We start from the raw sequence: 140,845 nt of genomic DNA on the forward strand, positions 1-140,845 counted from the left end.
GGTACATTCTGTCACCTTTGCCATATTTGGCTGGTTAGAGGCAAATCACAGCCCCACCCACACTCAAGGGGAGGGGACGAGCCAAGGATGTGACCCTCAGGAGGTGGGCTCGTGGGGCTGTCCTGGGGTTCAGCCACCACAGACAGCCTGAGCAGGATCTGGAGTCCGGATCCAACTTAAATGAGCAGAGGACATGCAGGAGGGGAGCACACATGTGGACCTCAAAAGCGGTCCCCATAGGAAAGTCATCTGCGTCTTATGTCTTAAGGTCTTGAGGGTAAGAAATCACATCTTGTTATTTGTGACTTTCCTCAGGGCCCAGCCCAGCGCCTGGTGTGTACTTTGTTGGATTGAATTGTTGAACCAGGTGACATATTCGAGCTCTCATTCATTCATTCACTCACTCATTACATCAGCAAGCATTTCCTGAGCCTCTCCCAGGCGGCAGGCCCTGTGCCGGGCGCTAGGACACCATGTGGAGTAAGGACAGGGCTTTGTCCTCACTGGGATGATAACTCGCAGCTGAACAGTAGGAGCGTCCCTGGCCTCTGAAGCCCTTTCGAGTATCCCGTCCTGCGAAGTTCAGTAGGACAAAGACTCTGACGTGAGGCCGCTCTACAAGTCAGTAGGTGGACTCCCTTCTCAGTGCTCTCCCCGAGGACTGCGTGGCCTGGCACACATTAGGCCCTAGCCTCAGGGCACCGCCTGGGGCGCCTTTGTCTGGCTCAGAGTTTTGGGGGTGCCCTGCAGTGGCCCCCAGCAGAGCTGGTGTGTCCTCCTTGCAGAAGGCACTTGGGGCCCTGGGAGCTGGGGAAGGGCCTGATGTGAGTCCTCTGCCTTCACCACAGGCCTGATAAGAAAGTGACCACGATCCTTTTTGGGTCACTTTCTTGGTCAAAAGAGGAACATAGAGTTGAGTGAAAAGGGAAGATATGAAGAGAACTGCCCCGGGGTGACTTGGCCAGCACAGAGGACCGGACAGCGGGTTAGCATCCCAGGGCCCCGCCTCCTGCCGTGCTGGTTCCTGAGGTCCCGCTCGGCTGTGCGTTCATGTGTCCTTCCTTCCCTTTCAAAATATGTTTCTCGCTGAAGGTCCACATGAAGGTCCACCTCTCCAGGTAGGTCCCATGTGGCCTGGCTCTCACTGACCACCCCCACCCCGACTCCTGGGGCCACAGCTATTATTTGTTTTGTGTTTGGGGAATTCTAACTTGGGTGGAAGCAGACACAGATCCTGAGATGAAGATATGAATACAAATTGGTTACCTGGAGATGTTCCCAGACACCTTAGGTGAGGGGCTGAGAAATGAGACAGGGAAGGTGAGACAATGGATAAAGCACGTGCTATCAAGCCCGTTTCCACTGCAGGCGGCTGGGGACCTCCGGGAGCCAGTGCAGAACCCACATCTCCCAGTCATTCTGCCCAAGGGATAGGGGCACTCAGCTGTTTAACTACCAACACCCTGCAGAAAGCATTTGCTTCTCAGCATTTCCGGTCTTCCCCTGGGCCCAGGGGGAGCCTTCCATCAGAGTGTTACAGGTAGTAAGTCCCACTGGGGTTCACAATCTTGGAGTTCTACCTGTGCCTGCGTCAGTGTTGAAACAAAGGATTTCCCCGTTAAACAGAAAACTTTGAAAGCCTGTGACGTAAACCAAAACCCCCATTTCACAGATGGGCCAGTTGAGTCCTAGAGATGGCAGGGGATTAGCCTCAGGCAAGGGAAGGAAAGAGCCAGGACTAGAACCCAGACACCACGTCTCCGGTCTGGAAGTCCAGCACTCTTTGCTGTTTTTAAACTTTGAATTTTGAAATAATTACAAATTCACGCAGCCTCCCCTCATGCTAGCATCTTGCATAACTAGAGGGTAATAGCAAGATCAGGAAACTGACATTAGAACAATCCACAGAGCTTATTCAGATTTGACCTGTTACACACACATTCATGTGTGTGTGTCTGTGCGTAGTTTTATGCAATTTTATCACGCACATACCTTCATGTAACCAGCACTGCAATCAAGAGACTTGACTGTGCCATCACCGCAGGACACTCCTTTACAGCCACCCCCACCGTCCATTCCTAACCCCGGCAGCCTCTCTGCCCCAGCTCTAGAACGAAGTGCCTTCACAGGTGTTATATAAACGGAATCATGCAGCGTGTATCCTTTTGAAATGGGCTTTTTTTCCACTCAGAATACTTTTCTCAAGGTTTAACCAAGTTGTATATATCCATAGTTCATCTCTTTTTCTTTTTTTTTTTAAATGGAGGTACTGGAGGTTGAACCCAGGACCTCGTGCATGCTAAGCATGTGCTCTACCCTCCATAGTTTCTCTCTTTTTATTGCCGTGTAGTATTCCACTGTATGGATGGACCATAGTTTGTTTAACCATTCATCCATTGAAGGACATTTGGCCATTTTTTGGCAATTATGAATAACGTTGCTGCTACGAATATTCATATATAAGCTTCTGCCTTGTGGGAGGCAGAATAAAGGTCCCCAAAGATGCCCATGTTCTAATCCCTGGAACCTGTTACTTTACATGACAAGAGGGACTTTACAGATGTGATGAAGTTAAGGGCCTGTGTCACTGAAGTTTTATCTGGGCACATGGCTGCGCAGGTACAGACTACATTTCCCAGACTCCCTTGCAGCTGCACATGGCCATGTGGCTGGGTTAAGGCCAATAGATGTGATTGGAAGTGACGCGTGCACCTTCTGAGTGGGCATCTGTTTTAGTTATCCAGTACTGAGTAACAGATTGCCCCCAAACTTAGTAGCATAACACAACAGTAGACACTTACTGTCTCACATAGTTCCAGTGGTCAGGAGTCTGGTGATGGCTTAGCTGAGTGGTCCTGGATCGGTATCTCTTATGAAGCTGCTGTCAAGATGTTGGCTAGGTCTGCAGTTATTTGCAAGCTTGACTGGGGCTGGGGGATCTACTTACAAGATGCATCCTTCACATGGTGGGCAAGTTCATGCTGGCTGTTGGTGGGAGGCCTCAGTTCCTCACCATGCAGACCTCTCCACAGGACCACTTGATTTAGTATCCTCAAGACACAGCAGCTGGCCTCTCCCAGAGCAAGTGATCTGAGAGACAGCCAGGTGGAAGTTGCGATGTCTTTTAAGACCTCGCCTCAGAAGTCACACTCTGTGTTTCCAAAATATCCTATTGGTTACACAGGTCATCCCTACTCAGTGTGGGAGGGGATTACCCACGGGCAGGAATAACAGGAGGCAGGAATCATGATGACAATCTTGGAGTCTGGCAACCACATGCCCTTAAAAGGAAAAGAATGTGACAGGCCCTTCCCTCTGCCTCTCTTCCCTCTGCCTGGAATGGCAAGGGAATTGCCCCATTGCGGCTGGAGGCATGTGAATAAGGGTGAGCCCCAAAAGGTGGCTGAGCAACAAAGTAGAAGGAGCCTGGGTGCCCGCCCTGGACCACCTCCCAGGACCAGAAATGCATCTCTGCTTTATTGAAGCAATGGTGTTTTCCACACTGTTACAGCAGCCTAGTCTGTCCTCTAGCTAATACGGCCCCTGTGCTGACACAGCGAGCTTTGTATCCCCAGCCTCTCAGCTCCTTGACTTCCAGGTGGTTAGGTGAGGGGGAGATAGTGGCTGGATTCCATCAGCTTCTGCTCCTGACCCTCCCATCACTCGGGTCCTGGCGGTCTAGGAAATAAGATGAGCAACCGAATCTGAGCCCCATCCCTTCACTCCCACCTGCCCCATTCCTTTCCCCGCTCAAAGGATGGGCTTAAAGCATCATTCCTTTCCTTTAAAGCTTCTTTAAAGCATAGGATTTTAAACTGGCCTGGAGACAGAGCCCATGGACCAGGGGCATCACTCTGTAAACAGGTCTCTGCTTTCTTATGTAGCCCTGGCTGTCTGTTTAGATGCATTTGGCAGTCTAGAAAGTTCTTTCCCACCACTAATCCATTTTATCCTTTGAACCTGAAAACAACCCTGTGAGTCCCATTTTGCAGGTGAGAAAAATGAGGCTCCAACAGAGCCAGAAGGGACAGAGAGGGGCGGAGGCATGGGGCGGACGGCCTCCTCTTCTCCCCTGGACATTTGTGTTTTCCCTCATCACAGCCTCATCGCTCTGCCCAGTGTCTGCAGGCCCCTTGAGGGCGGGGGTGGGTCTGGCTTGTCACTGTGTCTTCAGTGCTTCCATGGGAGTTTGCTGCTTGAAAGAGTGAGGGTATGTGATACCTAAGTCACAAGAGGGTCCTTTAGGAGCCAGAAAAGTGAGGCCATAGGAAGGCCAGGCTGACTACCTCTTACTATGCTCCTCGCCCTCATACATGCCAAGCCTGGACCTTAGAGAAGCCTTCCAAAGCCAGCGTTCGCTCTGTGCTGACTGTGTGCTGGACAATGAGGTATGCACTGTTACTGTCCCCACTTCACAGATGAGGAAACTGAGGCTTTCAGCAGAAAAGCATCTCTCAGACCCCAGACAGGACAGTTGGCAGTTTTGTGCAGGCTCCACCAGGAGACGTTTGATCCAAATAATTCAGAAGTATGCGGCTTCCATTTAATTCCAAATTTTAAAAATAATAATACATGAGAAAGATCCACTTGGTCCAACCACTCAGCAGCAAATGTTCTGTTCCCCTTTGACACTGGAGTTTATCTGTGCAGCTTCTGCCAGAGTCTTGTGTGATCTCACTAGAGCCCGTGTCTTCTAGATGAACAGAGGACCGTCTGCAACCCAGTGGCTTTTCTTCGGCTCCGTGGGAAAACCCACTCCTTTGCACGCCTCCAGCTGTGTCTGGGCCTCCCTAAGGAATTTCCCCTTGGGCAGTGACTTCTGAGAGTTTAGTAAACAGCTCTTTCTGTTTTGCTTACTCATGACCACCTCTCCCCTCCCCAGGGGTCAAGCTTGGGTTCAGGAGGGCTACACATGGGAGTAATTGGTTCATCCGTTCAAAAGCACGGCTTGAAGCCTCTTGTATGGGGCAGGCATGGAGTTGAACGCTAAGGACAAAAATGTGCCTTTCAGGTAAGCCTGCCATCCTCACAGACTTAAAACCCAGCAGGAAAGACAGATATTAAGTGAAAATGATTGAAACGGCGAGATATCCATTCACACCCCATCACAAATTAGAAAGGGCAATACTCTTCAGAGTAGGTGACAATGTGGGGAGAAGGGAGGCCCCGAGTACTGCTGTGGACATGTGAATTGGCATAGCCATTCTGGAAAACACAGGGCAGCGTTTGGCAAAATGAAATCTGGGTGTGTCTTGTAACCCAGCATCTCACATACCCATGTCAATGCCGACAGGGCGATCGCTAAGTAGCAGAGTGAATTTTAATTTTTGAAAATTAAAACACATGCAAGAAATCCTTAAAAGGGAATTTACAAGGTTCATGCCTGTTTGGGGAAGGTGACTGGGAGTAGGGATCGGGGAAGAAAGAAAACAAAATGAATAAGAAAGGGGTCTTGCGTAAACCATCAGCGATGAATTGCTTTACCCTAAAATTATATCAGCTCAACTCTGTGTAGCTGGAGGTCCTTAGAAGCTACATAAAAACCAATAACTACACTCACAGACAAATATCTAAGCCTAGTAGAGATAATCTGAGAGTCACACCTCAGGACACTCGGAGTTCATAATTCTCCCTTTTAGCTTTGGTCTGATGCCCTCAAACCCAACCTTCCATAAGTCTGGACCCTCTTTTACTTTCCACTAGGTTCTTTCCCCGTGCAGTTAGGCCCATTTTGGATGCCCCAGGACTCACGGTCTTACCTGAATCACAGGTGAATTTGGCTTATGTCTCAAGAGCAGACTCCAGCTGCACCTTGATCAGGGACCCATTCACCCCCCTGTTCTGTAATCACTTCCTGAGTGCCTGCCTGCTGCCAGGCACGGGGAGCAGAAGGAGGACCAGCAGTGACGAGAAGCACTTCTGTTTTGCCAACAGCGTGGCAGGCACGAGTCTAGTGCCTCACGGATACCAACCCACTCAGATCCATTTAAACACTCAGAGACCTACAGCATTGGCTAGTTGATTGATCACCACATCCCTCGGCAGGGGAAATGGATGGGCAGTCTCCTAAACTCTTTTTTATTATATTCATTCATTCATTCATTCATTCATTCATTCATTCTAAACTCTACTCCATCTGTGTAAGGGGAAGAATTCCAGCTGAAGTGAACAGTCTAACTTGAGTCACCCAAACTATCACCACCCTCCATCAATTCCCAGACTTGAACTGGTTTATAGAGCAAAGAGGGTGCTGGTTCCCCTCGAGGAGGGACCCCTCTACAGTGTCAAAAGTTACCCCCTTCATCTATCCCCCAGCCTTCTTCAAAGGGACTTCCAGCCATTTACCAGGGTGACTGTGTGTTAGGGAATGGGAAATCATCAGACTTTTCTGGCTCTGAATTGACTCTAATCCCAGGAGACCCAAAACATCAATATGGTCCACCATCAGAATAGGGCTTATGGAGGTCTGGTGATCAATGGAGTTTTAGCTCAGGCCTGTCCCTCGCTTGGCTTAGTGAGTCCCTGAAGCCCATCCTGCGGTTATTTCCCCAGTTCTAGAATGCATAATTGGAATAGAATTACTCAGCAACTGGCAGAATCCCCAAAAGACAGACACTGTCATGATCATCCCCATCTTACAGAAGGAAATGCTGAGGCACAAGAGATGAATTAACATATCGAAGGTCACATAGCTGGGATTCAAGCAATGGCAGTTTGGCTCCAAATTCATGTCCTTGATCATTATATTCTACGACCCTTAGGTGCTGGCAGCTTAGTGGAGGAGAGAGGCAGGTACACAAATGGCGGTGCTTTGTAGGATTGCCTCAGTAGAGACGAACTCGGGGGTCTGGGGGGTGGGGTGGGGTCAGCGGGGGGTTGCCAGCAGAGCATTGGGAGGCTGAGTTGGGGTTAGTGAGACTAAGGCGGGTGGCATGGGCAAAGCACTGCAGGTGGGCAGAGGGGCCCTACGAAGGAGAGGGGCGGAGGCAGGAACAGTGGGGGAGCCACATGGGTGTCTGTGTGGGTGGCCCAGGCCATGTGGGCTCAGGTGTGAGAGATCACAAACTCCTGGACGTGAAGATGCCAGGGTGCCTGGGAGGGCTGCCACAGGCCGAGTCCTGGTCCTGCCTCCTGGGGCCCAGCCCAGCTGCTCGGGCCCAGGCGCCTCCTCTCCCCACTGCAGCCCAAGACATTCCAGAGCACCCCCAGCAGCTGGTTTCTGTACGCAAGGCCTTGTGGGTAGTGTTTAGCAATGCACTTGTGTTCCAGAGTAAACACTTTTTTGGTTTTATTTTTGCTCCTTCTTTATTTATCGCTCTGGGCATCTCCCTGACCCCCGTCCGAGGCCCTGAAAGGAGGGAGAAGCCTCTTCCAAAAACCTTGGAAGGTGGGTGGCCTTTGGTTAACGATGCTCATCCTGGTCACGTGGACTGAAGCCGCAGTCCTTAGAGACAACATTTCTCTGGTCCTTTTCGAACCAGCAGCAGCCTGGGAAGTGAGAGAACACAGTCCCGCTCCCCTGCCGTGGATCCATGAAGACGAGAGGGACGGGTCGGTGTGGGATGCTCCATTCTTTCTCCTAACCCTCACTTTCACCTGTGAGATTGCCAGTAGTTTACTTGTTTCATAGAGGAGGACAGTCTGGCACAGAGAGGTAAATGAACTGGCCAGAAGTCACACAGCAGCACATGGAGGGGCTGGGTTGAAGCCCCTCCACTGACTGGCTATGATGATCATCTTTTCCACTAGCCCACCCTGTGGCTTGAAGCATGGCCAGTCCAGTGTCTTTAGGCTGGTGGAACCTGGGCAAAGAGAAAGAGAATCTAGAGAAGAAAGATTCATTATTTTTCTTCTCTCACTCAGTCTCAGTCCAAAGTGACTAGTATGAAAATAATCAGTGTTAAATTGATTGAGTCCTTACTTTGTTCCAGGCACTGCTCTGGGCACTTTAATGGTCTGGAGTCCTTTAAATCTCACAATTCTGTTGAGCTAGGTGTCATTATTCTCACTTGATAAGTGAGGCAACTGAGGCACAGAGAGGGAAAGCAACTTGCCCAAGGTCACACAGCTCATGAGTAGCAGAGCTAGGATTTGAGAGCAGGCTGATCTCTGGAAACTACTCTTCCCCCCACCCCTTAATTAATTAGTTAATTTTTTTTAATTGTGGCAAAATACATATAATATAAAATTTACCATTTTAACCATCTTTAAGTGTATAGTTCTGTGGCATTAAGTACATTCACATTGTTATGTAACCATCTATCTCCAGAACTTTCTTCCACTTGCAAAACTGTACTCTGCACTCATTGAACAGTAACTCCCCGTTTGCCCTCCCCCCTCCCCAGTCTTTGACAAGCAACACTTTATTTCTGTCTCTGTGAATCTGGCTGAGCTAAGTATCTCACATAAGTGGAATCAGACAGTATTTGTCCTTTTGTGCCTGGCTTATTTCACAAAATAGAATGTCTTCATCCATGTTGTAGCATGTCCCAGAATTTCCTTCCTATTTAAGGCTGAATGATAGTCCATGGTGTGTATAGATCAGATCTTGTTTATTTATCCATTCATCTGTTAATGGGCACTGCATTGCTTCCACTTTGGGGCTATTGTGAATAATGCTGCTATAAACATCGGTGTACAAATATCCCTTTGGGACCTTGCTTTCAATTATTTCGAGTGCCTAGGATTCTGGAGACCACTTTTAACCCCGCACTTCCTGCTTCTTTAGCAGAATCCTGGTGGAGCTGGTGCAAGGCCTCCCAGCAGTGACTCTGGCCAGGGGCCATCTCAGAGAAGTCAGTGTGATCAGAGAAGATGCTCTTGTCCACCTCACCTCCTTACCTCTCTTGACTGGTTTCTAAACAGCCACTCTCATCAAGGCAGCGAGAGGCGGGGGCTCCCATCTGCTCCGATGTGGTGTGGCAAGGAGTATGAGTGAACTTCAAGCCACTGAGGGCTCAGGACTCCCTGGGCCACAGTCCATCCGGTGATGCTGCCTGGCCGTGTGGTCTTGGCTGGGTGCCCAAGCCCCCTCATTTGTTCAACTGTATGATGGTGTCGTCATGATCACCATCATCATCCCGACCAATACTTTGTTGTACAGACCACATGAGCAAAACATGGAAAGTGCTCACAGTGGTGTCTGGCCCATAGCAGGCCCTCAAAGGCTGGCTGTAATTCTAGGCAGAGCGGAGCCCAAAGGAGCACCAAGTACTCCAGCTGAGAGTCAAAACACCTGGGGTAAGTGTCAAATCTCCCACTTCCTGTTTGACCTTGGGCAAGTAGTCTCATCTCTCTGAACATCAGTTTCCTCATCATTCACAGATGATTTTACTTCCTTGTTTAACTCCTCCAGAGGACAGCAAATGAGACCCCAGATGTCTGTGATGCTGGTGGAGGCACTTCATTGTCCTGGGTATATTTGCTGCCTGTGTTGGTCTCACGTCCTGGCTTGAGAGGGGCACGGTCAGCACTTCACACTTGACACCTCCCTAAAAACCGTCAACAGATGCTCAGCAACTGAATGGGGAGCTTCTGGACCCCAGGGCTCTGTCTCCAGCCTTTTGCAGTTGCAAGAGCAGAGCCCCAACCTCAGGGAACAGAAAGGGAATTTATTGGCTCACAAGGGACAATTTAGGCAGAGCTGGACATGGGCATCAGATGATGCTATCAGGACCCTTCTCTGTCCCTTACCTCTGCTTTCCTTCATTCAGTTCTTATTTTCAGGCAGGCTGTCCCTACATGGCAGCAAAGACAGCCAGCTTCTCCAGGGTCACATCAAACCTCAGTGGAAAGAGTTTTTTTTTTTCTCTAAATAGTTCCATCAAACATCCCGGGTCTGCCTCCCACTTTTTGGACTTGATATCCAGATCATCTCAGAACATATCCTGGGATTCTGATTGGTTAGTTCCATGTTGTGTGCCCACTCCAGACTTGAGTGGGTAGGCCCCACTTGAACCGTGGGGACTTGAACCGTGGGGACTGATGTGTCCCCAGAAGAGAACAGAGGTGCTATCAGAAGCCAGGGCAGGCAGAGACTCCAGGTGTTAAGACTACAGGCGTCAAGAGCCCTGGCCAGGAAGCCTAGATTCTGGTCCAAGCTCTGTCACTTACTCCCCATGTGGCCTTGAGAAAGTCACTGATCTTCTGAGAGTCAGTTTCCTCATCTATAAAAGGGGGTTTGACTCCATCAGTGGGTCCCCAGCCTGACTGCTAGAATCTCCTAGTGAGCTTTTAAAAATGCAGATTCCCTGGCCCCATCCTAGGCTGTTCTGATTCAGCAGGTCTGCAGTAGGACCAAGGACTCTGCATTTTGGACAACAACCTCAGAGGATTCTGATTGTTTTTACTTTTGAATGAGATGAATCCTGAGGTCCCTTCCACACTAACGTTCTCTGGTTCTAGAGTCAATTACTACTGGCCAAAAGGCTGAGCAGGAAGAATGTGGCAGACACAGCATTGCTCCCCAAATAATCCATTCATTCCCCAGCACTAGCCTGCACCCTTTCAGTTGGGCGGGGCCTGTAACTAGTTCTGGCCAACGAAATGGGTGAAAATGACATGTGTCACTTCCAGGATGAGGCAGTTAAATTCCATGCCCCAAATGTCCATCTCTCTCCTCCCTGCCTGGATAATCTGTGAAACGCAATCTGAATTCTGATCATTGCCACACACAGCGATGATGTGACAGTAGACACAGGGGAGAAAGTGGGCTTGGAATTTGATGCTCTAGCTCCCTCCTTCCTCAGCTAAATAGGAGCCTCCAGGGTAGAGCAGTGGTGGTCAGTTCAGCCTGTTGCCCCAGAGGAGGAAACAGGAAGGCTCTCCAAGGCCAGAGGCATCCTAGGACATTGGAGAAGTCTGGGTGTGGATTGGCTGGATGGTCCAGGGCTAGTTGATACCCATGTAAGGCATTAGGATGAGGGGAGAGCTATTGCTCCTAAATGAGGTGTTCAGCCTCACCGGGGTTGGAGGGCAAGCCCAGCGGGGAGGAGTGAGTCACCCAGAGTCCTGAATAACTCTGATGCAAAGGGAAATCCATCCCGAGGGTTCCAAATCGAGGTAATTTCCTTCCATAGAACATGACTGCAAGTGGCTTTGAGAATGTTTACACGAAAAGATGGTCAGTCCCTTCAGAGGTGACTCTTTGTTGGATTTGAAAATTTCCCCATGATCTTAGAAAAAAACATGACTCTGCCTTTCCACGGTACATTCTGGCATGCATGCATAGCAGGTTGTACTTTGCATTTTGGCATCTTCTCAAGGTCTCTACCCTTGAGATTAAAACTTAGTTTAAAATTTTAATTTATTATGTTTTGATTATTATTTATTACAATGTATTATATTTCTACTTAAATTTAAATTTTACTTACTAAAATATATAGTCCCATAACACAAGTCAAAAGATACAAAGGATGTACAGTGAGGAGCAAGCTGTGTTTTCACTCCCCTCTCTCAGTCTCTTAGCTCCAGAAACAGAATCTAGGGAAGTTTAAAGAAAAATTTGCTTGTAATAATAGGTACCATTTATTAAAATTTATTGTGTGTTGAATGTATAGTAGACATTTTCCATACAGCATCTTACCAATGTCCACGAAAGTCCTATGAAGGTGGTATATTACAGAAGAGGAAACTGACACTTTGACGGGGAAACCACTTGTCCAAGGTCACATAGAGAATAAAAGGCAGAGCCAGAGCCAACGACATGCTTTTTCCAGGGTGCTGGCCGCCTTGCAGTATCGCTAATTAGCATTGGTGTAATATTTTTCTATTTATAAACTGTGTCACAAGTTTTTTAAGCCTCATAACAATCCTGTGAGGCCTACAGGGAAACAGGGACATTATGTTTGTTTCCAGAGGACAGATGATGAAACTGAGATTCCAAAAAAAAAAAAAAAAGAAACTGAGATTCCAGGAGGTCCCATGATTCTAGCCACCACACGTGATTTGACCATGTGCCAAGTGCCTTATAAACCTTAACTCGTTTAATCCTAATGACAACCCACGGAATTTTTAATTTTAGAATTTCAGAAAGTGAGAGTGAGAGAGGTAAAGACGACTTGCCTAAGATTAGTACCACAAGTAACTGGAAAAACCAGATTTCAAACGCTATTCTGTCTAACCTCAAAGTGATAACGCTATGCCTTGCAGAGATAGAAATCCTTCGCGTTTTCCATTTGACTAGCCCATCAATCCTCACACCAAAGTTAGGAGGGTAGTGTTATTACTCTCAATTTCCAGAAGAGGAAACTGAGGCTTAGAGAGTTGAGGCGGAGTGCCCAAAGTCACACATCTAAGAAATAATAGAGACAGGCTTTAAGCCTGCTTCTGATCCCCTGTGGGGCTTTTGGCTCACACCCAGCAGCCAGATTTGGGACCTGCTGCATCACTTCAGCGGGTCACGTCTGCAAATAGTGATTTCAACAGACCGTGTGAGCACCCGGCTGGAATCACGCGGAATGAGGGAGAGGGGTCAGTGCAGAGGTCAGACGAAACGACCTCCAGGAGCCCTTCAAGCCTCAGTTTCTGTGATTTATCGCCGTCACTCTGTCTTCAGCATTCCGTTTATGCCCCGGTCCTCATTGCTCCAGCTCCAAGCTCCCGAGTTCTTTTCGCCCAAGGCAGAAATTTTACAGACTTCTCAGAGCGCGATCAGAACCGGAACCTGGCGGACCTATCGCACCTCCGCAACCATTGGTTGTCGTAGGAGTGAGGGGAATTGATTTATTTGCATAAACGTTTCCGATTGGTTCATGCGACGGAAGTGGGCGGGCTCAATTTATCACCTGGCTGCGGGTGGGACACGCAGGACTTCCGGGCAGGAGGGGGCGGAAGAACCACCTGGCGACCGTGAAGAGGCCAGGTAACCTGTTTGCGAATCAGAGGCGTGAACCGCCTACACCCCGCCTACAGCTGCTCCGCAAGCGCGGCCTTACTGTAGAAGTGAATCTGCTGGAGCAAGACACAAAGCACAGTAACACTGGTTACTGCATGGGGTGGGGGGAGGACAGGGCAGGGCAGGGCAAGGCAGGGCAAGGCAAGGTTGGGAGGTAGATTTTCATCGTAAAACCTTTTATGCCTAAACTGTGAAGCTTGGGAGCCTATTAAAACATATATACATATGCATATGTATAATTGAAATTTTATATTTAATTTTTATTTGAAATATATATTTTAAAAATTTGTTTTAATAGGCTCCCATGGTGGGTGTGAACATAGGTGTTCCACATATGTGTATGTAAGATAGAAATTGATATAGATAATAGGTAGATGGATAGCTCTTAAGACACTATCAGAAATTTATAAACTCCTAACTTCTTAACCTGGCATTCAAAGCCCTCTGCAACCCACCCTAGCCACCTTCCCACCTGCCTATTGACCCTGAACCCAAAGCTACAGCCCATGGATTATTGTATGGGCCCATTCCCACCTTTCTGACCCTGCATCTTTGCCCTTGCCTTTCCCTCCCTCCACATGGGATGCTCTCTCTCCTTTCAGCTCCATCTTTGCAGTTCCAGCCAGCTTCAGGGATCACTGAGAGGCCTCCTCCTCCTTGACCCACAGTCAGAATTGATCTCTGCCTCCTCTGTGCTTCCAGGGCACTTGATTTGTACTTGTCTGAATGTACCTGTCAGAATGTCCACCAGAACAGACCCCGATGATCCTCATTGGATCATCAGCCCAGCTCCGCAGCCTGGGCCCAGTGCTGTTGACCGAATCAATGAACAGGTGTTGAGCACGCTGTGCCAGCTACTGCTCTAAGCAGTGGGGATAGAGCAGAGAGCCAACCTCTACGTTCCTGCTCTCCTGAAGTTTACATTTACTGAAGACGAAGATTTAATGGATATATTTGATAAACTGCAAAATGATCATCATACGGAGCTGAAGATTTTTTTCCTGTGATGAGAACGTTTACGATTTATTCTCTTAGCAACTTTCAAATATACAATACGGTATTATTAACTATAGTTGTCTACTATATAGCTAACTATTATTCACTATAGCTGTGCAGGTCTTATTTTTTACTAAAATTCTGTGCTTTGGAAAACTGAGTTCTGAGGCTATAAAAATTGGAGCCAACTGATTTCCTTTGATCACTATGGAGTGTTACGAGGCACATTGCCTCTAAATATTTCTTCTTTATATATCGTATCTGATACGCCCAACCCTATCCAGTTTCACAGAAATAGTGATAATAATAAAAATACTTAACTTTGGGGAAAAAACAGTTAGTGGATAAATCAACATAGTGCGTAATTTGTCAGGTCATAACACACACGTGAATAAGCCTGAGCAGCAGAAAGGGGCAGCCCTAGAGAGGGGTGTTGGCTCTCATTCAGATTTTAGGGGTTTAGGGATGGCTGTATGGAGGTGATATTTTAGCAGTGATCTGAATGAAGTAGGGCACTATGCAATGTCAGGTGTGTTCCGGTCTGAGAGAGAGGGAATGGCCTTGTGTCCAGACACTGCCCGGCAAATGGACACTGAATTAAACCGGACAATGGAGAGAGGGAAAGAAGATGGAGAGAGTTGGGCCAGCTTCTTATATCCTCCAGGAGTGGCAAACCTGGCCTCTACCCAGGTGACTGAGCTGTAACCAGTAGCACAAGCTTTGGAAGCCACACCCAATGAGTTAAGCTTCTCTGGAAATGTGGCATGGAATTGCCAGAAAGAGAGCCTGATTCTGACTTTCATCTTGTTTTTGACTCTTGACTGTGGGATCAGAGCCACCATTTCTTGATCCCTAACTGTGAACTAGGTCCTGGGTTCAACTATTTACAAACCTTACCTCACATGCTACTCATGACAGCATTTTGAGGTGTGCCTGGTGGCCTCCAGGACTTCAGTGACTTACCAAAATCTACAGACTCCATAGAATTCCATTAGTGTGCCATGAAGTCAATGTTATGACTAGAATTTTAAAAAATGAAATAGATTAGAAGGTATCAGAGTACTGGGGGGACATGTGTTTCATTTTTATGAGAGTATTTGTATTATAAAATGTATTTCTTACAGTGGGTTGAGGGTAAAACCCAAAAACTCTAAAAATGCTGTTTTTTGGACACTGCCTTGGGTAAAACGCCTGTGGTAGCATCTGGCCTGTAGCGATCTGCCACATGCAGGGTTGCTATTGGAATGTAATGAGTCCAGCAGCACACCTGGAGTTGTTCAGTGACCCCAGGCCCTCAGACCTCCATGCTGGACCGATGCTATTAACAAGACTGCTGGATACGTAGTTCTTGTTACTGTGACAATGACGAGATCTTGAGGAGGGTCCTAGAAGACCGTCTCCAGCCTGGATCCCTCTGCCAGGTGACTCTCAGGCCAGCCTCTACCTACCATCTCCCTCTCCAGACTAAAAAGCAGTAGAAGTGAAAAACCTACGTTCACCTGGATGTTTATAGCAGCTTTATCCATAATTGCCAACACTTGGAAGCAACCAAGATATCCTTCTGTAGATGAATAGATAAATCAACTGCAAAACCTCCAGACGATGGAATATTATTTCTGAAAAGAAATGAGCTATCAAGCTCTGAAAAGACATGGAGGAACTTTAAATGCATTATTACCAAGTGAAAGAAGCCAATCTGAAAAGGATTTGGGGAAAGTTCGAGGAGGGAGGGATGAATAGCTGGAGCTCAGAGGGTTTTTAGGGCAGTGAAAACACTGTATGATACTATAATGATGGATACATGTCATTATGTATTTGTCCAAACCCACAGAATATATAACACCAAGAGTGAACCCCAGTGTAAACTATGGATTTGGGGTGATTATGATGTATCAATGTAGGTTCGTCAATTATAACAAATGTACCGCTAGAAAGGGTTCTAGTCACCAATCCCGTGTGTGTGTGTGTGTGTGTGTGTGTGTGTGTCTCCGTGTCTCCCCACACTTACAAGCACTGCTCTGCATACCAGCTGGATGCCCTATAATTCAACTCAATTCTCACACTACCTACCTGGAGATAGTGTCCAATCCCACAGGTTAAGGGCTCAGTCTTACAAGACTAGCCTCTTCACCCACTTTAGACACCAGCCCCAACTCCAGGTTGTCACCTGTGCTTCTGACCAACTAGCTATAAATGGGAGGTTCCAATGACCCCCTCCTTGGGTTCAGTTAGTTTGCTAGAGTGGCTCCCAGAACTCCGGAAAGCTGTTCAGTCACTAGATCACTGGTTTATTATAAAAGGATATAATTCAGGAACAACCAGATGGCAGAGGTGCCCAGGGCAGGATATGGGTTCCCTGGGTGCATAACTTCCATACTTTCTCTGAACATGTCACCCTCCATGAGTTTCCCAACAGCTCTCTGAACCCTGTCGTTTGGAGTTTTACAGAGGCTTCATTACAAACCCATGCTTGATTAACTCATTGGTCACTGGTAGACTGATTCAACCTCCAGTCCCTCTCTTCTTCCCAGCGATCGGGGAGCTAGGACAGAAAGTTCCAATCCTCTAATCACAAGGTGGGCTCCAGTGACAACCAGTCCCCATCCTTAGGTGGGGTCCAAAAGTCATGACAAAAGACACATTTGTTGGCCTCTTCACTTGGGAAATTCTAAGTGTTTTAAGAGCTGTGAGCCAGGAACCGTGGATGAAAGCCAAATATATATGAGAAGTATCTTTTGGTTATCTGAATGACCAAATAAGTATTTCTTATAAGTCGCCAGGTCCAACCACTCTGTTGGGGGACTTTGATAATGGGGAGGCTATACATACGTGGGGGCAAAGTGTATGTGGGAAATAGCTGTACCTTCCCCTCAGTTTTTCCATGAACTTGGTGATGCTCTAAAAAATAAAGTCTTAATAAAAAAAAAAAAAAAAAAGGCAGTAGAAGGGTTGCTAAAAATGGGGACCCTAAAGTCAGATGTCCTGGGCTTGAAGCCCGGTTCCACCACTATTAGCTCTGTGATATTGGTCAAGTCACTCAACCTGTCTGTGTTTCAATAGCCTCGTTTGTAACGTGGAGAATCTAGAGAGACCTACCTCATAGGGCTGTTGTGGGGCTCACAGGCGGGACTGTAAGGAAATGTTCTCAGAAAAAGCCTGGTGCATGTAAACATCAGTGGTTACTGCCCTTCTAAAGGCCACGCGGAGCTGCTGAGGGAGGGGCTCTAAGCAGAGGGGGAATTTCCAGCTCCCTGGAGATCACCTCAAACCCAGACACTGGCATTTACTGGAGGACTGTTTACCTATCCCCTGCACTGGTGCTTCTAGTAGTTGGAAACCTTTGCCCTCTGTTTACCAGGAGGCACGAAGCTGGGAGTCTCCGCCTCCCCCGTTTGCTGGCACCTTCCTTTCTTGCCTAAGAACTTTATGGTTTTGTCTCCACTTCCTTTGGTTAAATGTCTCTGAGGTGAAGGGGCTTCTCTTGGGCAAGAGTAATGCTTCCTCAGTCCCTCTTCCCTTTCTTCCAGGGTCTTTGATCATCTGCTGGGTGTCTCAGCATAGCATCGAACATTTTCTTATCTCCAGAATCTCAGGAGTCACTGTCTCCACTTTGGCCAAGAGAACCATGTCTACACTTAGGCCGCATCTGTAAAGCACTTTCCCACAAATTTTTATCAGATGAGCCTCCTCAAAACAGTCTTGTGAGATAGACGGGGCATGGCAGCACTGAGGCCCAGAATAGTCAAGTGACTAACTGAAGATCACACAGCGAGGAGGTGGCAGAGCTGGAACCCATCCAGTCCTCTTTTCTACATAACAATAAGATACCATAATCTACGTGTGCGGCACCTGTGGTGTGCCAGGCACTGGCCCAGGTTTTTACCTACATAATCTCATTTAATTTGCATCAGTGCTTCTCAAACTTTGCTGGATCCGAATTCCCTGAGTGTGATGTTAAGATGAAGATTCTGACTCAGCAGATCAGGGGTGGGGCCCGAGATTCTGCATTTCAAACAAGCTCCCAGGGCATACTGAAACTGTTGGGTTCGGCAGACTTAGAATTTGAAAAGCCAGGGTCCTCTCAGTGTCCTCTGAGCTGGGGTTCATCCCCCTCATTCTCTCAGGTAAGCAAATGTTGGTTCCGGGTGGTTGAGAAACTGCTCTAGGCCAACCAGCTAGGAGGTGGTGGAGCTGAGATTCAAACCCAGGTGTTTGCGTGCCAGATCCGGGGGGCCTGCCTTGATATCCCAGCTGCTTCACAACGGGGGTCAGGTGGCCTTGGCTCCAAATGGCTGAAATCCTGTAACGTCACCTGCCTCTGTCACCACCCAGCTGGGCTGGGCAGCTAAGATGGCTTCTCCACCTTGGAATGGACTTCACCCCACGTGGCCTGACCTCCCAGCAAGGGATCCATTATGACTGTAAAGTCCCTTGCCACACAGAAGTACCATGAGACTGTATGTTAAGAATGCACTCTTGCAGGGAAAAGAGGCTAAGGGACACTCCCACACGGAGTCAAACATGCCATGCTTGGCTGCGGGGGCCATGCTCCATCACCAGGGTGCCTTCAAATACCTGTCTCCGAGGCAGAGGTCACTTCATTTTTATTTATTTTTATTCTTTTTTAAATAACAGCTTTATTGATATAAAATTCACCCTTTAATTGCTTTATTTGGGGGGGTAATTAGGTTTATTTATTTATTTAATTTTTAATGGAGGTACTGGGGGTTGAACCCAGGACCTTGTGCATGCTAAGCATGCGCTCTCCCACTGAGCTATCCCCCCCCCCCCCAATTAAAGCATACAACTCAGTGGTTTTTAGTGTAGTCACAGAGTTGTGCAACCATCACCACTATCTAATTCCAGAACATTTCCATCATCCCCTAAAAGAAACCCCATACCCACTAGCAGCCACTCCCTTTTCCCCTCTCCCCTCAGCCCCCCAGGCAACCACCCATCTGCTTTCTGACTCCATAGATTTGCCTATTCTGGGTATTTCATGTGAATGGAATCATACAATATGTGACCTTTCGAGTCTGGCTTCCTTCACTGAGCATCGTGTTTCCAAGGTTCATCCATGTTGTAACCTGTATCAGAGCTCCGTTCCTTTCTCTTGTCCAACAGCACCCATTGTGCGGAACGCCACATTTTGTTGAGAGATTTATCAGCTCATGGACATCTGAGTTGTTTCCCTTTTTTTGGCTATCATCAGTAATGCTGCTATGAACATCGATGGACATCCGTGTGTAGGTTTTTGTGCGAATGTATTTTGTTTCTCTTAGGTATAAACCTAGGAGTGGAATTTCTAGGTCGGAGGGTAACTCTCTGTTCCATCCTTTGAGGAACTGCCGCACTGTTTTCCAAACTAGCTGCCCCATTTTACAATTTCACCGGTGATGAGGCATCAGGGTTCTAGTTTCTCCCATACTTGGATTTCTTCATTTCCTTTTAAAGCTTCTCAATGGAAACTGAGACTTCCCTTTAAGCAATGCAGCGTGGAATAAACATACAGCAACTGTGCTGTGCAGAAGCCAGCTTGCCCTTGGAAACTAGCAGGCCTGGCCTTGAGCGCTGGTCCTCCCACTATGCTGTGTGTTTTTGGTTGTGGCTTAACCTCTCTGAGCTGGTCTTTCTTGAGACCTGAAGTGAGATCTAATAATTGAGATCACAGGCGAGGAGCATTTGAGAAACTTTGAGCAACCTTGCCCTTTTTTTTTTTTTTTTAAATCATCCACTCCCAAAGGCCTGATCTAAATTCACACTTTCCCTAAGAGGGGCCCACTGATGGTAAAAAGCATCTAAATTTAAATCCCCACTTTGTCTCTTACTGTCTATGAGTCTTTGGCCTTGTAAACTTTACCTTTCCGAGTCTCTGATTCTTCTTCTGTGAGAAGATTAAACACCACACCCCAGGGTTGTTGCCTGGATAAAATGTCTTACAGTGAGCGTGCAATTGATGAGAGGCGTTATTATTAAAACACGGAAGACCCATTCATCCCACCAGCACTGGCCCAGATCCTCTTAAGTTTCAGTTGCTGTGATACTAAGATGATTAAGACCCTTCATGTCTGTGCTCACAGGTTTTGGGGAGCAGCCAGATAAAGAACTGTGTGACAGTGTGACAAGTACTAAAAAGAGGCGTGTTTGAAGTTCTTTATGGCTGGAGAGGAAGGAGCACGGTAAGCAGAAGGAAGCAGCCACCTGAAGGTCTGAGAGGCCCCTTTCTACAGGGTAGACAGCGAGGTCACGTACTCCCGGATCATGGTCCCCTCCTGACTACCACATCCCCCACCCACATCCAGGATCCAGAAGTGGCCTCTCTACACTGAGGCTGGAAGGAGGGCAGACCTTTGGCTTATAACTCTAGATCAGATAAAGGCTTAACACCCTCCCTGAGCATACATCCAAACCTCTGTGTACCCAAGGGCACAGTGGATGCCTTGAAGAGCGCCTTTATAGAGGGAAAGAGAAACGTGACATAAAGTGGGTTGTAGGGGGTGGCAGAATGGGGCAGAGAAAAGGGCTTCGAGTTATAGCTCTGCCACTTAGTAGCCTGTGATCTCTGGCAAGTCACAACTGCTCATTCTAGCCTCAGTTTACTCACCTGCAATATGGAAATAAACACAAGCTTCCTTAAATGATAAGTGTTAAGATGAAGTGAGGCGGCATAAAAATCCTGTTGCAGAAGCTCAGTGCTATAAACCTGCATGAAACCTGCATTGTCGTCTGATGAGTGAATGAACAAAACGTGGTACATCTGTCCAGTGGACTATCATTCAGCGACAGAACGAATGAAGTGAGGATACATGTTACAGCATAAATGAACCTTGAACACTCGTGATAAGTGAAAGAAGCCAGACACAAAGGACCACACATTGTATGATTGATTCCATCTATATGAAATGTCCCGAATAGGCACATCTCTAGAGACAGACAGTAGATTTGTGGTTGCCGAGGGCAGGGGGAGGAGGTTGGGAGACATAGGGAGTGGCTGCTAGTAGATAAGGGGCTCCTTTGGAGTGGTGAAAATGTTCCGGAATTAAACAGCGGTGAGGATTGCACAACCCTGTGATTGTACTTAGAACCACTGAATTGTACACCTTAAATGGGTGAAAGGTATGTGAATTATATCCCACGAAAGCTCTTAAGAAAAACAGAAGCATGGTTATTTATTTATTGTCCAGCACCCATCTCTGGAAAGACACCAGGGGACAAGCACAGATGAATAACTGTATTATCTAGCGTTGGTGTCTTGCTTTCACATCTCTTCGTATTTTAATTTTTATTAGCTTATTTATTTGTTCATTCACTCCACAAACATTTCACCGTGCCAGATCCTGGGTGTACACGCACAAACGAAGCATTGATCTGCGCATAGGAAGCTCCTGGCTCCTTGTTTGGAGGCGGCCAGAGGGTGCTATGATAGAAATGAGCCCAGGATGCTATGGGAGCAGAGAGGAGGACCTCTGTACCAGGTGGGAGCATCTGAGAGGCCTCCTGAAGGAGTCACCACCCTCAAAGCTGCAAGAGGAAGGGAGGAAGTGTGGATTTTTTTTTTAAGGGGAACACACAAACGTGGTCCCCCACTACCACAAATCATGCAGTCAAGTTTCCCACATTGGGGGACATCGCAGGGGTCAGCACGTCCGGAGTACAATGGGTAAGCCTCGCCCCGGGAAAACCACCTTTGTGATCATGGTGTCTCCCCTGCCAGGTAAGTTTTTTTTTCTTTGCCCACCACAGCATTTTATTTTTAACTTTTTCTTTTTTCATTTAGTTTTTTTGGGGGCGGGGAGGTAATTAGGCTTATTTATTTATTTTTAGAGGCAGTACTGGGGATTGAGCCCAGGACTTTGTGCATGCTAAGCATGCACTCTACCACTTGAACTATACCCTCACTGCTAAGTGTGGCTCTTTGAGTGACGGCATGGAGACTAGGGTGGGCTCGGGGCCGAAAATGTAAATGAGCACTTGGGAGCCAGTGCACCAGATTCACGGAACGATGTTTGTTGAGTGCATGCTAAGAGAGGGGCCCTGAGTGCCATTCCAGGGAAGAAGAAGGCATGGCCTGTGCTCAGTAATCATTTGCCGAATGTGTAACAAATGTGTAAAATAGAGGTGCTCAGGATCCGCCGCCTGAGATATTGATTTAATGAGAATCTCCCCAGGGTTTCCGAGGTCCGATGGAGTGGAAACTCCTCAGCAGGACCACAGGACACCTTCTGATTAGTCCAGCATTTGCCCCACTTTAAGAGGATGCAAACTCCCTAGGGGGCTTGTTAGCATGCAGATTGGAGTCCGTGGTCTGCGCTGGGTCCTGAGACTTATAACAAGCTCCCAGGTGAGGCTGGTGCTGCCAGGCTGCCCGTCCAAGGACCTCAGTTTCTGCGGCAGGTCCTTGCCCCTTCCTACCCCTCCTGCCTCCTTGACCCTTCCCACCCAGACACTGAGCTGCTCAGAGTCCTGCACAGTATGTATCTCCTCTCCACTGGGCCTCGGGTCCAGGTTTCCTGCCCAGAATGACCTTCTCCTCCCCTTTCACCGAGACGCCCCCCTTCTGCCCTGACAGCACCCCTGCAGTGCTTACCCTTCACCGCACTTACGCACTTACCGGGCTATTCTGTTAGCACCAGAGCATCTTCGGGGCAGAGATTGCAAGTGGTCCATCACCAGACCTCACACCTGGCACAGGGTCTGGAAGATGATATACCCTCCAGAAATACGTGGGGAATAAAAATGAACCTCCTAGAGGAAGTAATAAAGGAAGACGCAGGATCAGTATCATAATAGCAAACACCCTTTGGCACTTACTCTGTGCTGACGCTTGTCGGTGTTTGACACATACGATGTCGTTGCATCCTCACAACAACCGAAGTTTCTAAAGGACTGTCATCACCTCCCTTTTACAAAAGAGGACACTGAGGCACAGACAGTTTCTGTAGGTGGCAGAGTCTGGATTGTGACCCAGGCGGAAGGAGAGAAATGTCGGCAGAGGATGCCACAGGTCAGAGGGAGGGGAATGGTCCTGAGGGGGGGTCGGGGTCTTGCTGGATGAGTCGGGGTCAGTGGGCAGAATGGTCACAGAAGGTACGAAAGCAGTGGTGTGACAGTGGCCAGTTCGTAGAGTGGGCAGATTCAGAGCACAGTGAGCTGCTGCTGCTTGGGGGGTAGATCCCCGCAGAGGATCAAGGGGTGACAGGCCTTATCAGGAGGCTGGAGATAATTGCATGAAGCCCAGGAGATCCACCTAGGAGTCTGGGCTTCACAAGGAAAGCACTGCAAAGGTTTTTGGCCAGAGAAGGGCAGGATGTAGTCTCAGCTCATTGAGGGTCTGGGCTGAGTCTACCGAGATGATGCAGCCAATTGAGAGGTTTTGGATTTTGTGCAGTGAGCGTACCTAGGTTCAATTCTCAGCCTCACTACCTATATTAGCTGAACGACCTTGATCAAGCTACTTAACATTCTGTGCCCCAGTTATCTCCTCTGTAAAATGAGGGGAAAAAAGTCATGACGACTGGGCTGTTGAGAGTACTGAACTGACAATAACCACAGTGTTGTCACTCGGCCCTGAGGGAGCTAGTATAATCTTGGGCAAATGACTCGACTCCCCTGAGCCTCAGATTCCTCATCTGGAAGATGTGGGAGATTAATAGTAGCCACATCAATAGACTGAGATGAGGATGGAATGAGGCAATGTATGTGCCAAGTGCTCAGCTCCATGCCTGGCACAGAGTAAGGGTTCAGTAAGTCTGTGCTGAGCTGATACGCATAGCTGGGCTTCAGGACCTCGGTCTCAGGATGCAGAAAATACCAGTGGAAGTCAGGGAGGGTCCTGCTGGGAAGCTCGGGTCAAGGTCTGGAGGAGAGGAGGCAGGGCCAAGGGCCAGAGACCAATGAGATGCCAGGGAGAAGGAAAGGGAGACTGGGTAAGGTGGTGGTGAGGGGAGTGAGGGACAAGAAAGGACAAGGGCATGGGGGAGGCCTCTGGGTTTGAGTCTGGTTGGCCTGAAGAGGCTGGCAACGTGAGCAGAGCTGGGAGTCAGGTGTGCAGACAGGTTTGGCAAGAACCACATCGTTAGACAACTGAACAATAGGGGAAACAGACCAAGAATCTTGGGTAATAAAACTGGAAGTGATCTCGATGTTTTTCTTCACGCTTTAAAACATTTTCTAACTTTAAAAAAATGGGGATGAGGTGGGCAGGGCATAGCTCAGTGGTAGAGTGCCTACTTAGCATACAGAAGGTCTTGGGTTCAACACCCAGTACCTCCAAATAAATAAATAAACCTAATTACCTCCCTCCCCCCAAAAGAAAGGAAAAATAAAATTTTAAAAAATGAGGATGTATTATTTTATATTTATATGTTAATTTTGGCATTTTTTAAAACTTTTATTGAAGTAAAGTTGATGGACAATGAAACTGTTCAGGTGTTTCATGACTCAGCTATACATACACAAATAAATATTCTTTTTCAGATTCTTTCCCATTATAGATTACTACAAAATATTGAATATATTTCCCTGAAATTTAGGATGTATTTTTATATTTGATTTATTTAAATAGATAATACATTATACAAGTCTAAATTTAAGAGCTATAAAGGTTTTTCTCAGTGAAATTTCTCCCACCCCTATTTCCCAGACACCCAGTTCTTCTAAGAACAGTCGGTGTTACTTCTTATATATCCTTCCCAAGATTTCCTATATTTAGTCTAGGATGTATTATTTTTAGCATAAAAAATTGTGTGGATTAAAAAAAAAGACTGAAGGCCACATACAACAAAAGGAAAAATAGGCAAATTGGATTTCATGGAAAAAAACCTTTTATGCATCAGAAAACACTATCAGCAGAGTAAAAAGGCAACACAGAGATTAGGAGGAAATACTTGCAAATCATGTATCTGATAAGGGATTAATATCCAGAATATACAGAGAACTCCTACAACTCATCAACAAAAAAACCCCAAACAATTTGATCCCAAAATGGGCAAAGGACTTGAATAGACATTTCTCCAAAAAGATAGACAAATGGCCAATAAGCACATGAAAAGATGCTCAACCTCACTAACCATCAGGGAAATGCAAATCAAAACCACAAGGAAATACCATTTTATACCCATTAAAATGGCTATTATCAAAAGCAAAAACCTTTCATCTGTTTTCCTGTTGCATAATCTTCTTTGATGACAATACTTTTTTTTTTAATTACAGAAAATAACAAGTAGAAGAGAGGATGTGAACAAATTGGAATCCTTGTGCATCGTTGGTGTGAAGGTAAAATGTATAGACGTTATGAAAAACAATTTAGTCTTCCTAAAAAATTAAAAACAGTATAGCCATATGATCCAGCAACTCTTCCTCTGAGCACTCATCCAAAAGAATTGAAAAGAGAAGAGATTTGTGCATCCATGTTCATAGCAATATTAGTCACAATAGCTAAAATGTGGAAGCAAACCAAATATCCATCAGTGGATGAATGGATAAGCAAAATGTGGTCTGTGCATACAGTAGAATATTATTCAACATTAAAAAAAGAAGGAAATTCTGACACGTGGTACAACATGGATGAAAGTTGAGGACATTATGCCAGGTGAAATAAGCGAGTCACACAAAGACAAATACTGCGTGGTCCCACTTACATAAGTGATGGACCTAGAGTAGACAAACTCGTAGAGACAGGAAGTGGAATCATGGTTTTCCAGGAGGTGGGGTGGAGCAGGATAGGAGGATGGGGAGTTATTGTTCGGTGGGTACAGAGTTTCAGTTTTGCAAGATGGAAAGAATTTTGGAGACGGATAGCAGTGATGGTTGTACAATAGAAATGTCCTTAATGCTGCTGAACCATACACTTAAACATGATTTAAGATGGTGAATTTTATGTCATGTACGTATTCTACCACAATAAAAACAAACTGGGAAGAAAAAAAAGGCTGACCATCAGGAAGAGGCTGGGGTTGGAGAGATGGATTTGAAAGTCCATGGGTATCATATTTGAAAGTGAAGGAGTGGGTTAAAAGCTCAGGAAAGAGGGTACAGATTTAGGAGGGAGAAGAAGAGGGCTGAAAACAGCAGGCACTGGGATGTAGTCTGTGGCATGTGGGCTCTGAAGCTCCACCGACATGGGCTGAACTCTGGCCCCACCATTAGTAGCTGTGTGAACTTGGCAAGTCACTTAATTTCTCTGAGCCTCCACTTCCTCATCTGTAAAATGGGGATAATATTCATATCTAACCTTACGGTGTCATTGTGAGGCTTAAATGAGATGATGTTTAAACAAAGCACTTAGCAAAGTGCCTGCCACATGGTGAATCACTCAATAAATATGAGCCTCTGGTAGAGATGCTATTAAAAATGGTTAACAACAGATATAAGACTGGTACCAAACAATTGGAAGAAACACTGCCTTCAGCAAACAGATGTAGCCCAAACCTGGGCATTCCAGTGGAGCGTCCACCCTGGGCTAGGGACCAATCATGGAAGGGAGGACAGGAAAGGCAACCAGTCCCTCTGGGAAGTTTCTGGGAAGTCTGTGTTGGGAGGAGGGGATGTTGAGCAATTTCAAATGCTGTCTAGGAAGGCAAGACCCGAGTGAGGCATTCAGCCTGTGGACCGCCGAGGAGCAGTTTCAGGGAAAGGGAGGGGCCCAAGGTGAGGTAGCTGGGGCCTGATGCAGATGCTGTGAATTAAGGCTCACTTTTTGGAGAAATTGGCTGATGAGTGGGAGGGGAGAACGAGGAATGTACCTACCGTGAGAGTATCAGAGTGTTTTCACTGCCCTAAAAATCCTCTGTGCTCTGTCTTTTTGGCCCTCCCTCTCCCCACAACCCCCTGACAGCCACTAATCTTTTTACTTTCTTCATAGTTTTGCCTTTACCAGAATGTCATATAGCTGGAATCACATAGTATGCAGTCTTTTTCATATTGGTATCTTTCACTCAGTAATACCTGTTTAAGCTTCCTCCATGTCTTTTCATGGCCCAAGAGTTTATTTATTCGTAGCACTAATGCTTCACTGTCTGGGTGGACAACAGTTTATGTATCCATTCACCTACAGAAGGACATCTTGGTTGTTTTCACATTTTGCAATTATGAATAATGCTGCAGTAGACATCTTGTGTGCAGGTTTTTGGGTGTACGTAAGTTTTCAGCTCCTTTGTATAAATATCCAGGAGCACAAGTGCTGGGCCGTATGGTGAGAGTATGTTTAGTTTTGTCAGAAACCACCACGTCGTCCTCCAAAGTGGCTTTGCATACCCATCAGCAATCAACAAGAGTCCCAGTTGCTCCACACCCTCACCAGCATTTGGTGTTGTCCGTGTTCTGGATTTTTGGGCCATTCTAATAGGTGTATAGTGGTGGCTTATTATTGTTTTAATTTGCATTTCTCTGATGCCATATGATGTGGAGCACCTTTCCATATGCTTATTAGCCCTCTGTATATCTTCTCCTGTGCAGGTCTTTGTCTTGCTTTATAATCATGTTGTTTGTCTTCTTATTGTTGAGTTTTAAGAGTTCTTTGTATGCTTTGGATAAAGCTTTTTCCGGTTTGTTTTTAAGACAGAGAAATCCCCAAGTATGTTTATAAGCAGATGAGCGGCCAAGAGGATGAAGAGAAAAATAGTTAGCAGAAACACAAAACTATGTATACAGTATGATTTAACTTTTATTTTTTATGTTATTTGTCACTTTTAATTTTATATAATTACCGAGTTAAGGAAAACTACAAGAATAGTACAAAGGACTCCCATATACCTTTTATCCATCCTTGCCCGTTGTTTACATTTTGCTCTAATTTATTTTGTGATTTTCCTTTTTTCTCGAAGTGTAATTTACCATCAGTACAGCACACGAATCTTAAGGGTACACGTCAGTGAATTTTACATGTGTAGACCCAGTGTAACCACCAACTAGATCAGGATTAGAACACTCCTGTACTCCTCGTTCCTCTCCCATTCACCAACTCTCTTCGAGGGGAACCTCCACTCCAGCTTCTCTTAGAGATTAATTTTATCTGTTTTGGGACTTCACAAAAATGGAATCATACAATATTTACTTTTCTTTTTGTAGCTAAACTCTTTCACTCAATGGGGTGTCTATGAGATTCATCCATTAAAAAAAAACACACACACACAACAGCTTAATTAAGATATAAATCATGTACCAAGATGTTCATCCCTTTAAACTAAACAATTCAGTGGGTTTTATTTAGTATAGTCACAGAGTTGGCCAACCACCCCTATTATCTGATTGCAGAAGATTCTCATTGTCTCAGAAAAAAACAAAACAAACCAAACCAAAAAACCCTTACACCCACTAGCAGTAAATTCCTATTCTTCCCTCCCCTCAGCCTCTGGCAACCACTAATCTGTTTTCTATCTCTATAGATATGCCTATTCTGGACATTTCATATGCATGACATTGTATACTGTGTGGTCTTCTGTGACTGGCTCCTTTCACTCAGCATAGTGTTCTCAAGGGTTATCTATGTTGTAACAGGTGTTAGTATTTCATTCCTTTTTATTGCCGAGTAATATGCCATTGTAGGAATATACCACATTTTGTTTACCCACTCATCAGTTCATGGATATTTGAGTCACTGTGTTTTTTAAACAGAACACTAATTCGGTGTTTTTTATTTCTGTATGGTGGTCCACTGTAAGAACAGACTCAATTTATCCATTGTACCATTGACAGGGTTTTCTCTTCCTAGTTTTTGGCTATGTGAAGCTGCTACGAACATTTCTGTAAGTGCCTTTGTCAGGCCTGAGCACTCATTTCTGCTGGGTATATACTTAAGAGCAGAATTGCTGATCATAGATTATACAAGTACATTCAACTTTAGTAGGTACAGCCAAACCCTTTCCCAAAGTGGTTGCAGAAACTTACATTCCCACAAGCAATTTATGAGCGTTTCAGTAGCTCTCCATCTTTGCAAACACTTGGTATCTTAACTTCAGCCATTCTAGTTGGGGATAGTGCTAGCTCATTGTGGTTTTAACTTGCCTTCTGTGATAACCAATGCTGTTTAGCACCTTTTCATTTGCTTACTAGCTAGTTATCCTTTTTTCTGTAGGACTCATTCAAGTCTACCCATTAAAAAAAATTGTGTTGTCTGTCTTTTTCTTAAATAGATGCTCTTGATAAATTCTGGATATACACCCTTCAATATATACATGTATTGTAAATATTTTCTCCCAGCCTGAGGTCTGATTTTTTCACTTTCTTAAATACATCTTTTTTTAAATTTCATTTTTTTATTGAAGTACAGTCAGTTACAATGTGTCAATTTCTGGTGTATAGCACAATGTCCCAGGCATACATATACATACATATATTAGTTTTCATATTCTTTTTAATTAAAGGTTTTAAATGTATCTTTTGATGAACAGAAGTTCTTAATTTTATGAAGTTCAACTTAACAATCTTTTCTTATGGTTTATACCTTTTGTGAAGTTCTTAATTTTAATGAAGTTCACCTTAATCTTTTCTTATGATTTATACTTTTTGTGTCTTAAGAAATTTTTGCTTCTTTCCAGGTCATGAAGACATCCTCCCCATGCTTTCTTCCAGAAGTTTTGTTGTTTAGTTTTCACACTTAGGTCTCGGATCCATTCTGAACTACTTCTCTCAACAGTGTAAGTGTAGGGATCAAGATTCATGTTCCCACATGTACATATGCAATTGACCTAGCATCATGTATTAAAAAGACCATCTTTTCTGCACTCATTTGCAGTGGTACCTTTGTAACAGATCAGATGACCATATATATGTGGATCTCTCAATTTGATTTTAAATACGTGTGTGTGTATAAAGATTTGAAAGCAGTAACAAGCTGTGTTAATGGTTGCTGTATTGTGGTGGTATGGTTGTGGGTAATTTTTGTTTTCTTTTGAGCATTTTCTCCATCAACCATAATACTATTTTAATACTCAGACAAAATCGATAAAGTATTTTTCTAAAACATTACAGGAGTAGACATTATCAAGGGTGCAGGTTCTGGGAGATAGAGGAAAGGTTAGGCTGGACAGCAAGCAGGAGGGCTTCCTCAGTCAGGGGAGCATCCAGGCTGGAGAGGAGAGAATTCAGAGCCTGGCTGACAGAGGCCTTCCATCTTCTTAGTGACCTCAGTTACCCGGAGAGGGTAGGGCTAGGAGGCGGGGAGTATGAGGAAAATGGACATGATCATTATCAATAATGCTCTGTTGTAAGTGCACACTCCTTAGCAGTTTATAAAACACCTACAGGCCCACTTCTCCAGTGTTCCTCCCAACAGTCCTACGGGCTGGGCAAGGCCCAGTGATTACATCCATTTTACAGATAAGAAGACAGATGCTCTCTGAGTCCTGTTCAAGCATCCATTAAGGACCATTTGATGCCAAGCCTTGTATTAGTTCAGGGTCCACAGAGACAAATAAGGCATACTTCCTATCTGCCCTCAGGCAGCTCCCAGCCTGGGCAGAGGGAACAGTAAGTCAATGGACGATGAAAATGCTGTGAGAGAGATAAACTCAAGATGATGTGACAGCACAAAGGAGGCACCTAACCAGACTAGACTGGAGAGTCATAGAAGTTTTGGAAGAGATGACATCAGCGTGAGTCTTCTCCTTACATGTTTGAAAAAATTCTGGAAGTGAGATACGTGTTTGAAATACAGATAAGCAAAAGAAAAAAAAAATCAGTCATAATCCTCTGCCAAGACATACCCTTTACTTATACTTTGATATAATGCCTTTTAAACCTCATTCTCTCTTTGATATATGCACACATGTACACACACACACCAGACACACATAACACACATATAAAGATTACACAAAAATAAATGAAATCCGCTATAATAGCATTCTATAATTTGCTCTTCTTCATTTATTATGTTTTAAATCAGCAAATAGAAATCTACATTTTTTAAATGACTTTCTAGGCATTGTTCAACCTATGGATGTATCAAAATTTATTCAATCTTTTATAGTGTACATTTATTTCTAACATTTAATAACTATAAATGATGTTGCAAAGAAGAACTTTTAAATCCATTTTGGTGCACTTTTCCAATTGTTACTTTATGATTAATTATCAGAGAAAACTGATCAATTTACTTTTCCACCTGTATCTCTAAACCTGGCTAACAGTGGATATCTTTATTTATTTATTTGTTTTAATTTGACAGGTGAAAAATGGCATCTCTTGTAGTTTTGTTTGCATTTCAGATGTCTAATTTTTTTTCATAATTACTGGCCATTTATATGTTTCTTTTTAAATAGCCTGTTCTTTATTTGCTCACTTTTATTTTAGAGTATTTGGGGGTTTTCTTACGGATGTAGAAGAGCTCTTTACATATTGTTGACAATAATTCTTTGTCACAGAATTGCAAAATCTTTTTTCTAGTTTCCTCTTGCCTTTAGATCATACTTTTTCTGAAATTCATTTGGAAGAGTAGTTTAGTCATGATAGGAAGAACATTTCAAAAGGAAAGAGTAATGAGAAATTTGCCTTCTTAGATATAAAATAAATCATAATGCTACTATCCTTAAAGTATTGTGTAAATAGTAAACAGAAACATCAATGGATAAAACTCAGAAACAGATCTAAGAACAAAAGAGTTTCATAGGTGATGAAGATGGTACCAAAAATCATTGAAAATGGTATGTAGAAAACTGGCTATTACAAAAACTGCATTAGATTTCTTCCTCACTCCAAAGTCAAAATAACTTCCAGATGGATTAAAAATGTAAAAAACTGTTTTAAAAATTAAAAAATTTTAAATCCTCTCGTTGTGATCGGTAACAACAAAAAATGAGCTTTGCCTACTTAAAAAATTCCAAGAAAATATTTTGTAACAAATATGTGAAAGGAAGTGTGCGAGTTAACCACGTGGAGGTAAGGAGGGGCTCAGAAGTGCACTCCAGGCAGAGCAAAGGTCTTAGGTTGAAAGACAGCAACGTGCCGGCTGTAAAGAGAGGATCAGAAATCAAACTCAGGGCGCCCACAACGGATCCGGGGCTGAGTTCATGTCCGCCCCTACAAGCCATCTTAATTATAAAATAGCACTTTTCCCATATATGGTCCTTAATATCTGTTCTGGTAGGATGACATGGGTCTGGGAAAACAGCTCGTGGGGCGGGGTGTCAGAATCCCGGACCTTCCCAGTTTGCTCCCGCCCAGCCTCACCCGGGACCAGTCAATGCACAAAAATCCCGGCCTGGAGCTCTCTGCGAGTTTCCTCCTCTGGTTGGATTCTCTCTGTGTCAATCCTCCTCCTGGAACCTGGCTGCTCGTTGGGCCCGCCCTAGGGGGCGGGGCTCCCGCCTAGGAAGCGCGGGGGAAGGTGGAGAGGGTGGAGGTGGGGGCAGATGGAGGCCACCCCTCTGGCCCCATGGACTCCGCCCACTACCTTCCCACAGGTCAAGATGTCGGTCCATCAAGACGAGAAGCGGGCTGGAGTGGGAGAGACAGCTGGGGGCGGGCCCATCTCTCCAGGCTCCGCCCCTCAGCCGGCGCTTGTCTCAGAATGGGCGGGCGCTGAGAGGGCGGGGCGGGAAGGCGGCGAGGAGCCGAGCAGGGTGCGGTGAGGCGCGCAGATCACCGCGGTTCCTGGGCAGGGCACCGAAGGCTGAGCGAGGCTGACCTGCTGCAGCTCCCGCCTCGCGCGCTCGCCCCACCCCGCCGTCGCCTGAGCGCTCGAGAAAGCCCTCTCAGGAGAAGCAGCGCCTGTTCCCCGGGGCAGATCCAGGTTCAGGTGAGCGAGCCCCACCGGCGTGTCCCGCCCCGGGCGGGCGGGGGCGGCGGCGACGGGACGTGCGGCGTCTGGGGCGAGCGGGCCGACGTGTGGTTCTCGGCCTCCGCGCGGCCGGCGATCAGCGCGGGCGGGCGCGAACGCGGCGAGGCCCGGCCGGGGCAATGCATCTTTCCCAGTGGGGTTCCAGGCCCCCTGCGCGGACGCTCGGGGAAGGCGCCGCTGAAAGCGAGGCTTCGGGGAGCAGAGGAAGGCTTCGGGACCGGACGCTCCCCGGAAACCCTCCATCCCCCCCCCCACCTCCCGCCGGCGCACTCCGCGGGCCGAGCACCGGGAGCCTCGACCTACCCCTGCTGCTGGAGCACGCGCCCCGCCCTCGCCTCGCCCAGTACCCAAGTTGGGCAAACTTTTTAACCCATTCCGGGGAGTCTCTGTCCCTTGGACCCATATGAACGGGGAGGGTAGGGTGGGGGTCTCGGGGTGGCGGCTCCTTTGGAAGTTTCAGGGCGTTTTCGAAACGGAGGTAACGGGCAGCCAGGGACCGTTTGGCAGCTGTCAGGACGTCCTCCTGAGTCAGAATCGGACAATCCGGCAGCAGACATTGCGCTCGCTCAGTTTCCGCCCTCTGCTCCCGACTTCCTCATTCGCCCGGCTGCAATCGGCCCGGCGGAGGAGGGGGACGGGGAGAGGTGCGGGTGGGTGCTTGGAGAAGGGGGACCCAGCAGGGACCGGGGATCGAGGCAGGAAAGGCTCCCTTCCTCCCCTACAGACCCTCACCCTTTGACTTTTGACTTCTGCTTTTCGGGAGAGAAAGGCTCGGGAAGGCCCGAAGTCATCTCCGCGGTCCCGGCGCGCACCTGATTCCACCGCACCTGCGGGCGGCCCCATGGGGCGGGCAAGGGCAAGGAGAGCTGGGGCCTGCTCCTTTAGGACCCGGCTTGGGCTATTGCATCGTTCCTGTTTGGGCTAGATCAGGGGTTTTCTACTTACCCCCCCCCCCCCGCGCCAAATTCCCTGCGCTGGGTCCTCACCCCAAGTTGTCCTGGAGCCACGCCCAGGGTGGGACTGCACCCCCTCCCATCCCTCTAGACAGCTCCGTTGTTTCAAACTGAGGCCGAGTACCCTCCTGAACCAGGTTTGCTGGCTGTCTTGAGATGGGGGCAGGGTGAGCGCCAGGGCTGCCGTCTGCAGCTCCACCCAGCCAGTGTGGGGAAGGTTCCTGGGAAGTCCCAGGTCCTGGAGGCAGGAGGCTCTCTCCGCTGGGCAGTTGAGAGGCTCAGCCACTTCTCGGTTCACTGCACCCTTTCCTGGGTTTAACAGGATTTCAAAGTAACTGTTGAGTAACTGTTGAAGGGGAAGAGCCTTAGCGCCTTCGTGCAACACTGTGGCCATTTCTGAGCCTGTAACCTTACCGGGTGGTTTATTCCCTTTTTGGTAAAGAGTGAGGCTGCTTTAAGGCCTATTTAGACAATCACTTGATGAATATTAGTCAGTTTATATACAAGGCTGCCAGGGATGGGGGAGGGTACGCAGAGGTGTAATTGAGCAAATATTTAACTGGCTTCACTGTGCCAAGGACTCTGCCAGGTGATGGTGGGGTGTGAGGTTGAGTAAGACCTGGCCCCTGCCCTTGGGCATCCAGGGGAGAGCTGGGACAAATCTGTTGATGACTCTAATGTGAGATGAAGATGACAGAGACCCCAGAAAGGTACGGTGAGTCATGGGTATTGGGAGAAGGGAGCCAGCCCATCCTGTGGAGAACCCAGAGGGCAGAGCGAGGAGTTTACAGTCCTCAGGGGAAATAGTGGCCAAAGGACTGAAATACAAAGGCAGCCTGTGATGAGTGTCCCAAGCATGTGAGAGACAAAGAGACTCTGAGAGGGACCACTTCTGTCTGTGGAGGCTGCCTCCAGGAGGGAGGATATTGCAGGTTTGGCAAACTGAGGCCAGCATTCGGGGTTGAAAAGTGAGGACTCATTTAGTGGATAATTGAAGGGTAATTAAAGACGTCAAGAGATTGCTCAGTGTAATTTGAGAGCCGCTGTGCCCCCCAGATGGCTGCAGGGTGACACCAAAAAGCTCAACTTTTCACATTCAGCAAGTCCCGGCAGTGCCCATGGGCAGATCCAGGTGCTCGGATCAGCAGGCAGTTTGCAGAAGGGCAGCCGGAGAGGTGCGTTCTGTGGGGCACGTGAAGGGTGAGGAAAGAGAGGGTCAGGGCCCTTGCTTTCTGTTTTTTATTTTTTTACTTTTTAACCTAAGGGGTTGGAGATGGGACAACTTCTCTCCTGCAGGATGAAGGATGCATGTTAATCACAGCCTGCCTTTTGCCTGGTCTTGCTCCAGAAAAAACAAAACCAGGATCTGTTAGCTTTTTAAAAGGAGAAAAGCACACTCAAAAAATGCTGCATTGTTGTGTGGGCTGTTGGAGGGTATTGCTAGAAACCAGGCTGGCTGTGCTTTCTTCACTTCCTCTTCTAGCTAATCCTTCCATAAAGTACTTAAGACAGCCCTTACCAGCTTGACATCTTTATTTCAAAAGGAGAGGAGGGGTTGCTGTTGTTTTCCTCCAAGCCTGGCCCTACCCTTCTCTTGGAGGGGGAGAAAGAGAAATCCAAAGCAAAGGGGAAAAAAAAATCCTTGCCTTGACAGCTTCCTCCCAAGCATCATGTTCCAAAAATATTTAGAATAACAAAATCTGTGTGTCGTCTTAATTAAACAAACGTCCTAATTTGCTGAGCAGAAAACAGCATCTCTGCCCGCAGGGGCAGGAAGTGCATTTTCCCTTTGTGCAGCCCCAGAGAGTCTCTGCCTCTTGGCCTTAACCCTTGGTGTGCTGAGCCCCTGGGCTTAAGCCCTCTGGTGACAGTGGAATGGAGCCCAGGTACCCCCTGGAAAGTGGTGTTCCTGTGACTTACAGAATCCCATTCTTCCGGAGAGCTGGAAAGAGTGGGATCCTTAGCTTTGGCACTTGGCAGAGTTCAAATCCTGACCCTGCCACTTGTAGACTGACTGTAGGCAAGTCACATGAGGACCTGAGCCTCAGTGTCCTCATCTGTAATACGGGGATCATGATACCTACCCTGCAGGGCTAGATGTGCGAACTAGAAGAAATAAGGCTTATAAAGGGTCTGATATATAGTGACTGTGTAAGTTTTAAGGAAAATATATAAGTGATCAGTCTTAACTCCCTGGATTGTCAAGTGACGAAACGGGAGGAGGGGTTTTCCTGGCTCTTAGCTCATGCTCTTTCTACTTCTAAAAAAAGGTGTGCTTGTGTGTGTGCAGGGCTCGTGGACTACGTGATAAACACACAGGTGGTTCCAGGGTGCATCTGCTGATGCCTTTGGATGCTCTTGGCGATAAGCTCGTGCTCACTAGCCTTGTCTCAGGGCCCTGGCCCGGGCACAAGTTTGTTAGCACAAACTAACTGCAGTTTTAGTTCTGAAACGTGGGTTCCTTGATCCAGGAGAGAGTCAAAGGGTGACATGGAAAGAGCGCTGTTTTTAGTGTCTGGAGACCTGGCTTCCAGATCTGGTTGGGGGAACATTGGATTTTGGTAGAAAGTACCGTATCGCCCTACAGAGACATCATCACACCAGTTTATGTGCCCACCAGTTGTATGCGAGAGTGCTCGGGAAACTGAAAAATGCTGTAATTTTACTTATTAATTTTTCAGTAGTATTCCCAGATTCACCTTTTATTAAAAACACAGTGCTTGATAATCTTGTGATATCTGTGATCTGAATAAACTGATAAAGCAGAAAAACAGTTTTCCCTCCCACAAAAACTGCAGTAATTTTAACTTCTCTGAGATGCCTCAGTTTCTCAGGCACTCTCATGCCCTATGGATGGGAGTCTTAAGTTGTAACAACCCTCCTCTTGAAAGGTAGTTTGGCAGTAGCTGTCAAAGCACAGTCCTTCTGACTGATTTCTAGGAACTCAACCTGGTCGATAAACACAAACGTGCAAAAGGAAATGTCCGAAGATACTCTTTGCAGCATTGTCATAGAAAAAGACTGGAAACAAGCTAGCTGTCTATTAAGAGGGTCAAATAAATCATGGCACAGCTGTATGGTGGGAATCCTTGCAGCTCTTGAAAAACTGAGCCTGACCTATAGGCACCAAAAGGGTCTGCTCTCCAAGATCTATTGTAAGTGGAAACAGCTAGATGCCGAGTAGTGTATATGGTGCTCTCTTTCTTGCGAAATGTGGTGTCACCTCCATACTGTGGGTGCAAAGAAACCACGGTGATAGTGGCCACCTCTAGAAAGGGCCCAGGAAGCAGGAATCTGAGGTGAGCATTACTTTCTCACTAAATGCCTTTTTACATGCGTTGCCCTCAAATTGTCAAAAATTTAACATGTATGTATATGTATGACTGAAAGATTATGCTGTACACCAGAGATTGACACATTGTAAACTGACTATACTTCAATTTAAAAAAAACATTAAAAGGAAAAAAAAATGTTACATGTCTTAGTTTTATCATTTATGAAAATAAATCATTGGCTGGCCAATTCCAGAGGTCTCCACTTTTAAATGTATTACTTGCAATTCCAGATTTTACACTGAGTGCTGACTGTGTGCAGGGAAGGAGGAAGGGTCTTAAAAATGGACCGAGTTGCTCTTGTGGTTGGAACATTTTCAGCTCTGTTTTCTTCTCCGTGATGTCATATTATCACCAGAGTAACCCTTTTAAACAAATGTCTACTCTGATCCACTTTGTATTCTGGAAAATGGTAGATGATTGCTTTTTCTCTGCTGTACGAGAAAAAGAAGCCCACAGTACGTGTCTGGAAAGTATTTTGGGAAGCCCCTTTGCCAGCTTTCCCACAGTTCCCCTGGCTCCAAATTGCACGCTGTCCTTTCCTGGGGAGCCCACCGTGACCGGAAGGCTAAACCAGACCTTTATTCTCTTGGGTCCTCCTCCTTTTTAAACTTGGGGTCATTGCAACGCATTCCATTTCTGGTTGTCCCTCTAACATCTGGCCTGTGGTTTTTATGTACTAATAACATTGGAAAAGCCCAAATTCTTGAGAAAACATGATCACTGATGTGTTTTGAATTGGAGGCTCCTGACCCCCTTTCCCAGGCACGATGTGGGTGCTGGAGAAGATGCAGGCTCTGCTCACCTCCGAGTTGGCTCTTCTCTGTAACCCAGTAGGTGGAAGGCCCCCTTTGGGGTCGCAGGCAGGCAGGCAGGCCTGTGTCCCTGCCAAGCAGCCACTGGTCCTCCTGGAAAGATGGCCTGAGTCACGCATGAGTACATAAAATGAGCCTGGGTCTAAAATGGGCCTGCCACCACATGGGCGGGTGGTTTGAAGGCTGGATGCCAGCCTGTATCTGTCCCCTCTGCCCCCACCTGCCCCTTGTGCTCTGATGGCACCAAATATTTGGGATGTGGGAGGGGAGCTGGCCCCGTGCATCTGATGCATGCCTCTTTAAAAAGTAACTGAGGCAGGCAAGCTGCTGTGGGAATTTCTCAGGCCCCCATTCTGCCAACTGGTTTCTCCAGCTTGAGGTAATTCAGCAGCTGAGGGGACCCACCACACCCGGGCCCAGAGAACGCTCCTGGCCGACATTTGGCTCAGGGCTGACCCTCCAGTTCTCACAGTGGACCTCAGCATCTGTCTTCTCTCGAGCCCAGTGGACCTCCCCGCCCAGAAGTCAAGCCCACCACTGTGGCTGGAGGGAACCTTGCAGAGCCTTCTGGAAGTTGCCACCAAAGGGTGTGGCTTCCTGCCTGGGCAGGTTGGGCTGCAGCCGGTAGGGAAGTTGAAGGTGCGGCTGATCTCCGCCCCCCACCCCCTTCCTGCAAGTCCCTCTCAGAGGTCCTTGGTCCTAATGGTCCTTACCTCACTGCCCAGAGGAGCAGGGAGCCTCTTGGGGAGGCGAGCTCCCTCTCTCACCTCCGTGGATATTACTTTGGGTACTTCCGTCTTAGGTTTTCTTTTCCTTCCATTTTAACTGTAAATGATGATGATTTAATTCTAAATGATGCTTAAAAGAAATAGCAACAGTGACAGTACAATCCTCCCTACTGAATTTACTTATGATTATAGAATATCTGAGCTGGAAGGGATCTTAGGGATAATTCAATTTTTAACTTGCCCCCTCCCCTGGTCCCCACCCCCCACTAGAGGAGTGAGTTGGTAGAAGAAGGCTTTGGCTCCTGGTTTCACTCAACCCCAGTGCCTTTCTCTCAGAATCTTGTCGCCTCATTTAAAAGTGTTTTGAGCCGTTAGCATGCCTTTCTTCGCCTTTATGCGCTGTTTAGCCAAGCAACACATACTTAGCTCCTTTAATCTTTCCTCAAGAGTCTGTTCTTCCACACCCTTAATCTTTTTCTTTTCTTGGGGTGGGGAGGGGCCCAAGGGTTAAGAAACGAGGTGGGAAGTGTTTGGGGTTTCTCTGAACTGTTTCCAGTTGGCCAGTTCCACTTTGGTTTGACATTCTTGCAGCTCAAAATCAATATTTCACATGGGGCAGCGCCAGGCGGTGCGGTGGGCCATTCCGAGAGCCACACCAGCTTTTCACCGTCCTTCAGCCCGGCCTGATTTCTAGTAATTTTAAATCATTTAACGTTGGGTGATTGATTGGTTGTGTTTTCAATACAAAACCCACGTAGAGGGAATAAAACGGGAGCTTTGGGATCAGGTCAGGGGGCCAGACCCTCACCTTTTCTCCTGCTGACTGTTCAGCTGGAGCCTCAGTTTCCTCATCTGCCACGTGGGTATAAATCTATGCCAAGTGGTCCAAGTCTTGTGCTCCTCCCCTTCCACTTCCTCCCTCTTTCAGGTCATCACCTCCATCATCTGTCCTCGGGTGGTAGGAGATACATGTTCAGGTTTTAAAGATGTTAAGTTTCTCCAGCAAGCCTGTCCCTTGATAACAGGGGGTAGTAAGTTGACAGAGGAACCTGCGAGAAGATTTCCCCGGGCTTGGAGGCTGAGGTCTTCCAGGCTTGCAGCCTTTGCGTTCTTCTTACCAGACCATACAGTTCAACTTGTGTCGCCGATCTGAGCCGGTTTAAGCATTTAAAAAAAGCTGTTGCAAAGCTGCGGAGGTACCCCTATTTTGAGTTGTCTGTTCAAAAGCCACTGCGTTTCCTGTGTTTTGCATTAAGTCACTTGGCTGGGGAAGGCAGCTTCCTGTCTGATAAACATAAAGACGAGGCATTTGGAACCGTTTGGGTGACATAATCTAACTGAGCTGGAATAGGGGAGAAGATTTTAGAACCCTCTGGACTGGGTTCAGAGGGAGGTTTTTCATCCCTCCATCCCCAGGTTGTCCCTGGCACCAGGCATGGACTTGACCCCTCGTCCTTGTTGCATGAGTGGAGTTCAGGTCTCACTGGTGCCTGTGCCTGTAAGCCTGGGGACATGGAGGCCCAGGCAGCCAAAGTTTTAGAATGCCATTTAGTGATCTCTCCATTGTGCAAAACATGGATGCTAAGTACTTGTTTGGGAATCTCTGGGGTAAGAAAGTTGGTGGCTGGGAGCTATTTTAAAGTTTTAGTCTGTTAATATTTAAGAGCCAACTATTGGGTATAAGGGTATTGATCCCAGATTTCTTGGCCAAGGCAATCATCAGAGACTCCTTGGGCTCCTGCTGTGTGGCCTGCCTTGTTCTGGGCCTGTTGGGGCTTCAGCGGGGATGAGGGCAGAGACCCTGTCCCTGGCCTGAGGAGCCTTACCCTCTATTAGGGAGTTGGGACACTGGGACATGGGGCAGCTCGTGCCACCCTGAGTGAGTGGAGATTTCTGGGCGTCTTCATCTGGCTTCCTGGGGGTTAGAATCACCTGGAGGAGGAGGGAAGATGGGGAAGGTGGGCAGGGAAGGAAGGAAGAGACTCTGGTGGAAGGGCACTGGCCTGGGAATCAGGAGGTCTGGGTTGACATCCCAGCTCTGCCAGGAATAGTTATAGCAATAATAGGAAGAATTAAGTTTTCCTGAGCACGTGCTATGTACCAGGCACTGTGCTAGTGCTTTCACATGAATTCTCTCCCTTAAATTGTCCCTCATTCCCAGGAGGTAGGAAGTTATCCCCATTTTACAGATGAGGAGACTGAGCAGAGATTCTGACTCTGGCTCTCTGACTCCAGACCCCTGGGTGACCCTGCAGATGCCCTTCACTCCTGGGTTTGCCCTTGCCTCACTTAACAGTGAGGGGCTGGACTGGTCCCCGAGGCTGCCTTTCTCGCCAGTGGCCAAGAATTCCTGAAGGGAGCAGAATGGGGCTCCCTGTGCAGTTGGCTGCTCAGAGCGAGGTTGTCAGTTCACGGTGTTGCCTTGGCTACTGACTCCACCTTTAACCTCAGCTGTTGGAGGTGTGTCCTAAGGGAGGGCAGCATAAATCCCAGTTGCTGTGCCTGCTGGCGATCTGGGCCTGGCTGGTCTTTACTGGGAGCCAGCCAGCCAGCCAGCCAGAGGGCCTGCCACTATCTCAGTAGTGGGCTTTTCCTGACGTCAGCCGACTTGCAAACTTGCATTCCTTCCTGCTTCATCCGTCCATCTGTCATCATCCACTCACCACTCCTCAGAGCTTACTGTATGTGCTGGGTGCTAGGCTGTGTGCTGGGGATAAGGAGGGGAAGGAGTCTGGGAGCCCTTGTTTCCAGGAGCTATTGGTGTCTCACCAGAGTGCTGGCGGCCCAGGCGGGTCTGAGAAGGCTACCTGGAGAAGGCGGCATCCGAACTGATGGCAAGGTAGGCACAGGGCACAGCACGTCCAGGGAATAGCACTAGGACTTTGTTCAGTTTCTCAGACTTTAGGGGAGCGTTGTTCAAGGGTGATTCAGGTCGCCGAGGCCCTCTGAGTCACCCTGGGCCAGTAAAAGATTTCCTCTCCTCCTTAGTGGCTTCAGGCCCCAGCCCCATCTCTAAGCCCCTTACGTAGCCCAGATGGCCCATTGAGGCCCATTTCCCTCTGCCATTTCCTGGGAAATGTGGGGGTGCAGGATTCCACTCCCTGGTCCTTAACCTCTCGGTGGCTCTGGGAATTCTGCCTGTGCCCTCTGGCTGTGGGGTCAGCACACTGTTCCCAGCTGAAAGATTTGTGATGAGATGTTTCATGGAGTGTTGAGAGAGACAGTCATTACTGGAATTGGTTCCCTTTTTAAACTAAAAGGAAGGAAGGAGGGTTTCTTTATAGCACAAACAATATAATAACAGAGCTGGCAAGAAGCAAATTTACCCCTCACCCCATCCACTCTGTGCATCTTTCTGGGTTTCCTGTCCACATATATGCATGTTTTACAAAATTAAACACTAAAATTAAATATTAGATACTATCGTGTGTTCTGACTTAGTGCTGTAACATAAATCTCTCTGTGTTGCAACAGCCTCCGCAATTATTATTTTAATGGCTATGTTATGGTCCGCGGTGGGAAAGAACCATTATTGGCTTTGCCAGAAAGTTCCATGGGTTTTATTGAGTCTTTTAGAAATTCATCCATTCAGCAACTATATCCTGAGCATCTGTTCCAGAAACTGCGGGCTGGTTAGGATGTAGATGAGTGAGATGTCCCAAGCCCTGCCCTCCAGGGGCTCACAGTCTACACCCAGGGGAGAATCACTTCACTTTGTTGTGGGTCGTGATGGAGGCGAGCCCAGGAGAAAGTGGCAGCTCAGACGGCTGGTTTGAGTTGATGAAAAACAGGTAAAACCACTTTGTCATTAGTGATGAGACAGCATAGGAACGTGGACCTGGGAGATCTTTTTGGACTCACTGGAGGGAAATCTTCAATGCACCCCCTTCCCGAGCGGTTCGTGCTGGCCTGGGCCAGAAAACACACGCTGAGGGGACATGAAAGACAGAGGCTCCAAGGGACCTTGTCAATGCGGAGGCTGCGGAGGCTGCGGAACTAGCCCCTGGTCCCCACAAGGGAGGCCCATTGGCGACCATGGGTGGGAGGCAGCTGAGGGTGGGCTGGGGAGGCATACACACTGTCCAAAGCCAGGCAGGCCACTCGGGCTCTGCGGTGGCTCCTGCCTCTGGGGAAGGAACCAATTGTAGCAACAAGTTGCCACAGTGTAGTTTTGTTGTAAAGAGGAAGTTTCAGAATCCTAGTGGCTGCTTTTGAGCAGATAGATGTTTACAACAGAAAAGGAGTTACCGCAGCAAGGGGAGGAGGTGTGTGGTCAGAGGCCTAGAAACTGGGATGCAGAGTCTTCGTGCTGGTGTTTTCTTTCCTTCCAGATAAATGGCTTCCTTGCTGTGGTTTCTTTCCTCTTTCCAGCCCCCCACTGTCCCTGTCCCCTGAGCCCCAGCTCCTGGCTCAAGGGAGACTCACTTGAATTCTGCTATCTTCCCAGAGAGCAGGATAGAAGTTCCCCACCCCACCCCACCCCACTGCACCCCATCGAGGGAGTGAGAGGGAAAGAGAGGGGCAGGGCAGGCCCCGAGCGTGGTCACTGGACACCTCCATGCTCCTGTCTGTTTCAGGTTTTGCTGACCTTGTCAGGTCCTCTCTCCAGGCTACAGTGTGGATTTGGATCAGTACAAGGTCCACGGGTTTGAGGTTTGGGTAGGAGAGCTCTGTCATGGTCCTCAATGTACGCCCTCGCCACCCAACTACACACTAAAAAGACCAAAACCAAACCCTAAACCTTAACCTAGCCTTACTTTTTGTGTACTGACTTAAAATTAGTAATAAGAATAAAGCATTTGCCGAGGCTTCCAGCACTTAGATTATAATGTTCCCTGGTGGTCGAGGTGAGGCCCCTTGTGTATCTTTTTAAATCTCCTGTCACCTTGTGTACCCTACTGTTTGGTGGTGATTACAGGCTGGAGCTTATCTTTGCATTTATGCTATTTTAAATTATTTGCCAGCCTTCATATTGGAGCAGGAGAGGTGGGTACAGGAATAGAGAATTAGATGAAGCAGAAGGAGGCAGCAGGGCGTGGGCCAGGGAGTGGGCGACTCTAGAAGCAGCAGCTGGGTTTAAATCCCATTTTCACTCAGTTTATTTGTTCATTAAATATGTATCGCATGCGGGCTGTGCGCTGGAGACTGTTTAGATGCTGGCGATACAGGATTGAACACAAGCAGCCAAAGTCTGCGGTTGCCTTTCTAAGTCGGGAGAACCAGACATCGGTCAGACAAACCAGCTCACCGTGGCAGGTCAGGATGGTGTTTGTGCCGCAGAGAATGATGGTCAGGTGAAGAAGGCATGTGCAAAGACTCAGACTCAGGTCCGCTTAAATAACATTTATTTCTCACAGTTCTGGAGGCCAGGAGCCCAAGATCAAAGTGCCTGCTGGAATGGTTTCCTCTGAGGTCTCTCCCAGACTTGCAGACGGCCGCCCTCTTGCTGCCTCGTCACGCAGTCTTCCCTCTCTGCACCCATCCCTGCTGTGTCCCTGGGTCCAAACTTCCTCCTGTTATGAGGACCCCAGTCAGGACCACTAGGGCCCACCCTGATGGTCTCATTTCAACCTAAATACCTCTTTAAAGACCCTGTCTCCAAATACTATCACATTTTGAGGTCCTGGGTGTTAAGGCAGCAACATGTGGGTTTGGTGGGGCACAGTTCAGTCCGTAAGAGGGGAGACGGGAGTCGGGGGTGGTGTCAGTGGAGGTCTGGTCTCATCCAGGGGTACTACTGGTCCCCCTAGGACTTCTCTCTCTGCTTCACCAGTTGTTTGTTTAATTGCTTTAAGCCCCAATTTGCTCATCTGTAAAATCTGGTTACTAAAACCCATCTCTTAGTACCCTTTGGGCAGCAACAGTGTGGAAGGCACTCAGTGCAGTGTCACGTTTGTGGAGGGCCCCCAATAAATGTCAGTCCCACACCCTCTCCTGCCCCACCCCAGGATGGGCTGCCTGGCTGTTCCCAGATCCCAGGTTGCTCTGCCTTCCCGACTCAGGTGATGGCGTCCCTGCCCATTCTTGTGGACAAAGTGTTCTTGGGGATGGCTTCTCCTCTCTCGTGAGCCATAAACTGTTTTTACACGAGCAGGGGAAAGCACTTGTGGAAAACTGGTGCAGGATTATAAAGTTAAAATCCCAGTTGCTGGCCACAGTGTTCAGTGGCTGCTGGGGAGAATGTCTGTCAGCATCCCCTGCCCCGCACTGGGCTCTGTCTTAGCTCTTCTCTACCCTACTTGCTGGTGTCTCTGCCCCTGTTAGAGGCTTAATATATGCTTGAGGAACAGGTAATGTGTTCATACTGGAATGTGGTTGTCAGCAGCACTGTCACTTAGCTCCGTGTGACCTTGGGTGGATGGCTTCATTTCTGGGTGGTCTGAGGCTTCACCACCATGATGTGGTTATGTCTACTACTTATGTAAATAGGCAGGGGGCCCTCGAGTCGGACCCTCTGTCCTCATCCCCATTCTCCCCCTTGCCAGTTGTTTGACCTTGGGGGAGTCATGCATCCTTGTCTGTAGAGTGAGGAAGATAACTACCGTGAGCATTTTGGTGCTCAGTAAAGTTTAGCTTTATTATTTCTTTGTTTTATTTCTACACAACTTGGCCAGCACAGTGCCAGGCTATCTATTATAAAAATCTCCTTTCATCTATTTTTAACAAACGTATCTTAATCTATTTTTTCTATCACTATAAAGCTTGAAGTCACACTCAGGTTATTATAGTCAAAGTCCACCAATCCCACTACGGGGTATTAATGAGCCCATTTTAGAGCTGGGAAGATTGAGGCTCAGAGAACCCAAGTGCCTAGCCCCAGGAGGCAAGTGAGAGATCTCAGATCCTCTCCCTGCTCCTCTAATTTTCAGGCTGGTTTTCCATGTCTGCTTCCGTGGCCTCTCCTGCCTTCTCATCCCATTTAACCTGCTATATGGATAATATTTCCGAAGCAGGGGCTGGTAGACTTTCATATTTTTGTACACAACCTTAATGCAGTGACTGTCCTGGCGCCTTGCCGGGGCCAGCTGTAGACTACACCCTCCCTGCTCCATCATCACACATCAGTGGGCAGCAGGTGCGGGTGGTCAGCCAGGTGTGAGGGCTTGGCTCAGCCTGGCTCCTGCGGGGAACCTTAGCTGCTCCCTCTCAGCCTTCCAGTGCCGCCACCCCCTTCTCCTGGCTCCCCAGCCCGCTGTTCCCAGCCTGCCTTCTGCCCAGAGCCGGGCCTGCCACCCACCAACTGTGTCCTATGCTTGCCAGGGTGAGGAGGAGGTGGCTGTGTCTCGCCAAGTGCTCATGAAAAATGCCTCATTACAGGATTAATTACTTGCCGCCACCAAGCACTGTGGAATTCACGAGGCCCCGTCCCCCAACTTGTCTCTCCTCCTCCCTCCAGACCTACCTGGACTTAGTTCTGCCACTTTCTGGCTGGCACTTGAAACCTTGTGTCCTGGAGGAAGGAATAGACAGTGGACTGAAGATCTGGCAGCGAGCGTCCCTCCCCGCCACTTACTAACTTTGTGTCCCAGAGCCCTGGTGTCCTTAAAGTGAGGACACCTTGGGGACCCTGTGCCGAGGGCTCTTCCAGGTTGCAAACTCCTGTGCAGACCTTCGCGGACCATTGTTTTAGAGGCTGCAAAAGGATAGCTCTCTTTCCCTTTAAAACAAGTCTCAGGCTTTAATTATCCTTAGGTTGAAATAGCGGAGTTCCCCCCTCCCTTCTGGCTTTTAGGCAGGAATCTGAAGAATGTGATTCTCCATTGGGGACCTGAGCAAAGATCAGGGGCTGGGGCGGGATTCTAGGCCCTTCCGGGGCTTTAGCTGGCGGCCTTTTGTGCTCCTGGACCTGGGACATTCCACGCTGGTCGCTGGTCGAGGTGAAGTCTGAACTAGAGACTCCTGGGTGGGATCTGCAGGGGACAGGTGGGAGGCATGGGGGAGGTAAACACTCCCCACCCCAACACTCGTGTCTTAGAGAAAGCAGGTTAAAGGGGTTTGCAGAGGAAACTTGTCCGACTTGAGGGGGTTGGTGGCAGCCAGGAGGTCCACGTCTGCTTTGGTTCTAGGTGGCAGGGAAGATCGCAGGTCACCCCAGGCTCATTTCCCTTCCTGATCGATCGATGGATTGCTAACTGCTGTTCATCAGGTCTCACCAGCCTCGTTGGCTGCTCTGTGCCTTTGCTGCCTCCCTGTGTGCTCAGGGCCCGGTGGGTAGGTGCAGACCCCTAGGGCACAGACATCAACAGCTACTACTTGTGCCCTGGAGTGAGTCCCCCAAACATCCCGGGCTTCAGCTTCCTCACCTGCAAATCAGGAGACAGCAAAACCTACCTCCGGGTTGCCGTGTGCATGGGTGAGGTCTTGTGGGAGAAGCACCCAGAGCTAAGTGTCGGGGCGCTCCTGTGACGTGGACTTTGAGGTTCTCCTTGTACCGATGAAGGAAGGGTGGTGTAGAATGGTTAAATTCCGTTCCCAGAGTCCCTTGGCCAGTGCCCACATCCAGGTCAGCTTGATGTGTCACATTCTGTGCTGGTCCCCCACCCTCTGGGGGGTGTGTGTGCACGTCTGAGTGTGGGGGAGGGGAAGCTCTGCCCAGGGCCAGCTGTTGTGGCCCTACCTGGCTGCTCCCTAAGGCAGGGGCTGCTCCTGCTTCTCTCACCTGCAGCTTCAGCCTTGGCCTCTTGTGGACCAGCCTGTGGCCCGGGGAAAGGAGTGATTCTCGGCGGGCAGTAACGTAAGCATCGGCCAGGTTTCCAGTGAAGGATGTAGTGAGGTCATCCATGGGGCCAGGCTCCCTGCTCAAGGACAGCTGGGTTGGCTAGTCCTTCAGACACAGGTGCTATCCCAACCTGCTCGAGGAACTGTAAGGTAGTTTTTCTGTAACGTGTGAAATAAGCAGTTTTTATCTTCACTCCATGGCTCATACTTAGATCATTTGCCCCCCAGGAGGCTGAAGGCGCTGGGATGCTTCTGGCCCACCGTGGCTTCTCCGGAGAGCTTGGCTCTTCCCTCCCCGCAGCCTGTGTGCCTGGGGATGGCATTGTGCTGGCTCAATTTTGGAACAGGGAAGAGAGACAGTTTGCTGTCCAGTTGTGGATTTTCTGTTTCTGCCGTCCAGGAGGATCAGAAGAGTGCAGGGGAAGTGACCTCCCGCCCCCACCATCCCAGATCCTCCGCTTCCCACGCAAACTCTCACTGTTGGGTTGTCCTGACTGCAACTCTGCTTCCTCCGACCTCTTTTGTCAGATCCCGCTTAACCCTCAGGAGAGTAATGAAGGAAGAAAATCCTTTCATGTTGCCTTGGTTGAAAAGGAGGCCCCTCCACTGCCCCTCTGCCTTTGAGCTGGTAACCAGGGGGCTCCTAAAAGTCCAGGGACTGCACTTGAGGGTCTCTGTGATCCCCTAAGATGGTACGAAAAGGGCTCACAGCCTTCAGCCGGTTCTCAGAGGGGTCTTTGATGGCTGGAAATGTTAAAAACCACTGATCTAGAGAGATGGGAACTTTGGGTTTCCTGTTTATAGAGCCTGTGTGTGTATGTGTATAAACAGCTATGTGGTGTTTATTACAGGGTTGGGTGACACTGCCCCAAGGATGCCAATATGTGGAGAGCACCTTCCTAAGGCAGTGGCCTTCCCTTCTCATCTGATTTATATCAAGCCTTTAACATCGTATCACTTCTGGGCATCTTGTTAGTGTGGGGCTGGGGCTGGAGCTTTGAGGGGTGATGTTTTGATGGCAGCAGATTTAATCTGCTGTTACTCCACATACTGAGGAAACTGGGCTCTTCTTTCTTTCTGTCCTCGAGATCTTCCACCTGGACTCCAGGTCCTCAAAGGATGTTTCCTAAGCCCCCACATCACTTCACCACCCTGAGCCTCTATCTCTCTTTTTTAAGGGGGACGGTGGGGAGCAGGGACCAGGGCGGGGGCCATAGGATACCTGCCATGGCTTTATTGAGGTTGTTGGAATCAAATGGCGGGAGCAGTGAGAGAGGAACTAACACATGTCAGGTGACTGGGCTGCTACGGCTGCCATTTTACTGAGGTTTCTCACGGCCCCTCCCCCATCCTCACTTTGGCTTTGGACCTGAGCTTCTGCATGGCCTGACTCACTGTGACCTTGGGCCAGTTGTTGAACTAGTCTGAGCCTCATCTACCCAGTGAAGCTTGAGTCAGATTGGTGTTTCTCAGACTGTCAATGGAGACTCACTGGTGGGATGTGAGATTACTGGTGGCAACCAACAGTTTTAGAAATAAAATAGACTCGAATGGAACATGTCGGAGTGCATAGTGCGTATATATCATTTTTTGAAGCGTTTGTTTGACACAATTGTGTATATTCATGATAAAAAGCTTAAAATCTTTTTTTCCTACTGTGGCTTGAGATTAAAAAAAATGTTGGTGCCCCCCTCCCCAGGTGAGATGCTCTGGGGGAGTTCCTTTCAGCCCTGACTGTGTGGTTCCTGCCTACAGGTCTGAGCTGAGCTGGGTCTCCCCCGCCACTGCAGCCAAGCCTGTAAACGGAGCTCCTTGCAAGATCAAACTCTTTAACTGAAGTTCTTTACCAAATTCTGGGAAATGAGCTGCATTCCTAGGGCAGAATAAATCATGTTGAGTGAGGCTAGGCAGGATGTGACTTCAAACCCCCTGAAGTGGGCTGAGTGAGGGCAGCATTTGTGACTGACTCATTATGAGCTAGCTCAGTGGCGACACAGGCTTCTTGAGAGAGGAGGCAAGATTGTTGGGGAGGGCAGCCGGCAGGCCCGGGGCGCCGCCAAGCACCGCTCCTCCCTGAGCTCATTTTGGTCCTCACAATAGTTCTGTGAGTTGAGCAGTGCTCTGACCGCACTGCAGAGACCGGGCTGTCAGCTCCATCCTCTGGGGGCTGCACTGCTGTCCGCTCTTCTGTCCTCATGGCTGTCCTGGGGGGCACCTGGGAGCATCTCCATTTTACAAAAAGAGGGACCGAGGCCCGGGGGCCCAGTCAACCTGGCCAAGTTTGTTCTGTTAGTCAAGTGGTGGGTCTGCAATTCCCCAGCCAGTCTGGCTGCCTCCTGAGTGATTTCTTTCTGAGATGTCTTCTGTAAAGGTCATGAATAAATTAGCACCATTCGGAAGGTCTCTCCTTTCAGCAATGCAACTCATGATCAGAGTCGACTTAAAGGACCGCTTGATCAATTCAGCCGGATTGTTGCTGACCTCTGGCCAGTCCTGTGTCTCTTGGAAACAAAATGGACATTAGTGTCCATCAGATTTAGCTGGAAGGGTGGCTGGGAATGAGGATGGAGGTATGATCTGAATGGCCACAGAGAAGCCTTGGCCCATCCTGGGCCTTGACTGCCTTGTCTGCTAGTGAGAATCACTTAGGTTTGGAAAATAAGATGCAGGATTATTGGGCTTAACTTTAGGTACTTTTAGAACTGGTGGCAGAGAAGCTGATAGAGGGCTCAGTCGGTCCTTGGAGTTTGGACCTTTTGGGAGACTGGAACCTTCCCCATTTCTTCAGTTCACCAGGTATCACTCAGCACCTATACAGGTTAGACATTGTGAGCCAGGGGTGACTGGGACCCATCATGGCCTTTGTGCTCTCAACCCAGTAGGAAGGGGATTGGGATGGCTATTGGTGGTAGCAGCTGTGGTATTCAGGGATTTTGTTTACTTTTTGTATTATTTAAACATCACTCAGGGTGGGGGAGGATGTAGCTCAAGCAGTAGAGTGCTTGCCTGGCATGTACAAGGTTCTGGGTTCAACCCCTAGTATCTTCTTTAGAAAATAAATAAATAAATGAACCTAATTACACCCCCCCCCAAATTTAAAAAGTTAAAAATAAATTAATTTTAAAAAAAAAGCATCACTCAGAATAGAAAGCTGCCGGAGGCCTGATGGGTCCTGGCTGAGTGGTCTTCAGTCTTGTCTGATCTTGGATTGGATTTCTCAGCCGTCCTGATGTGGACTCAGGAAACCAGCATGCTGTACTTTCCCACTGAGACAGCGGGCCGTGTAATTAAATCTTCTCAGTATGCTTATTTTTCTGCGTTGGGCTTCAGCAAACTGTGCTCGCATGCTCAGGGAAAGAAAAACCATCCCATCGGCAGAACCAAAGGGAAGGAATAACTTCACAGCAGGAATCTGAAGGTTTGCATTGCCCCTCGTGCCTGCGTATGTGGGGTGCTCTCTTGGGCTCAGGAGATGCTGTCTGTTGGAAGGGCAGGGTGATGTGTTCAGTGACAGTTCCTGACGGGAAGGCAGCCAAGCAATTCTGTCAACCTTGTCAAACCTGGGGGTGTATTTGGGGTGGGGGGGATAATTTGTGCCTGGCGATTTGGGAGAAGACACCACCCTTGTATCTGAAGTGACTTGCCTCTCTGCAGTTGCTCCTGGGTGGCTGAGTGGAAGCTCATTACTGAGTAGGTGAGGCACATGTGTGACCTCACTACACAAATATTGAACCAATTAAAAGCAAAGGTCCAGTGCAGATGACTTACCTGCAGATCCAGCCAGCGGCTGCCTGCCCCGCCTTTTACCGTTGGGTGAGAACTGCATTGCTCATGTGCCTGCCTGCCCCCTTTCCTCCACACCAGACTCACATCTTCTTTTCAGCTCCCCTCTGCTTACTAAAACAACCTAATTGGAAATCATGCCTTTGATGGTAAAGCCAGTTAATTAGTAGTTTACATTTTAAAATAATGATTTAAAATAACAAGTTTTAATATCTTACACAGCCTTGCTGTTAACTACTGAAAAGGTTTTCCAAAAATTTCATTTCTAGGTAAGACCATTGCAATTGGAAAATTTTTGAAACTGTTTCCAGAGAAAGTCTAAGCATATTCTCCTGGACGGGCAGGTTCCCAGAAGACACAATATGAGCAGTAAGCCCATGTGTTCTAAACGGTCAAGTTCACTTCCACAAGCATTGACTGAGGACCCCCCTCTCTGAACATTGTGCTCACCTGAAGATGGAGTGGTGGGGGGTGGGGGAGGACCATCTCTGCCTTCAAGGAGTTTTAGGGACAATGGGGACAGGCAGAGAGCAGTGGTTCTGGTATAAGGCAGACTGCTGGAGCAGGCCTGGGGAGAGGAGGGAGAAAGAGGAATAATATACTTGATGTTAGGAAAGACTGCCTGGGTGACTGGAGGACCATGATGGAGCCGCGGCTGGAACAGGGGTCTCTGGCAGGGGACAAGAGAGACAGGGCTGGAACGATAGTTTGAGGTATTGGTTGAGGGAGCTGGTTGGGCTCTAAGGGCCTTAGGGAGGTGGGAAGGGCTGTCTTCAAACTCTGACTGCTTCCTGCCCTGAGTAGTTGATTGATTGACTCATTAAGAATGTGGCTTGTGGCCCTGAGGACAGGATGATATCTTACTGGAGGAGACCCAGTTGGGAACTGTGGTCTCTGTGACATATGATGCTGGAGATCTATGCCCGAGACACTTGGGTAACAGTGGCTGGAGAGGTCCTGGGATGCCGGGTGACTTCTCACCTAGGAGGGGATGACCGCGGTAGGCACCGGCTGCCGGGGCTCCCCCTGCGCCCGGCTGTTGGGAGAAGCAGCTCAGAGGGTGGAGTCTGTGCCTCATTGTCCCTCTCTCGTGGATGTGATCACTTTCTCCCTTGCCTTGTGCAACGCTTTCTCTTCTCAGGCTGGAACTCCCCTCCTCGCTAGTTCACGGTACTTCCCAAATGCTGACTTCTTGCCCCCTTAAATTGAGGTCAGGGAGGGTGATCTCTTTAAAGTACAAATCCAATGATGTCATCCTCCCCCACCTCCCCTTGTCCCTAGAATAAAGTCTGAATTCCTCAGCAAAGCTGATAAGATTCTGGGTAAGCAGCGGCACACATCCCCACCCCACCCCCTTCATCTCTAGTTACCCCTCCCATGCCCTGCCCCCCCCCCCGCCCCTCAGTAGGAGGCGGGAATCTCCCTGCTAAATTCTGCTGGCTTTGATGGTCTGGGTTCCTTGGGTACAGGCCCTGCATCTCACTGTTCCCTGGGGCTCTTAGGAGTCCTGGGAAGACTCTCCATGTGGCCTCTAAGGAGGGAAGGGCAAAGGGGGTGAGTTCTGGGGCTCTGGTGCTAAATTCCTCTCCGGCCTGTCTCTGGTCTGGTTTTCTTATCTGCTGAGCATCAACACAGGCTTGGGTTGGAATACTGCTAATGGAAACAAGTCCCAGCTTCTTCTGTAAGCAAACAACATTCCTGAGGTGGAGAGGGGAGGGGGCCCACCCGGTGTCCTCCCGTTCCTCTGCAGCTTCTGGGCTCTGGGCAGCTGTGAGGCTCCTCCCCCTTCATAGCCTGGGGAGACTGAGCACCTTAGGGTGGGAGGCTGCTGTAAGGTTGGCCCTGGGTGGCTGAGTGGCTGAACTGTAGATAACTGTTCTGACAGCCCCTGTGTTCTGTGCCCATTTCTTGTTTGAGCCTGGATAACAGCTGCCCAGTAAATGATGTCCGCAGGGTCACACAGCTGGTCAGAGCCAAGCCAGACTCAAATCTAGCTCTTCTGCCACATACCCCATGCACATCCCACCAGAATAGCATTTCCCAGGCCAGTGTCGAGAAATATTTTTCCTGCAGGATATTCCTGGGTGTGAAGCCTAAGTGGACAATGTGAAGCGGTTTTCCTCATGCAGGCTTTCCAGATCCTTTGTGTGCATCATGGCTCTGCAGGATGGCCATGGGCAACTGCAGCCCTCCTGGGCCATGAAACCCTCTTCTCTCGTGCAGATCACTGTGGCTGGGAGTCACTGGATTGTACCACATTGTTCTGTGTGGACTAGCATAACCTGGAGAAAGAGTCACCAAGCTTCTGGAAGGTTTTTCTAGGCCCCAGCTATCATTCCAGGAAGGATTAGGATTAATCTGGTCAGGAGGTCAAGACAGAGGAATTGGGAGGGGAGTTCATGGTAAGTGTCAGATTCTTTGCTGGAACCTGAGTTACAACTCCTCCTATGGTAGGTATTTTTTCTCTTTCTAAAGCTAGGAAATTGTGGTGTTTCCAGCTGCAAGATCATAGGAATCATGAGTAGGGGATTCAAACCCAGGTCAGTCTGACTCCAAATTCACGTCTGTTCCATTCCATTCCATTCCATTCCATTCCATTCCATTCCATTCCACAACGGTGCGTTACAAACACTTATCTTGGGATTTGCAGAGTCAGTGCCCCACATGGCAGTGGTTTCTCCAAGTTTGGAGTTGGTACCAGGGAACGTGCCTGGAGTACTTGCTTAGCAGATGCAGACCGAGCAGCAGGAGAGGCAGGAAGGGCAACTGAGGACTTTGCCTGGATCCCAACGAGGGCAGAGGCCACGCAACCCCAGCTGAGGTCCTTTCTGGTACGTCTGGTGGTAGACGGTAGATGCCTCTGCCTTGGTTAATCAGAGGATGCTAGCTGGTTCCAGGAAACAGATGATTTATTCAACTGTATGCAGAGCTTCTTGGGGAACCAATAAATAATCTTTAGTACTGTTTCCGTTTGTGGAATTGAAAGCCTCAGTATGCATTTCTTTCCCTTCTTGCTTGGGGGATATAAAAATTAGTGCATAAGTGGCTTGGATTTTGTATCAAATGAGGTGGCTGAGACCCTTGTGTGTGCTTTCAGCTCGACTCTCCTGGGCCCTTCAGCTCTTTTCCTCTCTGGCCTCTTTGCACAGCTCAAGGGGATTTTTCCAGCCTCTTTGAAACCTTCCCTTTTGCTCCATCTGCCTCCTCTTCACCATGTTCCTTATTCATTCATTCCAGAAATGTTGAATTGAGCACCTGCCCCAGGTCAGGCATTGCTCTAGACATTTGAAATTGAGATGAATGAAAGCTGGTCCCTGTCCTCAGATAAAACTGCACATAGTGACAATCCTGCTGTTTGATGACTGCAGTGGAGACAGGACAGAGGACAGAGGCAGGGGAGGGACACGCAAGACGTCTTTTCACAGCAATCAAGGAGGGCCTTACAGAAGATGGAGTGTTGATCTGAGATTTGAGAGAGGGTTCCTGGTGCAGCGGACACCGCTGCTTTGAAGGCCTGGGGGCAGGAGCAGAGTGGGACAGGAAGGAAGGGATTATGAGGAGCTGGAGCTGGCTCTGACTGCAGCAGAAAGGAAGGGCAGGGGGAGAGGGAGGGCTGGGAGCACGGAGGAGATTAATGGGTAGGGTCACCCAGGGCCTACTCACTGTGCAAGGATGATTAGATTTTATTCTGGGGAAGCCCTTGAACTGTTGTGAATAGGCAAGTAATATCAATAAATGAGGAAGTAGCCTGAATTGAAATGGAGCTGCTGAGTCATCCTGAAGGCAGTGAGGAGGTTGTTGGAAGGAAGTAGAAGGTGCAGGGGAAGAAGAGCAGCTATAACAGCCCAGGAAGGAGGGGACGCAGGCCTGGTTGGTCTAGAGTGGGCACCGGTCATGAGGTTGGTAGAGGGCTTGCCAAGCCACCAGGGAGGAGTTTACAGTGACTTTCTTGGGTGACCAGATGGACAGTGTCATAGCCAGAGCTGCAGACCCGGAAGAGAGTGAAGGTTTGGCGGGGAGGGGTGATGGTTCTTGTGGATCCCTCCAGGTGGAGGCCCCCCTTGGGTGGGTGGGAGACATTCTTCTGGATATCATCCCTGGGACTAATCCTGATTTGCCAAAACCATCCAGTAAACAGCATTTGATGGATTTCCCAGGATGCTGGGGCGAGCTGGCACAGTCGTGGGAGCCCCCCCCACCTCCCCCCACCCCCACAACGTGGCGGCTTCCTGTCTTCCGTTAATCACCTGGACCTCCTGATGCTGGTGAACTTTGCTTATGAGTCACTGGCTGAGCTGCCGTGTTGGAGGCTCTGAAGGAGATTCATGTCCTACCTGATTTTTTTTTTAAATTGGGCATTTAGGAATCTTTAAAGTACAGTCCAGTAGTGATCATATCCCTGAAAAGACAGTGTACTACAAGGGACAGGCCTTCCTTGGTGACAGTGCCATCCATAATGGTCATCGTTCGGGTCCTGGGGGTCATTTTGCTCTGAGGACTTCTGTTTTCAGATTTGGCTTGTATAGTCCAGAGTTGGGTGAGAATTCACTTAGCAGAGGCCTAGGTCCCTGATGCAACATTTGCTCATACTAATCCCTTAAGTCAGCGGTTCTCAACTGGGGGCAGTTTCCCCCCTACTCCCCACCTTTGGCAACGTCTGGAGACATTTTTGGTTGTCAAAACTGGGGACCAAGTGCTACTGTCGTCTAGTGGGTAGAGGTCAGGGATGCTGTTGAGTATCTCACAATGCCCAGCAGGGCCCTCACCACAAAGAGTTACCCGGCCCCAAGTGTTCATACTGCTGAGGTTGAGAAGCCCTGCCTCAACTGACCACATAATTTCCTAGTCCGTGAAAAACGGCACCTCTCCTCCCTTGGCCTGGAATACTTTTTGACCATTTCTTCCCCTCCCCCATCAATATTCCACTGATCTTCCAGGACCCAGCTGAAATGTCACCTCCCCCATGAAACACTCCCTTGAGCTTCCAAGTTTTCCATTGTGTTACCCCTTTCTCTGTTCCTAAAGCAAGTTGCTTGTTCCTCTTCTTCTTTTATTAAGTCTTGATTGGTGGTTGGTTGAATCCGAAGATGTGGGACCCGGCTGAACTTCCTCTTCATCCATATGGCCCATCTGTCTGTTGGGCGCCCACCACATTTGATGTTGAGTGAAAGGGACAGAAAACCAAGGAGCTTGCTCTGCCCACACTATGTAAAGCCCCAGACTGACACTTCTCTAGTGATAAATGTGTCTGTTCTGTTGTCCCACTGCGTTATAAGCTCCTTGGGTCCTTAACACTTTTGTCACAATGTTTTTACACATAGAGCCTCAGAATGTGTTAGTTGATTGAACAAGTAAATCTAATGGGTTTGAAAATTTCTATGTTATTTCAGCAGCTGCTTTCATAGACCCTTCCTTAACCGTGGAACTCAGACACATTGATAAGTTTCATTTAACTTGAAAGCACTGGCTATATGGGGAAAGAGAAGGACTGTGTTTACTGTGCTCCCTGGGATCGGGGTGGGGATTAAAAAAAAAAATCATACAGGCCTGATTGCATACATCAGTGACTAAGCTGTAACAGGGCTCCGGTGTCTGGGTTGAGGGCGCGGGTCTCTGAACTGGAACCTGGGCGCAGAGAACTTGAATGGCTCCGCCAAGGTCACAGCCCTCACTTTCTTACTTTTAGCTCTGGCTGAATTTAAGGTGGAAGTATGAAGAGTCCCTTGTACAAACCAGTGCGAGGACATGGAGTTTGCAGCCTCGAGTTGGCATAATTAATGTCTGTTTTACTGGTTTGCTTCCCCAGGGGCTTCTCAGTTCGTCTTCTCCCCCACAGCCCCAGAGAGCTTGCAGGAAGGTGGTCTAAGTGGAAACCACAGGGCATTGCAACTGAGAGGCCCTGAGTTTGAACCTGGGTTTGGTGACTTGGCCGAGCCTCATTTCCCTCATCTGTCAAATGAATCTGATGACAGTATCTTATGAAATGATGGTGAGGACTGAGTGAGAAAATGGACAGCTTACTAGCTGGCCCTCAGTACTTTAGATAAGATAGTAGCTTTAAGACGAGTTGCGATGACTTGAAAGCTCCAAGCCTAGAACTTGGCCCATGGAAGGCTTTACATAAATCCTACTGTCTAGGAATGGAAAAGCTCACAGTGTTTGGACCTCTGATTTGTCCTAGTAGAATAAATTCTGTCTTTAAGGAGCTAGCTGCTTCTTTTCCATACAAGCACCCAAGTAAGTAAAAAGAGAAGTAACCAGAGGGAGGGAGGGGAAGAGAGAGGGAGAGGATTCCTTGGGAAAACAGGAAAGAGTAAAAAATCCAAATGGATCTCTGGGGGGAAGGGGAGAAGGCACATAATCGAGGAATGACATTTTGGGTCGAAAGCAGAGGTTTTTGGTCAACCTATTTACTTTCAGTTTCATCATTTCCTGAGAATCCTAATTTAGCCTCTGGTTGTGTCCTCCCGATTATGGCCTAAAAAGGCAACTACTTGGGTTTCTTGGAGTTGGACTGGCACCCGCAGGAAGCCGGCATGGGAAGGGCCGGCCTCAGCCCCATCTGATCTCCACTGGGCCAGAGCTGCCTTCTTTCTCCTTAACTCCTTGCTAGCCTGCCGAGTCCCACAGCTTCCCAGGACTTCTGAGGTTCCCTGATCTGAGCCATGAGCTCTCTCCTGCAGTTTTCTTAGTGCTGGTGTGGTTACTGCCACGTGGATACCCTGCCCAAGTGTTTGAGCACACCAGTCTACCCTCCTAATACATCTTGGGGCCATAAAAATGCCCAGATGTTCCTTTGCTCCCATAACTCTACTTGAGAATTTATCTCAAGGTGGTCCACTTGATAAGAGGGAAGGACCTAGTCAGCGGTGGTTTTTGAAAAAAAAAAAAAAATCACTTTGGAATATTCTGCAGCCATTAAAAGCGATCACCAGCTAGGCCTTGGAGTCAGGGGTCCTGGGTTCGAGTCCTCACCGTCCCAGCTGTTTGAACGAGTGGAGTCACTTCCCTCTCAGAGTCTCTGCGTCACCACCTGCACAGTGAAGCATTTGGATAAAAAGGTTTAACAAGCAAATCGCGGCCCTGTGGGGAAAAATGGTCAGAATAAGAAGGGAAAGTACGAAATGTGATACTCCATGCTCTACCTGTGATAGTTAAAAATCAAGTGTTTCTGTGCACTAGGACTAGAAGGGACCATAAAAAAAAGAGATAATTGATTTTTGCAGGGGAGAGTGTCAGGAATTTGGTGGGGGTGTATTTTTCTTTTGTAATCCTTTATAATACATGTAGATTTTTTTTTTCGGGAGTGGGGAAGTAATTAAGTTTGTTTAATTGTTGATTGATTTATTTAAATGGAGGTACTGGGGATTGAACCCAGGATCTTGTGCATGCTAAGCATGTACTCTACCACTGAGCTGTATACCGTCTCCCGTACACACAGTTTAAAAAAAAATTCAGAGGCCGGTTAGCATGGTCCCAGGATGGGGCAGGGAGAAGTTGCTGCTTGCTGGCTGCTGCACTCAGGCAGTCACCTCCGTCATGTCGTCTCTGTAATGCCCCTTGCTTCATTGCTAACGGCGCTTAACAGTGGCATCTTGCTCCCCCTGCATCCTCAGAGGTGAGGGTTAAAGTGTCTGCATCACTGGCCTCCCCACCGGGCACACGTGAGTCAGCAGCTGCTGGGGCCCAGAAGCCTCTCCCTGACACAGGAGGAGATGGGAGCTCAGCTGCAGCCCTGTGGCCCCTGAGTCCTTGTACGCGGATATTCCTGTCCAGGTCGGGTGGGAGGGCTCAAATAGGAACCCCGTTGTTTGTCATGGCCTCTGCAGGCCTCCCCCAGGTCCAGCCCGTGTATTGATCTTGGCATTGCTGCTAACCCACGTCATTCCAGAAGAGTTGCTGAAACCAAATAGCTCTGTCCTTGATCTGGCCACACAAGGCCCAGCCGTGTTTAATGAAAAGTTCTGCCCAGAGAGAGAGGCACTCAGGCCAGTGGGGACTCCTGCAGCCCCACTATCCACAGGGGGCTTGGCATCCAGCTCTGAGGAGACGTGGTGTACCCCTCTCTCTTACAAGAAGTGTGGCTTGCCCTGCTGGTCTCTGATGGTTATCAGAGGTAGACAGTGCTGGCCGGTACCTGCCCCCCTGCCCTCCCGCTGAGGCCACAAGGTAGGGCAGACTTGGGAGCCGAGGGTGGTGGTTTGGATGGAACTTTTGTCCTGCTTACCTGCTGCAGTGTTCCTGGCCTCCAGCACAGGCTCACTGATGAAAGGGCTGGGCAGTTTACCCAGATTTCCAGCTGAGTGCCGGGGCCTGCAGCCTGCTGGCAGCCTGCATGCTCTTTGCTCTTGGTTCCCCCAGGGTTGGAATCGCCGGGGTGACCTGGAGTCTGATGAGGGCCAGAAGTCACTCTGCTGTCACTGACAGGCCACTCACTGTGGACCGTAACCAGCTGAGGGAGCGAGAATGCTGAATTTTACCATTGACAGGCCACAGGGTCCACACCAGGAAGGCTCATTCTCAGCCTCCCTGCCTGCCTGCTTGATAACTCTTTGTAAATATTTGTCAAATGTTGTGGGATGCCTTCCCCTGTATTCTGTTTTTCACTCAGCTTATTGACAGTTTCAGCCCAGCTCCAGTGCCAGCCTGACTTCTCTTGCAAGACCCCAGGAACAAGTGTGCTAGGAAGAGTCCAGGCCTGGGAGCCAGGGAGATCTGGGTTAGCCCAGGACTAGGCTGGACGACTCTGGGCAAATGATTTGCCCTCTCTGAGCTGGTTTCCTCATTAGTAAACTGAGGATAATAAAAGCTTTTTTCCAGGATGATGGACGGTTAAGTGAGGTTGTGAATAAATGGGTACTGGGGATTGATGTTGGTAGGTAGGTACTTAATGACTGGCCCTTTCCCCTCGCTGGGCTGGGTCAGTGGAACTCTTAATGAACAGCAGACTTAGGATTTTGGGGGATAAGGTGGACGTGGATCCGTTTTTGCATTTTGATGGGAGACTGCTTTATCCTTTCTGGTTTTGAGGTCTACAGAAAGGCTGAGAACCAGCAGCCGGTGAGGTCCTGTGCTCAGTGACTGTTGCAAGGTCTCGAGCATGGTGGTGATATGATTGGGGAGAGTGGTTTTGGGAGCCTGGATGCTAGGACTTTGCAGAGAACGACTGTCCTGTGGTCAGATGGACGGCAGAGCGGCAGAGGAAAACTGGTATTTACTCTGGCAGAGAGAAGCCTTTGATTTGCTTGAATGGACTGGCCAGTGTGCAAGCAAGGACAGCCCAAAGTGGGCCTGTTTAGCCCCCAGCCCCCAGCCCCAGACAGATGATGAGGCTGGCCAGGTGGTTTTCAGCCATCCCATTCCTGCCTTGCTCACTGCTGCCTAACTCTGGGCCATGTCTGCTTCTCCTGGGGGTGGTCCTTGCAGGTGGATTGTGCCCCTTGGTCCCCGACAGAGGCTGCCAGGGATTGCTTGTGCTGGGAATGTAAACAAAGCCACTGGTTCAGCTTGCTGGGGAGGCTGCCAGGCTCTGCTCCTTGGACTTGCCTTTTCCTCTTTGGGGGCGGGGGGTGGGGGAAGGGGCATAACTAGCAGATTTCCTGGAAAACAGCCTCTCCTGGAGTGAGTCCAGGGAGCCCCTCAGCCTTGATCTGGAAACCATTTAATGAGCCCAGATAAGAAGGCCTGGGCGGCCCAGACTTTCTCTTTTGTTCTCTCCCTCTCAAGCCTCCAGCCTCCTTGGCATCTAAGTTCCTGTTGGGATCTGGAAGCACGAAAGCCTATGTGACCCTGGATTTGGATCTGGGGCCTGGGGAGGGGGTCTTGATCTCACAAGGGAAAAGCCCCTCTGTGTCCTGTACTAGGCAGTGAGCTTCTGGGTTGTTCCTCTGCTGGCCGTGGGCTGGCTCGGTGTTAGACCAGGGTTTCTAAGTCCTGCTGTTGTCAAAGCAGCTGTCCTCTCAGCTGATCTTAGCCTGAGCCTTTGAGCAGGAGTAAATACTGTGGTTAGACTGTGGAAAGACCATGGGACCAAGAGACCAGAGTCCTTCCTGGGTGACCCTGGACAAAGCCCCTTACCTCCAAGGAGCTTCTGTTCCCTCATCTGTACAATGAGATATTAATACGTACCTAACCTACCTTATAGAGTGGTTAAGATGGGGATCTTCTGAGATAGTGAAGTGTGTGTGATAGTTTTTCATAAACTATAAAACTACACAGATATAAGGGATTATTATTTCATCATTTTTGTTTTGCAAATGAACTTCAAAAAAAAAAAAAAAGCCAGCGCACATGAGCTTAAGTTCTCCTGGCCCATAAATTGTGAGGGTTGTCTTCTCACATTGGTGCCCCAGGAGGGAAACATTCACTATTCTCCATGGTGTTTCCTGGAGCCTGACTTCTTTTCTTCTCGCTTTCTTTCTTTGGCCTCTATTACCAAGGTGGAATTAAAATCTGTTGTGTTTCCCTCTCTTGGTTGACTCTGTGAGATAAGAAAAAGTTTTTTAAACTGGAGACTTCCACTCTGTGCAGTTGTAGTCAGTTATCTTTTTTACACCAACTAGAAACCTGTTCTTGTTGGAAGTCCTCTTACTAAATTATGTGGTCACTTTCCGGCCTTAGCAGGTGTAGCTTAGTGACTATAATTGCATCTGTCTTTGAGATTCTGATTGTGCTCATCATTTGGCACAATTGTTGTTTACAGATTTGTTTGATTGTGCATTGATCCTGGGATACATCTTACCATTATTTTCTTACAGAATCCCTGATATCAGTTGTTTTTTCAGCGATGAACATCTTTCTCCCAAAAGTAGAGAGTGAGAAAATTCTGGCAAGTTGTACAGCTTGGTTATTTAGAGTTTTACTTATGATGCTGTAAAACTTGTAGAGATATGAGATGAGTGATGCTCGTTTGGCTGGTGTAGTTGCAGCTAACGTTTTGTCCTTTTCCTCCCTCAGATCCTGGCTGTAAGTCACCATGGCTCAACAAGCAGCCGATAAGTATCTCTATGTGGATAAAAACTTCATCAATAACCCGCTGGCCCAGGCGGACTGGGCTGCCAAGAAGCTGGTATGGGTGCCTTCCGACAAGAGTGGCTTTGAGCCTGCCAGCCTCAAGGAAGAGGTGGGCGAGGAGGCCATTGTGGAGCTGGTGGAGAACGGGAAGAAGGTGAAGGTGAACAAGGATGACATCCAGAAGATGAACCCGCCCAAGTTCTCCAAGGTGGAGGACATGGCAGAGCTCACGTGCCTCAACGAAGCCTCGGTGCTGCACAACCTCAAGGAGCGCTACTACTCAGGGCTCATCTATGTAAGTGGGCCGGCGGAGATGGGGGGGGGTGCCTCCAGGGCTTATTTACATAAGTGGGCGGGACTCTGCAGGTGGGTGGGGCTCCAGGACTCATCTATGTAAGCGGGCGGGACTCTGCAGATGAGGGGGCTCCAGGGCTAATCTACGTAAGTGGGCGGGGCTCTGTGCTCTGGAGGGCAGACCTACCAAGGAGATACACGGAACAGTCGAAGTGGAAAAGTGCTCTTTTATAGAACACCTTAGCCCAACTTTCTAATCTGGCAGGTGGGGAGAATTGAGGCCCAAAGAGGGCAAGGGACTTAGGCAGGGTCCCACAGCTAGGTGTTGGCAGGGCTGAGACTGGAACTTGGGTTTCCTGACTATCAGCCCAGTTACCTGTTTCTCAATGAGAGTATTGCATGGACCAAATTAAAAGTCCCTATCTCTCCAGGTATTAACCGCTGAAATTCAAAATTAGTGACCTTCAGAAAAACAAATGGTCTTAAAGGAAGTATTGCTTGTCTGTGGAGGGGAGATAGGAGCTAACTCCTGTTGTCTGGAAAGAGGACTCTCCCCTTGGCATCTTTGATAGCTTATGTTAGAACCACCCTGCTGTCAGTAAAGCAGAGTGATTCAGAGCATTAGAGCTGGCGCCTCCAGGACCTGGTTCCAATCCCAGCTCTGCCCCTTCCTAACCATGTGACATGGCTACATGGGGCCTCACTTCCTTGTCTGCAAGGAGTCCTGAGAACGTTGTAAAGTGCCAGCCAGCCCTGGGCTCACACAGCACCTGAGCTCTGTAGCTGCTGCCATCTGTCGTAGGAGAAGATAACTGAGACCCTCTACCTGGTCTATTACACATGTCATTGTTCAGCTTGGGTCCTGTTGGAGATTTGCTGAGCATGGAACAAGTCGGCGTCTTGCGCTTAACCTACCAGCTGGCTGCAAACCGAAATACTAGTTATGAAAGTGCATTCAATATTAGTTCAATATTAGTTGCTTCATTTTTACTCTTTTTTTTTTTTTTTAAAATGGAGATACTGGCAATTGAACCCAGGACCTTGTGCATGCCAAGCACACTGCACTCTACCACTGAGCTGTAGTCACGCCCCTCCTCTTTACTCTCAAAGTGTGGGTTTTACTTTCTAGATGGGTGTGAGCCTACAATTTCATGTGTAGGACCTGAGCTTTTTCTCTGGAACTCTTCAGCTGGAGGCATTAACTCCCATCTTTGCTTCTTTGCTGGCACCTCAGATCCTCCCGCCTCAGACCAGCTTCCTCCTCCGCATCCTCACCAGAAGGAAGTCGATTGTCTGTACAGTTGCCCTAATGGAGACCCCAGCAGGTGCAGAGCTGCGGGGAGATCAAAGCCACTCAGTGGGGCTGCCCGGGCTGGGGGTGCTGCCTCATTCACAGGCCCCGCCCCTCTGCACACAACGTTCCAAATCGCGACCCCGTGAGCCTTTGTGTGGCGTGTTTGCCCGGTGTTGTGGGCGGTGTGGCTAATTGTGCGCCACAGCTGCTCTGTCTGTTTCTTCGGTTGGGGGGAGGCCTGGGCACAGGGGATGGTCGGGCACAAAGGGCCTCTGTGGCCCGTGAATGGAGCAGCTCCCCGGCCTGGCCATGTGGGAGTGAAGCCACTTGCTCAGTGTCTGCGCCTCCACGGGCCTCCGTGAGAGGGGCTTGCGATGAGTCACCTTCCTCCCACCTGAGCTGTAGCGCTCATTCCATGGGGCTTAGTTTGATTGCCCACTGATTCAATGGAATTAGCCCAGAGAACTTTGAGGCCCTCTCGAACCCTTCACAGGACCATATGCCCACTAGTTGGAACGTTGGAACATTGTGTGCAGAAGGGGGGGCCTGTCAGAAAAACTTGTCCTTGTAACCCCCAGACCCCTTCTGCTGTCACTGCCAGCTGTTTCCGAACATCTGGCCCCGTGGCCTGCTTTAAAAGTGTGGCCACGTGTCCTTTCCTTTCAACGGGCTGGATTTCCTAGAGTGTGGGTTCTCTCAAACCTCAGGAACAAAGCTCCCTTGTTTCTGAGCTCCTGGGATGACCTCGCCGTTCCCTGGGCTCCTATCTCATTCCCCACCCGACAGTCACGGAGGGAAGACCAGAGGTTTCCCGTGGCACTCTTGGCTTCCCGTAATACCCCAGCCACAGGTTGCCAGCACCACGTGCAGACTTCCTTGTTTCGGCGCTTTCCTGGTCCCTTGTGAAAAGAATAGTTGGAGGGAAAAGAAATGACTGATTATCCCAAGAAGAAAGGAAATTAAGGGCCCCATGTCCCCTCCTCCAAGCAAAAGAGGCAGCCAAAAGCACTTGTTCACTTCCAAGCTCAGCTGCTCCTTTGCATGCCGGCCCGTGCGTGGTTGGTGGGTCCCTCCAGAGTTCTGCTCTGAGCCTGACTTCTACTTGGCAAGTCCAAGACCTGTAGCCCTCGGCCAGTGCTGGGAAGAACCTTTGTCCTCACAGCTGTTTCCTGTGTGGACCCTGTGTTTGGATTCAGCCACAAGATCCACCCTCAGTTTTGGCGAGATGGGAGAGGGTGGGGGTGGACGGGACTGGATTGACACATTTACAGCCTCTCAGATGTTGGCTGCTATTGGGTTGAGCGGCCAAACTGTGGACGGTGAGGGTGAAGGGTGCTTGTAGTGAGGGAACCAGAAAGATGCGGGGAGCTCAGAGAACCAGCTTCCATGACCAAGGAGGTCTGCAGTGGGGGTGTAAGACCTGGGTCTGCTCCCAGCTCTGCCAGGACCTGCCTTCATAGCCTCCAGCCATCACTCAGCAGTCGGGGCTGCAGGTGTGTGTGAGTCATGGCTGGTGGGCATCTCTTTGCCTGGCTCCTCTGAGCCTGTTTCCCTAGGGAGAAGGTACTGAGTTGCTTCAGCTGCCTAAAGTGAGCTGTGCCCCCCCCCCCCCCCAGGTGAGCATCTGTCAACTGGGTGGTCTCCGTGGTCTCACCCAGCTTTAAGGAGTCTTTTTTTTTTTTTCCCCTTTCGGTGAAGGAGGGGGATCTTGGAAGAAAAAAGTAGCAGGAAAATTATTAGAAAAAGAAGATACTAAGGAAAAGCAGGTCTGCCCAGACTGTTGTCCCTGGAAACCGCCCTCCTGACCTACCCCGAGCCCCTCTCCACGCCTGAGCCGGGCGCTGTGCCGATCCCCAGAACCACTCAGTGAGGAATAGATATCTGCCTGTGCCCATATTTCAGGTTGAGAAATGGAGAGAGAGGGAGGCTAAGAAACTTGTTCTTGCTGGGGCTTGACTCTGGGATCTGATTTTAACTTGGTCAGCTCAGGCTTGGGGTATTGGGTGTATTCTCAGGAGCCTCACATTAGAATGTTGAGTAACTGGGTTCCCATTCAGAGAAGACCAGAGTCTTGAAGGAGGCTCACAGAGGACATGAAAGGGGTCTTCAAGGTTTTTAGAGATTTTACATGAGCATCTCTGGAAGATTCTAGGGAGAGGGGTATCTGTCGGTGATCTGCTGTCCCATACTGGATCTAGGTGGTTGAGGAGTGCATTGAATCTTTCCCAATGCTGGAAGAGTTGAGGCTTAAACATCTCAGAGTCCTTCAGGGTAGAATAGTTTGTGTTTACAGGCAGTCGCTTGCTGCAGCCAGATCCTTTTCTCCTTTTGCATCTCTCATGATGACAAACACATCTCTTACTGTCCTTGGATCCGAGTTTTGTAACTGGACTCCTACTATCCACGAAGCCCGCTACGAATCTCACCCCATGCACATGCTGGTCGACACACACAGCTGGCAGCAGTCACGCAGTCAAGGGAGGCCCCTCACTGAGAGAGCAGAGACGGTGCCGGCATTCCCACGCCTCGGCAGGTCTGCCGGAGCAGGGCTGGAGAATGAGCGGCTCCACGAGTGCTTTCACGCCAGGCTGACTCAGGCTCCTTGGAGGCAGCATACATTTTGCTACAAGGCTTGCATGCCGTTGAGAATCAGACTTCCTAACCCGTTCCTGATTGCTTCTCTTTTCTTTAGACTTATTCAGGCCTGTTCTGTGTGGTCATCAATCCCTATAAGAACCTGCCCATCTACTCGGAAGAGATCGTGGAAATGTACAAGGGCAAGAAGAGACATGAGATGCCCCCCCACATCTACGCCATCACAGACACCGCCTACAGGAGTATGATGCAAGGTGAGTGCCGTGGTCTCCCCAGGGGCTGAGTCTTTACTGCAGCCTCGTCAGCACCTTTGCAGGTGCTCATTCACGCTCACAGTCACGGTGATCTTGTGGCTGGATCATTGCTGATGGCACTGGTGATGGGGCCGTGCACCGTGGAGGTCTGTAAGCCATCATGTGAGAGCCAAGGCCAGTGGCTGTCAAAGGAGATGTTTTTATGCTGATGGGATGTTCCAGAAGCTTAAAAAAAAAAACAAAACATTTCCTAATTATTTTCCCAATGTCTCATTCATGTCATGACCTCCTGCACCAGTCCCCTTGCTTCCAGGCCTCTTCTCCTACCAGTTACTCCCTTTTCTCTGTGTTTTCACCTCGTTCTCTTTTCTCCACAGTCTGGAAACATGCTTGAGTTTTCACATCTTTAGAAAAATGGGGGGACACAGAGTCTCTCTTGGATTCTGCACCCCACTGTAGGTTGTCTCTGCTCTCTCTCCATCACAGTGGAGCTTTTTAGAGGAAGTATCCGCTCACTGGCTCCGTTCTCCACTTCTCAGTCACACATCGGGCCGCACCACCTCTCCAGACTGTCTGACAAAGGCCACCTTCCTTCTGTGCAGCTTCAAGCTCTTATCTTAACCTCTCCCAGGATTGGACAATCTTGCCCACATCCTTTTGAAAGCCCTTCCTTCCTGTGGCCTTCATCTCTGCCTTCCCCACCTGCGTGCTCCTCAAGGTCTGGTCCTATGGATGGTGGCCTCATCCACGCGAGTGGCTTCACCATCACTTTCTGGCCGAGAAGTGGCTCTGGTACCTGGTTGCCACCAGCCGCTTGCTCCCGGCTGCCATTTCTCCATCCACCTAGCCACCCAAGCCTGCAACCTGACTCACCCTGTGCGCACTCTCCTCTCTCTCCCTCAGCAACTTTTTCGAAGCCAGTCAGCACTCTCGATAGATTTTATCTCTTTTAACACTTCTGATCTCCTTCTCCCTCTTCTCCCTGTGCCCCTGGCCTTAGTTCAGGCCTCTACAGTTTTTTACCTGCACTGTTGCGGTGACCTTTTACCCATCACTCTTAATAGAGCCCTCCCTCTGTGCTTCCACCAGGGAGTCATCTTCCTGGAATGCAAATCTGATCAGACCTCCTATTTGAAATCTTGAGAAATTCACTCATTGCCCCAGTGATAACCCTTAAGCTCTCCAGCAGTATACGGTGCCCTTTGTAATTGGTCTGCTGCCTCCCTCTCCAGCTTCCTGGCTGCGTGGAACTCCTTACACTTCTCCAGTAGGCCTTTGTGCTTCAAACCCCTGTGTCTGTTCTGTGTGCCTTGCAATAGTTGGCAAGTCTCTATTCTGTTGTTAGAGACAAGACTGAAGCGTTACTGCCAGCCAGGGAGGATGTCTGGGCTAGATTTGCATCAGAGTAGTACGGGTAATATTTTAACTTAGGTGTGGACCAGGCACACGTTGCCTTTATATTCTCAGAGCTTAGCCAGCTACCTGGCTTAGGGCTGTGTTCTCGTATCGCAAATTGATAGTGATTGTTCACATCCTATTACGTGGGCATGCTTCTTTTCTTTTTTTTTTCCTTTAAATTTTGTAGTCAATCTTGGCAGTGGTGATAATGAGTCTTGTTGTATTAACAACTTTGTCCTGGGCTTAGTGGTTTAAAATGACAGCATGTGGGTCTATCTTATACTGTCCACATAGTGCTGTGGAAGGCATTCCATTGCCCAGCTTGGTGAATTGTGTAGGCGTAAAGCTTGGCCTACCCTGTGGCTCATGTTTACGTCTATCCGAGTTCCTTGAGGAAGCCAGCCCTTTAGTTTTAAAGTGCGTTGTCTGTTTCAGAGTGCTAACTACAACAGTCTGGTGGAGGAACATTCTGTGGGATTCCAGAAGAGCCTGAGTCTGTCTCTAGAGGTTATGAGTCAGTTTTCTCCTGGCTCTCGTAACTGGCCTCATGCAGGAAGTGCACCCTGGAGTTTTCTTGAGCTCTGCACCACTGAGTTAGGGAAAACGTTAGCACACTTGGATCCTGGACTCAAACAGTGTTCAGCAAGCGGGCCTTTTCACATTTAGGTAGGCCATTATGATGAGAATAATGTGGTGATGCCCAGTGTGGCACCAGGATTTGGAGTCTTTGGGACTGGACTGCCAGCCTTTCTTCTGACAGCCTGTGAGACTCCTTCCCAAAGAGATCTGACCAATTTTTATTTGTCCAAATTGTTATGTATTCACCCAATTTTTAATTTGTTTATTTATATTTAAAGAATTTTGAGGGGCAAAATTCACTTCTGTAGGCTGGAGATAATTGGGGGGGGGGAGGACTTTGCACAGGGCTGGTGCTTGGTGTTGGCCATGAAGTCTTGGCTGTAATGGAACGGCCTTGACAGGAACCAAGGAGCTGCCCCACATTATGTGGGAAAATGGGTAGACCAGGGTAGGAAACATATTTGCAGGTACGGGGAACCTAAGGTCTTGGTTCTTCTTTTTAATGGTCTATGGTGCTGGCTCCGCGTACATTCTAACCCTCAGCCTGAGAGGTTTCCACTCACTTTCTGTTGAATGTTGGACTTGCTGCAGCTCTTCAGCCCCAGTGTTGACTGAGGACATCTCTAAGTTTCCTCTCATCGCACACAGTTGACCCGAAAAGCAATTAGCAACAGGTTTCTTGTTCTTGCGACAGGGAGGAAGTTAATTCACAGAAGTTGCCCCTGTTATGAAAAGCGGTTCACCAGTAAAGGAGTTCCCAGGAAGGACCTGTGGTTCCTGCTCTAAGTTGGGTACAGACAGCGGAGCCTTGGGGTCCATGGGCTGTTCCTCGAGTCAGCACCTCTCCTTTTGGAGGGCATGTTTGACATAGCACATGCTGCCCTCCTGGCTTTGTGGAGGGAAGACAGGTCTCTTCTCTGCCACACACTTCCTAAAAGGCAAACCCAGACCGTTCCCTTTCTGCTTTTTCTTGAAACAAGAACTAGAAGATTTCCTCCCCGAGCTGGCTGTGGCTTATGACATCCTAGCATTTATTCTGCCAATTAGGGGAGTTGGTGGCTTTGTCTTGGGGCTTTTAGGAGATGAGCTCTTCGACTTTTCCTAGGGACACCCCTCCATCTTTCAAGTAATCTCTTAAAGGCTCTGGTTTGCCTACGAGTCCTGGTTTATGCCTGCTGTCCCGCCGTTAGTATTAATAGTGCCCTGTCTCACGTTCAGAAGCACCCTAGTTTGGATAAATTATGTAGTTACTCTACATATTTGTCAGACTAAGCCAGGGTTTCTCAATCTTGGCACCATGGACATTTGGGGCTGGATAGTTCTCTGTTGCTGGGGGCGGGGTGGGGAGCTTGTCCTGAGCATTATGGGTTGCTTAGCAGCATCCTGGCCTCTACCCACTAGATGCCAGCAGCACCCTCCCTCTCCAGTTGTGACAACCAAAACTGCCCCCAAATATTGCTACCAAATAGTCCCTGAGGGACATAATTGCCCCTACTTCAGAGCCACTGAACTAAGCATTGCACGTGGGTTTTATTCTGAGTGTCAGCTCCCATTGATCGGTAATGGCTTGCCCAGCCCTGTGTTGGCAAGGATCTGAGACTCAGTGCCGAGGAGCACCGGGATAGATTAGTGCTGTCTGCCATGGGCACGGGATGGGTCATGGCAGCGTATGGCGCCCTAGATTAGGCCATGGAGATAGGAGATGGAACGTGCCAGAAGAGGTTTGGTGCATTATTCTGTCACTGGCGGTGCCAGCAGTCCAGGTGGAGGGACAGACATGTTTGTACACAGAGATCTGTGGCCGTAGCTGTGTAACAGGACAAGGTGCCACCTACACCTGGTGCCAGTACGCCTGCAGCAGGTGTCAGGCGTCGGGAGCTCAGAGGAAGATGTGGCTGCTGAGGCCAGGGTGGTCAGAAAGGCCCCTGGAGGTCGGATCCTGCGGAAAGGCTGGCAGGTATTTGTCAATAAGTGGTTACAGCGCAGCCCAGACGTGCCCGGCACAGTTTTGTTTGTTTTAATCCTCAGTCTTGGGTTTAATTAAAGTTGTGGTGACCTGGTAGGTTCACCCTCCTAACCCTGGCTTTCCCGTTTGGTTTAGTTTGTTGTCCTGGGCATTACTGGGTCTTCCTGCCTTGGGGTGGAACTCAGGAATCTGTAAAGTGCTGAAGGCTTTGACTGGTCTAAGGCCAAGAGGATGGGAGAGCAAAAGGCAGATGGCAACCCTAGGGGAACAAGGACACCGCCCCCGGGTGGGTACCAGCGGGAGGGGTGCCTGGGGGGCTGGGCAGAAGCAACATGTGGCCTGTAACGGGGGGGGGGGGGGCGGTGATGGGGGAAAGTGGTCCTCCTGGCCTCCCAGAGTCTCCCTCAGTGGGTATGTATGTGTTCTTACAGGAGACCCAGCCAGCTGCAGAATTTGAGCCCAGTTGTCTTCCCAGGAGCAAGAGAAAAAAACTCTCCTCTGTGTTAATTAGTTAGAATGCCAGGTTTGGTTCACTTGCAGAGATTTTATGGTATTTAATGAGCTCCCGGCGTTTCTGGGGGTGTGGTGTCAGGGTCCACTCTCATTCCAGACCTAAAGTAATCCGAGAGCTATTTAACCCTTTGCTCTGTGCTAATTCCACCTCTGCCTCTTAGCGGAAGCTGCCCCAGAAGTGGTCGGTCACCACGTGCCCGGCGAGCATCCCTGCACCTCTTGGTGGCTGACTCACCTTTCTGGGGAGACAAGGAAGGGTAGAATCCTAGGCGGCTTTTCACATCTGCGTCCGATCCTTCTGCTTCACTGGTAACGGGACAGGCCCTGAAATGTTAACTGATTTGTCCAAAGGCTTGCAGAGAGCCAGCCCAGAAGCCGTGTCTCTGACCCCTGTCCTGGTGCCCACCCCCCAGGGGCGCCGTTGGCCGTCCTCCTCCCTGGCTGGCGTTTGGAGGGGTTCTCCCATCTGGCTGGCGGGTTATGGCAGGAGAGGCCTTCCCACCCCTCTCTGCACCTTCTCCCCGCCCTGCCGTCTGGTGCCCCCGTGGAGCCGTCTGCTCTCCAAGGTCTTTTCTGGAGAAAAGCACCGTGTCAGGGAGGTGCTAGGAAATGCTTCGAGGATGCAGTAAACCCGGACTTGGAGCCGACTCACCAGGACAGGAGGCTGAGGAAGCCGCAAATGTGATGACTCCACTTAAGCAGGAATGTGCCGGCTGGAAGGCTCGGGCCCTGCCAGAGAGCCCTGCCAGCCGTGGCACACAAAGGCCCTGCTGTCTGCAGGGAGGTCTGGAGCCACCGAGCGCCTGTGCCCGAGGGCTGCGTGCTGTCACCCCTGCAACACGGTCACCCCTGCCAGTCGAGTGCCGGCCACACTGGATGCAGCCCTGCTGGGGGAGGGCCTGAGAGGCAGGCCGAGAGACTCCAGCAGGGGTGTGAGGGTCTGGCACTTAGGGGCCCACCTGGCTTGACAGCTGCTGGGTAGTGAGGGGGCTTTGACAGCACTTCCAGGGCAGGTCAGCAGAAGGAGTCTGCTGCTGGGCCTCTCTCGGCCTTAGCTTGAGGGAGAAACTTGCCCTGTGAGCAAGAAGTGTGTGGAAAAGAGAGCACGAGGTTTGTTCGAGTCAGAGTCTGGCTCCGTCACATCCTGACCCACCGGGGTCCACTGTGGGCCTTCACTTTCTCATCTGCCTCTGGGCTTGAGAAGATATACTAGGTAGGGTTACTGTAAGAATTAACCAAAATGCCATGTGGACGGTGCCTGGCCTGTGATGAGTGCCCGTTAGGAGGTGGCGGTGGGAGCCTGCAGATGCAGTTTCCTGGCTGAACGGCCCTGCCCTCCGCGTGGTCTGCACATCACACGTCCCTTCCCTCCGGGCACCCACTTGCGTGATGAAAGTGATAACCAGCTGCTTCCTCAGACAGCTTCTTAATCTCCTCGGTGAGCATCCTCCCAGAGTCCAGGCTCTGGGTACCAGCACCATGGGAAGTGACTTGTCAAAGCTGCTGTCCTGGCAGCAATCATGTGACACACAGGCGTGCGCCGGCACACACAGCCTCCAGCTTGTCTGATCTGGTCCACGGCCTGGAGTGGGCAACCTGACGCTTTGGGGTCCACGTGGCCTCGGGGGGCTTCAACAGAACGTCGTGCACACAGCACTGGAGTCATCCTCTGTACTGGTGGGACACCAGAGGGCCGCTGTGACAGGTGGCCCTGGGCCCGCCACCTGCACATGACAGCCTGGATATGGAGCTACTTCGCTGGCCCCCCCAGGAAGGAGAGTCACCCCCAGAATGAGGCTGCGTAATTATGTGGTCACACCCGTCAGTCTCATTTCTGTAAAATGTTCTTTCTAGAAGAGGAATCTGTGGTTAATGGATCCTTTCAAAGGATTCAGCTTTTGGCTTGCTTTTTTGTTTTGTTTTTAGTTCACCCCAATAGGCACACTTTGCTTTGCTGTGGGCCGGCTGAAGTGGGAGGGGAGAAGGAAATGCCCTCTCGGAACCTGAAACTTTAGGGGTGGCTCTGCGACTCCTCCCCACTTCCCCCCAGTTCTCTGCAAATGAACAAACAACAAAACTCACCTGCAAAATCTAATGGCTAAGCTGCTTTGTGCTTTCAGCCTCCCTGAACGCGTTTCTCTCTCGCTGCCGAGTGAACCCTACCAGCTCGTTTTTCCTGTTCTCTCAAGCTCTGGCCTCGAGACTCCAGGAGAGCAGGTCCCAGTGTGTCAGGGCTGAACACTGCTGCATTTGGAGAAAAGGATGGCTTTCCTTCCCCTGCCTGGTTTCTGGAATTAAGCTATCAGAGGAGAACAAAACTCCCTAAAACTAAAGAGAGATAAGACCCCTGAAAGTCTGCACGCGTAAAAGTCAGGGTAACATAAGTGGCTTCTGTAAAATTCCTTTAGTCTTGAGCAAGGCTAATGGCCCAGCGTTGACCTTTGTCATAAACCGTGAGGACCCTTGTGTTCTTCTGGCAAAGACAGTGCTCATTGGGGCTCGGGGTGTCATTCCAATCGGGCTTGGTGACTTCTGATGAAGAGCTGTTCTCCCCTACACGAGCTGGACCACAGATACAATGGGGCAGAACTCTGAGCTGAAAGTGGTGCTCGAGGAGCAGACTCTGCCCTAACAGTTACCAGCACATCTTTTATTTCATTAGATTGTGCTTCTCAGGCGACCAGAGCCACTGGCTTCTGCACGGAGCACCTCCATGAGCCATTGTGGTTCATCTCCTAGCGGTGTTCCCCATTCTCCACGTTTGGCTGAACCCATCCATGGGATGCTCGTGAAGCCCACTGTCCTCCCTGGAGGACTGGGAGCCAGGTTTGTCCTGAGCTTTGGTGGGCAGTGTCCATCTCACTCCCTGTTTGTGTCCCCTTGTCCTTCCCTCCTGTCCTTCCCCGAGAGCCCAGCCCTCCGCAGAGCTGTGACCTGTGGCTTAGTGCTCTCGGGACAGGACTCAGCCAGGGTCCTTCCTGCCTGTCTTTCCTTTCCTCAAGGGGTTGCTTCAGAGCAGGGCACAGCTGGCCTCAGGGGTAGTCAGGTCCCTCCCAGTGTCCTGGTGGCCTCTGCTGTCGGCCGTCGGCACTCACATGTGGCTTTTAAATCTCCCTCCATCCTGACAGACCCACGAGAGCTGCCTCAGCGGCAGCCCCACGCAGAGAACGTTCTTGCTCCTGGCCCCGCCCACGGGAAGGTGGATAAACAGCCAGCAGTGGTTTCTGGCAGGTTTGCCTGTGAGCCGCTGGCTGCATTTGGTCCAAGAGAGGGCTTGTCTGGGGCCTTGTTTGCTCTCGAAAGGAGTGAAAGTTAAGAGTGATCCCTTGGGCCGCCTTCTGATTGTCAAGGGTGCTGGTGGGGGAGGGCTGCCTGTTCTCTGCCTCCTATAACTGGGCACCTGGGCCTCCTGGGCAGGGTTCAAACCACAGCCTTACCTGCGGGAGCGCGTGGGCGGAGGCGCTGGGCGGGTCCAGCTGGCTTCTGGCTTGGATAGCTGCTGATCAAGCGTCTGCTTGGTCTGCGTCCACCTTTGTACCTGGAGAGAACATTGCTGGTGACCACATTATGTGCTTGGAAGCCACTGGTGGGGCTTTCCTCCTCCCTGGCTGACTGCTGGGCAGGCGGGCAGGCTGCCAGGGACGCTGTGACCCGAGGCCCCGGTGGCTCCGCGTCAACCTGCCGTCTCTGCTGGTGGAAAGCATCGTTTTGCACCCGCTTTTCCTCACCTCTCTGTTTGCTTCCCAAGTGCTTGTCATCCGAGCTCGTGAGTTGGGCCGGCTCTGGAGAAAGTAGCTGACAGCTTGCAAGGCCCATGTGACAGACACTGCATGAGTGGGGATGGCCTGTTCGGTGCAGCACTGCCGGTGGCACAGCGTGCCCTGCCCTGTGGGGGTTCCGTGGGGAAGAGCTTGGCATCCGGAGGTCTGGGTTCTTAGCCCAGTTTGTGTGATTTTGACCAAGTCGTTGGGTTTTTCGGGACTTGGTGTCCTGACCTCCAGATGTAGGTGATTGGCCACATGCTCTTTAGAGCCATCCCAGCCCCTGGGTTCTGAGCTCGAACCCACAGGTCTCTCCGCGTTTTATACCTGGTGAAGTGCTTTGCATTTTGGCCCATTGAGACCCTGGATGCTGTCCCCGAGAGGGTCTCGGGAGAAGTAACTGCAGTCCAGGCGTCTGCCCCCAGCAGCCTGAGGCTTCCATCCGGGTGACAGGGGCAGGGACTCACACAGTGGGTGACCCTGGGATCTGCTCCGCAGGTTTCATGAAAGACAGCCCCCTTGGTGGTGGAAAGTCTCAGGCCTGTTTGTCGTGGGTCGTGCCGTTTGTCGCACCCCATCTCGGCCCATATCAGCATCTCAGTTCTTGAGAAATTTGTTTGGCCTGAAGACGGGTCCCACGGGCAGGGCACCCTTCCAGGTGTCCCCCCGCTCTCCAGCGAGCGGCCCTGTTGGAACCTCCAGAGACATTGTCTTAGCGAGCGCTCCGATGAGTCAGTCCCGCGCAGCGGCTGTTGGTGAACCGGCCCGTTCCCTTCCTTCTGTACTTCCTGTCGGGGCTGATGTCACATCGCGGCTGTGCGAGCCTCGTGGCCTTTTATGGACAAGAATCAGCAGCTCCTCTCACAGAGGAAGTGAGCAAGAAGGCCCCTAATGGAAGCCTGTACCTGGGCTGAGATACCTGCGGTCAGTCCTCCCCACCGCCCGCCTGCGCTGGGGCCTTCCAGGCTGGCTGGAAACAGCTGTCCATTTGGACACCAGCATCAACTCTGATTCCCTAGAGGCCAAGGGGCCAGGCCTCTTATAAAAGAGGATGTGCAGAGTGAGGATCGCGCCTGGGGCTCTCAAGCACCAGCCAGTGGCTTTCTTCTCTCCACCGTGGTTCCAATATATGGACTAGTGGTCGTCATATGTGCTCCCAGGAACCCTGTCTCCTGCCCCAGCAACTCTGATTTTTATCTCCTGTTCTTCCTACTGGGGACTTAGGAAGATTTTATCAGAGGGAAGTTTGCTGATGCTTTTAAAAGAGTCGAAAACTGCTGCAGAGATTCATAATCCTGTCTCTGCCCCATCTCTGCAGAGTCAGGACCAGGGCAGGAGGGGTTTGGGGGCCTAAGTGAGACTAATGTCTTCATCCTGCAGGGATGATGTTCTGTTTCCCAGAACAGGCTTGTTTATGGTGGGTGTACTCCCCTGGTTCTGGGCTGTTGGGTTCCTGTCCTTCCGTCTGTCTGTCTCCTCTGGTGTGGAGGAAGGAAGGGCGTTTTCAAATAAGCCTTCAGTCCACATAGGCCCATAAAAGGACTTGAGCAAACAGTAGAGTGGGCTGGACTCTCAAGGGTCCATGTCCCGTGAAATGACCATGTGGGCAGGGCTTCTGGAGTGTTGGGGAGGGTCCTCACTGGAATACACTAGGGGTCTGGCAGAGGAAACTGAGTCAGGCAGAGAGCTGGCTGGCTGCTGAGAATTCCATCCACCCCACCACCCAGAAGAGATGCTTGTGAGCTCAGAACAGAGCAGATCTGCAATGAGAGGAGGCTTGTGCAAGAGCAGGGACAGCGCCTGCCTCGTCTTCCTCCTAAGGTTATCACGAGGCCATGAAATAACAGACCCAAACCTATGTAAGAACTGGAAAGACAGGCTCTAGCAGCCTCAGTGTCCTTCGTGGCAGGCAGGTGGATTTGGGGCACTAAGTGTGGGGGCAAGAGTTGGAGAAACCAGAAAAGCCTCCCATCAGTTTTCATCCACAAAAGCGTTTACCCAAATGAGTGTTCCGGCAAAGCAAATCAAGGTTTCTTTAAGATTTCTTTTAAAAATGGAAGGATCGGAGTGTTTTCTTTTTGGCTGTGTTGACAGTGTTAATTTGGCTTCAGGAATTGGAGGTGAAAGGTCAAAGGGGTAGAAGAGCTGGAGACGGTGGGATGAATGGAGATTCTGTGATGAGTTTGGGTCTGGAATTGGGATTTGAGGTGTGTACAGGCTCATGTGTGTGTGGGCATCTCTGTGTACGTGCATCAGTGTGCACGGATGTGCCTGTGAGTGTGTGCCCACACGTGTGTGTCTGGGGGCTCTGCTTCCTGTTGTTCGGCAGCCGCTCTGTATCTGACTCCTCCTCACACAATTAGAGGAATTCCAGCCATCCCAGGGACCAGGCCCGGACAGCCCTGGGAGAGCGGTTCCCTCTGGGAGGGACGGGAACGTTTCCTTTTATGGTAGCGTCAGCGGCTGCAGCCTCCCGACTTGCCGGGCTGCGCAGGTACATTCTTGCCCACTTGTGGAGCGGTGACTAGACCTGCCCGCGGCTGGGCTGGGCCGGCCGCCCGACATGTGGTGGGGGGGCCCCGGCCCAATCACAGCTGCATTGGTTCCAGACCCTCATCAGGGCAGGTGGTGGAAGCTGCTTTGGCTTCCCTGGCCTTTAGCCCCGCCGCCCCCTCCCCTCTGCTTTCCTGCCGTCTTATCAAGATGCGGCCGAGTCTATCTCAGCCCTTGCTGCGCAGCCTTCAAGGGCTCTGTCCTGTGGGAAAGTCTAGACGAGGGGGAGCAAGGTCACCCTTCTGGAGCTGCCCTGAGCCGTTGCCCAGTGGGAAGCAGGGCGTGGGCTGCACGTGTGAGTGGCCGGGTTCCCTCCGTGTCCCTGCACTGTTGATATTTCTCAGGGGCTGGAGGAAGGGCAGGGGCACCTTGAATATGAGGTTTCTTTTCCCCCCTTCCTGTCCAGACTCCCTCTTTCCTTCCCAAGACAGGAGATGAGTGGTCGTAAATGCCCAGCCCCAAGGGCTGCTGAGATCAGGCATGCTGGAGGCTCCCCTCGCCGAGGGGCAGGTGGCCTTGCTGTGTGCTGTCTGCTGACGCTGAACAGCTAAATCGGTCTCCCGAGGCTGTACACACAGGGAGGCCATGGGTCACCCTCCCGATGCCCTACGGGGCCCAGGCTAGGCAGGTGAGCCAGTGAGGGTGTCCTTCCAGGTGGCCAGCATCGGTTGCTAACCAGTACCTACTGCTAATAATACTGCTCCTCCTCTGTCACTCTTCAACTTGTACTCCTGCTATGCTGACAGTGCCACCACCCGTCGCGGTCACGTCATGATGGAGAAGTCAGTAGCAGCCGTCTGTGGACTTCATTCTGCTTGCAGGGTACCAGGCTGGGTCCATTTCGTGTTATTGCTGTTTCTCAAACTAACGCTGCCAGGGAGTTAGTGGCATGTTTACTTTATGGATAAATTAAACCCCTCACTGCAGCCAAATGTTAGTTAGCAAGTAGCTTGGCCTGGATTCAGGCTGACTTGACCTCAAGGAGACGGGGGTGGGGATGGAGATAAAAAGGGGGGAAAAATGAGTATATATTTTCAGTTCTTGCACACTCACTCCTGAACCAGGTCAGCCCTAATGTCTTAAAGCATTTCTGTCAAACTTGGCTTTCAAAGATGGGCACTACTGCTGTTCCTCCAGGACCCGAGGAGTGTGGGTTGTTTACATCCACATTTGGGAGCCGTTCACAGAGCTGAGATCATTGCCGAAAGTTCCTGACATCCAGGCCCAGAGACCCAGTTGTCACTGAAACTGGTCAGAAGCTGATTCTCATGAGCTTCTGTTCTTTCCAGGCTGCCTCTAAGCTAGCGTCTCTGAGCATTTTTCCCCGTGCTTGACAGCAATTGAGTGCTTTCATGTGTGTTATCGCCACTTGTGCTGTCACCCCCGCCCTGTCACAGGAGGAGGCTGGGGCTCCGGAAGGCTGTGTGGAGGCAGCATCTTACCCCAGGGTGGTCCCATTGCAAAGCCAGCCTTGTCTGCCCTACCTCTCGCCTGTCTCTTACTGTGCCTCTTATCCGAACAGGGACAGTGTTTAAAACATCTGCCACAGGCCTTGCTTCTAACAACCTCAGCCCTCAGTTAGAAACACACAGGGCAGGCCCCACCTTAGCACTTAGTAGAGTGGACTCCTGGGGAACTTTCCAGACTGGCTTTCTCGGAGGTGGAGAGACAGAACTATGTCTGGTGTTGTGGGGTGGGTGGGCAGCGAGGGTGGGGGAGGGGGAGCTCCTGGGGGAGGGAGCAGCTGCCTAGTGGCGCTGCTGCCCAGGGGTGTCCCTCCTCCGAGTGAGGCACAGGGTCAGCGGGTGTCAGCGGCATGGAGGGCAGCCAGCAAGGCCAGCGGGGCCAGGCTTTCTGCTCCTGGGAAAGGGGCGGGACAAAGGGTGGCTCTTCAGAGGCTGGAGAGGGAGGCCTTCATGTCTGCTGGAGGTTAACTCGATGTCTCCTTTGTTTCAGACCGAGAGGACCAGTCCATTTTGTGCACGTAAGTGTTTCTGTTTGGGTGGTGGGGCCTGAGTCACCCTGATCTGTTCTCAATCTCGAGAACTCGTGCCAAAACCTAGGTTGATGAGTTCTTTCCCAATTCAAGCCCCTGCCCCTTCCCCAAGGGATGGGCCTAATATTTGCTACTTAATGGTCCCACAGCATGGATGGCTTTATTTCATGGACAAAGATTTCACCTCCTTTCTCAAGGGAGGTGGTGGGGGTGGGGCTTATAGCCAAGAGGGAAAGCAAGAGTTCTCAAGCAGGCAGGGTTGGGAGCTGATTGGCGCCCCCTAGAACGCATTCCTTCTGGCTCTGACCCTCGGCTGTCTTTACCTGAATTGAAGTAGCCACCAGGGCTCCTCACCTCCGTCCTCTGAACCTAACAAGGAGATGATAAATAAACCCTGTTGCCGAGGAAGTCAGTGGTACAGAACATTCCTTCAGGTGAGGTTTCAAAGGAACATGTAGATGTGTCTTTGACCCGTGGGTCAACAGCTGCCTAAAACTGATTTCTGAGACATTTGGAAGCAAAGGCTGCCAAGTGACCAGGACAGGCAGTGGAAAGAAGTTTACTTTCGTCAGGCCTCTGGAGGGCCATGGGAAAGGGCCTGAGTGCGGACTCCAGAGCTTAGCATTTACTTGTCTGTCCCCTTCTCTGCCACGAGGTGTTGGGTCCCTCGTGGGGCCCTGACAGAATGGTAGACAGTAGAGCTTGCAGTGGGAAGGGGGCAGACGCCAAGGATTTGGTCACCTCTCCCTTGAGAACATCCTTGGCTCTCTTGGCAGGGGTGAGTCTGGAGCTGGCAAGACGGAGAACACCAAGAAAGTCATTCAGTATCTGGCTCACGTGGCCTCTTCACACAAGAGCAAGAAGGACCAGGTGAGTGCAGGCCTGGCCCTCCACGGAAGCGCCTGACCTTCCTGAGGAAGAGTGCTTAATAGTTTGTGGTTTGGCTTAAAATGAGAGTGTTTTGGGGAGTGAAGCAGAGGCCGGGCCCACTTTGACTGAGAATGCAGCTCGGCTGTCTGGGGAGGGGGTCTGGGGGTAGCCAGCCCGTTTCTCCCTTGACCTTCCAACTTTCTGAGTTGCTATGGAAACTGGAGACCGTCTGAGGTTTGCAGCTAATGCTCTGCAGCCTCCACCTCTGAGGTCGGAAGAGAGATTCCAAAACTTGGCTCTCAAGTTGATGGAGACTCGAAGGATCTCGGGCAGGCCTGCATTTAAATCCCTGCTGTTGAAATGCCTCTGGGTGGACAGCCCCCCGCCCCCCCCCCCCCCCCCCCAGCGAAGAGAGAAAGTGCGGCTGGCAAGTCATCTCACTTCCCTTTTTTTCCCCTCTCCCTCTTGATGGATTATGGTCGAACCCAGCAGTGTCCTCGCTAGGTGAGCTGCACGTTTACTGCACGTTCTGCACCAGGAATGCGTGTTCTGCCCATCGTGTGCCCTTGAATTATGTATTTTTTCCTAAGCAGCTTTTCACTCTACACCATTGTCACTCTCTGCGGCTAGACCTGTTCTCGTAGGCTCGGCTCACTGACTGTCTTGGGAGGAGGGGCTGGGTTGTGACACATGGTGACCTAGTGTGCACTCTGAAATGACAGCTGCGGCGGAATGGGTACAGGAGCTCGTCTCAGAAGCTCCGGTTGTGCCCAGAATTCCCACGCCCACGATGGCCATCACATCCCGTGCAGGACCCTGACTGAGGCACAGTGCAGTGCGGACCTGTCCCCCCGGACCCCCACATGCTCAGTGTTCCGGACCAGATGGAGATGGTTGGCCACCTGGCCAGAAATGGTGCCGGGAAGGCCCCGTGCCGGGCTTTCCCAGGGTGGGCGGTGATCAGCCTTAAGCATGCCTGTGTGGTGCGCGCTCTCTATCTCAAGCACACACTCTTAAACTTCCCTGTGAAATCTAAGTGCCCATGGTGTCTCCCCAAGCCGTCGGGGGGAGCTGTGCCATCTGGGTGGCTTCCCGTTACCGGGACGCCGTGCGCAGCGTGTGGAAGTAAGTAGCGGCATGTGTCTTTGCATGCAGATGTGGGGCGTGTCCTGCAGAGTGTCTTAATGAGCACAGTCTCCTGGAACCCAACCAAAAGTAACTTGTCATGTGCCAGACTTCTCAAGACATTCTGAATCTTTTTCCACGGGGTGTCAGGAATTATATTTAGAAACAAATCAAGTTCTCTTTTGCTCCCTCTCTCTACCCCTCCCCCCCATTTTCCATCCTTTTTAGGGGATCTATTTTTAAAACAGGGCTGTGAGGTTAGGAATTCTCTAGCTGTGGTTTTCCATCCCTAAATTTGAAGTAAAATCCATTTCCCAACTATTTATTGATTGCCTAATATGTGCTTGGATCTCTGGAGGGTGACCTTGGTGTCCCTGCTTTGCAGGATGGGATGCAGGACCACAGTTACAGAGCAGGAGTGGAGACCCACGTGCCTTACTTCTGGGGCTACTCCAGCTGCAGAGGGGAAGGCAGGCCCCTCGCACTCAGACAGGACGGCATGTGGGGGGTGTGACAGGTGAGAGCAAACTTGTCACATCCTCTCTCAGGCCTCTGTGTGTGATGGGCACCCTGTCCCCGACTCCAGGTTTAACTAGAGTGATTGAATAGGCTGCCCCTGGCTTCTCCTGGCTGCCTGGGCCCTCAGTTGTAAAGGCCATTGACCAGTTTGGTTGATTTCCTTGCCTGAAGCCATACAGTGATTTTCCACACACAGCTGCACTCTTGAACTTGGTGTGCACTCTTGTGTTCTGGGCCTGTCTCGGCCTACTCTAGGGGAGAGCTTTCCCTGCAGCCACCCAGGTGCTTATCCCAAGACCTCCGGACGGACACCCCAGACCTCACCTTGTGGGGGCGCCAGGCTTTGGCCTGACTGCAGGTGGGCGAAGCAGAGCTCGGTGAAGAGACTTCCTAGGTGGGCTTCCGTAGTCTGAGCAGTGACCCCTGACAGCTCTTTCTCCCTCTGTCGATGTGCTGATTGGAGCCCCCTGGCAGAACCGCCACCCAGTGAAGCCTTTCAGAAACCACCTGGGTAATTCCAGACTTCATGAGCATACGCGGTCTTCCGTACCCTCCCTCGTAATTTCCCAGTGTGCGGATTTCAGTGAACAATAAATAAGAGCTCTTCTGTGCCCACTTAGGCATCGGTCAAGAGAAACCTGTAAGTTAGGCGTCACCATCATTGGCAGGGGGCTCGGCTTGGGAATCCAAGGTCATTACTCCTGGGTCAGCCTTGTGGTCCCACATTCTGCACCCTCAACAGAGGCCTTAGCTTTGTCTCCAAGCTGGGGCAGGCGGCAGGCTCCGGTGGGGGCCACACTCCCATCTGTTGTCGGCGGGAACAGGAGTGGCTTAGCCAGCCTGGCAGCCTGGCCTGTGCTTTGAGAGGACGTGTTAGTGGGTAGGGGAGCAGCACTCATCCAAATCCGGCTCTGTGGGCTGCCTGGGCCGCCTTCCCCGGCCTGCCAGAGCCCCAGGGGTGGGGGCCCAGTGACCTGTGACCGCTGGCGCCAAGCACTCTTTTAGAGTTTGCTCTGTGGGTTTGACCCCTGCCCCTTGACCTGGCTCCACTGACCCTCCTCCACTTAATCTGGACCATCTGAAAACAAGACTCCTCAGCCCTGGGAGGAGGAGGAGGAGCCCTGGCTGAAGATGGCTGTTGAGAAGGAGGGTCTGCCCAGGGCCCGTTCGGGTCTCTGGTGGCCTTGGCCAGACACCAGGGCATCCTCCGTCTCGTCGGTGGCAGGAATGCCTGGGAAGCTGTAGCTCGCAGCTCTCCTGGGGACCCCTGCCACCACCAGTTCTCTTTTTCATCACAAACAGGCAGCTTTATTCCTGGAAAGTCCTGGCTTGACTCCAGCCTCGCTGAGAAATATAAAAGCCCACCTGGCCCTCGTGTGATGCTCTTTCCCCTATGGGGTGCGCGGGTATTAAGGTGAATAAGAACTGTGTTTTCCTCAGCCGGTGTCAGTTGTTACCTGGCCTGCTAGGAGGATGATGCTACTTCCAAAGGCCCGCTTACCTCACCTGATGGCGTGGAGCCCCCAGGTGGGGCTGGGGCTTGGCGGGAGACCTGGCAGTGACTGACAGGTGCGAGGTAGAAGACTTGAATTCGATTACCTGCTTTGCTGGTTGATGTCTGGGTGACCTCTGGCAAATCATTCTCTATCCCTTAACCTCAGTTTTCCCTTCTGTGAGATGGGGCTACTCTCTCTTTCCTACCCTGAGGATCATGAGGCTCCAGGGATAAGAAGACATAAATAAGAGTGCATTCTGTCACCCACCAGGTGTCATGATACCTCAAGTAGGGTTTATTGGTGTTATCGATCAATGATTCAGGACCCAAAGAAGGCTTTGTTGATCCCATGCTCAGATACCTGACATGCTGGGAGCAGGTTTGGGGTGGTGGTGGCAGGACAGGGGACCAGCAGGGAAAATGCAGAGTTTATTAGGACATAGATGAGATGAGCTGGTGTCTTTTGTGAATCTAATTTCCTTTCTCCTTGTCCTATGAAAAGGAAGAAAACTTGTGTGGGCTGTCGGGTGGGGATTAGTGGCAGGGAGGGCAGAGGGAGGCCAGTGTGCCCGGGATGGTGGCAGTCCACGGGAAGGGATGGTGCCTGTGTCTCTTCTTGGTTCATGTGCTGCTTCCTCACTGTCCTCCAGGGTTGATCTGGGCCATTGTGCCAGGTCCCCAGAGCCGGCGGGCTGCCCTCTTTCCCTTTCTAGGGCCGCTGGGTGGTCAGTCCAGGGAAGTGAATTCAAATCAGTCAAGGTTTCCAGATACCTGGCGGGAAGTTCGCTCTGGAGCGACCCAGGGACCAGGCCGAGGCTGGTGTGGCCGGAGCCCCTCTGGAAGCCTCCGTCCCTGGCATGTTGCGTGTGTGGACACAGCCCTGCCGCCCTCCCCGCTGCCTGGCAGAGCAGATCTGCCGGACCGAGCCGCTGCCTAGCCTTCACTGCACTTCTGGGTTCCTTTCCAGGGTGAACTGGAGCGGCAGCTGCTGCAGGCCAACCCCATCCTGGAGGCCTTCGGGAACGCCAAGACCGTCAAGAACGACAACTCCTCGCGATTTGTGAGTGCCAGCATTTTCGGGGCGGATGCTCCCACCCAGAGCCTTGGTGCCTGGCGCCTTCCCACGGGTGCTCACGTCTCAAATGCGGAGAAGTGGTGGACCTGGTGCTTCCTGGGCCTGCTGCGTGCAGTAGGCTGGGCGGTGCTCCAATCGTGTGCACCTGCATCAGGAGCTTCTCCAGCTCAGGTGGCAAAGCCAGCCAGGCAGTGGGGAGTTCCTGCTGGTCCTCTGATTGTCCTGCTGTAACCGGCAGCCAGTGAGAACCCAGGGCCAGACCATGCAGGGAGGAACACTTCCAGATAACTGGCTTCCTCTTCCCCTCCTTGGAGGAACTTGGGCCACACTGGAGCTGGTCTGGGCTCCAGCTGTGTGGCCCTTCTGAGTCCTGAGTACCCAGGCGCTCGGGGTGCAGGGCCCTGGCCACCAGGCTGTACCACTGCAGTAGTGCTAGAGGCTGGGGTCTCTGAGCTCTTCCTCCGTCTTTCCTTAGGGCAAGTTCATTCGCATCAACTTTGACGTCAATGGCTATATCGTTGGAGCCAACATTGAGACTTGTATCCTTGTGGTTAATTGCAGTAAGTGTTCTGGGTCTGGAGGGGAGGGGCGTGACCTTGATGGAGACGCGCTGCTTCCTGATTCCAGAAGTTTGCCCTTTATGGACCTGGTACGACACCTCATCTGTGGCAGTGGGAAGAGGACCAGGATGAGCTCATTGAGAACTCACCTCAGAGCTCAGGTTTTTCTTTACGGGCGGACGAAAGTTCAGCTCAGAATGGGATGGAACAGTTGAAGAGCATCCAGTGTGGTTCCCAGAGGGGTGGAGCTTGGGTGTCTGCAACTGCATTTCTCTCCAGCGTTAAGCCTGTGCTGATGGAAGTGTTATGATCTCCGTCTCTTGTGGATGGGGGGCCCTTTAAGTAGACAGGACTCCCAAGTGGGAGGGCTGCTGTTTGGACAGGCCACGCCCCTTGAAGAATAGAGCCAAGGTAGTTTTCCTTTGTCTGGTTTTGCCATGTTCTGCTGGTGAAGTTCCGTGGCTTTGACGGAGTCAGGGAGAGTGGGGGGCGGCCTTCCCTCCAGCGTGCACGGTTCCTTAACGTTCGCAAAGATCTGCTGGAGAAATCTCGTGCCATCCGCCAAGCCAAGGAAGAGCGGACCTTCCACATCTTCTACTACCTGCTGTCTGGGGCTGGAGAGCACCTCAAGAGTGAGTAGTGGGCCGGCAGCCTGACTGGAGGCTGCCGGGCGCGGGGGCTCTCCCCACAACCGGGCCACGTGCTGCAGCTGGGAAGTGAAGTCTTGGCCTTGGGTTGGGGAGGAGGGGCGAGCATCACTTCTATTCCTGGGCCAGCTGAGGGCTCAGCCTCAGTTTCCAATCACTCCAGAGAAAGCCAGGGCAGGTCACTGTGCAGATGTGGCCCGCAGGGGCCTGATGCCCTCGGGCAACGTACGTACCCGTCTCACATGCCTGGTTGAGTCCGCGTTCCTGACTCTTCCCCCGTTTCTGGGGTATCTCGGGTTCTCGGTCTCCCACACCTTTGAGGTAGTGGTATTGACTGTAGCCTCTGGTTCCAACACCTCCTGACCTTCCTTAAACCTTGCCCTCCGTGCCCCACAGCTGATCTCCTGTTGGAGCCGTACAACAAATACCGCTTCCTGTCCAACGGGCATGTCACCATCCCCGGGCAGCAGGACAAGGACATGTTCCAGGAGACCATGGAGGCCATGCGCATCATGGGCATCCCAGATGAGGAGCAGATGGGTACGGGCTGGCCCTCCTGTGGGTGGTGGGGGAGGTGGGAGGTTGGGCGTTGGCCCACAGGGAGTCTGTGGGGGCCCATGAGGAAGGCCTTTGGTGGGTGGGAGGTGGTCCCTTAGAGGTGAGGTTCGTGATTGTTCTCGGCCGTGTCACCTGGGAGGAAAGGGGAGTGGAGGACAGGTTCCTGTCTGCCCAGGGTCTGGTCCACCACTTTTGCCCTTGCCATTGGCTGAAAATGGAACATTCCTGCTTGTCCCGGCCAAGTGTGGAAGGGGCTGGGGCTGGGGTCTCCACCCTGGTGAAGCCCAGAGTGAATAGCAGTGGGGAGCATGCCTGTGTCTTCTTGTGTCTCTAGAAGGAGGGCGAGGAGGGCCTTGGGGCTTTATGGTAGGAAGACTGGGGGTTGGGGAGAGTGCACCCCATTCTCTAGCGTTATGGTCGGGGCCACCTTTGCTTCCATACAGATAGCATGTCAATGGATAGGCATGGTTGTGTTCCAGTAAAACTTTATTTATAAAAGCAAAGCCGTGGGCCTTGGGTTAGAGGCACATCCTCAGTTGGGATTTAGAAGTGTCAGGAGTGTTCATGGAGCTTGTATCTAAGCCTAGGGCTGCCCACGCTGAGGTCGGCCAGAGGCCCTGGAGATGTGCTGTAGGCCACGGCCCAGTGCCCCGGTGTCCCCGCATGGCTTGTCTTGCCTGAGAGCCCCTGGGGGAGTCATGCCCCCTCAGGGGCTTATGCCACCCCCTGCCTGCTTCTGAGCCACCTTTGATTGCACCTGAAGGCTTGCTGCGGGTCATCTCGGGAGTCCTGCAGCTCGGCAACATCGTCTTCAAGAAGGAGCGCAACACCGACCAGGCGTCCATGCCCGACAACACAGGTACCCCGTGCGCCTGCGCGTGGACGGGCTCAGGAGACAGGAGAGTCTTGGGGAAATTCCGGATGCTCCTCTCTCGCTTTCATTTAATGTGTGTTTGCAGCTGCCTGTCACTCTGTTTTCTGTAAAACACACGCAAACACACCCCTGCTCCTGCTCCATGGAGCAGGCATTGGCATGAGTTAGAAAACCCAGTCCCCTGGACCAGGGTTTCCCTCGTTCATTCTGAGACCAGACCAACTGTCTCAGTAAGTCAGTCATTTCTGCTGGCGCTGGCCTTGCCCGTGAACTCGTTAGGGTCATGGAACCCTGTCATCACTGCATCTCCTTGGCCACTGCAATTCCCTCGGGTCACTGCAAGTGATCCCAAGTTAAGTCTTAATGTGCCCTTCTTAGGGACTTTTGAAAAAATGTAATGCACGGGTGTGTGGATTGTAAAAGATACCCCTGTGGGACTGTCCTGTTCCATCCCCTACATTGGGAGCAGGACAGACTGCCTCCTGTCAGTCCTGCTAGTGGGTAGGACCCCCTTTCACACTCAGGACGTGGCCAGGGGTGTGCAGAGGAACCGGTGCTGGGCCCCCAGCTAGGACATGGGCCTCCCTGCCACTCCTGCAGGCCTGTCTTAGGGGAGAGCCCACTGTCCCGTGTCCTGCTGAGGACGGGCCGGTCAGTTGTCCTGGTAACGATCGCTCAGTTACCACAACTTTCCCAGCTTGAGCAGAGGAACTGATTCTCTCTGGTTTAATTAAAACCTTTTAATCCTCTCCTCCTTGCTCTTTGAAACATATTAGCTGCTCAAAAAGTGTCCCACCTCTTGGGTATCAACGTGACCGACTTCACCAGAGGAATCCTCACCCCGCGCATCAAGGTGGGACGGGACTACGTCCAGAAGGCGCAGACGAAGGAGCAGGTGAGCCCTCTGGCCGGGTATTGGGCTGCCTCTTCTGGGAGGGCCACCAAGCAGCCAGACTGAGGCCAGCGCTGGGCCTTCGCTGTGTTAGGCACTGTCACATAGGTTCCCTCTTTCAGGCCTCACAGCACTGTGGAGAGCAAGGTGGTGGTACCCCCACAGAGAACACGAGAAGGCTGGCCCCAGGGTCCAGGAACATGGCCAAGGCCCCCGCCTAGAAAGGGCCGTCCGTGGGTGGGGCCTCTAGGCTGCCTTGTGCCTCCCTCCTTGAGTCGATGTTGAGGCTGGTTGGTTGGCAGAGATGCAGGAGTGTCCTGTTCTGTTATAAAGCAAAGCAAGCACGTGGCGTGTCTGTAGCAGGACCCATCCTGGTGCCAGGGCAGCGGCCCCCGCCATCCTGAGAGCCCAGGCCAAGCAGCTGTCTCTCTGCCACCTGCTGTCCTGCCGCACGTGGGGAGAGACGGGCAGGACTCTGGGCAGCACGCACGTGCCCGCTGCCCTAGGAGCTCAGTCCCTCCCAGCAAGGCTTCTGTTGGCGGTTTCTAGTTCTCTCAGGGCACTGGTGCTGGGTATTTTTAAGGTGCTGCTCCTGTCTCTCAAAAATGCTCTGAAGTTCAAATCACCTGGTTCTTTCTACCAAAGAGTGCCATGGACCATGCCTCACACCAGTGACTGACAGCTGATTCTGCAGGGCCATCCCTCCAAAGCCAGGGATGTTGTTTTCAGAAGACAGCAGGCATAATTATAACCAACTGTTCATTTCCCTGACGATTAAAGAAGCTTTATTTTTTCATTATGAAAATAGTACATGGACACTTAAGATTCAAAAAATGCATAAAAGCCTATATAGACAAGGGAAAAAGTTGCCGTCCTACCCAGTGACGACTGTGGGGGCTCTTTCTTTCCCCCAAGGCCTTTTCTTCCTTGTTTTCTTTCTTTCTTTCTTTTTTAAACTTAAAATTGTCCCCTTGGTTTTTTGACTATGGTATTTTCTGAGCATTTGCAAAATGAGACGCTAGTGTAACAGGCCCCATGCACCCATCACACAGGCGGCTTCAGGAATTATGAGTCACGGGCAGTCTTGGCTCGTGGTGATCGGATCTCCCTGCTCCCCCACCTGTGTTACTTGAAGCAAATCTCAGAGATGTTTTTGATTCTTCCGTAGATGCTTCACTACATCCCATTGCTTTAAAAAGGCCTTTGTAGATGTCTGAGTTGGCTGTGCCTGTATTGTTGCATATGTAGGTTGTTGGTTTGTTTGTTATCAATAACCCTGCAGTGAACATATTTGTGCATGAAGCTTTTCCCCCATCTTTAGGGCTGTTTCCCTGGCGTGGGCCCCACAGGTGACATTATTGGGGCAAAGGGAATGAGGGTGTAAAGGCTCCCTGAATCTGACTCCCACCCCTGGTTCTCCCCAGGCTGACTTTGCCATCGAGGCCTTGGCCAAGGCCACCTACGAGCGCATGTTCCGCTGGCTGGTGCTGCGCATCAACAAGGCTCTGGACAAGACCAAGAGGCAGGGTGCCTCCTTCATCGGGATCCTGGACATCGCCGGCTTTGAAATCTTCGATGTGAGCATCTCCCTCGTGCCCCCTCCTGCCTCCTTAACCTCCAGGCTGCCTTCTCCTTGGGCTCAGAAGCCTCTTTCCCGTGGTTCCAGATAATTCCAGCCGGCCATCTCCTTCCCTGCGTGGACACAGGAGACACCAGTTGGGTGTATTTTAAGCTAAAACCAGATGCCCTTTCCCAACCAGAAATGCTGGTGGGAATGGGACCTTCTAGATGGTGCTCCAGGAGGCCTCACGGGCAGGGGCTTTCTGTTGATTTATTGATTATTTATTCTCAGAAATTTATTTTGAGTGTTGGGACAAGACATGGTCCTTGCCCATAAAGGCTTTGAGGTCAGGTAAGAAAAACTGATCCTTACAGGAGATCAGAGGTTCTTAACCTGGGGTCCATGGCCGATTTCAGAGGAACCATGAACTTGGGTGGAGAAAATTACCTCTTTATTTTTGTATAAATATTTTAAAATATGTATAGATATATTTATGTTTTTATAAACACTTATATATTTATATAGTAAGTATATAACATATATTTATGTTATATATTTATATAATTTTTTTAAATAAATATTAAAAAATAGTTTTTCACTGAACTGTCATTGAAATGACACAGTGTTTCCATCAGTGGCCTGAGCAGCGCACACAGACACAGGTGTGTTTGCAGTGCTCGTGACCCGTCTGCAGTAGAAACCAGATGTGTTCATGTCAGAGCAGTTGTTGCAAAGATGTTGTCACATCATTTACATTCATCTCTACCTCGAATTTCTGGAAGTTATTAAGCCCACGGCTTGTGCTTGGTCATAAAGAAGCAGGATGTGTCCCTCTGTTATAAGATTTTGATAATTACGTTTCAACATAACTGCTTTCTTTTGGAATTGATTTTATGCATTTTAAAGCGTAATTCTGCTACAAGGGGCTTTAGCCAACTCCTGGACGGCCCTCGGGCCCCAGCAGGGAAGCCCCTGCTGCGGGGCGGGTGAGGGGAGGCCCACAGGGGGCAGCTTGGAGAGGCCCGAGGAGGTGCTTCCCAGACCCCATCCCTTTTTTCCCGAGGGGGTGAGTGGCTGTCTCTCTGACGTTGTTTCTCTCCTGCAGCTGAACTCCTTCGAGCAGCTCTGCATCAACTACACCAACGAGAAGCTGCAGCAGCTCTTCAACCACACGATGTTCATCCTGGAGCAGGAGGAGTACCAGCGCGAGGGCATCGAGTGGAACTTCATCGACTTCGGCCTGGACCTGCAGCCCTGCATCGACCTCATTGAAAAGCCAGTAAGAGCCGAACCTGCGGGCCCTCATCCCGGCCTCACCCTCTGCCCCTCTGGGGTTGAAATTACCCATAACCCTAACATGAAACGATTTCCTTTTGTGATGAGTGTTTTTTAATCAATTGCGTTTTCCAAAGATCATCCAGCCTGGGCAGCCAGTCCCTGCAGGCCCCAGTGTCCTCAGACAGTGTCTGAGTCGGCTCTCTTGTTTTATAAATTCGATGTACAGAAGGCTGTTGGGGGTCTGGGGCACCTCTTCCTTGAGAGGCTTATCCTAAATGTCACGTGTCACCACATATCCGGGCGGACACAGCGTGTGGGACGGGGTCCAGAGGGGCTCCAGGGGCCGGGGCACCTGTTAAGGGCAGCCTCTGGGATGTGGGTCAGGGGTCTGCATGGCCCATCAAGCCTGCCAGTTGGTTTCCAGTGCACTAATTGGAGAACCCTGTGATGGATCATTGGGTTAAGGTGTATGGGTCATAGCCTAGACCCCAGAACTTTCGTTTTAAACTAGAATTGAGTACTTTCAATAATGTTCCTTACTTCCCCTCACTGTGGGGGCAGCACCTCCCACCTTCTGGAGAGATTCTGGGTTTTCTGAAAACCAGGCTTTGGCCTCTTACAAGGGCAAAAATGGGTGGTTCCCACAGCGAGCTCACCTGTGCGATGCTGTGCTTCCTCCAGGCAGGCCCCCCTGGCATCCTGGCCCTGCTGGACGAGGAGTGCTGGTTCCCCAAAGCTACTGACAAGAGCTTTGTGGAGAAGGTGATGCAGGAGCAGGGCACCCACCCCAAGTTCCAGAAGCCCAAGCAGCTGAAGGACAAAGCTGATTTCTGCATCATTCACTATGCAGGCAAGGTGAGGAGAGCGCACACCGACGAAGGTGCCGGCGGGACCATCTCGAGAGACATAGAGATGATTCTAAGACCGTGAGCCGTGTGGTAGGGGCAGGGGCTCAATATTCTGGTCCTGTTACTTATCCGTAAATGTTCCTGGAGGGGATATCCAGCATTCACGTGACTCTGCCACCTTGCAAAGCGTGTCACCATTTACATTTTGTTAGAAGCTTGCAGCAATTGGTAGGATACTCAGGCTGGTCTCATGTTGTGTACCATTATTAGGGGAGTTTTGCAGGTGGGGAGGTGAGATCTATGCTAAAGGCAGGGGCTCTGGAGTCTGAATTAGAGCTCTGCCACTGTGTGTGACTTTGGGCCGTTTCCTTAACCTCTCTGAGCCTTGATTGCCTCGTCTGGAAAATGGGGTTGACCACTGCTGTATGGGGTAAGGTCTGTTAAAGGAGCTTGTGAAACCCGGGCTGCGCAGTCAGTGCTGTGGGGTGGGGCCTCTCAGTCTCCAACTGCAGACAGGGGCCAGGTCAGTCTTTATTGTGAGACATTGTCCTGAGCTTTGTAGGATGTTTAGCAGCATCCCTGCCTTCTCCCCACCAGGGGTCAGTAGTGGCCTCCCTACTTGGGACAACCAGAAATGTCCCCAGATACGCTATAACATCTGCAAGGTGGGAGTGGGTGGCGGCACAGCCCTGTGGGTTATAGCCATTCTCGTAGATGTCCTTTTATTTTCAAGGCCACTGGCCAGTAACGGCAGAACTGCCTTCCCACTCATCTGGCACACGTCCCCCAGCTGGCTTGTTCCTGGGACTGGAACCTAACTGCACAGGGCTGTCCTGAGTCTGTAGAGGTTCATGCTTAGACTAAAGCTGGTTTTTCTCAGCAAGTTGTGTTCCTTGCATGGAGTGTCTAATAATTGATTGCACTCAGATGTGTGACGAGACGGGCTGGCCCAGCCTCGCCGTCAGTGACCATCGGCGAGGAGAGACTCGTGCTTTCACAGTGCTGCTCCCAAGCCACCTGTGGTCCTCGCCTGCCGCTCCTGCAAGTGGCCCCGCATTGCTTGGCACCCCCTGCTTCGCTCTTCTGTCTCCTAAGGCTGCTGAAGCCACTCTTGACTTTAAAGTACCTGTTGTTAAACCTCTTTTTCTAGTAGCTAAAGTAATGCCGCCCAGACCCCCACATCTACTTCCACCTTTGCTAGAAATGTAGGGGGCTTTTGTTGCAGTATTGATGATGCAAAACACCGGGCTCACTCGAAAGCCCATCAGGGGACCTGAGCGGTGAAACTGTCCGTGTGTATCCAGCCTGGGCTGTTGCTGGGCGGCAGTTAAAAGGACAAGGATGCTGGCTCTGCTTGGGGGACAGGCGGCCAAGACACCCGGCTCGGGCTTGTCATATCCCAGAGGTAGCTCTGCTCCTAGGGAAGACGAAGCCCCCATCCTGCACCTCGTCATCGATAGGGGTGTGTGCGGGGAACCTGCAGCAAGGAGCTGGGAGAGGCCCAGGGCCGAGAGCGCGGTGACTGCCGTGGGGGTTAGGAAGGGGGCCATGGCAGCCTGGGGGGTCTGTTGTTAAAAAATATAATGTCACATTATACATGTTGTTAAGAATGTATTTCCTAATTTGAAAAAAAAAAAGAAAAAATGTATTTTCAAGAAAATAAGAATAACACATTCTCAGAGAAAACTGGATATCCTGAAAAGACAAAGTAAAAACAAAAATTACTTGTCTTGTTACTAAAAAGAAATATTAGGTATTTTTCCTTGCATTCATATTACCATACAAAAATTTAAAACCCAGAATATTGTATTGTGTAGCTGCGACAGTTTTCTTCGCCAGTCCCCTGCTTGCCGGGCGTTTGCGTGGTTTAAGCTTTTTCTCTTTCACATCACGATGCAGAGAACATCCTGTGGTGGCCTCTGCCCTTGTCACTTGTCATGTCTTTCTTGGGGATGAATTGCCAGGTCGAGGCGTCCTCGCGGCATTTAGCGTTTCCGCACGTGGGCTCAGCTTGTCCTCAGAGCTTGTGCGCCGGTGTCCCCAGGGCAGCCCGTGACTCGGGCGCTCCGATCTTGCAGGTGGATTACAAAGCAGACGAGTGGCTGATGAAGAACATGGACCCCCTGAACGACAACATCGCCACGCTGCTGCACCAGTCCTCCGACAAGTTCGTCTCAGAGCTGTGGAAGGATGGTACGCCCTTGGCCCTCAATCCCCTCCCCGTGGCCGGGCCTCTTCCCTCCCTGGGGGTGGGCGCAGTGTAGGGCAAGGGCGTGTCTCCACTGGATGCAGGCTGGCGGGTCTCTGTCTGCTCAGCTCCTAGGAGCGTGGGCTCTACAACCCCAAGGGTCACCCTGCCCTTGAGCCCCAAGTGTCCTTGAGCCCTGAGCATCCTTGAGCTTATGCTGCTCGGACACTTCCTCTCGGGCGAGGCCTTCTCTTGGCTCTGTGGCCACGGATGAGCCAGGCTCTTTCCTAGGCTGGGAGTTGCCCGACAGCCCAGCGCCAGGCCACCCAGACTCCCGTCCTGCTCCTCTCTGCGTTCCTGCCTCTCTTTGGTCGGCTGGTAGTTCCAGAAATCATTCTTTTCATTCTTTCTGCTGTTTCCTCTTTCCTTCCGCCTGGGTTTTGCTTTAACCTCTCTGTTGCAGAGATGCAGAGCACCCAGAGAGCCTATTTCTATCAGCGCTTTCCTATCCTCCACCTAGAACCAGGTGACTGGCCGCCCAGCGTGGCCTCCTGTGTGTGGCGCCTCCAAGGCTGTGTGACAGATGCTTCTGCTGAGCTTTCTTCCCCGTGGCTGCTCCTGCCTGACGCTGCCCCTTCCCTGGTCTCTGCCCCGGGCTTGTGGACGGGCTCCTCCCGCGCCCCATTGCAGGCCTCCGGTAGAACACCAGGCACACCAGTGGCTGTGTTTGGAGATTGGGGACTTTGTGTTAAAGATCTTAAAGGGCAAAAAAAAAAATTGTTTGATAATCCATACCGTCTTCAGAAGTCCCCCTCGTGACGACAGCATCTCACTGCTTGGATGACGGTCATGTCTCAGCATGAGGGCTGTTGCGTGTGTGTGTGTGTGTGTGTGTGTGCGTGAACCTAAAAGCTGAAAGGGCACCTGTGCGTCTGTGCAGCAGTCGCCCAGCAGGAACCTGCTCCTGGGTGGGGCCTCCTGGGGGCAGGACACACTCACGTGAAGTGACCAGTCATTATGGGGCATAGTTGACCTCCCACTGGGTGACCTGAGTGGCCTTCACAAGCCACCCACTCCCCAGGACACCTTTGGTAGCCAGTCCAAGGGGCCCTGCAGTGGCCGCATGAAGTCCAGATGCCTCTCATTTTAATTGATGGGTTCATCGGGTCCATCACCCTGGCTTCCCTCTTGAGCAACTGTTCCATTTGTTGTCTTCAAATAAAATAACAGATCTGGCCACAAAGTAATAGGAAACCGACTTTGTCACAGAATTCTTTTGCATCCTGCAACGGAAGACTTCAAATTTAATGCTGGCTCTTTCTTAAGACTGACCTCAAATCACTGGCCACCTTGCTTGAGTTTGTTGGTTGTTTTGTTTTCTCCTTGGGGGAAGCAGTTCACTTCATTGCTCTGGGCATGAGCCACGGTGATGAGGGCTGCTTCCTGAGAGGGTTGGTTTAAATGATAAAGACCCGTGAGCTTGGGGACAAAGCAAGACTCGAGAGGGAGAAGGAACCACCGACCTTGGGGCAGTCATGGTCAGCAGTGGTCCTTTGGAACTCTCTGCTTTGACAACGCTCATGCTCTAGGTCCCTGATGTAGGGAGGGCTGCGTTGGGGGTGCAGACAGAAAGGGAGTCACCCAGAGCCCTGCAGGCGATGGCAAAGTAGCTTTTGAGTTCTCGCCTTCTGACTTGGCCCAGTGCTCTTGGGTAAAGGTCCACCTGAATTCAGGATGATTTGCTTTTTTCAAACGTGACCCCACGGGCTGCAGGATTCCTGCAAGTCAAGTTTGAACAGCACCTCCGAGCCAGGCGAGGGGACCAGCTTGACTCACTGCTCCCCAATGCATTCTTGGTCCTGTTGTGTCTCTGGGTTAGGAGCTGCCCAGGGTGGCTGAGACAGGCGATGTGAATGTGGAGCAGCCTTCCGGAATGCGCTGCCCCCTCTTAGTGGCTCTGCAGTCTTCCCAAACCTTTTTATGCTGCCTGCTCCTTGCTCACAAGGTCAAGTTCACTCAACGTTTAGAGATGATCGTAGCCCGCTGTGTAGACTCCAAGTAGAAGAGGTCTGCTGTTTGTTAGTCTCCTCTTCCATCCTGATGTCTGTCTGTCTTTCCTGCCCCTCTGCCTCCGCCTGGACCGCTGGGCACTCACGTGCTTTTGCGTGGTCTCTGCAGTGGACCGTATCATCGGCCTGGACCAGGTGGCCGGCATGTCGGAGACAGCGATGCCCGGGGCCTTCAAGACGCGCAAGGGCATGTTCCGCACCGTGGGGCAGCTCTACAAGGAGCAGCTGGCCAAGCTGATGGCCACGCTGAGGAACACCAACCCCAACTTCGTCCGCTGCATCATCCCCAACCACGAGAAGAAGGTGTGGCCGCCTGGTGGCATGGTGCGGGGTGGGCACAGTGCAGGGCGCTCAGCCCTCGTCTGTCTCCCAAAGGAGAAATGCTTCCTCCCCCAGAACGCAGAGCCCCTGGTCAAGTCCCTCTGCAGGGTGGCTCGGGCGCTTTTAGGAGATAGGCTATGTTTCCACTGCTCCCAGACCTGGATCAGCCTGACTGAGCTGTCAAAACCTTTGGGGGTAAAAAGAAAAAAAAAAGAAACTAAAATTAAACCCCAATAATTAAAGCAAAACAAAACCTACAGGTGGCAGCGACTCCCAGCTCCTGGGGATTTTGCGTTGCTGTATCCAGAGGGGCCCACCCTTTCTCCGTCAGCTCCTCGGCACAGAAGTGAGACCACATGCATGTCTTTTCTCCTCTAGGCTGGCAAGCTGGACCCCCATCTGGTGCTGGACCAGCTGCGCTGCAACGGGGTCCTTGAGGGCATCCGGATCTGCCGTCAGGGCTTCCCCAACCGCGTGGTCTTCCAGGAGTTCCGGCAGAGGTGAGCAGGGCCCGCAGCCGGCCTCTCGTGCCAATGGCCAGGCTGCTCTCCAGCAGGGGCCTTGGGTCGGGGAGCCATTTCCTTGTCCACGCTGAGCTGAGGTCCAGCTGGCTCCTCACACGGTCCTCCATGCCACCCTCCCTGTGAGAAGGGATGTCCCGGTTTTTTCGCTGAGATGACGGTTTTCTTGCTGGCTTTCACTCCTAGTGACCTCAGGGGCCTGGGGCTGTTTGCTGCAGTTAGAGGAGCTGTGACAAGAAATTAAGGAGGCTCAGTTAGAGACTTGGGTATTAAAGGAACTTTATGGAAACGGAAATCGGCTGTGTGTGCAGGGAGGGACATTGGTGGCACTGGCCTATTTGCCTAATGACTGTGTTTAGTGGAAACTGCTATCGTGTTGCAGCTCTGTTTAATTTTGTGGACCACCCCGTTGATTAGTGGTTCCCTGCAGCATCCCAGGGAAGAGATGGGCATGGTCTTCTGGGGTTACAGACACAGGTGCTGGGCGATTAGCAGTTAGTAAGCCCACGCTGAGGCTCACCCTTAAGTGACTGAAACATTCCAACCGAGTTTCCACTCACTTTCTGGAAAACACCAGGCCTTCCTTGTGCTGTTCAGCCTTAGAAAAGAGCAAGGTGGGGTTCGCCGAAGGTTCCCCCATCCTCAGAAGACTTTGTGAAAAGGGTTCCACATCTGCTGCGCCCTCACCTCCCACGAATGTCCAGGCCACGTGAAGTGAAGGGGTACACTGATCCGGCTGCCCTTTCCTTCCTCAGATACGAGATCCTGACACCAAATTCCATCCCCAAGGGCTTCATGGACGGGAAGCAGGCGTGTGTGCTCATGGTGAGTTGGGCTGCTGTCCCCTCCCCGCATTGGGTGCCCTGTGGCTGCTGGACCCCTCGATGCCTGTGCTCTCTGGTTCCTCCAATGTGCCATTTCTGATTCTGCGGGGGGCCCCGTGTGGTAGCCCCCTCAGCACTTGGGTGCTTGGGATGGTGTGTGGGCGCGGGCCTGGGAGGAGGAGGTGAGAGCTGCAGCGTGGCCAGGATGTGGTGTGAGATGGTCCCTTCCTTTTGGGCACATTCTGATCCTTTCTTGCTTATGTCTCCTCTGATCTTCATGTGCGGTGTGGTCAGCAGGGCACCTCCCCACCAGGACACCGTGACTGGCCCAAAGCCACCAGAGTCAGTGCTTCTGGACCTTTCCTCTCTCCCCCTACCCCTGGGCCAGTGCTGGACAGGCAGTGGGCACTGGGTGAATGAAGGCCCCATGGTGACTCTGGCCGAGCCGGGGCTGTACCCACCTGGTCATTTTTCTGCTTTGCAGGCAGGCGTCTCCTTTGTCTAATGCTTCCAGGGTCAGCAGCCAGCACCTTTTGATTTGTTTACTTTGCATCCTTTCCAGAGAATCAGCAGAGGATGGGCTGGGGGTGGGGAGAGGAAAGAGAAAAGGGAAGAAAAATTCAACACCTGCTCTGTGCAAAGCCGCGCATTTGAGGGACAGGGAGATTGAGGCTAGAAAAAGGAGGGAGGAGATGGCTCCCTGCCCTCCGATGCTCATCAGCTGGTGGAAAGGAGACGTGAAGGATGGAGGGTGTGCCTCTACCTCGGGTCTGGGCCACCGTTTTTCTGGGAGACTCAGCTGCTGGCCAGTGAGGGGTGTCCCTCCTTCAGGCACAGTCGGGTCCCCTCTGTCCAGCTCTGCAGGGAAGACAGGAGGCCTGGGCTCGTCATGCAGGGAGGGAGGTACCCACGTTGCCTTCTGTTCCCCACATCTTCCCTTCTGCAGGGGCCTCTTCGAGGCCTGCCTGGACCGTTCATGGGCATTAGGGGCCCCCAGATCCCATTTATCTTATTCAAGCCTCTGCCTCTTGGAGCTTGTTCTAAATCCCTTCTCTCCCAGGCAGACAGACAGACCGACAGACCCTTGCCAGTGGGCTTAACAAGAGAGCCTTGTTAACTGTACTGAAACAGCTCGGTAATAGTAACCACGGCGGAAGTTCATTCAGCCCTAGACCCCGTGCTAAGCGCTTTCTATGCATTTTCTTGTTTGATTCCCACAGCTCTTCTAGGAAGGAGGTGCTATTATTTACTTTGTTAACTTTTCTTTTCCTTAAAGGAGGTGTTTCCACTCTTCAGCTGAGGAAATGTGGGCTCACAGAGGTTAGGCCTGGGGTAACCTGATTAGCGTTTGATCCTGGGCCTGGCCAGAGCTGGAGCAGTGTTGGGCTTTGGGGCAGCAGTGAGGCTTGGGTACTTGGAGGGTGACCCTGCCAGGTGTTTCTAGAGCGTGACTGTGGTGTGCTGGGCAGGGCAGAGAGGAAGGGGAGACCTTTAGAGTTCCTTCAATGCAAAGATTCTGTGTTTCTCTGCAAGTCTGACTCGTTACCCTGTGCCGTGCTGGCGCCCACCTGCCCCCTGCCCAGCACCCCCAGCCTCACTTTCTCTGCATCAGGTTAAGGCTGTCCGCAGGGCAGAGGGACTGACCCCGGCCCGAGGCCCCTTCCCCTGCTGAGGCCTTGCTCCAGGGCTCCGTGGTGGTAGGATGGTGGGGGTGAGTGGCTGGCTCTTTTCCCATCTAGATCAAAGCCCTGGAGCTCGACAGCAACCTGTACCGCATTGGCCAGAGCAAGGTCTTCTTCCGGGCCGGCGTGCTGGCCCACCTGGAGGAGGAGCGGGACCTGAAGATCACCGACGTCATCATCGGCTTCCAGGCCTGCTGCAGGGGCTACCTGGCCAGAAAGTGAGTCCCAAGACACCCACTTGGCCCAGCCTGCCCCCCGCTCCAGCCCCTCCCAGCTCTCCTGTGGTGGAGGGCACTTAGGAAGTTGTGGCCTAGGGGCCCTCGCCCTAATACCAGTCAGGTGTTGGCCTGGGGAGGCCCATGTGGCTTTCCCTGCCCCCCTGCTTCCCGGATTTTTGCCTGGGGTTTAAAGTGAGCTGGTGGGAAGGGGTGACTGTGTTCGGATCTGCCTGCCCTGAAGGCTCCTGTCCACCGCAGTTCCTCACTATGTCTCTCATGTAGGGATGACACCCAGAGCTGGCTGTCCTTGAGTGCCAAGCAGCTCCTAGGGGACTCGGGCTCACCTGCTCGGTGGCCACTGCACGTTGGTCCCTTGAGCCCCTCTATGTGCTCAGGGGCGTCCATTCCAGCCTGAGCTCTGAGCACTTGGGGTCGGAGCTTGAGTTTGCGTTGTTTGCAGGACGTCAGCTGCTGCCATTCTCCTGCCAAACAGAAGCCCCAAGGTTGTGGGTGGCATGAAGGTGGGCAGATGCCATCAGTAGATGGACTTAATGACCAGCAGTTGCACTTGACTTAGGCCTGTAGTGACTTCACTCGCCTCTTAAGTGATGGTGTATGATCGTGACCTCAGCCCTGGTCACCCTCTGCGAGGTCACCCAAAAGACTCAACCCCAAGCCAGCCTCCTTCCCTACATTTCTGCCTCGTGGTGTCCCAGGCAGAGGTGATTCCCTCTGCAAAAGCCTCTGGGAGCGACTGTCAGAGCGGAGGTCAGCTGTCCCCTGCTTGGAGGTGCTGACCCGTGACCCTCACCCCACAGGGCCTTTGCCAAGCGGCAGCAGCAGCTGACGGCCATGAAGGTCCTGCAGAGAAACTGTGCCGCCTACCTCAAGCTGCGGAACTGGCAGTGGTGGCGGCTCTTCACCAAGGTGGGTCTGGAGGAGCCTCCGTGTGGCCAAGGGGACCAGTGGGCCTCCCATGGCCTCCTGCGGGGCTCAGGCCTCAGGACGGGCACTTTGCCTTCATGCCCCGTGTCCTGCCCTGTGGGGTCTAGAGGGGAGTGAGCCAGGACATTGTCCGGGGTGGAGGCCAGGGCCGCTGTTGGGGTGGGCCAGAGCTGCTCCAGGAGCAGCTCTGGGAGGTCCAGGCCCCGCCCCCCCCCCCCCCCGGCCCCACGTGGTACGGCCATTGCTCGCCCAGAAACCAGGGATTGGTGGGTCAGAATCTGCACAGGGCTGGTTGGGTCCTCCCTAGCGTTAAAGAAAAAAATTTCTTTATTATTTTAAGGCTGGTCAGGCTGCTTTTGTTGCTAATAAATAATTTGTGGTAATTGCGAAAAGTTGGACCAACAGAAGGGTAAACAAGAATATAAAAATTTACCCACAATTTCTTCAACCTTGAGCCAACATAAATATTGAATAGATGTTTCAGTATTTATTCTTGCTTTTTTTTCATTCCTGATACATTTCTGCTGTGTAAACCATACACATTCTTAAATAACAGAGCTTTGACTTGTTTAAACAGTCTTATGTTTTGCATCTTCCACTTAAAATTCCTTTATAAGCATCATTTTTAAAACATTAACATACTGTTCCCTAGAGATGTTTCATAGTTTATCTGGCTACTTTTCCAACAGTGACTTTCCACTGTAATACACATAGGGATGGTTTCCCTGAAATGCAATTAGCGAAACAGAGGCCAATGCCTCACAGAACCAGATTGACTTCCAGAAAGACTGTACCCATTTGCACCTCCTCCGTGCAGCATCCTACCTGCCCCATGGCTCTCAACCTGCACAGGCATCTTCCCCTAAGCGAGTCTTCTCTGTCTCCTCTCCTAGGTCAAGCCGCTGCTGCAGGTGAGCCGGCAGGAGGAGGAGATGATGGCCAAGGAGGAGGAGCTGGTGAAGGTGCGGGAGAAGCAGCTAGCCGCTGAGAACAGGCTCACGGAGATGGAGACCCTCCAGTCACAGGTGGGTGTCCGCCTGCACTGCCCAGGTAGTGCTGCCACCTGCTGGCTATGAGTAGGCAAAGCGTGCTTGGCCTTTAAGGCGATATTTTCCTATTTCTATAGAGAAATGGTGGTTAATCTCTCTGCGTATCCCATTTGGGGTTACATGATGTAGGAAAGCTGCCCCATGGGGTGGAAAGTTCATGAATGATGGGTTCAAGGCCCAGCTTCAGCACTTCTCCTAGGGATCTTGGTGAGCAGCTCCTAGAGCAGTGGCGAAGGATGAAAGGCGTGATATTTAGACATGCCTGGGAGCTGAAGCATTCTGGGGTGGAAACTGCCCTTGAAGCACGGGGCTCTCCCTACAGGAGCCTGTGCAGGTGACCAGCTCTCCTGGAGAGGTGGCCGGCTCGAGGAGGTCATAGGAGTTCATATTTCCCACGTGTTCTTGCAGCTCATGGCCGAGAAGCTGCAGCTGCAGGAGCAGCTCCAGGCAGAAACGGAGCTGTGTGCCGAGGCCGAGGAGCTCCGAGCCCGCCTGACTGCCAAGAAGCAGGAGCTGGAGGAGATCTGCCACGACCTGGAGGCTAGGGTGGAGGAGGAGGAGGAGCGCTGCCAGCACCTGCAGACCGAGAAGAAGAAGATGCAGCAGAACATCCAGGTCTCGGGAGAGGGGCAGGGCCGCCCAGCGGTGGGGCGGGGGGCTGGGTGGTGAGGAGCAGCGACGCAGGAATGGGAGAGAACTGGGCGTCACAAGTGCCGTGGGGGACAACGCCGCACCTTTGTCCTGGGGGCAGCCTCGGGGAGGCTTTCTCTTTTGGGCGGTTATTTCTAACACGTACGTGTCAGGTGAGCTCTGCCCCATGGAGCATTGAAGCCAATTTAATTTCCTTCCTTGGTCCTTGCTCCGCTGGTCTGCGGAGCAGATGGTGGGGGGTGGAAAGCTAAAGGAAGCCTGTCAGAACATGTGACCCCATGATTGGACCCGGGTACTTGTCCCCTTACCCCAGTTTTTAAATCCATGACCCCACATGTGGGGGCCAGGCCCCGTACCAGTGGTGCCGCAGGCTCGTGGGGTGCACTCTGCTCACGGTCTCTCCGACTTCGCTGTAGGAACTGGAGGAACAGCTGGAGGAGGAGGAGAGCGCCCGGCAGAAGCTGCAGCTGGAGAAGGTGACCACCGAGGCCAAGCTGAAGAAGCTGGAGGAGGACCAGATCATCATGGAGGACCAGAACTGCAAGCTGGCCAAGGTCAGGCCGGCTGTGCGCCGTGGGGGCTGCGGGGCGGGAGGGGCTGGGGACAGCCGGCTCCAGGGTCCTGGCTGTGGGCTGGGTCCCCGTCCGCATCTGCCTGGTGACAGATGACAGCTGGGAATTGCGTTGGAGGAGAAGGAGGGGCAGGAGCAGGACGCCATCTTCCATCTCCAGAGGGTGTGGTGGTCGGGTTGACACGGCAGGCGTCCTGCCCAGGGACCTTGTGCTGTGGGGAGCTTGTGCTGAGTGATGGTGCCGATTTGTCACGGTGGCTTTGCGATTGCTGTTGTGGGTGGATCTTTCTGAGATTGGGACTCTAGTGGTGGCCACAGAAGGCAGAAAGTGAGAGGAGCAGGGGCGCATTGTGGGCTGAGGAAGGAGGCACCAGCACGGGCAAGGTGGCGCTGTGGTGCCTGCCCTGATTTCCCATGCCAACACTCCCTGTCACCCAGAAGCTCCCCTTACCTGAGCAGAAAGGGGTAACGCAGGCCCAGGAGGGGCTTGGGCAGCCCAGTTTTGGACCCCAAGGAAGCTCGTCCAGCTGCTTCAGGGGAGCCAGTGACCTCTCAAAATTACCCCTTCGATCCAGGAAAGCCCACTGATCTTGATTGAGTATTTAAGGCTCTGCCCCTCCATTCAGTCCTAAACACCTGATGAGTCGTGCTTTGAAGCGAGCTGAAGTGTTCTGCACTCAACTAACCCAGCTCTGACCTCCCCTTCCCCCCCAGGAGAAGAAGCTGCTGGAAGACAGAATAGCCGAGTTCACCACCAACCTCATGGAAGAGGAGGAGAAATCCAAGAGCCTCGCCAAGCTCAAGAACAAGCACGAGGCGATGATCACCGACCTGGAGGGTAAGACGGTGGTGGGAACTGTCGGCCTTGGGGGCAGGTGGGGAGCATCCAGTGCCCAGGGGCCAGCCCGGGCCTCGCTGCCACGGCCCTCAGGACCCGGGGGCCAGCCCCTGTCCCTGTGGGAGTCTGGGCACTTGTGGCTGGGGAGGGATGTTCAGGGAAGAGTGTTCAGAATCATGCTCTGGCGTCTCAGTTGGCAAGCGCTGTGTGTCTCACCGGCTTCTAAGACTTCCTGGAAGGTTCTGGGTTTGACCCTCCTCTTCCACTTACTTGCTGTGTCATCTTGTACCTGTTACTTAATCTCCATGAGCTTTAGTTTTTCTTGCCTCTAAGGGGACACAGCAAAAGGGTGTGTGAGGGTTAAACTAAATAGCGTGCATGGACATGCTGTTTGTACTGTAAGATGCTAGGCAGGCATCGCAAGAGGCCATTGCTTGACGTGGGGCAGGGTGACAAACCTGCCTTCATCCTACTGTGCCCTGGGGTCCACGGCAGCCAGCACAAGCGCTGATCTGTGCTGTCTGGCGACCCCCTGTTCCCTGCCCCTTGGGAGGGGCTGACCACAGGGAATGGGGGCAGTCAGACCCCTGGGGGCCTCCGAGCTCCAGGGAGAAACCACTGCTCCATCTGCTGAGACGTGGGCAGCCAGGTGCACAGGGCAGTTGTCAGTACCCAGTGGACGCAGGGCCGAAACCACCCTGGCTGGTGACTGGGAGGCTTTTCCCAGGATGAAGTGGGTCAGGCCATCAAGGGGAAAAGGGGTCCTGACACAGAGACTTATCTCTTCATCTGGGAATAGTCTGAAAGACTCCATCATCCTCGAGGTCTTGGAGCAGCACACCCACTGGATTGACAAACATGAAAGTTTGACACCACCAAGCATTGCCGAAGATGTAGGACAGCCAGAGCACGCACATGCTGCCGGTGGGAGTATAAATGGGTAGACAGCTCTGGAGAACAATCTAGAAGTGCCCGTGAGGTTGCAGCTTTGCTCGCAGCCCAGTCCTCTTGTTCATATGCACTGGGTGTCCCGGGCAGGAAGGCTCGTGGCAGCGTGCTCTCAGGAGGGCACACAACGAACACATCACAGGTGCCCCCAGCTGTCGGGCGGACAGATAGGTTGGGGTGTGTTCACACGGTGGAATACACAGACAGGAGCCCGGATGGATCACTTACAGTGACCCTTAACTTGCCAGATCTCAAAGTCATAATGTTGTGACAAAGGTGAGACACGGAGTAAGAGTTGCCTCACTGAACACGCGTTATGGGCTGGCACTGTTCCGGGTGCCTGGAAGTTGGTTTCAGACACCAACTCCTTTGTGCCTCACAGTAGCCTCATGAAGTAGCTTGTCTTCCACCCTCACTACTCAGATGAGGCGCAGAGATGTAAGGAGGTCACCTAGGTGACGTCATAGCAGGAATTGTAAAGCCCTTTGGACCCTGGCCCCGCTGCACTGACTCCATAGAAATCATACAAGACAGGTCCCTTCTGTGAGTTCAGATTCCTGCAAAACTAAGCATTACATTTTTAGGGAGGTACAGCCTCAAAGGAAAACGAGAGAAGTGGAAACACAAACACAGACTTTGGGAGAGGAGTTCCCTGGTGGGAAAGGCTGGCAGGCGGGGTTGGAGAGACACAGGACTAGGCCGCTTATGGTGATGTCTTCCCCTTCGTCCAGGAGCTGGGTCTGGTGTCTGGGTATCAGGGTTGTTTAAACCGCACACGTGGTTTGTGGTAACAAATATTCAGTGTTTTATATAAGAATTGAAGACAGACAGAAAAATCGGTGGCGACTCAGGGCTCTGTCGGCGTCTCCCCGTTCTTGCTCCCCAGAGCGCCTCCGAAGAGAGGAGAAGCAGCGTCAGGAGCTGGAGAAGACCCGCCGGAAGCTGGAGGGAGACTCCACGGACCTCAGCGACCAGATCGCCGAGCTGCAGGCCCAGATCGCCGAGCTCAAGATGCAGCTGGCCAAGAAAGAGGAGGAGCTGCATGCTGCCCTGGCCAGGTGAGAACCAAGCACATCAGCCCGCGGCCCCGTGGCCAGTGCCGGTGCCGTCAGCGCGCTTCCTGCCGTGGTTCTCGGTGCATCAGGGAGCGGCAGGCACGCGTTCCTCTGTTGTCTCGGACGCCAATTTACGGCAAAATGTTTCCTGTGCACTAAAAGCATAGTCCAAGGCTTCTCTGTCATTTGTTTGTAACCCCCCCGAAAGTCATCCACAACCCTCGTCAGCCAGTCACAGCAATCCTTTCTATTCTTTTCCTTTTTAAGATTTCTTGGCTACAGGCATGCTTTTTAAAAACAGATTTTACTTTTTTAGAGCAGTTTTAAATTCACAACAAAGCTGAGCAGAAGGTATAGAGAATTCCTAGATCCCCATGTGAACAGCCTTCTCCGTTATCCACCCGCCCCACCGCCAGCAAGAGTGATATGTTTATTACAGTTGCCAGACCTGCAGACACATCATTATTTCCCAAAGTCCATAGCATATTTGTATTTTTACTTACTCGTTGTAATCATGGACAGTAGCATTTGTTCCCCTCCATCTTTTTTTCCATTTAACATTCGAATTTTTTTATGTTTAAAGCACTGAATCTTAATTTAGAAAAAAAAAATGATTCCTCTATGAGGTTTTTGAATTCTCAAAGTGGTATTGCCCTTAAGTCTTCTGAATGCCTCAGATGTTTTTGCTGAGAAGAGCTCCTAAGGGCCATGATTATGACTGCCAGAAGCAGCTTTGGCTGCACTTAGCTAAAACCTTGTCTGCAAATTGTGCTCTCTGAAGGTGACGGTGACCTCATCCTAATGTTGTTGGTCTCTTTGGCAGAGTGGAAGAAGAAGCCTCCCAGAAGAACATAGCCCTGAAGAAGATCCGGGAGCTGGAATCTCAGATTTCTGAACTCCAAGAAGACCTGGAATCTGAGCGTGCCTCCAGGAATAAAGCTGAGAAGCAGAAACGGGATCTCGGGGAAGAGCTGGAGGCTCTGAAAACAGAGTTGGAGGACACTCTGGATTCCACTGCTGCCCAGCAGGAGCTCAGGTGTGCCTTGGGGTCGACCAGCCAGGTCACTGAGGATGGGGGTGGTGGAGCAAGGAAAGAGAGGCTGTGGCCTCGAAGGCGTAGACCCCTGGTCTCTGTGGACACACAGTGGCCTTACTGTCATGCAGCAGAGAGCACAGGAGCTGATGGTTCCTTAATAGCGTCTGCCTCAAGTGGGGCAGAGCAGACCTGTCAGAGAACTTGGCTTGGAGTTGGGGTGATGCATGGGTGGGCCTCGAGGCTGAAAGTCCTCTCCAAAGTGTGTCTGTGGGCCTGACCTGTAGGATGGATGGCCGAGGAGGGAGGCCAGCAGGCAGAAAGCCACCTCGCTGGGCTCTCTCTGCTGCTACAGAGGCCCCAGGGGAGCATCACTCCAGGGTCCCCAGCCTCCCTCCTGAGGGCGTTTCTCTGTCCAGGTCCAAACGTGAACAGGAAGTGAACATCCTGAAGAAGACCCTCGAGGAGGAGGCCAGGACCCACGAGGCCCAGATCCAGGAGATGAGGCAGAAGCACTCACAGGCCGTGGAGGAGCTGGCGGAGCAGCTGGAGCAGACAAAGCGGGTGCGTCGGTTCCCCAGGGACCAGCCCTTGCGGCTCCACCCCTGTGGGTGGGGCGCTCCCGGAGTCCAGGCTCCAGTGGCCGTGTGACTTGAGCAGATAGGTACCCCCTGCCTCAGTCTCCCCATCTGTAAGGCAGGCTAATGGTGAACCTGCCTCATAAGATTCTATGCCAGTTGGAGTTGGTAACACATGAGGCACTTAGATAGTAAGGGCTCCATAAGTTGCTCAAGTGTCATTTATTGTCATCATCATTGTCCTGCTCGACAACCTGTCAGACTAGGAAGTCTCCTGGCTGCTCTAGAGCACCTCCAGCAGGTGGTCAGCTGGAGTCTTCACGGGAGGACCCTGGGGATGTTCACCCCAGCTGATTCTCAGCCAGGCAAGCTGTGGCCAGGCAGTTTCTGAACAGGACCAGTGCTGCCTCCTGTGGCTCAGGGCTCGTGGCCACTCTTGGTGGCAGCCTGAGAGGGCCAAGGCTCTTCCACATGGCAACCTATCCAGTATCTTCGGAAACACGCCTTGTCCGTCCGTCTCCAGCTTCACCTGGTTCTGGCAGGTTGAAGCCTTTCCTTGCCCTGTACCCAGTGAGCTTTTGCATTCCTGCTGGTTCTGGTTTATCCTCGCTTGGCCCACGGACGCTGCAGCTGGCTCCACGCAGACTAGAATGGGATTGTCATGTTTATTCTGTGAACTCCGATTTTATATTTTGGGGAGGAATGTTACATTATTATTTTGAACATCACATCTCCACGAGGCTTTACGGGAAGTCTATGAACAGTTCTCATTTCCCTCATCCTATAATAATATCATGAAGATCTTAATATCAGCAACAGTGACATCTTGCACTTGGATGCCCCCTGAACCCAGAGTGGGAGGCTGGGCGGGGATTGTGTGAGAGTTGGGGAAGCCGAGCCCTGAGAGGTGAGGCCCCGTGCCTGGTGTCCCGCCCCAGCTGGGTGATGAGTATGGATCAGGTCCAGGGCTCCTGCCAGCTCACTTTCCCCTGAACTTGCCCAGTGGCATTTTTGCTGCAGAGGCAGCAGATTCTGGGTCTGGATCCGCCAGCTTTCCTGATGATGTTAGAAGACCAGCCTCACGGTCGGGCTCTGATGCCCTTGTGAACATCTTCACTTTCCTCCCCGGCCTCCCCAGGTGAAAGCTAACCTCGAGAAGGCCAAGCAGACCCTGGAGAATGAGCGAGGGGAGCTGGCCAACGAGGTGAAGGTGCTGCTGCAGGGCAAGGGGGACTCTGAGCACAAGCGGAAGAAGGTGGAGGCCCAGCTGCAGGAGCTGCAGGTGAAGTTCACCGAGGGAGAGCGCGTGCGCACGGAGCTGGCCGACAAGGTCTCCAAGCTGCAGGTGAGGCCTCCCTGGGGGCTGCCAGGGTCTTGGCCCACATCTCCAGGGCTCCTGCTCCTTCCTTTCTCCCTCTCTCTCTCTACCTCCCCCCTCCTCAAAGAGGCTCATCAGCCAGGCGTCCGGGATTCAGCCTGTGACTCGGGTCCAGCGTGGCCGCAGAGCCGAGGTGGGGCCCAGGCAGGTCGAGCTTAGGGTGCTTTGTCTCCCGTCCTCACACAGGTTGAACTGGACAACGTGACAGGTCTTCTTACCCAGTCGGACAGCAAGTCCAGCAAGCTCACCAAGGACTTCTCCGCTCTGGAGTCCCAGCTGCAGGACACGCAGGTGAGGGCAGCCACAGGTCCCTGCAGCTGGACTGGTCTGGGAGATCCTGTGCTCATGTGGCATCAGCTGCTGGACCTCTGGTCTTGCGTCACGGGGCGTCCTCCCCTGTGTCCACAGGCTCTCAGGGTCCTCCCAGATCCCTGCCAGGTCTTTGCCAGCTCCCCCTGAATAAGAGGGGGACCGGCTCTTCCCTCCTGTTGAGGGTGTGGGGACCATGAGGCCCCAACACTGGGTGTCCTGAGCCCCTGCCTCCCTTGTCCTCGGAGTAGGAACTGCTGCAGGAGGAGAACCGGCAGAAACTCAGCCTGAGCACGAAGCTGAAGCAGGTGGAAGATGAGAAGAACTCCCTCAAGGATCAGCTGGAGGAGGAGGAGGAGGCCAAACGGAACCTTGAGAAGCAGATTGCCACCCTCCACGCCCAGGTTTGGAGCCGGACCCCGCCCCCTAGCAAGATGCCCCAGGACACTGTGGTCGGATCCCATAGGCTGGGCAGCTCCCAGTGGGGCCCCTGCCTGGGCCCACCCAGGCCTCCCCGAGCTGGACACTCTCCCTCAGGGAGCTCCTGCTCTCCCCAGGAGGGGCCCATGCCTGGGGACCCCAGGGAGAATTTAGGGACCCAAGGACTTGGATGGAGGAGACTTAACATCTTTATTTCACCAGTCTCTCGCTGACACGCAGCATTTTCTTCCGTTATAAACATAAGCAGCAAGCCGTGGCAGGAGCCCGTGGCCTGTTCCGTAGAAACCACTGGTCACCGTGTCCGAGCTGCGGCCCGGCTTTGGGAAAGTCACCGTGCTCCTTGCTTCTCAGGCGCCTGCTGTTTGCAGTGCTGAGAAGCGCGTGGGTTACAGAAGCACATGGGTTACCGAACCACAGTCTTAAAAAAAAAAACGCCCTGTGACTGCAATTTTCTGTACTGGTTTCTTGGTAATCCTACATGTTTTGCCTTTTGCATGTTAATTAAAACATCATCCTGAGAATGAGGCCAGAGTCTTCTCTAGACTCTCAAAGGTTCTGGGGCCAAAAATAGACCAAGAGCCCTGTTCTAGATCCTGTCTTGGGACTTATATGTGCCGGAAGGTCTGCACCACAGCCTGGGTGCGAGTGGCCAGTGTGTGCATGTGCTGGCCGCTGTGCGTCCAGGTGTGAGGCACGGGCTGCAGGATGGACGCCCGCGGTCCGCTGCGGGGAGAGGAGAGTGCAGGAGGCCCCCTCTCTGGGTTTTGGTCTTTGTACGAGTGGCTAGATGCAGATCATAATTGTGAGGCCTTCCGAAGCTGACCCGTGGGGCCGACCTCCCCCGGGCTCCATGCGCTAGGCAGGTGCCCTGTGCAGAAACTCCATTTCCCCTGCCCCAGAGGGAGAGGGGAGTGGTTCGAGGGAACTGCTTCTGTAGCTCAGTTGGTTTCTCCCTGTTCCTCCGTTCATGGGTAGCAGGCCAGCTCCCAGCTGTCCCTGGCATACGCAGGTTCCGTGCTGGGCGTCTCCTTACCCCTTGCTCCTACCCAGGTGACTGACATGAGGAAGAAGATGGACGACGGCATGGGGTGCCTGGAGATGGCTGAGGAAGCCAAGAGGAAGCTCCAGAAGGACCTGGAGGGGCTGAGCCAGCGCTACGAGGAGAAGGTGGCTGCCTACGACAAGCTAGAGAAGACCAAGACGCGGCTGCAGCAGGAGCTGGATGACCTGCTGGTGGACCTGGACCACCAGCGGCAGAGCGTCTCCAACCTGGAGAAGAAGCAGAAGAAGTTTGACCAGGTGGGTGCCGTCGGCGCGACCTCCCTGCTGCAGACACCCTGCCTCAGGCAAAGGCTGCTGTCTGTCAGCTGGGCCCAGGGTCACCGTCACCCAGCTTGTTGGGGTGGCCATGCGGGGCAGGCACTCAGAGGGTGCTCCTGTTTTCCAGCTCATCGAGGGGCCTAGAAAGAAAGCGCTCGAACAGGGCATCTTCACACAATAGGTTTGGGAGCGACTTTTCCCCTTTCTGGTTTCCTGCATTTTAAACATTTTCTTTAATGAACCAGATTTATTTAGAACTCTCATTTATATGCTCACTCTTGCAGATCTGATGCAGACGGTGGGGTGGGATAGAAAAGCGGAATAAAGTAGGGGCCCGCGAGCTGGCGGAGGGCGGCCCACCGCTTGTTGGTGTGGGTGTGCGAGCGCAGCCATGACATCATCATGGCTGCTTTCCTGCTAACATAGCAGTTACTCAGAATCTGAAGTCAAAAGTGTTTCCTGTCTGGCCCATTTAAGAGATAGGTCCAAAGAGGTGCTGGGGCAGAGGGAGCACAAGGTGGGAAAAGGAGATGATACAGCTGCGCAGGCCAGCGCAGGGAGCGGACGCCAGGGGAATTCAGACGCACATCCTTGGAGGAGGGCCACAAGTGGGATCTGGGCCTCCGCCTAGCCAGGTTCACGTTCTTCTCAGGGTGAACTCCCACCAGTTGTTCAGGAGAACCATGCCTTTCCAGGTCCTGAGGGTGACATATTTCCTGTGGGCTCTCCAGGGAGGGGCACTGAGTGATGGAAAGGACCATGGTTACCAAGGGAGAAAGTTACACAGATTCTCAATCGTGGAGGCAGAGCCCTCATCTGGTTATGAGGTCACTGCACAGCGTGTCACCCTTGGAAGCAGCTGGGTCGCCTGGAAGCACCCTGTTCCTGCTCTCCTTGGTCCCCCCTCCCTCAGGGAGTTTAGGTCTGGAGGCTCTGCCTGCCTGAGGCCGGCAGGCGCTGAACCTCATGGTGCGTGCCCGCCTCTCTCCCAGCTCCTGGCCGAGGAGAAGACCATCTCCGCCAAGTACGCAGAGGAGCGCGACCGGGCTGAGGCGGAGGCCCGGGAGAAGGAGACCAAGGCGCTGTCTCTGGCCCGGGCGCTGGAGGAGGCCATGGAGCAGAAGGCGGAGCTGGAGCGGCTCAACAAGCAGTTCCGCACGGAGATGGAGGACCTCGTGAGCTCCAAGGATGACGTCGGCAAGAGCGTGAGTCCCGGAGCCCGCAGCTGGCTCTCGGCGCAGTGGGTGGGGGTGGTCTCCATACATGAAGGATCAGGGGTTGAGTGGACACAGAGGCTGGGGACCTCGAAACCCTCTGCTCCTGACCGGGTCCCCTTGGCGGCAGGTTCACGAGCTGGAGAAATCCAAGCGGGCCCTGGAGCAGCAGGTGGAGGAGATGAAGACCCAGCTCGAGGAGCTGGAGGATGAGCTGCAGGCCACCGAGGATGCCAAGCTGCGGCTGGAGGTGAACCTGCAGGCCATGAAGGCCCAGTTCGAGCGGGACCTGCAGGGCCGCGACGAGCAGAGTGAGGAGAAGAAGAAGCAGCTGGTCAGACAGGTGCGCATGGCCCTCCCACCCCCTGGGAGGCAGGCAGGACCACCCTGGGTTCGGCGGCTCCATTCTCCTTCCTCCACCTGGACTGTGGGAGTCCCCTTGACCGTGCCCTCCGTGTCCCAGGGGGGTCAGCGACTCCCTCTCCCAGGGTTTTATAGTTAGTAATCCTCATTGGCTCCCGGAGGTCCGTGGATCCCACAGGACTGGACCAAGCCCACTCAGACCCCAGCAGAGGCAGGCTCTTTGGGTATGTTGGGCCTCCTGAGCCGTCGGTGTCTCCCCAGGTGCGGGAGATGGAGGCCGAGCTGGAGGATGAGAGGAAGCAGCGCTCGATTGCTGTGGCTGCTCGGAAGAAGCTGGAGATGGACCTGAAGGACCTGGAGGCCCACATCGAATCAGCCAACAAGAACCGAGACGAAGCCATTAAGCAGCTGCGAAAGCTGCAGGTGAGCTCAGGCCAGACCAAGCTGGATCCAGCTACACACGGTGGTCAGCGGAGGGCTGGGACACTCGTGGGGTGGCTGGTGAATGCTGGGAAGTGCCACCTTCCCCTCCCTGGGGAAGGGCTTGGGTGCCCTTAGATCCATCTCCCAGATGGAAACTCAGAGGCTGAGGAGGAACAAAGTAGTCAGAAGCTAAGTTGCAGTCAGCTTGTTGACTTCGAGTGCTTTCAGCAAAGAATCGAACAAGTGTAAACCTACAGCTGCAATGGCGTTATAGTCACTTAATCACTCAGTGGCAGATTTCCAGAATAAACCAGATGTGACCCAGGAGCAGACCCGATCCAGCCTTAATGGATGATGATGGAAAGTTCTGAGCAGCCCAGTGGTACAGAACACATGCTAGGAAACACATTTGTCTCATCAATAATTAAAGAATAATAAGTTGAAAAAAAAAAAACCACTCTGGGATGATGCATCATACCCAGCAAACCAGCAACAATAAGGACAAATTTGAACATCCGGTGTTGTTGGCCAGGTCGCGGGGGCCTAGGTGCCCTCATTGCTGGTGAAGGTTCTGTTGGGTACCACCCAGCCATGCCCAGCAAGCACACCCTTTGTCCTGGAGAATCTCAATTTGGGATTTATCTGCAAAAGGAAAAAAAGAAAAAGATCTTTAGAGTTAAAATGAGTCATAGGAGAAGAACACGTGCCACGTGGTGGGGCTAACCTGGCAGGTGGGTGTTGACCTGAGCGGTGGCTGCTTCGGGGATGGGGCCAGAGAGCGGGATTCACGTCAACAGGAAGTCAGAGAGAGTAAACAGAAATGCAGCTTGATTAATATGCGCCTAGTGACTAACTCCGCCGCGGGTGTGCTCTGTGACTCCCAGCGCCCGAGAGGGTACAAAGTGGTGTTGGTTGAGGACACACTTTGTCTTTACTATTTTGCCCTTTACAGTTAAACTGGTTGAATGAGGCATCAGGCTGAAAACCAGCCACAGGTCCCAGTTGGCGGGGGGTGTCCCTGTGGGGGTGCTGGGGACACGGGAGTGTCTGGGGTGGCGGCACCAAGCCTCTCCTCCCCGCCCCCAGGCCCAGATGAAGGACTACATGCGGGAGCTGGAGGACACGCGCGCCTCCCGCGAGGAGATCCTGGCGCAGGCCAAGGAGAACGAGAAGAAGCTCAAGAGCATGGAGGCCGAGATGATTCAGCTGCAGGAGGTGGGTCGCGGAGGGGGCGTCCCTCTGGCCAGCAGGTGGCAGCTCAGGACCGCCACCCGCTGCCTGGGCCACCCAGGCAGGCCTGGAAAAACTGGCCAAACTCCAGGAATGGGTTCGGGTGGTTCTTGCTTCAGTGAAAGAATGCCCCACAGGGTTTCATTAAGTCGCGAGGTTCCCTGGTGTGACTAAACCGGGTGTGTGAATTAAATTGTCACCATTGGAGCCGGCTCCTCCCTTGCATGAAATGGGGCTTTGTGGTAATCACCACCTGCTGTGACTTGGTGCCTGGTGAGGAGGGATCCCTCCCAGAGGCTTACTGCACTGGGTGTCCCCTTAGAGGCCTTATCCCTCACACGAGGCAGACTGTGAAAATGGTCCCCAGGCTCTCGCAGTGGGGTTACTGGCTACTGAGTTCTGCATCCAGGCCTGTCCTCGTCAGCCCTGACCTCCTGCACATGGGGGTCTCTGGTGAGGCCCATCTCCCCCACCGGCTTTCAGAGCCCTGGCGCCTTAGTCTTAACTCACGTCTCTGTCCTGTCCCCTGGGCTCCACGTCCACCCGGAACACAGAGGGCCAGCATCCCCTTAGGGCAGGATGGCTTCTTCTTTACTGCAACATCCCCAACACCTGGCCTGGTTCCTGGCACTTAGATACGGGGACTGTATGAACATATGGTGCCTAAGCTTCAACCCCAGAGGGACTCACGAGGATGGGCTTCATGGAGAAGGCAGACCTGGGAAGGGGTTTGAGAACAGGGGCTAGGGGCTCAGAGTACTGGGAATGGAGGAGGTGGGCTGTCAGGGCTGCAGGCGGTCCCAGCAGGTCACGATCTGCATTCCCTTGATAGGAGCTGGCTGCTGCCGAGCGAGCCAAGCGCCAGGCCCAGCAGGAGCGGGACGAGCTGGCCGACGAGATTGCCAACAGCAGCGGCAAAGGGTGAGCTGGGGCGAGTGCCGGGTGTCCCTCTGAGCGGGGAGGCAGGTGTGGGGGTACTGCCTCTAATTTGGTCCCTCTGACCTCTCCCTGCCCTCCCTAGCGCCTTGGCGTTGGAGGAGAAGCGGCGCCTGGAGGCCCGCATCGCGCAGCTGGAGGAGGAGCTGGAGGAGGAGCAGGGCAATACAGAGCTGGTGAACGACAGGCTGAAGAAGGCGAACCTGCAGGTAGGGGGCTGGGGCTGCTGGGTCCCCCTCAGTGAAGCCCGCAGGCCTTCCCATTGGTTAGAAGCCCTCCACCCCTGGTGCTTAGGGGAGAAAGTCCTGGCACCTGCATGGACTCCTCGGTTTCTCTCTCGGGTTTCTGGACCTTTCCTGTTGGGAAGCTCCCTCTTCCGGGAGGGCTTGATCAGGGGCCCAGCAGGGTCCAGCTGCCCCTCCTCTGCCCCCAGCCACGGCCCCCGCCTTCCTCGGGTCACCAGCCTTTGTTTCCCCAGATCGACCAGATCAACACCGACCTGAACCTGGAGCGCAGCCATGCCCAGAAGAACGAGAACGCACGGCAGCAGCTGGAGCGCCAGAACAAGGAGCTCAAGGTCAAGCTGCAGGAGATGGAGGGCACCGTCAAGTCCAAGTACAAGGCCTCCATCGCCGCCCTGGAGGCCAAGATTGCACAGCTGGAGGAACAGCTGGACAATGAGACCAAGTGGGTGCCCTGAGGCCCAGAGGCTGTTTCCCCCACCCTGACGGGGCTCCCACCCCTCTCCCTGGGGCCTTATGGAGATTGGATTGGGGGACACGGCCCACCTCTAAAGTTGGGGAGCCCAGTGGCTGTCTCTGAGGGCTGATTCAGAGAGATGGGGTTCCCACTCACCTGAGCAACTCATCTGAGACTTCTTTAGTAGTACTGGGGGTCAATTGCCCCTTCTCCTAGCTACATGTATACTCTCTGAGATGTGTCATTTCCCTTCCCTGAGCCTCAGTTTCCTCATCTGTGAAATGGGGCTAATCCCAGTGCCTCCCATGAGAGAGGTTGTTCAGTAAAGACGGTCCTTCGTAGCATCCAGCCTCCCTACAGGGGGAAGTACCTGCAGCAGAGGAAGCCTGGGAATGGGTGGTCCAGCTTGTGGTTTGTTGGCCAGACCCTCATGAAAGAGGACGCTCCCCCTGAGCCACTGTGTTTCTGCCTCACAGGGAGCGCCAGGCAGCGTGCAAGCAGGTGCGTCGGGCCGAGAAGAAGCTGAAGGATGTGCTGCTGCAGGTGGATGATGAGCGGAGGAACGCGGAGCAGTTCAAGGACCAGGTGTGTTGGCGGTGGTGCAGGCCCCGCCCCGTGGGGAGGAGGGCAGGGAGGGCCGCAGGTGCGTGGAATCCTGACTGACTGGGGGCGGTCCCGTCTCCGCAGGCGGACAAGGCGTCCACCCGCCTGAAGCAGCTCAAGCGGCAGCTGGAGGAGGCGGAGGAGGAGGCCCAGCGGGCCAACGCCTCCCGCCGGAAACTGCAGCGCGAGCTGGAGGACGCCACCGAGACCGCGGATGCCATGAACCGCGAGGTCAGCTCCCTCAAGAACAAGCTCAGGTGAGCCTCCCCGGCCTCCCGGCCTCCCAGCCCCTTCGCCAGATTCTTTCACCTTCCAAAAATTAGTTTGTCCTAGAAAGCAGAATTCAGAAAATTAGGCTCCTTATAAACTTGGTCGCCTTTCTCAATTAGACGTCAGTGAGCAAGGTGGTTGATGACACCCTCCCCGGTGCTTCGTGCCCCCTGGGCTGCAGCCCGGCCTTTAGAATGAACAGTAAGCCCTTCGGGTAATTTATTCCCATCCTGTCTGGAAAGTCTGCCCTTGTTGCACCCTCAAAGCCCGATTAGAACGTTTCCAGCTGTTGTGAATTAGAAGTGGCTTGAGGCAGCCCGGCTGGGCCCTGGCACAGATTGGGTGCCCCCTACATGTTTGCTGGGTGAACATGAGCATCTCCCATGGCCTTGCACCTCTCAGAGGAGTGTCACGTTCAAGAAGTGTGAAATGGTTGAGGCAGAGTCTTTTGGGCTGAGAGTCCCACTGCTTACCTCCTTTTCACAGTTATCTTTTTTTAAAGCATAAAAGCAGCAAGAGCTGGTGTTACAGTCAGTATATGATATTCTTACCCAGGCCCAGAAGACGCCCACCTTTGTACACTGTCACAGTCATTCTGTGTCTCTTGGTCTCACCTGTTTGGTACTAAGTTTGACCAGAATGTGGTATTTTGCCATAGTGGCTCTGTTTGCTCTTGTGCTGTACCCCTTGTCCTGCTGGTTTTTTGCTTGTGTTTTGGGGGAAAGCGGGAAGCTTCAGTCACCTGCTTTCTGAGAGCCGTCCTGTCCTCCCTGGAGCTGTGGCCCTGGAGGCCCCACATTGCTTCTCCCCGTGGGATGTCAGGAGCTAGTTTCCTTTTAAAGACCGCTTTGAAGTGTGTGAGCTGTCCTGTGACCGCCTGGCCAGCCCTGCTGACCACTGCCTTTGCCCCCAGGCGCGGGGACCTGCCATTTGTCGTGCCCCGCCGGATGGCCCGGAAAGGTGCCGGCGACTGCTCGGACGAGGAGGTGGACGGCAAAGCTGACGGGGCTGAGGCCAAAGCTGCCGAATAACAACCTCTTCTCCTGCTGCCTGAGACGGATGACGCCAACTCCGCCTCCCCTTCCCGGCCCCCGCAGCACCCCCTCCACCCTCTTGGGACCTGCTGTGACCGTGACCCCACCCATGCCCCCAGGCCAGGGGACCTCAGGCCTTGCCTCCCCGCCCTTCCCCCCAGGCCTTGTTGAGGGTGTTTGGCTTCCTCTGCTGCAGCTCCTCCTGTTCCCCTCCACCCCAGTCCCCAAAATCTGATACCAAAGAGTCAGGGTCCTGGGCTCCCGGCCTGGGGACAGAGCGACCAGCAGGCTCTCCTGCCCTCTCTTGCCAAGAAGCACAAGATGGTGAGGCGAGGAGGGCAGGGCACCGGGGAGGGGCAGGAGCCTTTTCTACGAATCTATTTTTCTTCAGACTAATGAGTTTTGATAGCCCGACACCCCAGAAGAGTCGTCTCTTTCCCCGCCTCCGCCACCAGCTCTTCCCTCTCCCTTCTTTGCTGTTGGCAATCACACGCGGTGACCTCACACCCTCTGCCCTTCCGGCCCCGGCTCCCAGGGGCTCTGGGTGGTCCGGCACAAGCAGGCCCACGGGGTCCACCTCTGTGCAGGGCACAGGATGCTGGGGCGGCGAGGAGGGGCATTCCTCCCCACCCCCGCTGGGCAGCGCCCCGTCCGCCTCCTGATTCTAAAACGTCTCAAGTGCAATGATGACCCCTTCCCTCCTTTGCCGAGGGCAGCCCGCCCCCGCCACAGCGGGGCTGCTGGGCCGAGCAGACAGGGCCTCGGGGCCAAGCTGGAAAGGCCGGCAGTGGCCTCTCCCAACACTCTTGGGGACCAAATATATTTAATGGTTAAGGGACTTGTCCCAAATCTGACAGCCAGAACAGTAGAAAGGGCCAGAGGCCCTCCCACGCGGTCTCGTCCCTACGCCAGGACTGGGGCCGCGGGTAGTGACCGGCACCGTTGACTCAGTATAGTTCAGAACTCCGCCATCTGCGCAGGTATTTTTAAAAGGAATAAAAAGAGTTTCTTTTCTCCCTCTTCCTATAATAAATGATAAAATTCCAAGTCTTTATCACTGCCTTTCCTTTGGAACCGTGTCTAGAAGAGAGTAGCTTATCCTACACTGGTCTACACTGGTTGCTGAATTTCCCTGTATTCCTAACTGTTTTGTATATGCTGCATTTAGACTTACTTATGGCAGAGAAGGCATTTTCTTTTAAAGGAAACCAACTCTCAACAAATCATGAAGATATATAAAAGCTACATATGCCTAAAAAGCTCTGAATTCAGGTTGCTGTCACAAAGGAGTGAACAGAACTCCCACCCCTGCCCTTTTTTTATATAATAAAAGTGCCTTAGCATGGTTGCAGCTGTCACCACTACAGTAAGCTGGTTTACAGATGTTTTCCACTGAGCGTCACAATAAAGAGTACCATGTGCTACGAGCCGTGTATCTGGGAGTGTTTGTCTGAGAGCAGGTGGCCTAGAAGGGAATGGACCTGGGTCATCTGGAATGGACTGTGTTTTGCTTCTGTAGCAGGCACCTACTTTGCCTAACTTCTGGAAGCTTCCAGGAGTGCAGCATGGCTGGGGCACAGGCTTCAGAAGAGGGTGACAGTCGTGCAGAAAGGGAGGCTGACCAGACTCGAAGATGCTAAGAGCATCTCATAAATCTTGGTCCATTTCAATTACTGAGCACCTACTGTGTGTTCAACAGTGAGCTGGTCCTGAGGATAGAGACGGGATGCCCAGGTGCTAGCTTCCAGGAACTTCCTTAGACATCAGAGGAGGCAAATCCTGCCCTGTGGAGGAGGTTCATCCCAGCTGCCCTGGAAGCGGGAATGGGGATGTTGGCACCCAGGCCTGTGGGTGCTGGAGCAGGGGCTCTTCAGAGGACTGTCAAAGCTTTTGTTCATTCATTTCTTCATTCTTTTAACAAAGGCTTAGCATAAACCTGGTCCCTCCCTAGGCCCTGGGAGTTCAAGGGCAGTGAAGACATGTCCCTTGAGTTGCAAGCAGGAGGGAAGGGAGGAGAAGGCTTTCCACACTGGCTAGGGAAACTGCAGGCCCCCAGAGAGGACCCTCGTCAGGCCTCCAGCAGCTGACCCATCTGGCCTCGGAGCAGGTGCACTTCAGCCCCTGGGAGGGGAGCAGCAGGAGATGAAGGGAGAAGTAGGTGGGGGCATCACTGGGGGGCTTGGGGGCTACTTCCTGTCAGTGGAGCCACCCTCCCTGGAGGCTCTGCGAGGAGCCCTTCCTTGCCTGTCCCAGCTTGTGGTGGCTTCAGGCGTTCCTTGGCTTGTGGCTGCGTCATCCACTCTGCCTCCGCCTTTCTATGGCTACTCCCTGTTGTCTCTCTGTGCATCTCTCATAAGGAACTGGTTGGATTTAGGGCCCACCCAGATGGTCCATGGTGATCTCCTCTCAAGACTTTTATCTTAAAGGATTTGCAAAGCCCCTTCTCCACATGAGGCCCATTCACAGGTCGCAGAGATCAGGTCATGGACATGTCTTTCAGCTTTCACCACTGAGTTTGATGTTAGCTCTGGGTTTGTCATAGATGGCTTGTATTATGTTGAAGTATGTTCTGTTTATGCCCACTTTCTGCAGAGTTGTTTTTTTTTTAAATCATAAATGGATGTTGAATTTTATCAAGAGCTTCTTCTGTATCTGTTGAGATGATCACATGGTTATTCCTCATTTCATTAATGTGGTGTATCACACTTGATCTTGGTGTAAGATCCTGTTGGATTCGGTTTGCTAGTATTTTGTTGAGGATATTTGCATCTATGTTTATCAGTGATATTGGCCTGTAATTTTCTCTTTTTGTGATGTCTTTGTTTGCTTTAGTATCAGGGTGATGGTGGCCTCATAGAATGAGTTCAGACCTGTTCCTTCCTCTGCAATATTTTGGAGTAGTTTCAGAAGGATAAGTGTTAACTCTTCTCTTAATGTTTGGTAGAAATCACCTGTGAAGCCATTGGGTCCTGGACTTTTGTTGGGAGTTTGTAAAGTACTGATTCAGTTTCGGTCCTGGTAATTGGTCCATTCATATTTTCTATTTCATCCTGGTTCAGTCTTGGGAGATTGTAACTTTCTAAGAAATTGTCCATTTCTTCTAGGTTGTCCATTTTATTGGCGTAAGTTGCTCACAGTAGTTACTTAAGATCCTTTGCATTTTTGTGGTATTGGTTGTAACTTTTCCTTTTTCATTTCTGATTTTATTAATTTGGGCCCTCCTTTTTTTTTCCTTGATGAGTCTGCTAAAGGTTTATCAATTTATTTATCTTTTAAAGGAATCAAATTTTAGTTTCATTGATCTTTTTATTTTTCAGTTTCTATTTCATTTATTTCTGCTCTCACCATTATGATTTATTTTCTTCTACTAACTTTGGGTTTTGTTAGTTCTTCTGTCTCTAGTTGCTTGAGATGTAAAGTTAGGTTATTTATTTGAGATTTTTCTTTTTTCCTGAGGTAGGCTTGTTAGCTATAAACTTCCCTCTTAGAACTTCTTTTGCTGCATCCCAGAGGTTTTAAATCATTGTGTTTTCATTTGTCTCCATGTTTTTTTTTTAATTTCCTCTTTGATTTCTTCAGTGATCCATTGGTTGTTTAGTAGCATATTGTTTAGCCTCCATGTGTTTGTGGGGTTTTTTGCAGTTTTTTCCTTGTAGTTGATTCCTAGTTTCATAGTGTTGTGGTTGGAAAAGGTGCTTGATGTGATTTCAATTTTCTTAAATTTACTGAGGCTCATTTTGTGGCCAAGCATGTGATCTATCCTGCAGACTGTTCCACATGCACTTGGAAAGAATGTGTATTGTGCTGCTTTCAGATGGAGTGCTCTGTCAATTAAGTGCATTTGATCTAATGTGTAATTTAAGGCCTGTGTTTCCGTATTGATTTTCTCTATGGATGGTCTGTCCATTTACGTAAGTGGAGTTGTTAATGACACTTATTATGTTACTGTTGGTTTCTCCTTTTGTGTCTTAATATTTGCCTTATATATTGAAGGGCTCCTTTGTTGGGTGCATATATGTTTACAGTTATTATCTCCTCTTGGATTGATAACTTGATCATTATGTAGTGTCCATGTCTCTTGTAATACACTTTATTTTTAAAGTGCATTTTGACTGATTTAAATATTGCTACTCCAGCTTTCTTTTGCTTTCCATTTGCACGGAATACCTTTTGCCATCCTCTCACTTTCAGTCTGCATGTGTGTCTAGAGCTGAAGTGAGTCTTGTTGGCAGCATATATACGTCTTATTTCTGTATCCATTCAGCCAGGCTGTGTCTTTTGGTTGTAGTAGTCTGTTTACATTTAAGGTAATTATTGATACGTGTGTTCTTATTGCCATTTTGGTGTCTTGGATTTGTTTTTATACGTCTCTTTTTTCCCCTTTCTTCTTCTGTTCTTTTGCGATTTGATGATTATCTTTAGTGTCATACTTGGATTCCTTTTTCTTTTTGTGTGTACCTATTATAGATTTTTGGTTTGCAGTTACCATCAGGTTTTGGTGCAGCAGTCTCTGTCTCTCTCTGTCTCTGTCTCTCTCTCTCTCTATATGATTGCTTTAAGTTGCTGGTCTCTCAATTTCAAATGCACTTTAAATACACTGCATTTGTACTTTCCTCCCCTCATGACTACGTTTTCACATCGTATTTTACATCTAATTGTTTTGTGTATCCCTTAACTGCTTATTGTGGTCACAGGTGATTTTACTGTTTTTGTCTTTTAACCCCACTACTAGTTTTGTTTGTGATTTCCCACCTTTGCGGTATGTTTGCCTTTACTGGTAAGCTTTTTCATTTCATAACTTTCTTGTTTCTAGTTGTGGCCTTCTCTTTTTTGCCTAGAAAAGTTCCTTTAGTATTTGTTATAAAGCTGGTTTTGTGGTGCTGGATTCTTTTAGCTTTTGCTTATCTGTGAAGCTTTTTATCTCTCATCAAATCTGAATGAGAGCCTTGCTGGATACAGTTTTTTTTTTTTTTTTTTGTAAGTTTTTCCCTTTCATAACTTAAAATAAGTCATGCCACTCCCTTCTGGTCCACAGAGTTTCTGCTGAAAAATCAGCTGATAATCTTATGGAAGTTCCCTTATGTGTTTTTGTTGCTTTTAATATTCTCTCTTTATCTTCAATTTTTGTCATTTTAGTTACAATGTGTCTTGGAGTATTAATCGTAGGGTTAATCCTGTATCGGACTCTGCATTTCCTGGACTTGGGTGACTGTTTCCTTTCCCAGATTAGGGAATTTTTTAGGTATTATCTCTTCAAATATTTTCTCAGGCCTTTTTTCTCTCTTCTCCTTCTGAGACCTCTATAATGTGAATATTTGTGCCTTTGATGCTGTCCCAGAGGTCTCTTAAATGGCCCTCATCTCTTTTCATTCTTTTTTCTGTCCTGTGGTAGTGATTTTCACTATTTTGTCTTCCAGCTCGCAGATCCACTCTTCTGTGTCATTTAGTCTACTGTTGATTCCTTCTAGTGTATTTTTCATTTCAATTATTGTACTCTTCATCTCCGTTTGGTTCTTTATATTTTCTAAATCTTTGTTAAAAACTTCTAACTTCTTGTTTGATGCATCCATTCTCCTTGCTAGTTCTTTGGTCATTTCTACAATCATTACTCTGAACTCTTTTCTCAGGTAGCCTGCTTATCTCCACTTAGTTCTTCCTTTGGGGTTTTATCTTGTTCCTTTGTAACATATTCTTCTGTTGCCTCATGTTGTGTAAGTTGCTTTTTGTATTTTATGGATGTGGTGGGTTACTTATGTTTCTCGACCTTGGAGAAGTGGCACCCTCAAGGAGACATCTTAGGCGTCCTAGCAGTGCACTCCCCTGCCGTCACCCAAGCTATATGCTCTAGGGGTCCCCCTAAGGGGGCTGCCTGGGTCCTTCTATTGTGGCGGGCTATGTGTGTGGTCTTGTAACTTGGTTGGCCCTTAGCCTGGTTGGATGCCAGATCCTGCTTTGTGTAGATGCTTCTGGCTTACTGTATAGTGGGGCCTGGTCACAAGGTGCCTGTTTGGGGAACTCTAGGGGTGCCCAGGGCTATTGGGGGCTTGCTGGTGAGCAGATTCAGGGTCCTGAAGACTCTGGGGCTGTTTCCCACTCACTGGCAGGTGAAGCGGGATCCTGAGGTTAGTGCCAGTTTGTTGGCAGTCAGAGCTGGTTCCTGGAGGCTGGCTGCAGGGCTCAGGGAGATTCCAAGCTCATTTTGGATCATAAGTTGAGGGCAGATCCTGAGCTAGTTGGGTATGGGGTCCAGGGTGTCCCGAAGGCTGTGTTGACTTGCTAGTGAGCAGGGCCAGGGCCAAGTGGTCCCAGGGCAGCGTTTGGCCTAATTGCAGGGTCATATTTTTATTGGTTCTGGTGTCTGCCCTCTTGGTGGGTGAGGCTGCTCTAGAGGCTTGAGCAGGTCTCCTGGGGAAGAGGCTGGTTTCTGCTTTCTGGCAAGTGAGTGTGGGTCTTGGCCCTATGGTGAGCAGTGTCTAGGGAGCCTTTAGACAGCCTGTGTGCTGCTCGGTGGGGCTGTGTCCCCTCCCAGTTAGTTGTTCGGCCTGAGGTGTCCCAACACTGGTGCCTGCAGGCTGTCGGGTGGTGCCGAATAGGGCCTGCTGCTAATGAACCAAGATATTGTTCACACAGCTGAATGTTCCCCAATATGCCACCAGTGTCCATGTCCCCAGGATGAGCCACGGATGGCCCCTGCTCCTCCAGGAGACCCTCCGAGACCGGCAGGTAGGTCTGGCCCAGGCTCCTATCAAATGACTGCTTTTGCCCTGGTCCCAGTGCATATGAGGTTCCGTGTGGCCCTTTAAGAGGGAAGTCTTTATCTCCCCCAGCCCTGCGGGGTTCCTGCAGCTCAGCCCCACTGGCCTTCAAAGCCAAGTGCTCTGGGGACTCGTCTCCCAGGTGCGAGACCTCCAGGCTGGGCAGCCCAAGGTGGGCTTCAGAGTCTTACTCCTGTGGGAGACCCTCTGCAATATAATTATTCTCCAGTTTGTGGGCTGCCCACCTGGAGGGTATGGATTTGATTATATCGGGAGTCCACGCCTCCTACCCATCCCGTTGTGGTTCCTTCCTTCTGTCTTTAGTTGTGGGAGAGCCTCTCTGGTAGGCGGCAGTCTTTTTCACTGATGGTTGCTCTGTAGGTATTTGTGACTGCCATGCTCGTGAGAGGAGGTGAACTCAGGGACTTTAAAAAATAATAATAAGTGGCATATAAAGATTATGATTTAAGAGCTGAATTGTGGTGGTGAGGATCAGTGGGCAAAGAAGGGGAGGCTTGGGCAAATTCGTGACCTTAGGAAAATAACTGAATTTTCTAAGTCTGCTTTCTCATCTGTGCACAGGAATAAGAGTAGCAGACAACAAGATGGGGCTTTGAAAGATGAAAGGAGATAATGCAGAGACCATGAGTGGCCAGAAAATAGAGGCTATTGTTTATTGAGCACCTGCTGTATGCCAAGGCCAGTCCCTGCCTTGTCTCATCATCCTCCCAGTAACACTGTCAGCTCCGGACTCTTTCTATAAGCAGGAATCCGAATCACAGCAAAACCTGGGCAGGATGAACTCAAGGAGGGCTGCATGATGCCAAATTCTCTCCCCAGCTTATGGAAGTGGGGGGGAGGTGGACTCGGGAGAAGGGGGCCCACAGCCCTCAGTGATGGAGGACTTTAGGCTGCTTTCCCTGGAGATGGAAGCAGTTTCAGGAGTGAGTTGACCATTGGACCCAGTGGCAGTGGGTCCCCAGGGCCCAGCCAGACCCAGCTCCCAGTGGCCACTAGGGACTCACAGGCCAAGTGGAATATGGGCAACAAATTCTAGTGGTATTTGAAATTTTGTGACTCATCTTGAGCCACGAGGGAAAATTTAGGGAAGAAAATTACATTTTTTGAATACTCAAGGGTTTAAGGATTTCTCACCCTGTGGGGAGACAGCATAGTCCAGACACAGACCAAAGCAAGAGTCAGACCAGCCCAGCTTCCCCACTTTTTGTCTTTTTTTCCCCATTTATTTATTTTTTTATTTTTTAACATTTTTTATTGAGTAATAGTCATTTTACAATGTTGTGTCAAGTTTCAGTGTAGAGCACAATTTTTCAGTTATACATGAACATACATATATTCACTCACATTTTTTTTCACTGTGAGCTACCACAGGATCTTGTATACATTTCCCTGTGCTATCCAGTATAACCTTGTTTATCTATTCTACATTTTGAAATCCCAGTCGCTTCCCACCACCTGCCCCCTTGGCAACCCCGACTTCTGTCTTTTTAATCTCACCCACCCTCTTCTTCCCTCTAACAAGGTACCTCCGTGCCTTGGCCCCGCGCGGGCCCCTGCTCCCTGCACTGCTCTGGGTTGGGCCCTACTGCAGACTCTCGTAGATCCGGGTGAGCTCCTCCAACCTGCTCTCCAGCTCCCGGGCCCGCTGCCTTAGCCGCTCAGCCGACTCCGTCTTTGCCCCCTCATGCAAGTGCAGTGAGTCTTTCACCAGGGAGGCCACATCCAGCAGAAGGGTGACACCTGCAGTGGCCATACCCATGATGCGGGCCTCTCTGGTCATCGCCAGAGCCGTGCCTCCAAAGGCTTTCCTCACCTGCTTGCTTCTTCGGAGGGAGACTCCCCCAGTGGTCATAAAGTCCCTGGCATGGGCGGCTAAGCGAGGGTTGGCTTTGGCCACTTTGATGGCACGGATGTTCTTCCCAATGCCTTGCAGGGCTTGGAAGATATTCTGTGTTGAGGGAACAAGTTCGGATGCACGTTTACCAGGAGCCCCTGCAGCCGCCTCCTCTTTGTCGATGACAGTTGACATCAGGTCATTGGCTTCTGTTTCAGCTGATGACGTGACAACATGTTCCACGACACTGGTGGTCACACCAGTCACGGCAGATGCAGCCCCCAGCCCTAACCCAGTTGCCGAGAGTGCCAGACTGACCCCCGCTGTCACAGGGGCCAGAGCCAGGCCAAGGAAGGTCAGGATGCCAGACGCAACACCAGCAGAGGCGGCCGCCACCTTGGAGATGCTGCAGTCCCTGTGAACATTGTCCACCTTGTCTGCAAGTGCGTGGAGCTTTCCTATGCTTTCCTCAAGCTCTCGTTTGACCCGAGGAAACTCCCTCAAAAACCTCTCCCTATCCAGCTGCTCTTTTTGCAGCGTGTCTTTGTCGTTCAGGACCGATTCTGCTTTCAGCTTGTTCAGGTATTCACGCAGTGCGTCTGCCTCTTCCCTGTAACAGTGAAGGTCAAGGGAATAAGAAGGCAGTTTCGGGTTCTCTGTAAAGCAGTCTGAACAAGACCTATCCTGCATAAATCACAGGGATTTTACTATAAATCAAAGACAAAAGAATTTGACAAATGTAAATTTTTTTTCTCTATATTTAAACACATGATTTGTACTTTGTTGAGGCTCCACAACACTTAATCAAGGAATAAATAAGCACAAGTCACCTTAAGATACTCTTAACTTGACAGAGGTTTTTGATAAAGACACCTCAGAGGCAGGTCAGCACCGTCACCTCCAAGGTGCTTGTAGAGCGGGAGCTCCGCAGATAAACACAGAGAAGTGGGACTGGAGCAGAGAAAACTTCATTCAGAGAAGCTTAGGGTTCAGTGAGGAATCAACCTGCTTTTGCCCTTGGCTAAGGGAAGTGATCCCTAAGCCCCTAGAATGTTCTGGCTGATAGGAGTGCCCTGGTTTCCCTGCGCTTCTGCCACTGGACAGTCGGCCAGGGTGATGTGTGATGGGCCTCTGGTCATGTGGTGTCAGTCCTGACCTCTGGGGGAAATGGACACCAGGGTGCTGGTCTGACCTGTGGGAGGGGCTGGAGACTCAGGTCAGCCGGGCGGGCAGCATGTGATTGAGCCCCAGGAGGACACTGTGCACTGAGGCTCGGGGTGCCTGAGACTCTCTCCTTGACCAAACGTTAGTCAGGCTCTTCTGAGTCCTCTTCTCAACCAGGCCTCCACCTTCCCCTTCCCTGTCCTGTCCCCGATGGCCCCTATCACCCAGTCTCAGCAAGAACCCTGCTAAATCCACGTAGTAAGACTCCCCCACTCTGAGGTCTGACCACATTTGATACCTGATCAAATTCCTCATCTCCCACCTTTGAGGCAGCCGTCCTTGACCTGCCTTTAGCGAGAATCCTGTTAGGAAAGATAAACAGGAATCCCCTCCCCTTGGTGTCTCCTCTCAGTAATTTTCCCTCCACCACCCCTCACTCTGCTCCTTGGCTGTAAACCCCCAGTGTCTGTGCTGCATTCGGGCTTGAGCCCAGTGTGTCTGCTCTACAGCAATGGGCTTCACACCTGTCACCACAGTCCTGAGTGCAGCCTTCCTTATCATGTCAAGGACTGTCAGGAGCATTTTGTTAAACACAGTGGGCACCCCTGGTTGGCACTGACCCGTGTGCACTGAACACACTGAACACAGGACAGTAATGCGTCCTGAGGACAAGAGAAGCTTCGTGTTTGAAACCCTCCCAGACTCAGCCCTGTGGCTGCTGGGGACCCGCATCCTTCTCTGTAGTGAACTGGACCTGGGAGTGTGCCAGCGGTCAGGGAGCTCTGTGCATCCTTCTCAGGAATTCTCCAACTGGAGGGTGGTTTGGGGCATCCTCCAAATTTGTCATTGCTCTCAAGTGTAAGTACAGTCTGGGAACTGTGCACTCAGACTTTGCAGTTTTGCTAACACTGAGTAGTTAGAATTTGTTTAAAAACAAAACTCACAGCTAGAAGGGATGTTAGTGATCACTTCCCTGACCTATGCTCTCTTCCAAGCCTCATGCCCTCTATCTTCCCAGCTGAAGGTCACTGGGTCCATCCACTTCCCCAACTGACTGGGAATCAGGAGAGAGGCTGTTAAGCCTGGTTCCCCCTGGACTCTCCAGCCCACCTCACTGACTCCCGATCTGCAACCAGCACCCTGAGCTCTCAGGTGCCAGCAGCCTAACTCACACCTTAGCTGTGACAGCTTCACATACCTGCACACCAAGGCCATGTGCAACTCGATGGTTGATGGACCCTCCAAAAGACTCAAGGGACGTTAGGAAACATCTGTATCAATTGCTAAGCCTGAGAAGTCCTACATGCATTTGGATGAGCTGGTGGACGAAGTACATTCCTGTTTGGTGGGGACTTGACAGTCTCCTCAGAAATCTGTAAACTACACAAAATTGGCAGCCACTCATTGTGGCAGTGGAGTCATCACTAAGCCACACTGCATTCAGACTGACTACTCTATGTAGAATAGAAGAGGGCCCCACATGGCAGTGGAGACCCCCGGCCCCCAGGCAGGGTGTGGAGGACACAGTCACCCCGGGCCCTCTATGCCCAGCACCAGGGGATCAAGTCAGGGAGGGAAGAAGTGTCCCCTCTCCCACTCACGGCACCTCTGCCAGCATCACAGCCCCTTCAGCTTTGTGTCCCTGGGGTCACTCCCCTGACTCTGGTCCTGGCCCCACTGCCCACGCCTTCCTACTAGTCCCCCAACCTCGACCCTCTGCTGCACCTGAGTCCTGGCTCTGTCCCTGGTCCAGGCCTCCCTGGACCTTTGCACGAGATGCCTGCACTTGGTTCCCCACCTGTGACCCCGCTCTAAGGCCATCGCCACAGTCCATCAGATTGAACTGCCTCTCCCTTTGTACAGATGACAAATCTGAGATCCAGGACATAAGCCCAGAGCCCCAGAGTTGGGCCAGGATAGAGCCAGGACCCAACCCAGCTCCGTCCAATTCCACCCCGGCCTCTCCACCCTAGAGGCCCCGGGTCCTGCAGTGTCTGCACAATTCCTAAGATGGGGATGCCAGGGCTTCAGTCAGAAAGAACCCCCAGGACACAAGCTGACGCTGAAAGCAATTTTCTGACTCATCCCAAAGGAAGTCCTGCTTGGTTCTCATCTCCAGGAACAAGACCCTTGCCCTTGGTCTCTTCCCAAAAAGCTTTTTCAAAGTTAACACAGACTGAGCACCTACTACATGTCAGCCATTATGCTAAGCACTTGGCGTGTATTATCTCAGTTTCCTCACAATAAAGTTTAACAATGAAGAAACCAAGGCAGAGAGTAGTTAAGTAACTTGTCCAGGGTCAATAACCTGCCCCTTCCTTGCAGTTTCATTTCTTCTCAACCTGAGGCCGTTCACTGCCAGCAAATGACATGGAGGAAAAATTCCTCATGTATTCTTGAGAAGGAACATCCTTGACCCCAACTCTAGGATACTGCCTGGAGGAGGTGTGCCTGCCAGGAGGAAACTAGCTGAGGGTGGGTGATATGGATGACATTTCTGGGGCATCCACGCAGGTCACCTGGATAAACCAGCCGCAGACATAAAACTCTCCCAGGCTTCAACTTTAGTCAGCAGGAGTTGCAGTTCATCCCTGCTCACTTCGTCCCAGAAATAGTCAGTGACATCATCAAAAAAGCTTTTGTTCTCTAGATGGAAAAAAAAAAGATTAGAAGAAATTGTGGTAGAACATAAATGATATTGCATATGAGGTTGTTCAAATTCATCTTCCTGTTTAGAGGTCACCTGGGATACTGTTGATGGAGTAACCTGGTATTATAGGGGGAACTGGGTCCCCTCACTAAATTCATATATTGAAGCCCTGGCCTCCAAGTGACAGTATTTAAAGATAGGGTCTTTAAGGAGGTGATTAAGGTTAAACGAGGTCATCAGTGGGGGCTCCTACTGAAACACTGATATCCTTATTAGAAGAGAATAGAGAAATAAACACCAGATCTTTTTGTCTCTCTCCCCGTCTCTCTCTGCTGCAGGTCCCTTCTGGGGGCTCAAGGATGCTTGTCAACCCCTTCTTGGGTTTTGATTCCTCTGTAGCTTAACTCAGCCTGGTTACAACACCCTCAACTCTAGGTCACACGTAGGAACCAGCCAGAGAAGGGGCTGCTGAGTACCTGGGCAGTCGTCGTTGGTTTCTGATGTCATGGTGCCAGCAGCGGGATGTCAGCGTCCTCCCTTCAGCTTGCCATTTGCGTCAGGCTGGAAGAAAGTGTGGCTTCACCCTTAGGGAAGAGAAAATAGATTGTGGACTGGAACATGAGTGAGTTCTGGCAACAGGGAGCAGTGAGGGGACAGGTCTCTGGCCGTTTCCCCTGGGATGGCCACCAGCGCCACAGTGGACTCAACCCAGTGACTTTGTCTCCTGGGCTCTGCTGGTGGCTATTTAGGGAAAGTTCCTCACATCATGCAGCTCCCTCCCAGCCAAGTCAGAGTCCTGTTGTCCCGTTGGGGCACAGGAGAAGATATTCAGACAACAGATGGCCATGTGGGAAGTTCTAGAAGCAATAAAACCAAACACAGAAGAAAAGAGGAAGGGAATACTGTGCAAATTACATGAGGGTGGGAGCAGCTGTGTTAACTACTTGGTAATAGTTAATATTGCTCCAGGGTCTATGATGTGCAGGGCTCTGGAAACTCACCTAAACTTAGCTTAGCCCAAGTTTTCCCACTGGTGCTGCAGCCTGGACTTGAACTCAAGTCTCTCTGATTCAAATATCATGTGTATGATAACTGTGCTCTACTCCTTTTAATATACAAAAATAGTTCTTGGTAAATTACTCTTATTCCAAAATGATGTCTTGCACACTCTGCTCACATCTCTGCCTTGCTAAATTCCTGGTGCTGCAGCTTCCCAGAGCCCACGCCCTCCTTGCTTCTGCAAAATCCTTCATCCCACCAGGCCCTGGAATCCTGCCCGTCCCCTGCCTGATCCCTGCAGCCCTGCCATGGGCTGCCAAGTGCCCCTGATGGTGCCTGGTCCTCTCTGCTGCCCTCCCCAACTTTCAGACTTCAGATTGCTTCTAATTCTTTATGTAAGTGACAGTGCAAAGAACACCCTTCTTGTATAAAACTTTGCCTGCATTTGAAATTGTTTCCTTAAACTATTTCTAGAAGTAGACTGACTGGTTAGAGGGTAGCAAAACCTAAAATATTTTCATACTTAGAGCCACAGTGTTATCCAGAAAAATGGTACCAATTTACATTCATACTCATAATACATGAAAGTGTCCATCCTTTCATTTTACCAGTTAGTTCTCAGTAGTGTTTCTTAAAAATAACATCAGATCTAATTTCCGGTCAAGATGGCAGAGTAGTAGGACCACGAGCTCGCCCCTCCTCGCAACTACAACAAAACCAGATCTGACTACTACACAACCATTGAGAAAATGACTGGAACCTACCAAAAAAGATCTTCTTCAGCTGGAAACATAGAGGGAACTACAGCCAGACAGTAGTAGGGGTGAGTTCGCAATATAATAGGGCCCCATACCCCTGGGGTGGGTGACCCACAAGCTGAAGAATAATTAAGTCGCAGAGGTCCTCCCACAGGAGTGAGAGTTCTGAGCCCCAGGTCAGGCTCCCCAGCCTGGGGTTCTGGCAGTAGGAGAAAAAGACTGCAGAATATCTGGTTTTGAAGGCAGTGGGGCTTAATTCCAGCAGTCCCACAGGACTAGGGGAACAGAGACTTCACTCTCTTGGGAAGTGCACACAGAACCTTGTGCACATCAGGTCCAAAGGCAGAGGCAGTATTTCATAGGAACCTGGGCCAGACCTATCTGCCAGTTTTAGAAAGGCTCCTGTGGAGTAGGGAGTGGCTGTGTCTCACTCTGGTGGATGGACATTTGGGGAGTCTTCATCTATATGAGCTTTCCTGGAGGCTGCATCTTGCTTGGGTCATTAGCTCCAAGACCTAGTCCCACCCAACAGCCTTTAGGCTTAAGTGCTGGGATCCTCAGGCCAAACAATATTCTGGGTGGGAATGCAGCCCCACCCATCAGGAGACTTCCTGAGCCCACAACCACCTCTAGACATGCTCCTAGACACAACCCTACCCACCAGAGGGCCAGAACCAAGCTCCAACCAGCAGTGGACAGGCACTGACTCTTGTCAGGAAACCTGCATAAGCCTCTAGTCCAGCCTCATCCACCAGGGGGCAATACCAGAAGTAAGAAAACAACACTCCCAAAGCCTGTGTAAGGAATCAGCAAATGTAGGCCAGACTCAACCCTGGGATTGGCTGGGACCGTGGCTCTTGGGTGACAAGAGAGGAGTGTACTGCTGGGACGCATAGAATGTCTCCCACAGAGGGCCACTTCTACAAGGTTGAGAAACATAACTAGTCTACCTAAAAGTACAAATAGAAATTTAGACAATATGAGGCGGCAGAGGTCTATCTTCCAGGCCACGTCACAAAGTAAAACCCCAGAAGAAGAAATAAGTGATGAAGAGATAGGCAATCTATCCAAGAAGGAGTTTAGAGTAATGATGGTGAAGATGTTCCAAGAACTCAGGAGTACAGATGCACAGGGGGATGTTTTTAGTAAAGAGTTAGAAAATACAAAGATACCCAAGCAGAGTTCAAGAATACAATAACTGAAATGAATAATATACTAGAAGGAACCAAGAATGGACTAAATGAGGCCGAAGAGCAGATCAGTGAGCTAGAAGACAGATTAGTGGAAATCACTACCGCAGAACAGAAAAAAGAAGAAAGAATGAAAAGAAATGAGGATAGTTTAAGAGAACTCTGGGACAACATGAAGTGCACTAATATTTGCATAATAGGGGTCCCAGAAAGAGAAGAGAGAGACAAAGGACCTGAGAAAAATTCTGGAGAGATAATAACTGAAAACTTCCCCAATTTGGGAAAGGAAACAGTCACCCAAGTCCAGGAAGTGCAGAGAGTTCCGCACAGGATCAACCCAAAGGGGAACACACCAAGGCACATAGTAATCAAATTGACAAAAATTAAGGATAAGGAGAAAATGTTAAAATCAGCAAAAGAAAAGCAACTAATAACAACAAGGGAACTCCCATAAGGTTATCACCTCATTTCTTAGCAGATACTCTACAGGCCAGAAGGGAGTGGCAAGATATATTTAAAGTGATGAAAGGGAAAAACTTACAACCAAGAATACTCTATCCAGCAAGGCTCTCATTCAGATTTGGAGAAATCCAAAGTTCACAGATAAACATAAGCTTAAAGAATTCAGCACCACCACACCAGCTTTATAACAAATGTTAATGTTAAAGGAACTTCTCTAGGTAAAAAAAGAAAAGGCCATAAGTAGAAACAGGAAAAGTAATCATGAGAGAAGGAGGGTACAGATGCAGGTATCTAAAATGCATTTGAAATTATGAGATCAGCAACTTAAAACAATCATTATGTGTATACACACACACACACACACACACACACACACACACACACATACAGAGAGAGAGAGAGAGAGACTTCTATACCAAAACCTCATGGGAACCTCAAACCAGTGTAACTCTACAGTCACCAAACCAGAAGAAAAGAGAAAAAAAAGAAGAAAGAGAAAATAAAAAAGACCTACCAAAACCACCCCAAACAATTAACAAAAGGGAGTAAGAACATATGCATTGATAATTATCTTAAGTTTAAATGGATTAAATACTTCAACCAAAGGACACAGATTGGCTGAATGGATACAAATACAAGACCCATATATATGCTGTCTACAAGAGACCCACTTCAGAGCTAGAGACACATGCAGACTGAAAGTGAGGGGATGGAAAAAGATATTCCATACAAATGGAAATGAAAAGAAAGCTGGAGTAGCAATACTTTTATCAGACAAAATAGATTTTAAAATAAAGACTGTTACAAGAGGCAAAGAAGGGCACTACATAATGCTCAAGGGATCAATCAAAGAAGAAGATGTAACAATTGTAAATATATGTGCACCCAACATAGGAGCACCTCAGTATATAAGGCAACTGTTAACAGATATAAAGGAGAAATGAACAATAATACAATAGTGGGGGAAACTTAACACCCCATTTACATCAATGGACAGATTATCTAGACAGAAAATCAATAAGGAAATACAGGCCCTAAATGACACATTAGACTGGATGGACTTAATTGATATCTATTGAGCATTCCATCCAAAACCAATAGAATACACATTCCTCTCAAGTGCATGAGGAACATTCCCCAGAATAGATCACACGCTGTCCCACACAGCAAGCCTCAGTCAATTCAAGAAAATTGAAATTGTACCAAGCATCTTTTCCAATCAAAATGCTATGAGTTTAGGATTCAACTACAAGAAAAAAAACTGCAAAAACTGCAAACATATGGAGGCTAAATAATATGCTACTAAATAACCAATGGATCACTGAAGAAATCGAAGAGGAGATCAAAAAGCACTTTGAGACAAATGAAAATGAAAACACAATGATCTAAAACCTCTGGGATGCAGCAAAAGCATTTATAAAAAGGAAGTCTATAGTGATACAAGGAAGCAAGAACAACCTCAAATAAACAACCTAATCTTACACCAAAAGCAGCAAGAGAAAGAAGAACAAACAAAACCCAAAGTTAGTAGAAGAAAAGAAATCATAAAGATTAGAGCAGAAATAAATGAAATAGAGACTGAAAAAAATAATAGAAAAGATCAATAAAACTAAAAGCTGGTTCTCTGAAAAGACAAACAAAATTGATAAATCTTTGGACACACTCATCAGAAAAACAGGGAGAGGGCCCAAATTAATAAAACCAGAAATGAAAAAGGTGAAATTAAAACTGACACCACAGAAATGCAAGGGAAAATAAGAGGTTACAATGAGCAACTATATGTCAACAAAAAGAACAACTGAGAAGAAATGGAAAATTTCTTAGAAAGGTACAATTTGCCAAGACTGAATCAGGAAGAAATAGAAAATATGAACAGACCAATTACCAGGACTGAAACTGAACCAGTAATTTAAAAACTCCCAACAAACAAAAGTCCAGGATCAGAGGGCTTCACAGGTGAATTCTACCAAACATTTAGAGAAGAGTTAACACCTACCATTCTGAAACTATTCCAAAAAATTGCAGAGGAAGGAACACTTTTAAACTCATTCTATGATGCCACCATCACCCTGATACCAAAACAAGACAAAGATATCACAAAAAGAGAAAATTACAGGCCAATATCACTGATAAACATAGATGTAAAAGTCCTCAACAAAATACTAGCAAATTGACTCCAACAATGCATTAAAAGGATCATACACCATGATCAGGTGGGATTTATCCCAGGGATGCAAGGACTTTTCAATATCTGCAAATCAATCAATGGGACACACCACATTAATAAACTGAAGAATAAAAACCATATGATCATCTCAATAGATGCAGAAAAAGCATCTGATAGAATTCAACATCCATTTACAATAAAAAACTCTTCAGAAAGTAGGCATAGAGGGAACATACTTCAACATAACAAAAACCATATATGGCAAATGCGTAGCTAACATCATACTCAGTGGTGAAAATCTGAAAGCATTTCCTCTAAGATCAGGAACAAAACAAGGATGCCCACTCTTGCCACTTTTATTCAACATCATCTTGGAAGTCCTAGCCACAGTAATCAGAGAAGAAAATAAATAGAGGAATCCAAATTGGAAAGGAATTTGGATTCCTCTATTTTATCTGTTTACAGATGACATGATTGTGATGAAAATCCTAAACATGCCACTAGAAAACTACTAGAGCTCATTAATGAATTTGGTAAAGTTGCAGGATACAAAGTCAATATACAGAAATCTGTTGCATTTCTATACACTAACAACAAAATATCAGAAAAAGAAATTAGGAAAATAATCCCATTTCCCATCACATCAAGAAGAATAAAATATCTAAGAATAAATCTACCCAAGGAGGCAAAGGACCTATACTCCAAAAACTGTAAGACACTGATGAAAGAAATTGAAGATGACATAAACAGGTGGAAAAATATACTGTGTTCTTGTGTTGGAAAAATCAATATTGTTAAAATGGCCATACTACCCAAGGCAATATACAGATTCAGTGCAACCCCTATCAAATTACCGATGACATTTTTCACAGAGCTGGAACAAAAAATGTTAAAATTTGTATGGAAACACAAAAAACCCTGAATAGCCGAAACAGTCTTGAAAAAGGAGAATGGAGCTGGGGGATTCATGCTCTCTGACTTCAGACTGTACTACAAAGCTACAGTAATCAAAACAGTGTGGCAGCGACACAAAAACAGACACATAGCTCAATGGAACAGGATAGAAAGTCCAGAAATAAACCCATGCACTTATGGTCAATCAATCTATGACAAAGGAGGCAAGAATATACAATGTAGAAGAGACAGTCTCTTCAATAAATGGTGCTGGGAAAATTGGACAGCTACCTATAAAATATTGATTTGGAACATTCTTTAACACCATATACAAAAATAATGGATTAAAGACCTAAGTGTAAGGCCAGATACTATAAAGCTCTTAGAGGAAAACATAGGCAGAACACTCTTTGACATAAATCACAGAAACATTTTTTTCAAGCCAACTCCTCGAGTAATGGAAATAAAAGCAAAAATAAACAAGTAGGACCTAATTAAACTTAAAAGCTTTTGTACAGCTAAGGTTACCATCAATAAAACAAAAAGACAACTGACCAAATGGGAGAAAATATTTGCAAATGATGCAACTGACAAGGGACTAATTCTAAAATATACAAACACCTCATACAGCTTAATATCAAAAAAACAAGCAACCCAATCAAAAAATGGACAGAAGACCTAAATAGACATCTCTCCAAAGAAGACATCCAGATGGGCAACAAGCACATGAAAAGATGCTCAACATTACTAATTGTTAGAGAAATGAAAATCAAAACTACGGTGAGATAACACCTCATATCAGTCAGAATGGCTGTCATTACAAATTCCACAAATGCCAAATGCTGGAGAGGGTGTGGAGAAAAAGGAACCCTCGTACATTGTTGGTGGGAATAAATTGGTGCAGCTACTACAGGGGAAAGTATGGAGGTTCCTTAAAGAACTAAAAATAGAGTTACCATATGGTCCAGCAATCCCACTCCTGGGCATATACCTAGAGAAAAATGTAATTCGAAAAAGCACATGCGCCCCAATGTTCACAGCAGCACTATTTACAATAGCCAAGACACGGGAACAACCTACATGTCCATCAATAGAGGATTTGATAAAGAAGTTGTGGTATATATATACAATGGGATACTACTCAGTCACAAAAAGAATAAAATAATGCCATTTGCAGCAACATGGATGGACCTGGAGATTGTCATTCTATGTGAAGTAAGCCAGAAAGAGATAGAAAAATACCACATGATAGCACTTATATGTGGAATCCACAAAAAAAGAAAAAAAAGAAAAAAAGTGGGTAAAGAGGCGTGGGAAGGGATAATTCGGAGTTTGAAATTTGCTCCTCTTGGAGAGTGATGGAAATTTTAGCTATCTTGATTGTGGTGGTGGTTTCAGGGGTGTACACATCTATCAAAATTCATCAAATTGTACATCTGAAACGTGTAGTTTACTATACAGGAATTATACCACAATAAAGATGTTTTTTTAAAATAAATGTTCAAAAAATATCAGATCTTTATTTGGAGAGAATTCTTTTGGTTCTGCTTGTGGTTATGTTGCCTTGGGAGATGAGGAAAGAAAGCAAATGTTGATTACATTTAGGTACTTTTTTAAGGAGGCAAAAGGGCATTTATCAATCACTCCTCCTAAAATCGGACTGAAATGATAGTAAAGGTACTTACAGGTATAATAACAGCTAATGATAAGGCTGGCTTGTGTTTGTGGTCTTTGCTCTGAACCAGTAGTTGCTCTAAGACATCACAAATAATAGCTCATATATTTCAATCACCTTTGAGCTTGTACCATTATCTCCCCATTTACAGGAAAGGAAGTTGAAGCACAGATGTTACGTGACTTGCCCAAGGTCAGAAGTCTTGTCTGTGGTAGATTGGGTTCCAACCCACTCACCGGGCTTAAGAACACATATCCTACCTCTCCTTACTCCATTGTCAGTAAAAGACCAGAATGGGGGCAACAGGAGACCAGAGACTTCAACAAATGTTTGAAGACTGACTGGATGGAGAAATGATAGCTGAATAAAGTCAGTGAGAGGAAGAGTGTTTCTAATGAGAAATGAGAGAGAAGGCGTGCAAATGAGAAGAATGGTTTGCTGGGCAGACCCCAGAGAAGGAGCAAGATGAGAGTGAGGCAGAGGGGGAGAGCAAGGGATAAGGTCACCAACCCCACTTCCCATCCCATAGTCACAGCAGACTTAATCCTACACCAGACTTCTTAGAAAGTTACTTGAAAATGACTTGCATGGAGAAGAAGAAGATGGCGTGTGTGTGTTTTTGTGTGTTTGTGTTTATTTATGGAGTGAGGTGAAGGATAATCAACAGAGTGAAAGATGTGGGATCCAGGAATCAGGAAAATCAACCCAGAGAGAAGGGAATCCATGGATTACAGCTGAGCATGTAGCTGACTGACACAGCAACCAACCCAGAACAGACTAAGATGTGAAGAGGTCTGTGGGGACAGGGGACTTCATAACATACCTCACATGATGCACAGTTTGGAAGAAAGTGAGGGAATATTGAATATAAACAGTGCCAGGGGTGAAAAACAAAGGCAATTAGAAACATCAGGAAAAACTAAGGCTATGCCAAAAAGCATGTGCAACTATACGGTACAAGTTAGCTCTACAGAAAATAACATTTAAAACATCACAAATATGTAAACCCTCTTGTTATTCTAAAGCTAAAGTAAATATGTTTATGTGCAAGTCCTGGTTTTCCCATGTTGCTTATTTGGAGATTTTTTTAATTGAAGTATAGTTGACATACAATATTACATAATTTCCAGATGTACAATTTAGTGATTCACAACTTCTAAAGTTTGTGTATAGTTAGTATAAAATGACCTTTATCTTTTAGAACACAACAGAGTATTTAAATATGAGAAATGTACTTGCTGTCAATCAATATAAAAACTAAAGTACAAGGCTAGAAGTGGGAGGGGAAGCACTGAAGGCAGGAGGATGATAAATACTCTCATTTCTCAAAGTGAGAAATCAAGAAACACTGGCCGCAGTTGAGGACCTAAGAAATAAAGGTGTAAATAAACTGCTTACAATTACACGGTTTTCTGGTAGAGGATTATAAAACTAGTGATTTAATGGTGTTAGGAGAAGGTGGGGAGGAGTATAAGAAAAAGTATAAAAATAAGTGAAATCATTATCTCTCCAGGTAGGAAGTAAATCAATAATATCAAAAATTTTTAATCAAGACAAAGGAACATGCAGTATCTAATATTTATTAGCTACTGTGTTTGATGACTACCCAACTTTCCACCAGGCACTGTTCTAAGTGCTTGGTTTGCGTTCATTCATTTGAGGTCCCACAAAGATCCTGTAAGAAAGGAAGCTCAGAGAGGTTAAGTAATTTACTCAAAGCAGCAAAGCAAAGAGCCAGAATTTAACTCCAGGCTTCCTGTCTCCAGAGCATGAACTTTCACATTATTCCTACTCCCAATGTAAGAAATCATTTAAAGGTACTGATTAACTACCTAATGAAAGAATATCATTTATGATATTGATTGTAACCAACCAATCAGAGGCTGAGAGGAAGCCACCCCATGTAATAATCAAGCTCTTGACTGCATCCTCCTTGGGCAGGGAAAGGAGGGGTTAAGACTAGACCAAGTTCAAAGTCCTTAGCCCAGCAGCCAGGCCCCGCTGACTACTCCAACTCTGCCTTCCTCACCACTCCCTGCCCCCACAGGGCCTGGAGGACCTCCAGCTTCCTTGTCTCTGATTACACCCCAGCCTCCAGGCGTTTGCTCCCTGCCCCTGGAATGCCTCCCCACCTGCCTCACCATGTGAAAGGTTACCTGTCCTTTAGGCCCAGCCCCCAAACCCCCTCGCTCTGCTGCTTCCCCCAGTTACTCTCCAGGCACCCCCTTGAATGTTGCCTTTTCTGGTTGAGATTCTATTTGTGTTGTTTCTTCAGCCCCCAGCGCCCAGGAAGGGGCCCTGTCTATTCTCTGCTGCATGTCCTGCTCCAGGGCCTCTGGGGCCCCTCTGCCCACCCGGGCGCAGCCTGGCTAAAATACGTGGGGTGGGAGCCATTACTGGGACATGAAACAACCAGCTTGTCGATGACACAGCACAACCCTCGTCTCATGTGCATATATCTTGATGAAAAGCTCTTTCTGACACAGAACAATGAACACCGCTCAGATTTCATACAAATTACCTCACTGATTTAATGTATTTTTGACAGGCATATCAGATTTCTGAGTGTTTCAATTTACGGGCATCCCCCACTTTCCAAAAGATCACCCTCTGTAACTATCCTTTGATGGAAGACCTACACCCTCTTCAGTCTGAGCCCTCTTGGTTTACAAAAGGTTTCATAGGACACTCGACCTTCAGGTAGCAGGGAACACCTGTATTTCCTCATGTCTCCTGACTCCAGCCATGGTATTTTTATAGGAGGAGAAAGAGGAGAAGAATTGTGGGAAAACATGGTTTGCAGCGAGTCTGAATAATGCCTGAGCCTTGAGCAGCACATTCCCAAACCTCTGCTCCCTGAGGGTGGCCGGGCCAGGTCTGGGTGTCAGGCCACTTCCCTCCAGCCTCTTTCCACTGGGTCCCCTTACCTTTGTCCAGGACTTTGGGACACTGAGGCTCCTTAGAAGATACAAGAAATGGTGTGTTCCTCACTGACGGCAGTAGGTACCCAGTAAATATGTCCTGCTTGAAGGAGATGAAGGACGAGAAA

General features: G+C 50.5%; 2 protein-coding genes, 3 long non-coding RNA genes and 1 other non-coding gene across 6 annotated transcripts in view; 2 read left to right on the plus strand and 4 right to left on the minus strand.

The window, feature by feature from the left end:
• Nucleotides 1-3,099, minus strand: part of LOC116156489 (uncharacterized) — a 19,861-nt gene extending 16,762 nt beyond the window's left edge. Inside the window, exon 1 of the long non-coding RNA XR_004140326.2 lies at nt 2,802-3,099. This is a non-coding gene — a long non-coding RNA (uncharacterized LOC116156489). The remainder of the gene's footprint in view (nt 1-2,801) is intronic.
• A 9,721-nt stretch (nt 3,100-12,820) lies between these two features.
• LOC135322463 (uncharacterized) lies at nt 12,821-29,862 on the plus strand. The gene is made up of 4 exons (XR_010383032.1): nt 12,821-12,862; nt 19,972-20,070; nt 25,103-25,165; nt 29,428-29,862. It is a non-coding gene; the product is annotated as an uncharacterized LOC135322463 (long non-coding RNA).
• Nucleotides 21,450-21,613, minus strand: LOC116156629 (U1 spliceosomal RNA). Its single transcript, XR_004140474.1, has one exon. It is a non-coding gene; the product is annotated as a U1 spliceosomal RNA (small nuclear RNA).
• A 2,572-nt stretch (nt 29,863-32,434) lies between the features above and the next one.
• On the plus strand, nt 32,435-118,654 carry MYH9 (myosin heavy chain 9). The gene is made up of 41 exons (XM_064491489.1): nt 32,435-32,627; nt 61,955-62,306; nt 66,292-66,448; nt 79,175-79,202; nt 79,991-80,084; nt 84,191-84,283; nt 84,774-84,837; nt 85,392-85,490; nt 85,902-86,045; nt 86,827-86,922; nt 87,714-87,832; nt 89,254-89,406; nt 90,496-90,669; nt 91,350-91,523; nt 93,595-93,709; nt 95,883-96,076; nt 96,473-96,594; nt 97,371-97,440; nt 99,179-99,339; nt 100,158-100,266; nt 101,178-101,309; nt 101,742-101,948; nt 102,401-102,538; nt 103,270-103,393; nt 105,228-105,399; nt 106,220-106,432; nt 106,849-106,993; nt 108,146-108,352; nt 108,572-108,676; nt 108,946-109,098; nt 110,186-110,434; nt 111,448-111,660; nt 111,800-112,012; nt 112,294-112,455; nt 113,542-113,670; nt 114,518-114,606; nt 114,707-114,830; nt 115,100-115,308; nt 115,797-115,905; nt 116,008-116,180; nt 117,107-118,654. Exons 2-41 carry the CDS (start codon nt 61,974-61,976, stop codon nt 117,222-117,224), a joined length of 5,883 nt encoding a protein of 1,960 aa, XP_064347559.1. The 5' UTR covers nt 32,435-32,627; nt 61,955-61,973; the 3' UTR covers nt 117,225-118,654.
• Nucleotides 37,372-39,622, minus strand: LOC135322464 (uncharacterized). Its single transcript, XR_010383033.1, has 3 exons — nt 39,306-39,622; nt 38,483-38,594; nt 37,372-37,862 (listed from the first exon to the last, which is right to left on the minus strand). It is a non-coding gene; the product is annotated as an uncharacterized LOC135322464 (long non-coding RNA).
• A 6,550-nt stretch (nt 118,655-125,204) lies between the features above and the next one.
• The window catches only part of LOC105105213 (apolipoprotein L2), a 28,488-nt gene continuing 12,847 nt past the window's right edge, over nt 125,205-140,845 (minus strand). The window contains exons 4-7 of the mRNA XM_064491296.1: nt 140,759-140,845; nt 130,128-130,176; nt 129,521-129,647; nt 125,205-126,447 (exon numbers count right to left, since the gene is read on the minus strand). The exon at nt 140,759-140,845 is cut by the window's right edge and continues 3 nt beyond it. Of these exons, the coding sequence (XP_064347366.1) occupies nt 125,586-126,447; nt 129,521-129,647; nt 130,128-130,176; nt 140,759-140,845 (1,125 nt within the window). The 3' untranslated portion in view covers nt 125,205-125,585. The remainder of the gene's footprint in view (nt 126,448-129,520; nt 129,648-130,127; nt 130,177-140,758) is intronic.

This window comes from Camelus dromedarius, chromosome 11, assembly GCF_036321535.1.
Source record: "Camelus dromedarius isolate mCamDro1 chromosome 11, mCamDro1.pat, whole genome shotgun sequence".
NCBI lineage: Eukaryota > Metazoa > Chordata > Mammalia > Artiodactyla > Camelidae > Camelus > Camelus dromedarius.

What these genes read in the sequence shown, in the direction of transcription:
- MYH9 (XM_064491489.1), top strand. Translation starts at nt 61,974, where the DNA reads ATGGCTCAACAAGCAGCCGATAAGTATCTCTATGTGGATAAAAACTTC. An exon ending in AGAACTGCAAGCTGGCCAAG is followed by an intron (nt 102,539 to 103,269) that starts GTCAGGCCGGCT and finishes CTTCCCCCCCAG; the next exon opens with GAGAAGAAGCTGCTGGAAGA. An exon ending in AGCAGAAGAAGTTTGACCAG is followed by an intron (nt 110,435 to 111,447) that starts GTGGGTGCCGTC and finishes CCTCTCTCCCAG; the next exon opens with CTCCTGGCCGAGGAGAAGAC.